This window comes from Xenopus laevis, chromosome 1L, assembly GCF_017654675.1.
Source record: "Xenopus laevis strain J_2021 chromosome 1L, Xenopus_laevis_v10.1, whole genome shotgun sequence".
Classification (NCBI taxonomy): Eukaryota; Metazoa; Chordata; class Amphibia; order Anura; family Pipidae; genus Xenopus; species Xenopus laevis.
Genome location: NC_054371.1, coordinates 134,044,906 through 134,163,346, shown reverse-complemented (window position 1 = coordinate 134,163,346; position 118,441 = coordinate 134,044,906). Strand labels below are relative to the sequence as shown.

Sequence of the window (118,441 nt, the reverse complement as noted above, 5' to 3'; positions counted from 1 at the left end):
AAAGGAGGTTCCATCTAAATAATCGGAAGTGATTTTTTTACAGTGAGAGCTGTGAAGATGTGGAATTCTCTCCCTGAATCAGTTGCCCTTGCTGATACATTAGATAGCTTTAAGAAGGGGTCGGATGGCTTTTTAGCAAATGAAGAGAATACAGGGTTATGAAAGATAGCTCATAGTATGATCCAGGGACTGGTCTTTGGAGCCTTGGAGATCTTACTATATAAGGGAAAATGAGTAGCAGATTCTGATAAATAGAATACAAAATGCCATAGACAGTCATTATATTTTGGACCTGTGGTGGACTGTTTCGGTCTCTGTTTACTTGTAATGCCAGGGTCTATTTTGAATCTTAGTCTGGACATGGTTCTTTGGAATGAGATACTTCCTGTCCTGTGGTATATGGCCAAGGCGTGGTCTCCACTGGCTACTGTCTGCAGAGCCATCCAATTGCACACTCTTTCACTTCATCTGAGGCTTGAAGATGGACAGCCAAGGTCAGTTATGTATAAGGAAAATGTGTTTCTGATATCCCCCCCTGTTGTGGAGTTTATTTGTCTGTAACTGAATCCACCAGACATTGACATGCAAAGACAGGGGGACAAATTCCCTAACCTGTGAAAATTTGCCAGCGATGGTTTTGCATACATCGCTACATTTCGCCAGGTGAAAATTCATTCAGACAACGCTAATTTACTAAAATGCGAAGTTGCGTACAGGGTACTGAACACTGACAAATTTTCACTAGGCTTACATTGCCAATCAAAGTGAAGATTCACTAGCGTTCGATTATGCCTAGCTCAACTTCGTCAGAGGTCTTCATTCAGGCTAATTTGCATACGGCAGGAAATTATAAAGTTTAATAGATGTATATGTGGTATCAATATGTATGGGGAACCCGGTTATCCAAAAAAAGCGAAGGCAAGTCTGGCGAAAGAGGTAACGTTCAGTAAAATCCGCATCTTAGTGAATTTGCAGAGTAACGTAAATTCCCCAGAGCGAAAATGTACCTGCGAGTGAGCGCTAGCGTCTGTCTCTTTTGCTAGCGAAGTTACGCCTGCACCCGTTAGTAAATCTGCAAAGTGCCTAAAAAAAAGAACGCTGGCAAATCGTCGCCAGCGTTAGTCACTTCGCCCTTTAGTAAATCTGCCCCAAGGACTCTAGTGGCAGCTCCAAGTTCCACTTCTTTCTTCTCTCATTTTGGCACATGCTAGGGTGGTTCAAATGGAATAGCTTCTACCCTGGTATTCTAGCAGGGGTGCGACAGGGACGCCTGCCGTGTCCTCTCTCTATCGCCCCCCATTGCACATTCTGAAGGGTTGACCACGCCACTTGCTTCCGGGTTTCAGCGGCAGTGAGAATGACGTCATTGCGTCTTGGTGTAACATTTGAATATTTAACGGCACAGGAACCTTTTATGCAATGCCCAACTTAGGTCTAATTTGTTAGTTTCTGGGTGCTATTCTGAGTTTTTCTAAGTTGTTCTTGAAACTGCCTGCCCCTGACCTTGTCTAGTTTGCTGCCTGTCATAACCATTGCCGTGTATTGACTACTCTTCAGAACCTGCTTTTGTACTGTAGTATTTGGTGTGTTTGAACTCAGCCCGTGACCTCGACTATACTCTTGTCTCTTGATTCTGTACTGCTGCCCCTTTTTGGAATTGACCCGGCTGGTCCCACGACAACGCTTCTTGTTCTCTGTTCTGATACTAAGTACAGTTTCCTTGCATGCCCAGAACTCACTCCCTGGTCCTCTCACGCTAAGACCTGCAGGCACCGAGTAACGGAGTGCTCCTCCTGAAGCTAAAGGTGGTTGTTATATGTAGAAGACTGAGCCACGACCGGGACCGTGGGGATTGTTCTGTGTTTGGGATACCTATCGTAACACTACCATTACAACTGGAACACCATTTGGTTTTACCTGGATATTACAAAGATTGTAAGGGAACACCAACTTTAGGGAGACATGTCCAATATGACTTAAGTTGAGCCAAGGTGCCAGTGCTTCAATCTGACACCACAAAGTCTGTCTGGGAAAATGTTTCTTCAGATAGGCTGACCAAAAAGCACATGGATGGCTTTCTAAGGTGGAGTTCCCCATAGAACCTTCATGCATGCCCATAACCTGTGCAGGAACCTGGCATTGACAAAACAACTTTTCAAATTTATTTGGGATTTTGCACATGCCCTGTTTGATTGTCCTGGAACATGAATTCAGAAACTGTGTGCCACTGCCCAAGAACTTTCTTACGTACCATGTCTTTTGTGAAGTTTGGGCTGGGGGAAATATTTTGTCTATATGCCTTACAAGGACTCTGGAACAACAAGCACAATAATTCTAAGAAACTTTCCAATACACATTTATTAAAAATATACAGTGTTTTTAAAGTTATTTGTAAAAACAATTGCTATTGAAAGCAGCATTTACTTAACTCTTGGTTGTTAGTTTTTAAACAATGTTGCAAAAGTCTTATTTCCCCAGCAAAGACAGGTCTGTTACTCCTTGTTTTACATTGTATCAACAGTCTTGGCCACCAGGACCATGTATATTTCAAAGTTATGTTTTCTTTTATTAGGCAAACATTTATTTTGGAGGTTGACGTTCCCTTTAAGGACATTTTGTGGTTTTCTGGGAATCTCATCATTCTTGTATCTTAAAATGGTTTGCAAAAAGTGGAGGCATCTTATCATTCTCTCACTATTCCTTAATCTGGTACTGTTCAATACCTTCATTTTCTCTTCTGTTTCACCTATATTTTTCTTCTGTCCTTTTCTCTATAACCCTCTCTGATGCCTCTACCTTCTTCATGTACATAACACTTCTTCATCTCTTCTCTACTCTTCTCCCAACAATCTTTTCTCTCTCTTTACCTTCTATATATTTAACTATATATTTTACCTCTCCATTTTATATGCATGCAAAAGTGGGGAGGCGCAAATGAAAGCTCTGATATTAACTCTTGCATCCCCACCGATGGGATGCTGTTTTACAAAAAAAAAAGAAGTGGAGGTATGGCATCCATGTGCATCCCTCCCTAATTCCAGCACTGGATGTCTACCCATCCTTCCCTCATTGTGTGTTTGTGTTTGTTTCTGTTTTGTTTTACCTAGGGTAAGAAAACTCCACTACCCAGTGTACACTTCTCTTTCTTCCCATCCACTCGCCCTTCTCTTCAGAGCTTTATTTTTGAAAAGAGTATTTTGCTTTTGAAATGTGTTGCATTGCCTTGTTTTTTATATTTTTAATGAATAATATAAAAATAATAAATATGTTTTCAATGAAAAAAAAACTCAACCTTTAGGTTAAGATCAATTGTATTATCTGTTCTCTAGCCTCTATTGGGCAGACGGTTATAGCTAGAAGCACAGAAGCATATGAAGCATATGTGCCCCAAGCCATGTACATCTGGGGTGTCTAAATACTCAAGTGGGTGTCTGACCCACAGTTACATGTAGGACACAGTACACTTCTTTGCTGAACTTACTTTCTGGCTAGGCAGTCAAATCTTTATAATTTTAGCTGAATGGCTTGGATGCAGGTTGGGGAGCCTTGTGACAAAGGATGGTCTGAAGGCTTTTGCCTTACAGGCCTGCTGGCTGAGGGATAAAAAATGTTTAATAGCTTTGCAGAGAAGGAAGACCAATTAAAAATGAGAATCTATTTTGGGGACTCCTGCTCACTTTTTGAGTTTATGCAGATTTATTTTGCCCTTGGTTGACACACACTCAGACTTCAATATAAAAATACTCAATACCACTCATTCAACCAGTGTTACAACACAGTCTACTGTTCCATACAATTTTCACCTAAATTCATTTTAACCCCACAAGTTATAGGGGTTGTTCACCTTCCAACCCTTTTTTCAGTTCAGTTGTTTGCAGCCAGTTCACCAGAAAAAAAGACTTTTTCCAATTACTTTCTGTTTCTATTCTTCTAATTAGGGATGCACCGAATCCAGTATTCGGTTCGGGATTCGGCCAGGATTCGGCCTTTTTCAGCAGGATTCGGATTCGGCCGAATCCTTCTGCCTGGCCGAACAAAATCCGGATTTGCATATGCAAATTAGGGGTGGGAGGGAAATTGCGTGACTTTTTGTCAGAAAACAAGGAAGTAAAAAATGTTTTCCCCTTCCCACCCCTAATTTGCATATGCAAATTAGGGTTCGGATTCGGTTCGGTATTCGGCCGAATCTTTCGTGAAGGATTCGTGGGTTCAGCCGAATCCAAAAAAGTGGAGTCGGGGCATCCCTACTTTTAATATTAAAGTTAAAAGTCTAATTTTTTACCTTCTAAAGCAGCTCTGGGAGGGGGGGGGAGGTCGCTGACCTTCTAAATTGTTCTATATTGATACATTTAGTTGATACATTTCTTATCTTTATTTCTGCTCAGCTGAATCCATGGGTTTCATTACAGGCAGCTGTTAGAATTGATACAATAGTTGCTGATACTCCAGTGATTCTGCTGAAAAGTGTATTAACTAAATGTTGCAAAATTGTAACAGTTTAGAGTCCGCACCTGAATAGTATACTGAGCTGCAAGACTCAAACACCAGAGTCAGGAACATTCAACTTTAAACTTAGATTTTGGAAAAACGGTAAAAAATAAAAGATGGAAAGTAATTGAAAAAAAGTCTTTATTTTCGGTGAACAATCTGAAAACAATTGAACTGAAAAAAGTGTTTGGAAGGTGAACAACCCCTTTAGAGGATCTACAAACCACCAGAAATTACTTCAGATAAAGCTCGAGTTGGGTAGACATGGCCTATGTCACATACAGTGTAGCCAGATCCAATTCCAGGAAAAGACATTCTTCTAATGCTTTCCTCTTCTGCAATCCCAGATTTTCCAATAGAATTCGGTGTAGTTGTCACATGATACAACGTGAGATAAGCTTTTCTCCTCACATTAAATATGATCATAAGTAGTTAATCCTATGTGTATTAAATTATAATTTCCAATAGAATTCAATGGAGTTTTCACATGATAAATCACAAGATAAGCTTTTCTGACTATGACCCATATATAGGTAATCCTCTGCATACTGGGCATCAAACATTGCAGAATTGATCCTGATAATGATGTTTATGATATTTTATCTTAGTAACAAAATTTTGTGAGCAATAACATGTAAAGTGCAAGCTGTGAGGTCATTTTAACGGGATGCTGTCATTGGAAAAAAAATTTTTTTTCAAAACGCATCAGTTAATAGTGCTGCTCCAGCAGGATTCTGCACTGAAATCCATTTCTCAAAAGAGCAAACAGACTTTTTTATATTCAATTTTGAAATCTGACATGGGGCTAAACATTTTGTCAATTTCCCAGCTGCCCCTGGTCGTGTGACTTGTGCCTGCACTTTAGGAGAGAAATGCTTTCTGGCAGGCTGCTGTTTTTCCTTCTCAATGTAACTGAATGTGTCTCAGTGAGACATGGGTTTTTACTATTGAGTGTTGTTCTTAGATCTACCAGGCAGCTGTTATCTTGTGTTAGGGAGCTGCTATCTGGTTACCTTCCCATTGTTCTGTTGTTTGGCTGCTGGGGGGGGGGGTTGATATCACTCCAACTTGCAGTACAGCAGTAAAGAGTGATTGAAATTTATCAGAGCACAAGTCACATGACTTGGGGCAGCTGGGATATTGACAATATGTCTAGCCCCATGTCTGATTTCATAATTGAATATAAAAAAATCTGTTTGCTCTTTTGAGAAATGGATTTCAGTGCAGAATTCTGCTGGAGCAGCACTATTAACTGATTAATTTTGAAAAAAAAATTGTTTCCAATGACAGTATCCCTTTAAGAAATATCATTAAAAAAAATCCAGCAATATAAATGAAAAGTTTTATTTGTGGAAATAGAGTGCTGAATTAAAGTCCCAGAGACCACAACGTTTAGCAATCCAGATCATGCATGTCAAAAAATGCAGTAAAAAATACTTCATATTATTATATTTATATTAATACACGTCATATAAAAACGGTCTAACCTCACAAAATATAGCCTTGAGCATTTTATGCCTGCCTAGTGCTTATTTCTAGAAATTAAGATCTTACAGTCATAATTCAATTTTGAAAAGGCTAAAGTGTTGTGTACAAAGTAGCTAAATTGTCATATTACACAAACCAATGCCCAAAATTGCCTCTAAAATCATGAACCTTTTAAACTGGAACAAGTGAATAAATATGTCCTTCAATTGATTACTCCAGGTCACCAAACCTGGAACTGGCTTGGGTTCTACTAAACCCAAACCCTACAGCATCTGCAAAAATACTTATGAAATACCAACTTGCCATTTACTGATATATTAAAACAATAACTGGGGCAAAAGATAAACCTGTACTCAATACAGTCAATTGATCCTGGTCAAATCATAGAAATTGCATACATTAAAGCCCGCTGCACTTTCACAGTATATACTCTCCATTAGCTGATTTTTATCTCCCATCTTTCCATCTGCTCTATCTCAACATCATTAACTCTTTCTACTTCTGTTCCATCCCTGACTTTAAAGTGAAGATTGTGAGACAAAATGACCACAGTCTTTTTAATGCATGATTTCTGGAGTTGGTGGAAGTGAACTGGATTTTTAAGCAAATACACTTAAACTGTTTCATATAGGCTATTTTATGAATCTTAGGGAATTCACCTTTCTATGCATTTTATTTTATGATGAATTTAGGATTTTGAATTATATGTATTTTAGTATTTTAAGTACCCTAAATCCTTGATTTTCTTTTGAAGTGTGCTAATGTTTACTCTTTGTATCCAATCCAATGATCACTTGCCAATGTGGGTGTGAAGAAGAATGATGCAACTGCACCCGTGTGCAATGACCTACCTGCCCCCACAGGTATTGCCAACTGAAACATGTTCTGACAGCATCATGATGAATGCTGAAAAGATTTTACTCAATTGTTGCTCAGATTAAACATGTTACAATGTGAGCAAAAATAAATGCATTTTAACGAAGAAACACATATGGGCTGTGGAAATTTACAAGACTAGGCAATGTAACAGAAATATTGCAAGAGGAACACACTGAAGCCAAAACGTTTATAAGTATAAATCAACTCACACTTGTTGCAATTTTTTATTTCCCTGTATGTCTAAGATTTATGATGCACTTTAAACATGGCAGCATTACATGCCGCACAATGTAACATTTCCATTATCATCATCATCGTCCCAGCAGCCAATGGGTAGAAATAGAGGCACTATGGAGATGTAGAAATGATATGCCCACTTAAAATGTGCTCCCTCATAACTCTCTAATGTGCACTACTGTGGATCCCTCCTACTGCCATCAAATGGCCCACCAGCACTCTGATATTGTAGTTTTTGCCAAAAGTCTGCCAAAAGGTATTTGTACTACTACATGTACACATGGTATTATTTTACATATTTAAGTCTTGTTTTATTGCCTGAAGTGGCTAATACATCTTGTGTCTAAGCACTGGCCACCCTTTAAGATCCTTTATTTAAATTTGATTTCAGTACATTATTACATTTAGATATTTATTGTAATGAATTTTCAGTTCTGCATAGCTGCTGATTACTTGTTTGTGCTCATAAAACTTTGATAGCAAAGCAAAACTAACTGAAATTGTTCTTTTAACCACTGGTTTTAACTGGAGAAAAATATAGCACTGATTTGTTTAGATTTTTGGGCCTTGACATGCCACATAGTTTGCATACTGAGCATGAAACATTTTGTATGTAATTATATAGGGCTGGAAATAGCAATGTTTAAAAACACTCAGAAATGTCATTAAAACCACTAGTTTAGCATTACAATTTGGTAGTTTGGAGTAGATATATGTTTTCCCAAAATTTGTCTGCCAACAAGTGCAAATAGCAAAAGCATTTATCGAGCAGTGAAATTATAATACCTCTTTTTGAGTTGTTTTGTAGTTACATACAAAGTAAATGTTTCTTTCCTGATTGCACTTTCAATAGTGTATTTGGTAGTTATACATTACTAATCAAAAGACTAGACTTTCCTGCTCAGTTTACCTTGTATTGTGCAATTTTTCTCATGTTTTAACATGTTTCAGACCCTTTTCAAATTCATGAGGTCAATGCCCATGTGTACAACATGCAGTCTGCTTCTACTTTACAATTAGCAGGTGATCTATTAAAGAGATACTGACACCAGAAATTAAACCTTTTTTAAAAAAATTTACTTTGCATGCTTCTTATAATTTTGCCATAAAGTATTTGCCCAATGCTTTTTCATTACCTATCTGACTCCCTGTGTTCGTCTATAAGGGGGCTGCCATATTTATGCAGCAGGATTAGAAACTTTAACTGACAGGCTGAGATGGGACAGTCAGGTTGGCAAAAAAGTCAGGTTTAGGAACTTCAACTAACAATTACAAAAAACAGCATCAGCATGACCTATAGGTAACTTTAAGGGGCACATTTAGTAATGGTCGAATATCGAGGGTTAATTAACACTCGATATTTGACCATCGAAGTTGAAGGATTTACCGCATTTAGTTTAATCGAATGATCGAAGGAAAAATCGTTCGATCAAACAATTAAATCCTTCGAATTGAACGATCAATCGAACTATCTTCCTTCGATCAGAAATTGCTAAGAAAGCTTATGGGGAAGGTCCCCATAGGCTAACATTGGTGCTCAGTAGGTTTTAGTTGGCGAAGTAGGTAGTCGAAGTTTTTTTTAAAGAGACAGTACTTCAACTATCGAATAGTCGAATAGTCGAACGATTTTTAGTTTAAATCATTCGATTCAAAGTCGTAGTTGAAGGTCGAAGTAGCCAAAAAAAAACTTCGAAATTCAAAGTTTTTTTCATTCGAATCCTTCACTCGAGCTTAGTAAATGTGCCCCTTAATGTACATTCATATTTTAAAAAGTCATTTTTTTAGTGTCAGTATCACTTTAAGTATAATATTATGTATCTAAAGAATGAGGATAAGGTATATTAATAAAAAGAGGAAAAATATACAACATATTTCTAAGCATACTGTTATAGACAGGTGTTGGTATGGGAACCCCTACAATAGTGACTATGGGCAGGTTTCCGTAATTATTCCATGGTGCCTTAAAATGGCTATGGCAAATTGCATAAGCTACCTCAAGTTCTTTCCAAATTTTAATAACTACACTGGTTTCTAGGCAAGTTTAAAGAATTTGAGTATTTTTCCCCATACCACTCTTCAAATTCATGCACAAATACACAGTTTAATATCAATACTTCAGTTCCAATACTAGCAACATACACAGAAATGTTCTGTTTGTATGAAATGCAGATATAAGAGGCAATGCAAATATATTGTTATAGTAGTAAAGGGGTTAAGAATAGTTATTATATTTGCATGTAGCTCATAGGGCAAGAGTCCAGATTGATTTTAATTCAATGACACCTGTTGCCATGCAATATATTTCAAACAGTGAAATGGTAACAAACCAATACATTTTAAATATAGGAGGAGACTAGAAGGTGCATGTTTTATAGCAGGATATTACCTTATGTTAGAAGGCTTAAAGCTATGCAGTTACCTGCATGTTACCATAGAAAGTTAAAGGAAGCATGCATGAGGGTTTCAACTAAAACAATGAGAATGTAGGAGATCCAGCTTTCCAGGCTGGACAATATATAGCACTATGGGGCAGATTTATCAAGGGTCGAATGATAAATTTAAATTTTCGAGTGTCAGAATTCCCACATTCGTTGAAAGTAAATTCAAATGTGAAATTTATCACACCTCAACATGGAAACCATGAGCCATTTGGAGATGTTAATAGCCTTCCTGACATTCGAGTTTTTGTTTGGGGGAAAAGCTCAATACGTACGAATACGATTCGAATTTTCGATCGAATATTCGACATTCTAATTTTTTCATAAATAACTTCCCAGACGAACTGTGAGTAGATTCCAAATAAAAAAATTCACATGAATTAGAAATTTGACCTTTGATAAATGGGCCTCTATATGTTGCTATCCAGAAGAAAAGATCATTAATTAGCAATTAGCAAAGGGAATGTGGGTGAATTTTTCTGTGGTGAGCTCTAATCTGACATTTTGATAAATTTGCCCCAACTCTGCTGTGAGTAAAGTTCGATTTCAGACGCATTCTGCAACTAATTACAAATCAGCCCTGTAAAATCAGATTCTGTGACAGAAATAATGCCACATTTGTCTGATGTTTGATGATTTAAGATTACACATACATTTAGGGGCAGATTTATTAAGGGTCAAATAGTAAATTCGAATTTTCAATTTTTTTTTTTTTTTTGGTTCAAACTCATAAATTGGAATTGGGAATAAACCAAACTCGGTTTGAATTTAAAATCGAGATTTATCAAACCTTTACACTGGTAATAATTCGAATTTGACTATTGCCCATCTAAAACCTGCCGAATTCATGTATATGTCAATGGGAGAGGTCCAGTGTCTCATTTGAAGATGTTAATAGACTTCCTGACATTCAAGTTTTTTTCAGAGAAAAAACTTGATACGAGGTTTAGTTGAATTCAAATTTGATTCGAGTTTTCGAGTCGGTAATATTCGTTTCAGTTTTATACGTTTTAATTTTCTCTTAAATAACCTCCCAATCGAATTTCAAGTATATTCTAATTTATTAGAGTAAAAAAAAATTCACATGAATTTAAAAATCGACCTTTGATAAATGGGCCTCTTAGCCAGAGCCAGACTGGTAGTTAAAAGCAGTCCTGGCTAAAACAGCAAAGCAGCCCACATGCGTACATCTGCATGGCAATAAACCGTATATATAATGACTTTGCCCTGGAACAGGTATGGTGCCCAGTAAAATACTCCTAATCTGATGATACACACTTGCTCACTTAAGTATATAGCAAATTTGTAATTGCAGTACAGCTCTTGGCAACAAATTGGCAATTAAAATGCCTGTCACTGCAGGTGAAGAAACTGTTTGAATACTTCCAACCTAACACCATCAGTTTCTGCCATAGGCTGAGTTTTTCACTGGTAAGTGTTTTACTGCAGGTCTTCTTTACAGCACTCAGGATTAAAATGCTACTTGTGTCCTAAACCACTTACAATAAAACTCAGCTTGCATTTAACAAATGTATTACAAGGAAATTAGCTTATTCATCAGAAATTAGGTTGTATTTCTATTTGTGCTATTTCTCACAATGGCTGACAAAGTTCACCATAAAGTACAGGGGCACAATGCAAAGTTCACCAAAAACTGAAAGAACTTGGAATGATGTGAAATAGACAGGAATGGTGACTGGCTGCTGAATTTTTTAAACCATAATGCCTTTACCATATCCCTTCATTTGATGTTACATCGGCAGTAGAAAACATTGTTAAATATCATTCAAAACGTACAAAAGTGGCATATTTAGTGTAATAGAATCACTATATAGCTCCACTCTTTGAATTAGGACTATGGCCCAACAGAATTTGCATTAGAAGCAGTTTCATAGTCTAAGCAAGATACTAGCTTTTAAAAACTCTCAAAAAACACAGCAATTGACGTAGAAATAATCACCAGCACCATAAAAATGTAAAGCATTTTGCCAAAGAATAAACCTATTGCTAAGAGAAAATGCAGGGTTTTTTTTACCTTGCTATGCTGTACAGTGCTTTCTCTGTGCTGGCCCCGCCCCCTCCTCGGCAGGCTCAGCCAGGGAAACTCTGTTACCTTGTTGCAACTAGAGCTACACAGGAAGCAGATGGGCTGAAAACTGCTACATAACAGCTATGATTCCAGACTTCACCTGCCTGACCCATCCTGAAAAATACTCTGCTTTCATGGTATGTGCAGCCAGCTTTCCACTGCTTCCCTCGCTGCCACATGCCCATGCGCCTTCAGACTGCCTTAGTTCTTTCCAATTGGTTAGTGAGTCTAAGGTTGGGAGGGCCTTACTCGATAGGGGGTTGGGATATCTGTCCACCTCCAGCAGCAGCCCGTTTATAGAACAGAGGACCCGTGCAGCCCATTTATATCATAAGCAGAGAGGCCCTTCGGGCAAATGCCCGTACTCACAGATGGCCAGTCCGGGCCTGCTCTTAGCTTCTCAACAGCAGCCCAGATGACATTGCATGGGCAGTAAAAAAAAAAAGGGGGGTTCACCTCGCACACCCTGGCCTTCAGGAACTCTGCCGGGTGCTCAAATACCTGGGGGGATCGGCACCCCCCTAGAGCAATGATCAAAGGAAAAAAGGCAATGGCACACCAGGCACGATCAAGCAGGGAAAACCCTTGCAGAAGTTTATTTGCACACGATGCAACGTTTCGGGGTGGTCCCCTTTGTCAAGCATTGCATGGGCAGTGTCGCTGAGTCTCAAAAGATGGCCAAACAAGATCAGAAGATAGGGCTGCTGTGGAAAAAGTAAGCGATGGATCATCACTGTTATAGGGCTGCTGAAAATCTATTCTGGGCTGGTAAAGTAATTTCCGTTTATAAAATACAGCATCTCATATTTCTACTGGAAAGGAAATTCTGCCGCACCATGCTTATTTACTGACACCTTTCTATGCACGTGATGCACTTTTCAGTTGTTGTCTTGGGATTCCACAAACGAGTTAACAATCAGCTACTCCTGTGTTGAAATAACAGTAAAAGACCCGCTACCTCATTCTTAGAAACTAGTTTGACAGCTATTATTAACATCCATGATATAAAATGAAATACTGACAATGAAAGCTGTCAAAACAAGAATTCTTGCAAATCTTAATATTCAAGTGAGTTACATTTAATCAGACAGCCCTAAGGCATTTTTTCCTGCTGAAACTGCTCCTAAAGATTCAATAACTACAGGGTGTTGCTGCCATGGCAATGTCAAGAGGCCCTTGACTACAAAATATATAATCCCCTCCACAATAAAAGGAAAAATGCAAACCTGCTCCTAGTCCTATATTGTTATATTTTTTGAAATGAAATTAATTGCATTTAATAAGTTTGGGCTATGACATGCACTTTGAAAATCCTGTGTCTCGTGGGATACATTTGCGGTAATTATAGACCACCTTTTTAAATTAACATTGGAATCCTTGTGGGTCCAGTAGGTAATGTTATGGGGCATTGGCAGCAATGAGATATACTTTGGAAATATACTATTCATTTTGGAAGCATTGATACTGGTGATACTGTAAACATTGTGGTACACCTATCATTTAATAAAGGTTTATAATGCATGTAAGGGAATTGTAGATCTCTGGCTCATGCTCTTTCGGCAGGATGGGGTTTTCCCGTTAAGGGGTCTTTCTGTAATTTGGATCTTCATACCTTTAGTCTGCTAAAACAATAATTTTATCAAATTGGATTGTTTTGTCTCAGTAAGGATTAATTATATGTTAGGATCAAGTACAAGGTACTATTTTATTATTATAGTGAAAAAATCATTAAAATGGAGTCTTTGAGAGGTGGCTTTTCCATAATTCTGACCTTTTCTGGATAAAGGCCTTCCAGATAATGGATCTATTAACCTGTATCCACATACTGAGGACTAGGCACATACATTTTAAAGCGATGACCTTGCAAATTTGACATGAGTTAATTTATTAACACCTAGGGGCTGATTTACTAAAACTCTAATTTATCTGATTTTTTTCTGAAAACAAAGTCGACAACTCCCTTCCACAAATTGAAATCGGAGCGGCAAAACGTCACAATCAATTGGATCGTATGATCGATTTTATTGAGTTTTCACTATGGAAACTCGACGTTTCCAGATTATCGGACAAAATCCTAGACTATTTCAGATTATCCAGTGTAGATCACGATGTCAAGAACTTCAGGGACATCTGCCATTGACTTCTACATGACCTTAACAGGTTTGAGATGGCTTATTTTCGGATTCAGATTTTTAACGGCTTTGGGGTATCATAATTTTGAGTTATTTTTTTTTTCACCAAAAAATTGAGTTTTCCCCATAGAAATCTCAACGAGAAAAAAACTGAGGCTTAATAAATGAGCCCCCTAATGTATATTCACCTTTGCTAAACATGAGCACAATATTATTTTCCTAAAATGTTGCCACTTTAGGGTTAGTTAACACGAGGAGATTTGGGGAGATTTTTTTCGCCTGGCGACTAATCGCCTCTTCTTCTGGGCGACAATCTCCTTGAACTGCCTCCGTGTGTCTTCCCATCCGCTATAATGAAAAGTCGCCTGTGCTAAAGCACACGCAGCGCTTCGTTTTCTGAAGTCGTCCGAAGTTTCCTCGTGAGGCAACTTCGGAAAACGAAGCGCCGCGTGTGCTTTAGCACAATCGACTTTTCATTATAGCGGATGGGAAGACACGTAGAGGCAGTTCCCCTGTTTACAGGATGTGAGAGGGAATGAGTTCAAAAAAAACAAAACAAAGTTGAATTAGTGCTTTAAGGGTTAGTTCACACGAGGAGATTCTGGGAGATTTCATCGCCTGTCGACTAATCGCCTCTTCTGGGCGACAAAATCTCCCCGAATCTCCTCGTGTGAACTAACCCTTAAAGCACTAATTCAACTTTGTTTTGTTTTTCTTGAACTCATTCCCTCTCACATCCTGTAAACAGGGGAACTTGTTCAACGGAAGATAATATGCTCTGGGCAAACAAATTCTCTTTTGCGATAAGGAACAAGCAGGCCTTATCCATGGACTGATAATTTGATTTACATGCTCTCCTATGCAATCATTAACTAAGAGAATTAAGAAGTAAGACAGGGATTGGAATTTATTTAATTTTCTTGTTGTGTAAGAAATAACAAAAATGTCTTCCTTAATAGCAGAAGTAAACAAAATTGTGTTCAGCGCAAGCTTCTGCAACATTAGATATTGGAACATTTTTGTGAATTTGCTATTATTCAAACACCCGGACATTAGGGCAAGGGCACACGTGGTGTTAATTCTGGGGTAATCACACCCACAAAATCACACTACACCTTTTCACATTTTTCATACAGGTGGTTTTGTCTTCTCATAATACAATTTTCAAAAGTTCATGTTTCCCAGAATCAGGAGGCACGTGCCTAGGGCGCAAAGCTTGGGGGGCGCCAGCCACGTACTTCACATGCCGCCTACCCCTAGTCCGGCAACTGTTACCTCAGTAAGTGGCTTCGCTCTCTGAAGTCAAAGTGGTCTGCGCACAACTGCACTCGGCTGCGCGCGGTTGCGCACGTGCGTCCTCGGGTGCGCACGGTTACGCACGCGCGTCCTCGGGTGCGCACGGTTACGCATACGCGTATTTGGTTGCGCGCGGTTACGCACGGTGTACTTGGTTGTGCACTGCTGTGGCTGCCTAGTTGCCTAGAGCGCCCGGCACTGCCCAGAATCCTTATCTACAAAGTACCTCCAGGGTGTATTTAATTGTGTCATTACGGCATGGTGTAGATACACCTAGCGAGAATTTCACTTACATACTGGAAAATGTAGTGTATTTCAGCAAAGTGCTGAGGAGGCAGAGCCTACAAACCGGGGGGACACCTTAGCCTCAGTGTTTATACTCCCAAATGGTGGAAGGATTGACAAACCCCATCCTAAGTATAACATCTATGGTGAAATTTAGTGGTTTGGTCTAAACATCACTTCAGAGGCTTCTTAGTTCATTTGTGCTCCCTTGCTGACTTGAGCCTGCATTGTACCAGATCCCCAGAGGACGTTTACATCCAGAACTCTACAAAAATGGACTAGACTCCCCTGAGCACATTGTGTATAGTTTCCTAAAATATTTCTGACTCACTCTCAGACTTTGCATCCAAAATCCTACTATAATACACAAAAGCCATGAATATCTTGTAAATTATATCCTTATAAACGGTGAGTTCTGATGTCATCATATATAAACGGTGAGTTCTGATGTCATTTCAGTCACATGACTCATTGAAATTTGTGTATTATAATAAATAAAGTACCCCCAGTTGTAAAATATGAGGATATTAGAAGTTAACTCGGAGTTCCATGACCTGTATAAAAACACTCGGCCTTCGGCCTCGTGTTTTTATATGGTCATGAAACTCCTCGGTAACTTATAATTTCCTTATATTTTACAAGAGGGGGTACTTTATTCACTATATTATGCTGGACTCCATTGCGGATGTTGTGGGTGCAGTATTCTGCATGTTTTGCCAGACTCCCTTGAGTACACTGCTTTCAGCACTTCAAAAGTTGCCTCTGAAATCCCTTGAGGATACTACATACTGAAGAACATTTATTGGGATTTGGTGTGTAAGTGGACTGGAATATGTATGGCATGGTACCCCAAGTACAAATATGGGACCTGTTATCCAGAATTCTTGGGACCTGGAGTTTTCTGGATAAGGGATCTTTCTGTAATTTGGGTCCCTTAGGTTTACTAAAAATAATTTAAACATTAAGCCCAATAGCCCAATAAAGATTAATTATACATTAGTTGAGATCAAGTACAAGGTATCATTTTCTCATTACAAACAAAAAGTTCCTGTTTCATTAAAATGTAGACATGAGGAGATGGCCTTCTCAAAATTGGAGCTTTCTGGATAATCGTTTTCTGGATTATGGATCTTGTGGATTAATCATTTATTAAAGGGGTGGTTCACCTTTAAGGTAACTTTTAGTATGCTATAGAATGGGCGATTCTAAGCAACATTTCAATTGCATTTCATTATTTATTTTTTAAAGTTTTATGGTTATTTGCCTTTTTCTTCTGACTCTTTGCAGCTTTCAAATGGGCGTCGCTGACCTGTTCTATAAAGCAAACTCTCTGTAAGGCTACAAATGTATTGTTATTTCTATTGTGTATTATAATAAATAAAGTACCCCCAGTTGTAAAATATGAGGATATTAGAAGTTACCTCGGAGTTCCATGACCTGTAATTTAATTGTGTCAGTATACAAACAAAGACATCTGATTCTGCACAGTCACTATTTAAATAGTTGGATAGCATCCTAGTGTTCTTGTTTGTGCTGCTGCTGAACTTGGTTGCTGATCTGGATTGCTTCTGAAATTGAATCTGCCACCTAATTGTAGTTAATTATACTTCTAGACAAGCTACAAGTGCACAAAAAAGCATTATAGTGCAGTATGTTGGTGTGTAAGGGAAATCATCCCGTACTGAGTGCACAGTGATAACCATAACATTTAAAGTGATAACATCAGTGAAATTTGTGGCAGTCTACTTACAAATATCCAGCAAATACAGCACATATACTGCACCAGTTTCTGAGGAAGCATGGTGCTTGCCATTTAAATTGCTTTGAACTAATGGCATTTCTTATCTAAATCTTGCCATTGATTCACATGAGGCACACATTTCACTAACATTTTAAGGTTATCACTGTACACTGAATGTGGGGTGATTTCACTTATGCACCAACATACAACACTGTAATACTTGATTTTGCACTTCCTTGTCTACTAGTTTGGAAATTTTCTGGTGCCGAGACAGAGAGGGAAAAGGAAGCTGCAGAGAATTATTGGTTAGAGCAGTGATCCCCAACCAGTAGCTCGTGAGCAACATGTTGCTCTCCAAACCCTTGGATGTTGCTCTCAGTGGCCTCAAAGCAGGTGATTATTTTTTAATTCCAGACTTGGAGGAAAGTTTTGGTTGCATAAAAACCAGATGTACTGTCAAATAGAGCCTCCTGTAGATGAAGAGTCCACATAGGGGCTACCAATAGCCAATCACAGCCCTTATTTGGCACCGCCCAGGAACGGTTTCCCTGCTTGTATTGCTCCCCAACTCTTTTTAAATCTGAATGTTGCTCATGGGTGAAAAAGGTTGGGGATCCCTGGGTCCTCTTGAGCCACAGGAGGCTGCATTGCAGCAGCCTGCCCCTGACAGAATATCTTCTGTTACACGGCCTCCATCTTCCAGAAGCCACACCCCCTGTCCAGCTGTGGGCAATAACTCGCTAAAGGGCTATTTTAGCCAGCTTCTCAGACTCCCCATTGCTGGATCATTGGCCTTCCTGTTGACTCCACGCCTTGTGTCGTGACCAGTACAGTTATACATTTTAACTTGTATATACGCAACCTCCTATTAGAGAGGTGCTGAGGCCATTTATATAGTATAAAACATTGTCTCAACAGTGCTAGCACTCTGAATTTGTACTTACAATTAATAATAATCACCTGAGCCAATCACCTGCTGACCACACCCATTTAAAATAGCAAAATACATTATTATACATTTTATTTATACATTTTATTTCATCATTTCATGAATTCATTCCCCCCATACCATGAATTAATTCCCCTTATTAGATTTGACCATTTCATAAATATATTTACACTCAATTCATCAATTGCTATTTCATTGCACCATTCAGAACAACAAAGAGGAGTATTCGGTTCGTGTATGATGGAAGATGAGCGTGTTGATAGGGTCGGCCTGAAAATTTTGATCGGCCACGGTTACTGCTGAATCGAAAGATACAGGTAGAATTAGTGACGGTTAGGTGTGAGCTCTGTGCAAAGTCCAATCTGTAACAATCAGTACTCAACCTGGTGGTGTAGTGCTTCGGCGGGGAAGCCTGCCACGCCACTCCTCTTCATCCACACTGCCACTCTCTTAGGGCACGCGCTCATTTCCGCAATTTGTAAGCGCATTGACGCTGGCGTGTTTACGTCAGTGCGCAATGGCGCGAAATTCAAACGGTACTTAAGGGACCTTTGTAGTTGTAATCATTGCCATTATAGGTTTCTTCCTTGTAAGTTCCTGGTGCGTCTGTGCTGTTAAGCTTCTCATATCTGATTACCTGTTGTGACCCATGCCTGTTTTGACAATTCTGATCTCTGAAATCCGGACCCTGCCTCGTAACCGACTCTTCTATATCCGTATCCATCCTGATTGATCTCTGTAAGGAGCGCGGTCCGGTGCGTCCTTCCCCGCCGGCATCCCATCCAAAATGGCAGTGCCCAGGGCAGACCTCGTGGGAAGCCTACGCCAGCACCTCGATCTGGACGCAGCAATTTATTCGCCTTCATCAAATGTCGACGCCTGCTTCAAAACATCACGACGCCGGCGTCAAAACGTGCAGCTTCAAATGTGCAACATCAGCACATGACGCATGACGTCTCCATGTACGTTTTGGCACCAAAATTCCGCTATAAAAGGACGTCTGAGGCCTACAGCCCTTGCCTGTGAATAGGTTCTACTTCACTGTGTTCCTGGGTGCTATTATTATGTTCTGGACTCTTGATCTCGACTTCTGCCTGTTTCCCGTTTACGAATCCTTGCCGCCTGAACCGATCTTCTGCCCGTCTGACTATCCCTCTTCTTGACCCCATTTGGGTTGTGTTTGGTAACCTCAAAGCTTCCTCCTTGGTCCTGGGATCAGACCTTGCCAGACTACTGTTCAGTACAATCCTCTGCCCCTGTAGATACTTCTTCTGGGAGGTTATTTGTACCTGAGGATTTAAGGGAACAGGTTCTGGGTGAGGCTCATAATTCTAAGATGGCAGGACATCCTGGTATTTCTAAAACCTTGTCTTTATTGTCTCGTAATGTGTGGTAACCGTCATTTAAACAAGATGTAAAAAATGTTGTTACTTCCTGTCCTGTATGTCAAAGTCTTCTAGAAACCTGTCACAGGGGTTGCTGAGGCCATTGCCTATTCCTGACAGACCTTGGTCCCATCTGTCTATGTATTTTGTGGTTGATCTTCCTCCTTCTCAAGGGAAGACAGTGATTTGTGTGGTTGTGGATAGGTTCAGCAAAATGAGTCATTTAATTTCCCTCCCACCCCTCCCATCTGCTAAAACTTTGGCTGAGTTATTTATTTCTAATATTTTCAAATTACATGGTTTTCCAGTCAATATTGTTTCTGATAGAGGGGTACAGTTCGTTTCTAAATTTTGGTTGGGATTGATTTGTCATTCTCTACTGCATACCACCCTCAAATCAATGGTCAAAGTGAAAGGGTTAATCAGTCCCTTGAACAATTCTTAAGGTGTTATGTGTCTGACAACCAATCCTAATGGGCTGAACTATTACCCTGGGCAGAATTTGCTTACAATAATGCAACTCTTGCTTCTACTGGTCAATCTCCATTTTTATTACGGTTTACATCCCAAAGCATATTCTTTTTCTGGTTCATTATTCTCTGTACCGTCTGTTAATTCTTCTGTCAAACAATTTGCCAAGATCTGGTCTGGGGTACACGATTCCCTTTCTGCAGCTACGGCCGCTCAAAAAAGGGCAGCTGATAGGTCTCGCAGGGAAGCATCTAAATATCAGGTAGGAGACCTAGTATGCTTATCCACAAAAAACATCAAACTTAAGGTTCCCTCACTCAAGTTGGGACCCAGGTTTATTGGTCCATATCCCATTACTGAAATAATTAATCCGTCTTCCGTCGTCTTAAATTACCTGACAATTTTAAAATATCTAATTCTTTTCATGTGTCTCTTTTGAAACCAGCTTTACAGGTCTCGCCACAATCTCCCCCCCCCCCCCAGTGTTGGTAGAGGGCCAGCCCGAATTTGTAGTCCAAGAACTCCTTGACTCTTGCCTAGTGCGGGGTAAGTTGCAATATCTTGTACACTGGAAGGGTTACGGCCCTGAGGAGAATTCTTGGGTTCCTGTTTGTGATATTAGGGCTGATAGTCTCAGGAAACAATTCCATCTTAAATTTCCTGAGAGACCTGGGGGTCCGGTGGCCCCTCTTCTAGGGGGGGTAATGTAACAATCAGTTCTCACCCTGGTGGTCTAGTGGTGTGGCGGGGACGCCCGTCACACCGCTCCTCTTCATCCAAACTGCCAGTCTCTTAAGGCGCGCAACCCTTAACAAATCTGCCTAAGCCTGCTGGATCATGCGCAGTGGAAGCCGATTTCTTGAAGCCGATCTCACATTTTTGCACTAATGCCACCTCTGCTCACAGTAAAAATAATAATAATAGTAAAACAAGACATATTAGGCAAATGTTTATTGTTAACAGTCCTCTAAGTGGCAAGTTAAATATTAAATATCACCTCTTGGACTACATGAAACTGTACTCAACTGCTACTAAAATGTATTTTTAATTTGCAGAAAAGAGCGCAACATACATTGGCATATACAGACTGGCTACTGGACTGTCATTCCCAAATATATATTTATGGAAAAGTTAGTCTTCCTGAGGATTGAGGAACTCTCTGTGAGTTCATTGTATGGGCTAAACAGGTTATTGTTTTGCTTGTGTCTCAGTTTAGTATTTATGACTTTATTGATTAACAGTTTTAAAGGAACAGTAACAGCAAAAAATTTAAGTGTTTGAAAGTAAAGAAAATATCATGTAGTGTTGCCCTGCACTGGTAAAACTGATCTGTTTGCTTCAGAAACACTACTATAGTTCATATAAACAAGCTGCTGAGTAGCATCTTGAGCCTTTTCTCCTTTGAGTAGCTGCTCCCATGGCTACACATCAGCTTGTTTATATAAACAATAGTAGTGATTCTGAAGCAAACACAGCAGTTTTACCAGTGCAGAGCAACACTGCATTATATTTTTATTACTTTAAAACAATTTCATTTTTTGATGTTACTGTTCCTTTAACAGTTTGGCAGAGAATAAAACAACAGCTGGGAAAATAATACAAAAAATATGTGAACAATTTTCATATACCGAACATCACATGAATTGTCTCCCGTGTATTTTTGGAAGCAAAGTGGCAAGCTTTAGTTAATGATCACATGTGCCACCATATGTAGAATCCCTAGTTGGCTTCAGTTATGTCAGTTAAACATGTCAGCTCTTAAAACTGGATTGCAATTTAATTTTAATACAGGTATGAGATCCGTTATCCGGAAACCCATTATCCAGAAAGCTCCGAACTACGGAATCTCCGTCTCCCATAGACTCAGTTTTATCTACATAATTCAAATTTTTAAAAATGATTTCCTTTTTCTCTGTAATAATAAAACAGTACATTGTTCTTGATCCCAACCAAGATAGAATTAATCCTTATGGGAGGCAAAACCAGCCTATTGAGTTTAGTTAATGTTTACATGGTTTTCTAGTAGACCTAAGGTATGAAGATCCAAATTATGGAAAGATCCGTTATCCAGAAAACCACCAGTCCTGAGCATTCTGGATAACAGGTCCCATGCCTGTATATATTTTATTTTCTATAATTAATAGTGTAGTATTTATTTACTATATACATGTAAAAATAAGTTTAAAGGTACAGTAAATGAAAGGTACCACTGGGTGGTGCCAAGGTGTTAGGTATCTCCCTCGCCCCTCCCCAAATAACAAATTTGCATCAGGCACTAAGCCACTATCTTTTATTCTCCTTTAACACACACAGGTATAGGATCCGTTATGTAGAATCCCATTATCCAGAAAGCTCCAAATACAGAAAGGCCATCTCCAACAGACTTCTTTCAATCAATGAATTCAAAATGTGTACTATTTTTCATAGGGCTGAGATTTCCTCTTAAAGGGGGTTTTCACCTTTAAGTTAAATTTTAGTATGTATTGTAGATAATGATATTCTGAGACAATTTGCAATTGGTTTTAGTTTTTTACTATTTGTGGTTTTTGAGTTATTTAGCTTTTTAATCAGCAGCTCTCCAGTTTGCAATTTCGTCAGTCTGGTTGCTATGGTCCAAATTACCCTAGTAACCATGCATTGATTTGAATGACTGGAATATGAATAGAAGAGGACCTGAATAGAAAGATGAGTAATAAAAAGTAGAAATAACAATACTTTGTAGCTTTACAGAGCATTTTTTTTTAGATGGGGTCAGTGACCCCCATTTGAAATCTGGAAAGAGCCAGAAGAAGAAGGAAATTATTAAAAAATCGAAAATAAATAATGAAGACCAATTGAAAAGTTGCTTTCAATGGGCCATTCTATAACATACTAAATGTCAATGTAAAGGTGAATCATTGAGTAAGACCACATCTTGAATATGAAGCAACGTTTTGGTCTCCACTGCTCAAACTGAAGAGCAGAGAAAGTCCAAAGAATAGCTAAAAGGATGGTAAATGGTATGTAATCTCTCAGCTGGCCTAACTGGTACTGTAGAAGAACCTCTTAAGGGCGAGCATGATCACTATGCATACATATTTAAGGGAACCATACAATAAACTCCCTGAAACTTTATTCACTAGTAGATACTTTGTAAAGGAAATCCATTCAATTTAGAAATATGGAGGTTTCATGGAAAATGCTTTTTTATAGTGTGGAATTCTATCTCTGAAATAGTTGTACTATTAGATACATTAGATATTTTCAAAAAAGGGTTGGATCGCTTTTTGCCAAGGGAGAGAAAACAGGGTTACTGATTCTGTTGATCCAATGACTGGTTTGATTACCATCTTGGATTCAGGAAGGAATTGTATCCCCTCTAAGGCAATTTACAGATGGCTTCAGATGGGATTTTTCACCTTCTTCTGAATCAGCTAACAGGTAGGTTTCATTTAGACAAAAAGGTTGGACATGTGTCTTTTTCAGCTTAATTTACTATTTTTCAATGTATAGTAAATGATTGCTGTTGGATAGCTGCTTTTAGAAAACCATATGTATCCATTTAAATTGTCCATATATCTATTTTCCAATTATATGTGGTAAACATGGCTATCTTACTGAGGGTTTAGGTTTAAAACTAGTTGTTTTCATTTTCTCATGGGCCAATGCATAATTCAGAAAAGTGTAATGCATTATTGATATTTCAGGGCCACACAATTCAGGTAATATTAGGCATATGTGCTATCAAACTAATCAGAACTTATGTGGCATTCATATTTATAATGTCTTTTTTTTTTCAGAATCAAGTGGCAGTTAACATTCTGCAAAGCAACAATTTTGTTAGTTATGCAAAAATGTTAATTAAAAAGCAGATTATCAAAAAATCTGGTTTAGTATTTTTGTGTACAAATACATATTTATCCATTTTTCTGAAACAATTATTTCTAAAATTGTATATGTTTAAGTGGCTAACATGCTATTAAAAGTGTATGTGATGCATAAAAAACTCTTCTAGGGGCTAAGTAACAGTAACAGAAAATTTCCTTGCACTATTAATATATTGAGGATTTGTTTTGAAATTTCATATAGATATGTTGGGTCAAGCTGTTTCAATTACCCGTGACATTAACATAAAAATGCTGGAGATAAAATGGTGAAAGTTGCCAGTAAATTTTACAGAAACCTCGTCAGCAAGACTATGCAGTTTGTATTTTCATGTACATGAAATGTAATTCTTCAGAATGTGTTATTTCCAAGAGTGTATGGCTTTGTGGAGTTCATTTAGGGGCCCATTAAATCTTGAATGTTTCTGGTTGAGTTTTTAAAGGGGAAAACTCGATTTTTTTAGAAATTTATACCCCAAACTGCTAAAAATCTGAATCTGAAAATATTCCATCTCAAACCTGTCCAGGTCATGTAGAAGTCAATGCCAGATGTCCCTGAAGATGTTTATTGACATTGTGATCCACACACATCACTTTAATTTGTTTAGACATAACCAATCACAACTGAAATGGCAAGTACTCAAAGAGGTTCAGGAAACTAAAAGGATTACAACATTGAATATCCTTAATCCGGAAGGCCTGAATGAATACTAGAGTGTAATAGTTTCATATATAAATATGTTGTACCAGTTTGCTCTGGTATCTAAATAAATTAAATAAGTAATTTTGGTTTGTCTCTAACGTTTTTTTTATCCTTTCACACAATATAATTTAGCTGATCTAAAATTCTGAAAATCTCTTTGAATATGATCTATGAGAATGTGAATCTACCTAATGGTAAGAATATAGTTAATATTACTTCTGGGCGGCAGTGCCAGAGTGATGTGATCATGGTCACACTGGACATGTTTGACTTTACACCATTGAATACTTAATGGATTACTAAGGATTATTATGCTTGAACTTTCTACTAACACCTCCCAGGCTACCAAAATTCCCTCCTAGCAGTGACTTCAATCAATCACAGATATTTGGGAGGGGGGTATTTTGTGGGTTATGTAATAAAAGGCATCAAGTTTGCCCAGGAGCAGTAACCCACAGCAGGTAGTATTTACTGGTCACCTGTCTAAAAAAACAAACATTGCTATTGGTTACTGCTCCTGGGCAAACTTAGTGCCTTTACAAATAGACACTGGTATCAGGAACTGGAAAATAATTTTCACGGCTTAAATGAGCTTAATAAAGATTTTTCTTTTAGTCAATCCAATGCGTCTGGCTGCTTTCATGCAGAGTCACCCAACAAGTGGTTTTATGCTTATCGTTAAGAACCACTTGTGCCCATTTCTTTTATTCTGTATAATGTCATAGCATTACAGCTCAGTGACAACACCTTTCCTCCAGACACTTCTAGTGAGGCTCAGCTAAAAGGGTTACAGGGAAAAATTCTCTGCTATAGGCAGATGTGGATTTGAAGGGAAATCGTTCAACCCTTCTTCCATCAGTTACTGTTCCTTTATTTTATAATGTATTTAAAGTATTATATAGCAGGTACAATTGCTGTACCGTGTTAGCCAGTAAAAATGTTACAGGGCAACCCTTTTGAAATAAAAAAATAACAAAAGTGTTATAAAGGTAACACCTTTATTGGCTAACTAATATATATTATAATACACAAAAGCCATGAATATATTGTAAATTATATCCTTATAAACGGTGAGTTCTAATGTCATCAGTTATAAAAGGTGAGTAGTGATGTCATTTCTGTCACATGACTCACTAAAACTTGTGTATTATAATAAATAAAGTACTCCCTGTTGCAAAATATGAGGATATTAGAAGTAACCTCGGAGTTTCATGCCCTGTATAAAAACACTCAGCCTTCGGCCTCGTGTGTTTATATGGTCATGAAACTCCTCGGTAACTTATAATATAATATAATATAAGGTATTTTACAAAAGGGGGTACTTTATTCCCTATATTATTTAGCCAATAAAGGTATCACCTTTATACCACTTTTGTTATTTTTTGATATTTTTTATTTCAAATAATTTGCCCTGTAACAAGTATTATATATAGAAGTGGCTTTCCATTGGAATTCAAGTATATTTAGACAGTTTATGTTGCTGGAAAAAAATGACTGCCTGTTCCTTCCACATGGCAGACAAGAATAAGATAATCTCCCCCACACTTTGTAGAAAGGGCAAGGCATACCATGCTTACAAAAAGCAGCTATGCTATCCCTCTACTCCATCTCATTTTCTGGTCGGTGTACTACTCCCTTTTACTGACTAGTGGAGTGCCTCTCCTCCTACTAAAGTTCTGTGGTCAAGGCTTGTCCTTGTGTCACAGGAGACTTAGCATGTTACAATAAGACACAAAGCTGCTTCACAGCCGGCACATGTACAAAAATACACCAAGCACTGTTCCCAATATGTTGGCTGTATTGGAGCTGGTGTTCTGAGCATGTAAGTTTAAATGACCCAATTGGTGCCATCCCATTTCTTTGTACCTATACCTTGCTGTCTAACTTGTGTGTCTTAAAGGGGATCTATTGCGTAAATGATAATTTAATATAATCTTCATCTCACTTAAATAAGACACTTTCTAAATACAATCAATTAAAAACTCTGAAAAGTGTAAGAAATAATCAGGTTTGTCTCTTTGTATCTCACTCTCCACAACTTCATGCTGAGTCTGCATTAGATTTTGATCGACAGATAGGTCTAATACGTCTTTTATGGGGGCTCATTTTCTTAGCAGAATGAGAGAATTCAAATGCACTCATGATACTTTACACAGCTTGTCAGTTTGCAGCCCAGTGTTGTTTTTTGATCACGTGACCCAGAGTGATATACCAAATAGTAGTGAAAAATGAGTTGAAGACGCGATGGTAATTAATTGCAAGTGGTGTACCTGTAGTACCTCCAAACTTTTTATTGTGCGGAATACAGCCAAATGTTTCAGGAGCCTCAAGCTCACCCTTCCTTGTATCTCACTCTCCATAACTTCATGCTGAGGTCTGCGTCATTTAGGGGGCTCACTTTTAGGGGGCTCACTTTTAGGGGGCTCACTTTTTTTAGCAGAATAACTCAACCAACTCCAGCATAAACAAAAGTTAACAAAATAAAAGACTCTGGCAAACACCCTGTATGTGGAGAAACAAAATTTCCATCAGAGACAGTTATTTTTAAAGAGTGATCTCCTAGGTGAAGAGAGCAACCCCCCCAAAGGATGTATTAGACCTGACTGTCAATGAAAAACTGACTCCGCCTTCTACATGATGATAGAATGAAGAGAGAGACGGGTTCCTCAGTGGAGAGAGTGAAGAGTAACTTGAATATTTCATAAATGGTACAGAATTTTCGATTATATTTAGAACGTTTCTTATTTCAGCAAAATTAAGCTTTTATTAAATTTTCATTTTCAAGATAGATCACCTTTAAGTCTTCCTAATATCGGTTGTAAGTCAGGACCCTTAGCCTGGGTGCCTATGTAGTGTTTTATCTCTTTTTCTCTATTATTACAGGCTGTGTGCAGAATGAGCTATAAACACTCCTATTCTGAGTTCAGGGGATGAGATGTGGCTCCAATCAAAGAAGTCTCTGAGATAGGATGCTCTTTTAAGCCAAGAATAGCCAGTGCTTCCAAAGATGAAATTTCTTCAGAATATTCCTCAAAACCTTGATTTTGTTGAGCCCTTCAAATCTATTAGATATGCTGTTCTTTCGCTTATTTCCAGTTAACACATTTAGCAAGAATGAGACAATCCAGACATGACATTCATAGTTTCGAAGAAGCCCCCACAGTTGATACAGCCTCCAACAGCGTTGCCAGTACCTAGGTTGTATATATAGTGAATAAAGTAATATATAGTGAATAAAGTACCCCCTCTTGTAAAATATAAGGATATTATAAGTTACCGAGGCGTTTCATGACCATATAAAAACACGAGGCCGAAGGCCGAGTGTTTTTATACGGGTCATGGAACTCCGAGGTAACTTCTAATATCCTCATATTTTACAACTGGGGGTACTTTATTTATTATAATACACAAATTTCATTGAGTCATCTGACAGAAATGACATCAGAACTCACCGTTTATAACTGTGTTTGTGTATTATAAGGATATTATAAGTTACAGAGGAGTTTCATGACCATATAAAAACACGAGGCCGAAGACCGAGTGTTTTTTATACAGGTCATGGAACTCCAAGGTAACTTCTAATATCCTCATATTTTACAACTGGGGGTACTTTATTTATTATAATACACACATTTTAGTGAGTCATGTGACAGAAATGACATCAGAACTCACCGTTTATAAGGATATAATTTACAAGATATTCATGGCTTTTGTGTATTATAAAGAGATGATTTATCAGGTAGCAGTCTGGTCATCATTGCACATATTTATAGAGCATTATAACTTTCATGTTTGTTCTAAAGACTTTGCTTCCTTTGGTTAATCTGTATGGCATGCTGTTATGGTGTATAAAGATTTTTGCCCAGCCTATTGTATCTTTGCATTGGTATTAGCGATGCACCGAATCCAGGATTCGCCCATAATTCTGCCTTTTTCAGCAGGATTCGGCTGAATCCTTCTGCCCGGCTGAACCGAATTTGCATATGCAAATTAGGGTCTGGGAGGGTAATTTTCGTGACTTTTTGTCACAAAACAAGGAAGTAAAAAAAGTTTTCCCCTTCCCACTCCTAATTTGCATATGCAAATCAGGATTGGGATTTGGTTCGGTATTCAGCCAGATCCATAATAGTGGATTCAGTGCATCCCCCTTTTGTTGCTCACTACCCATGTGAAAGTAACAGGAAAACAGAAAATTCTATCACACCCACAGTGATTTTCTGGAATGGAACATAGTAGGGGACAAGGACTTCCCAACCCTCTTAGGAGGAAGATTGTTCTTCAGTCAGATGAGATGGAACACTGGGGAAGGGAGGGATCTTTTATAAAATTTGGGATCTCCTGTTTTTCCAGGAATGGAAGGGGGTATTAACCCTTTGTTGCCACCTGCTGATGTTTCATTCAAATTCCTTGTCGGTTATGTGCGTAAAGAAATCTTTTGTGTGCAGTTTTTACAAACCGTGCTCAGGTCAGAACACAAAATTCTTTGTGCGCACCACAATTTCTTTGCTCAAAATTTGTGTGCGTGTGCATGAAGGGAACATTTCCCACTGCCAAGTCCAGGACATGAAAATTGTGGTGTAATAGAATTTTCCACATTCCTCCCAAAGAAGGAATGTGGAAAAGAACACAAACAGTTGAAAAGATTTGTTGTATTTCCCGTAGGGATGCACCGAATCCACTATTTTGGATTCGGCCGAACCCCCGAACCGAATCCTAATTTGCATATGCAAATTAGGGGTGGGAAAGGGAAATCATTTTTTTACTTCCTTGTTTTGTGACAAAAAGTCACGCGATTTCCTTCCCCGCCCCTAATTTGCATATGCTAATTAGGATTCGGTTCGGCCAGGCAGAAGGATTCGGCCGAATCCTGGATTCGGTGCATCCCTAATTTCCCGCAAACTATCAAAATCAAATAAATTGGCACTTAGTGCCTTTGGTTGTTACTAGACTAAACGAGCTACTGACAGAGCTGCAGGTTCAAACAAAATCTAAATTGATCTCCTAACACAGTCTAAACCTCATTTCGGTTTTTGATTTAATGCACTCAATAACCACTTGGCTATCTCCAGAAAAATGACATACAGCATCAACTATTTGACAGCGACAGCCTAGTGTTCTGAGGCCTTCTGGTAGTTGTAGTCTTTTTGACTCCTCCCCATACAGTGTGAGAAGGCAAAGAAGTACTACAATGCCCAGGATGCACTTCGCCCGAATGGATGTTCCGAAAACGGAGTTGAATACGGCAGGACAATGGATGAAAACATTCCGGTGTATGAAGTGACTGATGCGAACACGCGTTTGATCCACATAGGTTCCTTCGGGGACTTGTGGCGAGAAAGGTTACAGAACTGCGATTTAACTTTGGCGGAGAAAGACGACTGTTTGATGGAAAATAGCGATGTGGCCCAAGATCTTGGCTGTTCGGAGGAAACTGCTGCAGAACTCCGACTGATTTGCGGGTAACCAGCAGCGCAGACTTTATACAGCGCAAGCGCAATAGGAGGGATGAACCATTTTTAAACAGCAACAGGAGTTTGGAGCATAGTTCTCATCATTTGTAGAGATGTGGTGTATTTCTGTAATAACATGAACATTAAGGGCCCACGCTAATATAACTAACTATATAAAATATAGATTTAAAGGAGAATTCAACCCTAAAGTTAAAAAAAGCCACTCCCATACCCTACATAGACCTGAACAGAATGCTACTTCCTGCTTTGCAGTTCTCTTGGTTTCCACTGATTGGTTACCAGGCAGTAAACAATCAGAGACTGAGGGGGGCCACAGGGGTCATAACTGTTGTTTTTGAATCTGAGCTTAATGCTAAGGATCAATTGCAACCTCACTGGACAGTTATGTCCCATGTGGCACATAATTATTCTGTGAGTTTGCAATTGATCCCCCCCTTCAAGTAGCTGACTAAAGGTATACATACACTGAGAGATCCGCTCGTTTGGCAATGTCGCCAAATGAGCGGATCTCCCTCCGATATGCCCACCTTGAGGTGGACAATATCGGGCTGATCCGATCGTGGGCCCTAGGGCCCAACGATCGGATCCTAACGATGCCTTAAAGGGCGGTCGGATCACGGGACCACATCAACTAATAATGCGGCCGCGATCCGACGGGATTTTCTGTCCCATCCGATGGAGATCTGGCCGACTTTCGGCCAGATCTCGATCGGTGAAGCCCGTCGGGGGGCCCCATACACGGGCCAATAAGCTGCCGACACGGTCTGTCGGCAGCTTTTATCGGCCCGTGTATGGCCACCTTAACTCAGAGTTAGAGAGCTGAAAAGCAGGAATTAGTATAACTAACTATAACTTTATATTTGAAACATTTTTTATTTTGCACAGCCTATTTTTGTTACCCAGTTTTTATTTTTACACTGAACTGTTCCTTTAAATTAAACTTGGATTTGGCAGCTTATTAGACCAAGTATGAAGTCAAAATGACTGCTTTCCTAATCAGGGCAGCCATCAGGGGGGGGCAGGGGGGAGAGTTGTAGGGGGCCCGAGGGTAAGGGGGGCCCTGGCCACGCCACACTTACTTGATTAGCCAGGCCCCCCATCTTTCTGAGAGCTGCTGACTTCGGGAAGGCATGGACGTTTAAGGGGCCCTGGCCACCAATTTTCTTATAATGTGGGGGGGGGGGCCTGGCCACCAATTTTTTTTCTCATGTGGGGTCCTAGCCACCAATATTTTTTAATGGGGAGGCCCTGGCCACAAATGTTTTTTTTATGGCGGGCCCTGACCACCAATATCGTTTTATTTTCTACTAACATGTGGGAACCCTAGCCACCAATATTTTTTTGTTTTTTTACTGTGTGGTGGGGGGGCGGACCTTTAGAAGGGGCTTGCGGTGGGCGCAGCCCAGGAAATGTTGTCGTATGGGGCCCTGTGATTTCTGATGGCGGTCCTGTTCCTAATAGACATACAGAGCTGTCAACTCCCCCAATTTTTTTGGCAGTTAACAGATTTTCCACTCTGTCCCCCAGTCTCCCATCTCTCTGAAGCATTCCCCCAATTTCTAATGATTTGCAGGAAAAAATCCGGTTTGCACACATGCAGAACAGGAGAGATTCTGCGCATACACGTGATGTAACTTCCAGGGCTCTGGAGTTGGCAGATAAATCCTTTGACTCCGACTGTTTTTAAAGGAACAAGAACACCAAAAATTGAGACTGTAACAAACGAATTAAAATATAATGTACTGTTCCTCACTGGTAAAAACTGGTGTGTTTGCTTCAGAATACTACTATAGTTTATGTAAACAAGCTGCTGTGTAGCCATGGGGGCAGCCATTCAAGATGGGAAAAAAAGGAGAAAAGGCACAGGTTACAGAGGAGATAATGGATGAAACACCATTGTATTGGACAGGGCTTATCTGTTATGTGCTATGTAACCTGTGCCTTTTCTTCCTTTTTCCAGCTTGAATGGCTGCCACCATGGCTACACAGCAGCTTGTTTATATAAATTATCTAGTCTTTCTGAAGCAAACACACAACTTTTACCAGTACGTGCTAACAGTATATTATATGTTAATTACTTTAAAAAGCTTTCATATTTCGGTGTTACTGTTCCTTTAATATACTAATGTATTTTCCATTTTAATTACAGAACATACAAGGCATTTTATCGCTTCCAAGCTCAAAAATATAAACAGCACTCTTTGGTTATTTTAAACAGTGGTGTAATTTCCGGGGGAACAGGGGGTGCAAATAGCCCATAATTGGCACCCTCTGTGAACTTTTTTCATGCTTGTGTTGCTCCCCAACTCTTCCCCAACCAGTGCTGAACTGATAACAACAGTGTAAAGCTTGCCATAGACGCAAAGATCTGATTGTACGAATTGAGGATTCGTACGATTTTCGGACCATGTGTGGAGAGTCCCGCCATTTTTCGTCCGGTGGAGATCGGTTGTTTGGTCGATCGGACTGGTTAAAATGTAATTTCTGTTGGCTGCCGATAATATCTCTGCGTGAATTGCCGATCGTACGATTTTCAGTGGGAGACTGTCACTAGCTTTGGTTGGACATAACTTTCGTACGATTGCTGTCAGGGGCAGAACATTGGCTCATCTGTTCTTTTACTACTTTATTTGACCGGAATGGTTAGTGGCAGGTCGGGAGATGTGGAAGTCTGATTGTACGATCGGATCTTTGCGTCTATGGCCAGCTTAAAAGAATGAAACTGCCCCTTTATGAAAAGATCTACTTGTTTGCTGTGATAAGGGGGCAATATGGGGTTGATCTAATTGTCTGGCTCATGGGTCAGATGATTGAATCACAACAACGGTATGCAGACTATCAGGGCAAGGACCACATCAAAGTACTATTGCTGCTCTCACCCCACAGGATTTTTAAACCTGTCTAGTAAAGCTTCCCATACATGGGCCGATTTAAGCTGCCGGCATACTAAAGCTGGCCATAGACGTGCAGATTTACCTTCAATATTGGACGAACGATTGTGCGGTGCCATCTCCTGACCTGCCAATAACCATTCAGATCAAATAAAGTAGTAAAAGAACAGATCAGACGATGTTCTGCCCCTACAGCAATTGTGCGAAAGCTATGTTATACAAAAGCTGGTGACAGTCACCCACTGATATTGTCAATCAACTGACCAACCGATCACCATGGCAGAAATAATTTCAGGACACTCCACACACTGTTCAAAAATCATATGAAACGAAGATTCATATAATCAAACCTTACGTCTATGGGCAGCTTATTGGGTAGTGTATGGGGCCCTCCGATGGGCTGCTCCCAATTGATATCTTGCCAAAAATCGGACAGATGTCAATAGGCCAGGTTTAAAAATTCTGTTGGATTGAGGACGCTGATGCGGTCCTTGGTCCGCCCATCCATATTCTTGTTATGATCCAATAGTTGGGCCCTATGATCGGATTAGCACGATATAACCTACCTCAAGGTGGGCATATCAGGAAGAGATCTTCTCTTTTGGCGAGGTTGAGCAGATCGCTGCATGTAAGCCCATCTTAAGCTGTTGACTCGGTCTGAATGGGCAGAATCTACAGTTAAAATCTATCCACCTCTATGGCCACCTTTATTGCATTATGCCAGTTTGGCCTGACATGAGAAAGATACTGAAAATGATGCCCATTATTTACTACTGTGTTCTGTCCTCGCATACTGCGCAGTTTTAGTAATTCCCTTGCAAAAGCAAAGTAATGTTTGAAACAGTAAAATGGCACATCAGCCGACATAATCAAACTTCTCAGAACACTGCAGAACAATCTATTAAACAATAGGCAGACTATATAGAACTAACTGTACTGTATTCAAATATGACATATGATTATTCAGGCAGGGGACTTCCAATGCATACTTACATAGGCAATAATGTGAAAATATGCTGCATCTACTGTAGGCTGTCCAAATATTTACATATAGCATTACTTTTGTGTTGTATTTTTATGGCACTGCAAATGTATTCAATGCTTTATACAACTTAACACATTCTAATACATATTAAACAATAAGCCGTATAGCTCCGTGGCTAGTTTTGCTGAGGCTGGTAGCACTGTGATCTTAAGTACAGTTTTGTATCTACAGGAAATCCAGTGTGTCATCATCCTAAAACCTTCTGGAATGGTTGCTGTTCCCTTTTGCCCAGTTGCCACACTTTAGAATTATTGTGGTGCCTTTGCTTATTCTGTTGTGAATAACATTTATCATTTGCACTATCATAGGCTGGGCATTGCTGATGTTACATGCATCAATGGATATAAAAATAACTGGCATGAAACGTCAGTGTTGATCAAGTGATGCACACTTCTCTTTTGTTTATTAACGGGGCTTAAAAGCATGTCATTCAGCATAAAATCAGCAGTGAGTCTTTTTATGTAGACTTTCTTCAAAGCTATGTTTATATCCTATTGTAATCAAAATGTATTGCTTTTAAAAGCGGAGGAGCTTTATGGCAGTGATGTGTCCGTTAATCGGCAAAAAAAAATGAAGATGAGGTTAAAGAAATTAATTTGATACAAAAAGACACTGGATGTTTGTTTACAGCCAGTCATACCAGACATTTAGGTCAGATTATATTCTGCTGGTCTAATACTGTTCTCCAAATGCCAACGTGAACTTATCCCACTTTGGAATTTGACAATGGACAAGCTAATTTACATTTTCATTGTCGAGTGCAGTATTCATTGGATACATTTGGTAGCAAGTAAAATTTGCACCAAAGTTTATGGAACTGACTCTTTGATAAATATGTACAGGTATGGGACCTGTTGTCCAGAATGCTCGGGATCTGGGGTATCCCTAATAAGGGATCTTTTGGTAATTTGGATCTTAATACCTTGTCTACTAGAAAATCATTTAAACATTAAATAAACCCAATAGGCTGGTTTTGCTTCCAATAAGGATTAATTATATCTTAGTTGGGATCAAGTACAAGGTACTGTTTTATTATTATGGAGAAAAAGGAAATAATTGTATTATTTGGATAAAATGAAGTCTATTGGAGACAGCAATCCTGTAATTCAGAGCATTCTGGATAATGGGTTTCTGGATAATGGATCCATTCCTGTATCTCAAAATCTTGGGTTTAAGAGAGTTCTTGAATATATTGTGAAAAGGCACCTTTTGCCAACATCCTGAAAATGAATGCAAATCAAATTGATGTAAATTCTGTGACAGGATATTGGATGAATGGATCAAATCAACAATTCGATTTGAGAGCTTTGCCTTGTCTGAATTGCTGAAATGAATTGGTCACTGTGCGTTACGCTAGAAGAGATATCACTGTATATTGACATGACTGTCTAATAAAAAAATTGTCATGAGTTTCTATCCAGTAAACAAAACTTTGTCAGTGAAACAAATCTCTGAATGGAGCTCTAAGAACTTTGTCTGTCTGTCATTAGAACTTTCAATGTAGTCCATTTACTTCCTAGTAGACCTGGTGGTGGCTCCAGTAGCTTCCATGGTTTCTACTGACAGTTGGGGGGAACAGGGGTGAGTTTTGGACACCTTGGGTGAAATATCTTGTATTTCTGTTATATTTAGATCCGCATTTGCCTGATCTGCCTCCTCTGTTCACATAACACTTTGAAATTAGTGTTAAAAGGCACTAAGCAAATTTAATTAGTTAGCACATTAGTTAATAAAATGTCCAACTTCCCAAGTTCGAATAACAGGCTTTGCTGCCTTTCTGATATATTGAAGCTTTGTAGCAATGAACAAAGCCAATCAATTATTGACTTTAAGCTTGTTATATATGCCTATATTTGATCAGGCCAATTTCACTAGTGCCACTCAACCATCTGAATTGTAGTGTCATCTGCAGTTTTCATAGGCCGTGCTGTGATCCTATCACATGACTTATTATCAGATGACATGAGTGAATGTAAATGTGCTGTTTGGCTATCCACATAATTGCACATATCTACTGTCTATTTGGCTCATATACCAATAGATTAGGTATCTGACAGGTTGCCCAATGGCCTTTAATCCCAGTCATTGACTTGACATGGCCTCTGTTGTGTATGAAGTAATACTCTGATGAACTCACTATTACATAATTGCCAGTTACCCCGCCAGTCAGCTTGGTACTTTATATAATTATATATACAGTATATATTACATAAAATTTTGGCGGGATCACAACATGTTAAAATGTAATCTGAAAACAAACAAAGTCTTTATTTTAACGTTGATGGTCTTTCTAAAGTACATTATATAAACATATTATTTCAATGGGGAGCACCGGTCTGCAGACCTTTTATTGTATTAACGGTCCAGTTTTACCAAAGTGTTCTTGTAGTGTGGAGAACTGTTGGAGATATAACAAACTAAAAATCTTCGCAAGATGAATGAATCGTTGCAGTGTCATTTCAGGATACTTTCAATTTGCTAGCTAATGCTTTGATTTCTTTTTCCTGCTATTCTTTATTATCATCATCTGTACAATTATCTTGATTTTTTATTTCTACTAAATATATGACAGGTACAGTATGATTCTAGGTATCAGGTTATAGAACTCTAGGTCAAGTTTGATGTGCAAGTTACTGGCTGGCCCTTGTGAAATGCATTTGCTTTTTCTTAAAGGAGAACTACCCCCCCAATAAGAAAAACCCCTACCTACTCTCCTAGATAGTCCCTCCGCATAGTTGATTACCCCTGAAAGTGCCCCTAACACAGTACTCACGTATCGGTGCAGAGTAAGCACAGTGGAGCTCATGGCTGCCATCTTCCGGCTCGTCTGTATTCTTCCTGAGTGCCGTATTTGCAGATGCGAAGTTGGAGCAGTTTTCTGTTCATAGCAACTGCGCATGTACCAAAAGCGATGTAAATTGCTGAAGGGAAGGAAGCGTACCTGAAGAATACGAAGAGCTGGAAGATGGACGCCCATGAGCTCCGCTGAACTTACTCTGCACTAATACGTGAGTACTGTGTTAAAGGCACTTTCAGGGGTAATCAACTATTCGGGGGAAGCAGGTAGGGGTGACTATAAAGAATGCTTGGGACCTGGGGTTTTCCGGATAACAGATCTTTAGGTAATTTAGATCTGCATACCTTAAGTCTACTCGAAAATCATTTAAATGTTAAATAAACCCAATAGGCTGGTCTTGCTCCCAAGTAAGGATTAATTATATCTTAGTTTGGATCAAGTACAAGCTACTGTTTTATTATTACAAAGAAAAATAAATTCTTTTTAAAAATTTGGATTATTTGAATAAAATGGAGTCTATGGGAGATGTCTTTTCCACAAGTCAGAGCTTTCTGGATAATGGGTTTCTGCATAACCGATCCCATACCTGTACTTCAAAATTAAAATGAGAAGACAATACATAGATATATACATACACACACACAAGTTTCTGTAAGTGTTCAATAGTAATAATAGTTGTAAGTCTTTTGGCAAGTTCTGGAGTGATTCTGGCCCATTTTCGCATTCCTGTACTTGCTTCTATGTAACTGCCCTCAGCATACAGTCGAGCCTGGGTCTATTGCTCAGTACAGGACAAACTGAGCTGAGTCAGAGAGGAAATCATTCTCCCTGATTTCTCTATACCTATGGAATGCTTACCATCTTACTCGAGGAACACTCCATTCTAACGCTATTGTTTAACCTCCTTTGAAAGTCACTTCATAAATAAGATTCTTCTACTGCACACTCCTGGTTTATTTTTACTGCACACAGCTTTGTTTATCTGCATACAAAACAGTCACTTTGTCTCTTAAAAAAACTGGCGAATCCGTTTCATAACTTGTTTTTCCCGAAAGAAAATGTTTACAGGTAGTGCATGGATATGATTTTGCTTGGGTTTCCATGTTCAAACATAGAACACGTGTAAAATATTGTACGCCAAAAAATGCTATAAAAGTTGGCACAACAAATGATTTGTAATACAAGCACAACAGTAATATGTTACAAGGTATACAAACACTATGATTATAAAAGTTTGTTTGTTAAAGCCAGATTTGACAGGCATGCCCTATGGAATAAATAGTGAGGCAAAGAATTTGTGGCGTAAAAGTGATTTAAAGGACAAGGAAAGGCTTTTTGAAATCTTTTTTTTAAATAAAATCTCTCCTGTAGTGGCCTACGCTATATCTCCTCACTCTCCACTGACATTTTCTTTTTAGTGACACAATAAATATGGCGCTTGTGAACTAAATGCTAAATATTTATTTTTACACTTTCCTTTCAAAGGGTTGTTCACATTTGAGTTAGCTTTTAGTACGATGTGATATTTTTGAGACAATTTGCAATTTTTGGTATTAATTATTTTACCATTTGTGGTATTTGAGTTATTTAGCTTTTTATTCAGCAGCTCTCAAGTTTGCAATTTCGGCAGTCTGTTTGTCCAAGCTACCATAGCAACCATGCATTGATTTAAATAAGAGACTGGAATATGAATAGGAGAGGTCTATAAATAGAAAGAAGTAGAAATAAGTAATAAATATTACCGAAAATTTGTTTTTCAGATGGGTTCAGTGACCCCCCCCATTTGAAATCTGGAAAAAGTCATAAGAAAAAGGCAGATAATTCAAAAATTAATAATGAAGACCGTTTGAAAAGTTGCTTTGAAATGGCTATTCTTTAACATACTGAATATATAACATACTAAAAGCAGTGGGAAAAAATTAACAAATATGTGCCGGCGAACCCCTCACCCCGAACTAAAATAACAGGTTTTAATATATGTCTATAGGACTGTGCTTTATCATATACAGTGCACCGGCCTCTATACACAAACTAGAATTATGCCTGCGACATGAGAGTTGAGCGGAGATACTATCAGGCTCCGTAATGGGTCCGACGAAATAATAGCCTCCCCTATGCCTCTCACTGGAACTTAGAGCCTGGGTGGAGACAGGAATAAGTCCAGATGAAGAGTAACAGAGGTGCCGGTAATAGATGTTGGATAGGCACTTGTAAAAAGTCTAGTTGAGGTAGCCAAACAGGGATAAGCGGAAACGTAGTCAAGCCAGGCGTGGGTCAGGAACGGAATCAGCGGTACAAGGGGAAATCCAAGAGAAGAGTCAAAAACAGGCCAATAATCAGGAAACCAGTGGATCAGCAATGTGGAATTCAAAAACGCTTAGTGTCAGAGGCAAGATCACTTCGCAGTGACTTGCAGGCCTCGGCGTCCTTTTACGCACCGTGCGCATGCGTCAAAACGTGTGCGCGCGTCAAAAAACGCGCGCGCGCGTCAAAAACGTGCGCGTCAAAGACGTGCGCGCGCCCGCGAACCTCCGTCCGCGCACGCGCGCACAACTCGACGCAACCGCGCCGGTGCGCACACACGCCGCGATCTCTTGCCGGGGCGCAAGCCAGTACCAAGGGACTGACAGATACAGAGATACCGGCCAGTAGTGATGTGCGGGCAGACCGATACCCGCGGGTTTGGGTTGACCCCTGCACACCATTTGTGGACGGGTTTGTGTTGATTTTTTCTGCCTGCTGTCCCCGACGCAACCTTACACTGCTGGCTTCCTGCTTCCGATTTTATAGGTGCACGTCCACCCCTTTTGTGACAACATTGGCGAGGTGCTTTGGCGCAGGTTTATAATAGAGGGGAAAAGGTGGGTGCAGGTCGTGTATGGGTTGACTCATCACTACCAAGTGGCGATGGAAATCAGCCGGGGAATGGGCCTGCCCAAAACCGCCTGAGGAGAACACTGAAAATGTTACTTAAAAGACTAGTAACATAAAAATACAACTAAAAAAATTTGTTTCTATAGTATGAAAAAAAAAAACACCAAGACACATTTAACTTTAAATTCACAAAGTCTTTATTAAGAAATAACTTTCCGATTCTCCGCTTGCGCTCCTCTTCAGAAACTTCGACAGGGCGACAATCCATCGTGCGGCACTCAACTTCTCCTCCCTGGCTATTTCCCATCGAATGCAGGGAGGAGAAATCAAGCGGAGCACAATGGATCATCGCCCTGTCGCCGTTTCTGAAGAGGAGCATCGGTAAGTTATTTCTTATTTAAGGCTTTGTGAATTTAAAGTTAAAAGTGTCTTGGTGTTTTCTTTTCTTAAAGTACAAACAAAAATTTTTTTTTATGTTACTGATCCTTTAAAGGTGAACCACCCATTTAAACAACAGGGGTTATACAGTCTATTTCATATGACTATGAAGATTTTCATTCATCCAGGTCATGGTATATCTAGTATAGGTAAATCTAAAACATAGTTATGTCAGAATGTAGCTTTCGAAACTACTCACAGAGGTGATGTAATTTTTGGTATGTAGCAACAGACTGTTCCATTCGGTATTCTACTCCAGTCTTCTTCAAATTCCTGCAAATTAATTCGCATATAGTGAAGTACTGTCAGGCTCTCATTCGCAGAGGCCTGTGGTCATCTGTACTCACTGGAAAGGAGATAAATCAAACATAAAGGGGCACATTTACTATTGGCCGAATATCGAGGGTTAATTAACCCTCGATATTCGACTATAGAAGTTAAATCCTTCGACTTCGAATATCGAAGTCGAAGGATTTACCGATATTCGTTCGATTAAGTCCTTCGAATCGAACGATTCTAATCCATTGATCGAACGAAATTCCTTCGATCAAAAAATTGCAAGAAAGCCTATGGGGACCTTCCCCATAGGCTAACATTGATGCTCGGTAGTTTTTAGATGGCAAAGTAAGAGGTCGAAGTTTTTTTTAAAGAGACAGTACAGTCGAACGATTAGTTCGATTGGTTCGATTCGAAGTCGAAGGTCAAAGTAGCCAATTCGATGGTCGAAGTAGCCAAAAAAATACTTCGAAATTCAAAGTATTTTTCATTCGAATCCTTCACTCGAGCTAAGTAAATGTGCCCCATAGTGTGTCCAACAGTGGTTGTAGCAGAGCGGTTTCCCGAAGATGGATTTGCTGCTCTCGATCCTGGTTGTGCAGCTAGCCAGTCTCTGCAGGGGTACGCTGTTTTGTATTCCAGGTATTGATACATTGTCCGGATCAGTTGGCTCACATTCATACAGCGGATGGTCAAACAGGGGACTTAATGTTTTTTTTTTTGAAACATTACCTAATGTTGTGCCCCTGAAGAAGTATTCTGTATACGAAACGCGTTGGGCTACCAGTTGTTATAATAAATTATTATTTTACAAAAAAAAATCAAGCCCCCTTTTTGACCATCTGCTGTATGAATGTGAGCCAACTGATCCGGACAATGTATTAATACCTGGAATAGAAACCAGCGTACCCCTGCAGAGACCGGCTAGCTGCACAACCAGGATCGAGAGCAGCAAATCCATCTTTGGGAAACCGCTCTGCTACAACCACTGGTGGACACACTATATGTTTGATTTATCTCCTTTCCGGTGAGTACAGATGACTGCAGGGCTCTGCGAATGAGAGCCTGACGGTACTTCACTATATGCAAATTCATTTGCAGGAATTGGAAGAAGACTGGAGTAGAATACCGAATAGAACAGTCTGTTGCTACATGCCAAAAATTACATCCCCTTGTGAGTAGTTTCTAATCTGCAATTAACCACCTATAGAGAAGTTAACACACCATACAGATTTTTCTTTTATTTAGGTAAAAAGGGAAAACGGCTTTTTCTTTCAATTAGCGCACCAAGTCTGTTCTACATTTTTCACACACACGGACTAGTGGGTCCCTTACTCCGGGGTGCCCAAACGAGGGCCAGATTTGAGGTGAAAATGTGTGGGGGCCGATCATTCAGCCCGACATTCTTTGAACCATTAACATTAAATTACAGGAATCGAGTAATCGTAGCAGTAATGTATGGACACATTAATGAAATGATCTGCCATTTGGTCTATACTGCTGGCATTGTGCAGAAGGTGTTAGTAATAGACATGTACTGGAACGTAGTGACGCCATACTTCTTTAGATTACTGTACTGGCATGTCAGTACGTCTATTGACACCTTCAGCCCTAAAGAAGTATGTGAAAACAGCGCGTCTCTCCGTGCCAGTACGTGTCTATTGCTAACACCTTCAGCACACTGGTAGCAGTATAGACCAAGTGGCAGATCATTTCACTAATGTGCCTTAATATTACTGCTATGGGATTCCTGATCGCACTGTGCTGGGGGGCCTCATTATTATTCATTTCATGATGGAGGCTGAGGGCCGGTGTAAATTTGAAAACGGGCCACAAACGGTCCCCAGGCCACACTTTGGACATGCCTGCCTTACTCTATCGGTGCTGCTCATCTGTTTTCATTTAACCCAGCGCAGAGTTTCTCTATCATAGAATGTAACTTTCACCTATACATTTATTCCTTCTTCAGTGTAAATGACTAGCTTGGCAAGCCGATTGTCAAAACGTTTGTGCTTCATTTATTTTCCCTTATCTTGGAGGATAATATCCTCGTACAATTGTGCCAGTATTAGCACTGTGTCTATAGGATTGGATGATTACCTACTGTGACTTTGTACATAGGCTGGATAATACTTTCCTCCTTAGAGGTTTATACCCCTTTGCTACAGTATGTTGGTGACGCATATATTTCTACAACAAATTGTATATTATCTGTGGGTTCTATATTATTTTTATTGTGCACTGGGTTGTCAAGAAAAAAAATATTATTAATTGGGGTTTCAGGACATGTACAAACAAGCGTGTTTCCTCAAAGCAGTCAATGTTGTGTCATCTGGCTAAATATGTGATTTGTCACACTGCACTGATCCATTTCTTTTTCTGAATGATACCAAGGACTATAGATCAGAACAGTGGTCTCTCACTAGACTAGATGGGTGGCACTGACAAATGTTCTGGGACCCAGCCAAGCTCTGTATACCGCTAGATAAACAGAGCGAATTATAAAGATTTTCTTCTTTGGCTGACGATCTGTATAACTGAGCAAATGGAAATGTGCTTTTGATATGCATTATAGCAGATAACATTAGTAGTATAGCTTCTGTCCAACAGCTGCTAATAATTGGCAGGAGAACAAGAAGCCATACCTTTGATCTGGTCACAAGTGTGGCCCATAACCACTAAACATAACTGGAACAAAACTTAATTGAAAGCAGCGTATTAAAGTGGTGCTTGATCTTGCCTGAATTCTATTATGCCCTGTTAAAGCAAAGCAAAAATGTAAAAGATGGGAGAAGGAGCCAGGTTATCGCTAAAATCTCATTTTGGGGCACGCTGACTTTTCTTCTCCTTTCCCCCTTTTTTATTTAACCTGCATTAGTGTTTCTGTCCCTTTGTACTTTGCGCTCTCAAATTGCAATACAAGCACAATCTGATAACTGGGATTGGGACAAGGTTAAAAAAGTCGCCCTCAGGAAAAATAATAAATTGATGACTCACTTTTCCAAGTACAAGTTGGTGAGGTGACAGCAGCTACAGTACATTTCCTAGTCAATGGAAAACTTTTTTTTCCATGTAAACGGATGTTTATAAAAACCATTACCTGGCAATATATTTTATTCATTTATGGAGGGCCTCCACAAATGCAGTTGCTTCCACTGTCCTGCTTAGGTTTCTGGGGAAAGGTAAAGGGATGTGAATTTGATTGATATGAGTGGTTGGGATAAAGAATCTAGGGCAAATATTGTAAATAAGAAATTTAACATTTTCTTTTTGATGCTAAGTGATTTTTTTTTTTCTTAATTTACGACTTATAAAGTTTGCAGTAACCCCCCCCTTCTGCTGCAGACTTGATTGACAAAGATGCAACTTTTTCCATAGGTCACTTCTTTCTGCCTCCCTCCGGTGCCTCATGTTCTTTGACCCCCCTCAATCTGAAGGCTCTCAGGAATTGCCTTTTGCAGGACATTAACTCCACAGCTCTGGTTTAAAGGGCTAATGGAGAGGGTTGTGGATAAACTGAAGCAGAACATAGACAAAGCATTTGTATTAGGGATGCACCGAATCCAGGATTCGGTTCGGGATTGGGCCAGGATTCGGCCTTTTTCAGCAGGATTCGGATTCGGCCGGATCCGTCTTCCCAGCCGGACCGAATCCTAATTTGCATATGCAAATTAGGGGTGAGGGTGGATTTCGCGTGACTTTTTGGGTAGTTATTCTTGTTGCACAAACCATTCTCACAAGATTCCCAGTCCCTGCTGATGAAAAAACAACCACATTTAATGTAGAACAGTCATTTTTAAAGTGTGAGCATATGTTGCTTTAAAGGACAAGGAAATACGTTTAAGGGCATATTTATCAAAGAGTGAAGTTAGAGATCACCACAGTCCACTAGATGTAAATTCCACCATTCTCCATTAATTTCTAAGGGATTTTTAAAAGAGTATTTATCAATGGGTGAAAGTGAAACTTCACCCTTAGATAAATATGAACGGAGAGTGTCAGAATTTCCCTCTAGTGGACTGTGGCGATCTCTAATTTCACTCTTTGGTAAATCTACCTTTGAATCTCCTCTAAGAGGCACACTTCTGGTGGTGTCATAATTTCAGTTGTAAGCCGACAGGATCTTTTTTTTTTCACAGTACCTCAGTGGTGCGCTTTAGCTTGGCGCATTTGTTAAAGCAGTGCCATGTTTATTATGTCACCCTTTATAATATGGCGGCCGCAACGGAGGGGGAACACCGTAATATTCAGAAGCGGATTGCAGGAGACCCGAGGGGGTATTTTAATTAAAGCAGCGATCTGGTCTGTAAAAAGGCTCAGAATATAAAAAAATAGATATATGTAGACAAGTTATACTTTGTTCATAATAAACATTTGCCAATTGTTCCCCTTCATTTTTTTCCTAATCCAAAACAATGGTGGTCATTGTTGCTGTCAGAGTTGTATGAAAAATCACATTCATTAAAGGTACTTGTGTCAAAAGGTGCTCCTTGCACTTCCAAGGCAGCACTGCTCTGTTTCAAATTGAGTGCAGTTTCCCCTGGTAATGCAGGAGAACCTTGGACCTACTGTCAACTCCAAACCAGACTCCAGGGTTTCCACGGCCGCCTGCGTCACTTGCGACAGTGCAGTTGTAATGAAAGAATAGGGCGCATGTGTCACTCCCGCATTGAACGCTGGAAATGACATCAACCAGACTGGTGTAAATTCAGTGTGATTGCATCTCATTTTAACATATTGGCTGCAATTGCATAAGGCTCACCCCCCCTCCGTTGACTGCAATGATGCTGGAATTCTGGAGGGAAACACTGCAATTCTGGGGGGGGAAACGTGCCAATTGCGCTCGAATTTGCTTGAAAATTTTACAGGGAACAAAATTTCACTGTAGAATATGTTATTCAGTAAAATGAAAACAGGCAAGGATCTGAAAATGTATACAATGCACTGCACTGTCCATTATCTGGAAACACGTTATCCAGAAAGCTCTGAATTACAAGAAAGGCACTCTCCACTAGACTCCATTTTATCCAAATAATACCAGTTTTTCTCTGTAATAATAAAACAGTACCTTGTACTTGATCCAAACTGAGATATAATTAATCCTTATTGGAAGCAAAACCAGCATATTGGTTTTATTTAATGTTTGCATGTATTTCTAGTAGACTTAAGGTATGAAGATCCAAATTATGGAAAGATCCGTTATCGGAAAACCCCAGGTCATGTGCATTCAGGATAACAGGTACCTGTATACTAGTGAAGAGCATGCTGGCCTGAAACCCGTGGGTTTGGGCTGACTTTTGCATAACATCCTCAGGCTGCGGGGCAGCCTTCTTCTGCCCCACTTCTACGTCTGTGCGCAACTTATTGTGTATTCACCGTTACATCATTAGCTGGTGTTTTTATTCAATCTATAGGTATTTGTGTCAGTTGTTGGGCAATAACCTGCTTTAAGGAAAAATGTTATTTAATTTTTGTCTATTCAGAGTGGATGCATTAAAATGCAGCGAGAATGAAGAGGCAGATCCTGAGAACATCCCTGAGGATCCCAGCCTTCTGACTCTGGGGTATGTAATGTAATATACATGTTGTTTGATGTAAGAGAGGAGGCAGTGAATTGGGGGTACAGAACATTTCTTCTCTGCATATGTAGTGGGAGCATCCACTTCCTTGTCAGTATGACAGATCCCACTGTATTCTATTTATTCATTGATGAAGTTCTTCTTTACTGGTGTCAATTATGTGTCAGATTTGTCTGTGATAAAGTTTAAGTTACATAGTAAGTTAGGTTGACAAAAGACACATGTCCATCAAGTTCAACCTTTTAAGTCTATATATAACCTGCCTGCTAGTTGATCCAGAGGAAGGCAAAAAATAACCCATTGAAGCCTCTCCAAGCTTTCTAATGTATCAGCCTTACAAATAATTCAGGGAGAGAATTCCACATCTTCACAGCTCTCACTGTAAAAAACCCCTTCCGAATATTTAGCCGGAACCTCCTCTCTTCTAATCGGAATGGGTGCCCTTGTGTCAGCTGGAAAGACCTACTGGTAAATAAAGCATTAGAGAAATTATTATTATAATATCCCCTTTAATCCAAATAGATCACATCTACTGCCAGCATCTTACTTACCTTATCATAAAAAGCAATTAGATTTGTCTGACATGACCTATCCATAATAAAGCCATGCTGATTGCAACTCATAATGCCATTCACTAGGACAAAATTTTGAATGTGATAGCTTACCAAGCCTTCAAATATTTCGCCCACCACAGATATCAAACTTACTGGCCTATAATTGCCAGGTTGAGATCGTAATCCCTTTTTAAATTTTGGAATGACATCAGCTTTCCTCCAATCCATAGGTACCATACCAGATGATAGAGGCTGGTCTAAAACTGAACTAAGCTCTCTTAGAACCCAGGGGTTGTATTCCATGTCTCCCTGGCGCCTTGTTCACATTCATTTTCATTAAAGCTTTACGAAGCATATCTTGAGTCAGCCACTGACTAGATTGAGCAAAGCCAACAGGGCAGCTATGCGGTGAGTCTGGGAAATCTTGACTCCTCTATTGTATACACTAAAAAAATAACTGATTTAGCACATTTGCTTTTTCTGTATCTGTTACCGCCATACTGGTACCATTATTTAAAGGAGCAACACTCTTAACCCGCATCTTTTTACTATCAATATACTTAAAAAAACGTTTTGGGGTTATTCTTAGCCTCTGCCGCAATGCACTCCTCATTTATTATCTTTGCCTTTCAGATTGCTGTTTTACAACATTTATTATGCAGCTTCTGTCCCCACAGACTTGTAGTTTTTAAATGTCTTTCTCTTCTTTCCTATTCTTTACTTTTATATTAAGCCACATAGGGTGATTCTTAGTGCTTCCACATTTACTCCTTGAGAGAATAAATTGAGACCAATAACAATTTAATATAATTTTAAATGACAACCATTTCTGTTCTGTGTTTTAGCTGAAAACATAATGCCCCAATCTATGCTCTGAAGGGCAGCCCTTAAGGCAGGGTTTTGTGTTGCCCCAGTGTATATTTGTCATTAGACATTAAATTAGATCACAGTATGGTCACTATTACCCAGGGGTTAGAGATCACTAGATCCAGAATAGCATTTATTCTGGTTGACTCTTAAACAACTTGTGCCATAAAATTGTCATTCAACAAGTTTATAAACTTGTTCCCATTAACTGACTTGGCAGTACTGTTGCTCCAGTCAATTTCTGGGTAATTAAAATCACCCATTAGTATTACTTACTAATTACTCCCCAAACTAGCAGCCTTTTCTCTTTGTGGTTTTGGCCCAGCAAAACATACGTTAATTGGGTTGAGGTGTCCACAGCCTCACCCACCTGCAGTGTTAGCACGCTCTGATCCCTCTTTCTGACCCATACCATTGCCTATTAATTTCCTTAATCTTGTGCATTTATGATTTATCATGACACACCAGGTTGGGTTTATTTTGCATTGAGAGAGGGTGGCTTCGAGTTGGGCGCAGGCTTTTGGCAACCAATGCATCACTAGACTGTTGAATAATGAATCGATGTTATACTTGATGCAAAGTGAAGGCATTGCCATAATATTTGCCTTAGAAATAAATTGGTCCAAAGGTGTCAAAATTCAAAGTTCAGATTGAGTTTGTTTGTTGGTAATAAATTGTCTTGATTGTTTAATTATGTAATCATGATGAATGTGCTGGTTCGAAGATTAATCTAAACATCCATCCAGCTATTGATCCTCCAAGGCTTAGATTATTGTCTCTTAAAAATGTTATTTGACTGACTCCATTATTTCTTTAAGTACTGACTTTCCTTTTTAAAGGGGTCCCCAGTTAAGACAAAACTTTAAGAGGCAGCTTTATTAAAGGTCGAATTGGAAATTCTAATTCATATTTTCGAATAGCTTTTTTTGGTTCAAACTTCCAAAATCGAATTGTGAATTATGCGAACTTGATTCAAATTTTGAGATTTATTACACCTATACCCTGGGAATAATTCAAATTCGACTATTCGCCACCTAAAACCTGCCAAGTTTATGTAAAAGTCAATTGGAGAGGTCCAGTGACCCATTTGAAGTTGTTAATAGCCTCCCTGACATTCAAGTTTTTTTTCGGAGAAAAAAATTCTAGTCGAGTTTGATTTGATTTCCATTTGAGTTTTCGGGTTGGTAATATTAGTTTGAGTTTTGGATATTCGACTTTATCCTCAAATAACCTCCCAATCGCATTTCTAATATAATTGATTTTATTAAAAAAAAAAAAAAGTTAAAAAAACCTCACATGAATTAGAAATTCGACCTTTGATAAATGGGCCTCTAAATCTACAAGTGTGCTGGAAAACTGCTGTTCTTCTGTTTCCCTTATTCAGGATTCGGAAAAAGATACTTGATCGGCGGAGAGAAACGCTCATTATTGAACGTGCATGCAGACAAGAAACCTTCCTTCATGAGCTGGTTATGGTTTTTCTGTTATTTTCATCTTTGGGATAGAAAAAATATTTTCTTTGTGGTCATGGAATACTTCTAAAGAAATGTCTGAAGCTAAAAAACAAAAGTGTCTTATCTTTAAAATGATTTTATGTCTGGCTGCTGATCTGATCATTGCCCCATGAGAGGTGCCACCACGGACCAGTTTTGGGGGACTGTATCTGAAGACAAGACCTAAAAATGTCATTGTGAGGGAGCTTACTATCCAATGGGAACGAGCACACTTCCTGAGAGATCTGATCATGTAACTGGTTGTTACATAAAATGAATTATTAATATTAATTATTGCTCTAAATCCCCCGTGATTGCCTCCCATGGTTTACGCCTTCACTTTTGGCATTTCTCGTTCAAGTGAAGGATAGCCATGGCTGGCCATCACAGACACATATTAGGAAGCTGAAATATGTCCCATGTGAGCACCCATTTCATATTAGGCTTCAGCATTTTTGCTGCCATTTTGGTTTGTAGCATGTAGTGCTCAGGTACAGAAGCACCAGGCAGATTAAGTTGGAAGTGCTCCTGTCCTGCTGAAAGGATATTTGGCTTTAAGTATGCAGAAAAGTTTTTCCATAAAAAACAAACAAACAAGCAAAGCAGGAAAGATATAAAAGATGTAACTGTTTTGGTTAGGAAGTAGCGATGGGATTGTGTTTAGATTCTATCATGTTAAATAGTGGGGTATGAAAGTATTGCTGATACAGCAATATTTTTTTCAGGAGTGAAATACAATTGGTTGGTCTGGATTGTGTGTTACGTAATAGTTTAAAATAGGTGGCAGATTGGTCTAACTCCGTTTTTATTTTGGATTTTACAAAAATGTATTATATGTAGGTAAGGAGTAAGTGTGTATCTGGGATTTTATGTAGATAACTGAGTGAAGGGGATCATCTTGTTTCAAATGGTGAAGCCCCGAGGGCACAGCCTGATAGAAACTCTGTGTTCCATAGAATTGTTTTAAGTATCATATTGATCTTAATTTCATTCTGAGCAAATAGTGTCCCATAACTCTACAGTATATCCGTTCAAGGTTCCACTTTTAATTTATGATTGTTTATCTTCACTTCATCTACTTGCTAAGTAGTATCTCTACAGTAGATATGCTGTATTATTTGAGGCATTTGTGTTCTTTTTTTTTATTTCTAGGAATTTCATGCAGTAGGAAAAAGACCTGAGGATGCAGCCGATATGGTGGATGAGGGTGAATTGGTGCTTACTCTGAATATTGTGTATCCAGTCATTTTCAGAAAGGTTAGTATTGTTGCAGAATAAACCACATTCAAAAACGACAGTTGAATGCATTTTGTTTAAATCTAAGTAGGACACAACTACTGCCGGAATCAGTGTGTTAAAAAGCAACGTATTTCTGAGCATTTCTCTGTATTCAATTATATGCAGGTAGAAAAAGAACCTCATGTCGCATTAGCCTTACGTTTAACTTTATTTGCTCCATATAATAAAATAATATTTGTTTTTGTAAAATAATACCGTTGAAAATACTATTGGTGGGGGATGAGGCCCAATGGCAATCCAGCTCCATTCTTCTGTAATCTTGGAAGACAATCTAACCTGAATTTTAACTAATTTTTCACTGTGGCCCCGCTAGAACTTGTCCGAGCACTGAGTGGTTGTCATCATGGAGGAAAGACTACAAGAGTTCAGGTGGAGCTAAGCTTGAACAGTATGAGATCACTACCAGCAAAATTGTGTTCTGCTCTTGTCTGCCTGCCATTGTCTCCCCTGCCTGTAGCGTTTCCTGATGAAGAACAACAAACTAATGCTCAGCCTCTTTCACCAACTGATCTGATGTCATATTGCAGTGCCAAACCACAATTTTAGTTTGAAGGTTGTGGAAATTGCATGTATTGCTTATTAAAAAAGACTTATAGAATATGCAAAGACTGGGGCACTGGAGAAAAGAGTTGGGAGGACTATGCAGCCCTTAGACAATGGAAACAACTGCTGCCATTAGTTCACCTCTGAAATGTTTCCCTCTGTGGGATTGTTAAAAGTTCTGGGAATATGTATCATGTTTTTAGGGGAGGGATACTTGGTTCAAAGGGAATGTAGTTCACTTGTGTTATGTTTTATATTTTATATTTCTTTTTTCTTTCACAAGCCAGGGATTTACCCAAACTTTCACTTGAAAAGGGTACTTTGTATGTTATACTGTGAGTTGGGGGCTGTTGCGGGCTCCTGGGCAGCTTGGCTTCCAGTGTAGGGCCCACCTAGGGGCCAAAATGTTTTTCTGTGCTTCCTTGTGTTTACTATTTTATTTTTTCTCTTTTACCAAATGTGTTTGCTATTGTGTTTTTTAGCACAAGGAATACAAACCCTATCAAACTGTGTTGGTTCTGGGCAGTCAGAAACTAACGGAGCTGAGGGATGCCATTAACTGTGTGAGCGATTTGCAAATTGGAGGAGAATTCAGCAACAATCCAGACTTGGCCCCCGAAAATATCTGCAAGGTAACAAGTAAAATGACCTGATCTTTTCAGCTATAACAGATCTTTCTTTCCTAATGATCACGACATACTAGGAACACATTTCAACCAATATTAGTATTTATTGTCCATATTCTAGCAAAGTGTAGAGTTTGAGCACAGAATATTCCCTTGCAGCATATTTGCATTTATTCATGGGTGGGTGCTGCCACGTTTTTTGCCTTAGCGAAAACCTTTTCTATGATGAATATCTAAAGCACAGTCTTCTTGGTCACTAGTGATGCTGTTGTTGCTGCAGTCTTTGCTGAGCCATGGGAGCTTGCAAGCACATATTTATAAACCAAAAGATCTAGTGAAGGAAGCCTTTGAAAATATGGATGGACCCACAGTCAAGTGCAAATCATACCTGGTGTACTGAGCCGAACCGGACATTGGGTGATGAAACTCCATTACAAAAGGACACTATTCAAAGAGGGTAGCGAATGACAATCAATGGCATACGGCAGGGATCCCCAACCTTTTGAACCAGTAAACAAAACAGAACTAGTCAACACAGTTGGGAGGCCACAGTGAGCAACATCCAAGGGCTTGGAGAGCAACATGTTGCTCACGAGCTACTTGTTGGGGATCACTGCCATACGGCAAATGAAAGGTTTTTATTGGGCACTCAGATTTGGGACCATGCACAGAACAATGCTAACGCACATTGTGTAAATGCAAGGAAATACACCAATCAGCTTTGAAAGCGCTAAAAAAATCATATATTTTCGAGTTCAATATTTAGATTTTTGGGCAGAATTAAATGCATTTTTGATGACTGTATGTTTTTCTTTTCTTTGTTACAAGACATAATTTGCTAGTCTATAGAAAAGCAAATATAGACGTGCTTATGGAATGCACAATTCTATTTATTACCTGTTTTCATTGTACAGTAGCTTTTTTTTTTAAGCAACTTTTTAATTGGTCTTTTTTTTTTAGTGTTTTTGAATTATTTGCCTTTATCTTCGTAATCTTTCCAGCTTTCAAATGGGGGGGTCACTGACCCCATCTAAAAAAAAATGCTCTGTAAAGCTACATATTTATTGCTATTGCTACTTGTACTTACTCTTTCTTTTTAGGCTCTCTCCTATTCATATTCCAGTCCCTTATTCAAATCAATGCATGGTTGCTACGGTAGTTTGGACCCTAGCAACCAGACTGCTTAAATTGCAAACTGGAGAGCTGCTGAATAAAAAGTTAAAAAACTTAAAAACCACAAATATTAAAAAATGAAAACCAATATCACCCTCTACATCATACTAAAAGTAAACACAAAGGTGAACAACCCCTTTAATTAAGGGTAGAGGGTTAATATAAGAGAGTTTATTATCTGTACTTGAAGTTCTTGCAGATTTTCCTTAATAACCACTAGGGATGCACCGAATCCAGGATTCGGTTCGGGATTTGGCCTTTTTCAGCAGGATTCGGATTCGGCCTAATCCTTCTGCCAGGCCAAACCGAATCTGAATTTGCATATGCATATATGGGAGGGAAATTGCAGGACGTTTACAAAAAAGTGATTTTTTTTCCCCTTCCCACCCCTAATTTGCATATGCAAATTAGGATTTGGTTCGGTATTCGGCCAAATCCTTCGAGAAGGATTTGGAGGTTCGGCCGAATCCAAAATAGTGGATTCTGTGCATCCCTACTAAGCACCTGCTTTGAGTCTATGATCGGGTGTGTAGTTAGATGGTAACTTAGCTGCATAAATCCACATGGAGGAAAAACAATCCTATTGGTTTATTTAAAGGAGAAGGAAAGTCATTTCATCTTGGGGGTGCCAAAAGTTAGGCACCCCCAAGTGGTTTTATTGACTTACCTGACACCCCAGGGTGGTGCTCCTATCAGCAGAAAACTGTACCGACCCGGAGTTCTGCCAGTGAGCACCACGGAATGATTCTCTTCTTCACTTCTTTAAATTTTCGGGGCAGACGCATGTGCAGTAGAATGAAATAGCCGCCATTTTTGTTAAATTGATGAATGCTCCGTGGTGCTCACTGGAAGAACCCCGAGCCGTGCCGTTTTCTCCTGATAGGAGCACCGTGTGTCAGGTAAGTAAATACAATTACTTAGGGGTGCCTAACTTTTGGCACCCCCCCCCCAAGCAAAAAAGACTTTCCTTCACCTTTAATGTTTAACTTTTTTTAGTAGAACTAAGGTATGGTGATCCAAATTACGGAAAGATCCCTTATTTGGAAAACCCCAGGTCCCAAGCAGGTATAATAGAATAATAGATTCTATACCTGTATACAGACACTGATGGTATGCCTAATAACTGACTTGTTGCTGTGGGTTACTGCCCAGGTGCAGATTTGCCCAGTGTAGATAAATGACTCCCCCCATTATGTATGAGAGAGCAAAACTGTTAAAAACAGCATGCAACAAATATGTGCTAGTTTTATTTACTAAATTGCAGTGTGCTGCCACCACGTGGCCAGGCTTTCTAAGAAACGCAAAGAATGCTTTGGTTCTAACTATCGTGAAAATAAAATGTAATATAAGCTTCCTTATACTGAAATAAGCTCATACTGAAGAAACTTTCTAAATTCAATCAATTGAAAATTCTGCATTGTTTCTGAAATAATCAAGTTTATATTTACTATTCCTCTCTCAGCATCTGTTTCTCTTCATTCTGTCTTCATTCAGCAGTTGGGTGTCAGATGAATGATCCAATATATGTTATCCGGGGGCTCCCTTTCCTAGCAGATGTGTTAGAGCTCACTCAAATAACTGATTCCAGTACAAACAAAATCTAACAAAATAACTGCCATTTGCACAAAGTCTGCATGTAGAGAGATTTCTGGTGATTTTAATAGAGCGAGCTCTTATACATCTTTTAGGCAAAAGAAGCCCTCCTATAAGATATATTGGATCTAACTGTCAATAAATATCTGACACCCAACTCCCGAATGAAGACAGAATGAAGAGAAACAGATGCTGAGAGAGGAATAGTGAATATACATTTGATTATTTCAGAAACAATGCAGATTTTTTTAATTGATTGTAATTAGAACCTTTCTTACTTCAGTATGCTGAAGCTTATATTAAATTTGAAATATTAAGGCGTATTTAATACCCTTTAACTCTGCCATACTTGATTTTTGAGGCAACTGACTTCACTTATTTTTTTGGTGTAAATTTTTTTGGGGGGCAGCCACAATCTTATTCTGTAATATCTAGCGTCATTTTGTCCTATTAATACCCCACTTTTTCTCCCAAGGATCTGTACAAATCAGCATTTTTTCACTTTGAGGGCGTGTTCTACAATGATATGAGAGACCCGCAATGCAGAGATATAAGCAGGTGAGTGTATACACAGAAGGTTTGAGAAGTCTTATGGGGGAATGTAATAAAAGTCGCAAAGAGCAAATTTGCACAAATAAGAATAACAATTTGCATTTCCTTAACCGGTTATTACATTGTGAATTTTAATTGCGCATTGCCCTCTGTTAAGAAGTGCTTGAAGGTGTCGTAATCTTTTGGAGCAAAGGCAACAACTTTTTCATTAAGAAATATTATTACATTTACTGCTCACTGGCGCTAACTATAAAATTCGCAGTGGTCGCTGAACAGTTCCGCGTTCGCAAAAGCTATATTAAATTCGCGCAAAGGCAAATTTGTTCGCACAGAGGCATAACTTTCCGCATAGCGAATATTTTTGCTGTTACCGACTTTTTTATTACATTCCCCCATTAAAGTGGTAGTATGAGTTGTTATTCACACTCCGTATCTGTATATATGAATATAAAAGTGAATACATAAGCGAATGAGAGCTGCCATACATTCTGTCTTAAACCCTTTTCCTGTCAATGCAATTGAATCCAGAGTTCCAGTAGATTTTACTTTTTATTTAATTGAGTGTGAAAATGGTCCATCCTGGGGTGTTCCTGGTGGCTGCAAAAAAAGCGTTCATTAAAAAAATACAACTAGTTATCTTTCCCTTCATATACCGAAAACTAGGATTGATACGCTATATATTAAAACCATGTAACCTGGAAAGATACAAAGAGCATAATCATCCATATACTTTTGCTTCTTCATTTTCTAGAATAGACTGAGCTGGAGTCATAAGCCTGGAAAGCATAGGCCCAGTTGCACCAAGTTATATGCATGCAGAACAGTGGCGGTCTATTCCTTAGAATTTACTCTTCAAGTGCCACTGAATGTAGAATCTACGTTCTGTACATAAAAGGTGATACAGATTGTTTATTGAAGCATTCTGGAGATAAGCTGTAGCTGGGATGTTTATTTACCATAACAAAAAGACTTATATTTTCAGATTGTTTTGTGCCTGTTAATATGTGTATGCATTATCTCATTCTTAATGCGAGTAGACATTCCCATTTATTTGCGGCTTTTCTAGGACTACCATAGAATGGGCAGAATCTCGTGATAGAGGCTACGAAAAATTTCAGTCTGCTAAGATGGAGGACTATACGTTTAACGATTTGCGTTTAAAGATCGGCTATCCTTACCTGTACTGCCATCAAGGGGACTGTGAGCACGTTATTACCGTTACAGATATAAGGTAGGCTTTATGCAATTTTGCTTTCAGCTGAAAGTGCAACATTACTTAGGCCTAGGACTTTGGGAAAAAAATAACAGTCATTCCCATTTATTTGCTTTATAACAGAGGAGACCTTTTCTCGGACGATTGTTTTCAATATTTAATGTTTCAATATTTTCATCCCTGTAAAAATGAAACACTAAACTCGGACATTCCTCCCAGGACTTTGCTGACTTCTTTGAAAGCATAGTTGACTCTATTCACAAACAATTTTCCCACCTCTCAGATACCAATATCCTCACCTTTTCAACTCTTTTGTTCTTATATCTGAGCCTGAAGTCTCTAAACTTCTCCTATCCTCTCCATCAACAACTTGCTTATTTGATCCTATGCCATCACCTCTACTAAAACAGTGTGCTCCTGTCCTTACTCCAGTACTTACTCATATATTCAATTCCTCGCTAACTTCTGGTACTTTACCCGCATTGTTTAAACAGGCTGGTGTCAAACCCATTCTGTAACAGCCTACACTGGACCCATCCTGTTCTAACTACCACCCTGTCTCTCTCTAACTTCTAGCCTCTCTGGAACGTAACGTCTCCTCTTCTCCCAAAACACTAATCCATGCCCTTTTTTTATCCCTTTTAGACTATTGCAATCTCCTACTAACCAGTATTAATCTATTGCAATCTCCTCTCCCCTCCCCCTCCAATTAATCTTAAACTCTGCTACCAGGGTCCTTCTGCTCTTTCCTAAAAGGGAACCTGCTCAACCCCAACTAAAATCCTTAGCATGGCTGTCTGTTAAGCAAAGGATATAATATAAAATCCTTTTTACTAACATTCAAAGCCCTTCACTCCTCTGCTCCTCAGTACATTTCTTCTCTTGTCTCACTCTACGTTCCTGGTTGCCTTCTCCATTCCTCTCAAAGTCACCTTCTCTTCACACCATCCACATCCACTGCCACTTCTCATCTCAAACCCTTCTATCTTGTTGTTCCTTTCCTCTGGAATTCCATCCCTGAATTCCTCCATAAGGAATCCTTTCTCAATCTCTTCAAGAAAAAACTAAGAGTCTACCTTTTGGAGCACTATAACATTAGCCTAGTCCTCTGCCTACTGACTATGCCTTACCTTGTGCACTTTTTCATCTCCAATTTGTGCCTGTATGTTAGCCTCCCATCCACTTAGACTGTAAGCTCCTTCCCACATTCACCAGGAAGGTATCTGATTGGAGAAGCCTCCTGCATAGGAAATTAAGCCTTTTGCCAATGATCTCCATGTTTTATTTCTTTAAGACTGATCCATCACGAAGACTGCTTGGATAGGACGCTCTACCCGTTATTAAAGAAAAGGCACTGGTTTTGGACACGAAAGTGCTCTGTATGTCTAATGTACACTGCAAGGTAGCTTTCATTTCATGTATATGTATTAGAATTATGGTTAAATAATATTACATGACTCATTGGAGGAACTTTCCAGTATATATTATATTAATTATAAAAATCAGTCATTTTAAAGCAATAATCCTTTTTTGCAGGGAAAGCTGCTGTAGATTTTGTAAGATGTATATTTATATTATTTACTCCCCTCTTTAGGTGGGTGACCGTTAATGACAGTCTAGCTCCAGATGACCCATGCTTCTTCTGTGACGTCTGCTTCAAAATGTTGCACTATGACACGGACGGTAATAAACTGGGAGAGTTCCTTGCCCATCCCTATGTGGACCCTGGAATCTTTAACTAGATCTGGAATAGTGTGTTTGGGACCAAATATTTATTATGTCAATTATGAATGTGGAGTCTTTCCCTAGATATAGTTTTCCTCAGTACATTTCCTCAGAACATTGTTTGATACTGAAAGCCACTGCTGTGAATATGCATTGGGGGCATTCTAAAGTGGATGTTTCATATATCTTTCACAATGTAAGTCATTTTAGTTTTAAATGCATTCATTTTAATAAATGCATTAACTGCTATGGCTTGTAGTATCTAAAAGAATTTAAGCAAAAAATGGCAACATTTAATGCCTCCGATCGGTCTGGGCTGAAAAACCGTTAAAGAAGGACTCACTAACAAGCAACATGTTCAAGGACATAGTAATAACAGGGTCTCCTATTGTTTGGAATCCCTCTGTTTTTCTTATTTAACATGTTCAAAGGAGTATATGGTAAGACCAGACACAGCCAATTGAAGTTGCTTGCTCAGCCCCTCCAGACCACAAATTGTCTATAATAAAGAAAATGTATTATAAATGCACTTGCCAGTCATAAATAATGGATCGTTGTTTATTTATTATAGTCACTGCTTGACCATCCCCTGCAAACAGGAGGCTCTCTTAAAGGAGAAGGAAAGCCAAAAAACTTCTTAAGCTCTAAGTGTTGCCAAGGAATAGTATATATATTTACCAGCATGCAATCTCCAATTCGTTTTTCCATTAATCTTTTAGCTGCAATCGATTTTTTAAAAAGTGTAAGCATGTATGATATAGCATACCTTTGCTGCTGTCCAAAAATCCTCCTGAATAGGGCACACGCATGCGCAATCGTTTCAATCCGTGCCCTGCGCATGCGCATGAGAATAATTTTTTTCCTTGTGCAGTGATGACGAAGCGGTCACGTGACACCTCCGTTTGTCATCACTGACCTCTCTGCCCCTGCCTCATCTCTTCATTCGCCTATCGCGTGCTCCTGCTCCCCCATTGCTAAGAGATTAGGGTAAGCTTTGAAGCTCCTGCGCTCGCTCAGGATTTAATTTACAGTCTGTCAGCGAGCCGAGCGCAGGAGCTGAGGAGAGGGGAGATTTAAAAAAAGGCAGCGATCAGGTCTGTCTGACTGAGGTCTGTATTAACTTAAAAGGAAAAAGACACATTTTATTTTGAATATAAACGACGTACTTTTTTACTGATCTATTTATGCATTAATGATTTATTGATTAACAGAAGCAAACTGAAAATAATCTACTTTGAATACAAATTTATTGAATAAAAATCGTTACATTGATTCCTCAAAATGTAGTTGTTACAAAACTATCTTTTTTGTAACACAGCTTGTTCACGCAGGTGCGGCTCCTTGTTTGCCTCTGAATGCCAGAATGAATGCGAGTATGATTATGTCAGGGGGGGGGTACGAAGGAGGCACATGCGCATTACAGAGAGAGCGCAGGGCGGAAGTGATGCGCCGATTTGAAAATGGCGGCGCCGAACTGTGGAAAGGGGTGAAACTTCCGAAGCTTGGTGCACAGAAGCAGGAATGATTTCAGATTTTTTAGTATGGCGTTTCAGGAGGGGGCCTGATGGAAAACACATTGAAGGTAGTGTGTTTTTTTTTGTTTCCTTCTACTTTAACTAGTGTTTTTCCTTTCCAAAATCCCTGCTTGTATCTCACCTTCATATAAAAGAAGCAGTTGATTATACAGTGCTTGCTGGGCTGTGTTATTGTTATCCTCTTCCACAATGGCACTGAAAATTGCCTGATTTTTCACAGTTTAGTGTTAAAAGGGGACTGGTCATCCTAAAAAATTCCAAATCCTGTTTTATGATGTTAGTAAAGCAAAATAAAGTTCACTTACATGATTTCAATCTTCTCTCTTTTAGTCTTGTTAAAGGAATTGTTCAGTGTAAAAATAAAAACTGGGTAAATAGATAGGCTGTGCGAAATAAAAAATGTATCTAATATAGTTAGTTAGCCAAAAATGTAATGTATAAAGACTGGAGTGATTTGATGTATAACATGTCAGTCAGATCACTACTTCCTGCTTTTCAGCTCTCTTGGTTTACACTGACTGGTTGCCCTGGTTACCAGGCAGTAACCAATCAGAGACTCGAGAGGGGGCCACATGGGTCATATCTGTTGCTTTTGAATCTGAGCTGAATGCTGAGGATCAATTGCAAATTCACTGAACAGAAATGTCCCATGTGGCCCCCCTTCAAGTCGCTGACTAAAGGTTGCCATACATGGGCCGATAAATGCTGCCGACAAACCAAGTCGGCAGTTTATTGGCCCTTGTATAGGGGCCCCCCGACAGGCTTCCCCGATCGAGATCTGGCCGAAAGTCAGAGTTATAGAGCTGAAAAGCAGGAAGTTGGATTCTGGCTGTTTTATTACACATCCAGTCACTCCAGTCTTTATACATTACATTTTTGGCTAACTAACTATATTAGAAACATTTTTTATTTTGCACAGTCTATCTATTAACACAGTTTTTATTTTCACACTGAACTGTTCCTTTAATAACAATCACATCAAGCAGGCAGCAGCCATTTTGTGGACACTGTTTTTAAGATGCAAGATAAAATCTTGCCATAATCTTATGCACTAAAATGGGGCACCTGATGCCCATGCCCATGCAGACTACAAAATGAAATGTTGGAGACAGAGGGGGAATGTATGGAGTGCAGAGACATCTAGTAATTGCAGAATGGAAAGTGAAAGTAACTGCCTGCCAAGCATAGAGGCAGCACAGGCAATATATGTTTGACAGCCGAGAGTTTTAAACGAGTTTATAACCAGTATGGTTGTTTTAATTTAAAAAAAGAAAGAAGAAGAAAAGAATTTTGGTTTCATGATTCATTTTAAAAGGACTTTTATTATACTCATTTTCATGTGTGGGTGACAGGTCCCCTTTAATGCACAAAGTGATATTTTCGAATTATAGAAGAGCAGACATGCCTATGCTCCTGAATCACCATTCCTGGAAAACACAAACTTTCCATTGGATATCTGAGGGTTCCAATATTGGGGCAAATTCACTAACTTCCGAAAATTCGCCAGCGCAACATTTCGCCAGACGTAGATTCGCCAGGACAATGCTAGTCAATCCAAAGTTGCGTCCAGGGCGCCAAATGCTGCCGAAGTTGCACATTTGGCGCATGGTTATGGGTTCCCCATGTGTGTCTAACCCCTAAATAGGTCCTTCTGTAAATGTCTGTGTTTTTGGCTCTTGTGGCTAATATGCTCGTGAAATATAGTAACTATAGCACCAAAACCCCAATCAGAGTTGAGTGACTAAAAAGAATGTCACATGTTGAATTCTTTCGTTTTATTTCAGACTTCATTACAAAAGCACAACAAATCTGTTTCACGGAGCCTATTTACATTGCAGTCTTTCTTTGCACAGCATGTGACCATCATACAAAATAGATTCTAAATAACAAAAACACAAGAGAAATAAGACGTTCACACAAATTGATCACTGCTATATAAAAAATATACTGCCTTTTCTTCACAATCTGCACAAATACGACAATGAAATACTGGTAAAGTCTTGGCCGACAACAAACCAACGATCAGTGGAGCCCAGAGAAGCTTTCAGTACAGTACCTGGCACGTCTACAAAGGCAGGAATGGGCTGATACAAATAAAGCCAGTTAAGATGTATACATTTGTTCCCATAGGGTTGTAAAGTCACATTTACATGATAGAAATGCTAGACTTGCACTGAAAATCAGAGACCCGGGTGAGGGAACAGAAAGAGCAAGTTTATAGGGAGAGGCAAGCAACTAGGTACATTTTCTGAATGCAGAAAATAATCACTGGCTACTTTTGATCAAAGTATTGTATATGGTATGAAACACAATGGGGCTCATTTATCAACACTGGGCAAATTTGCCCATGGGCAGTTACCCATAGCAACCAATTGGTGATCAGCTTTTTAATGCCAGCTGCAAGTAGAACAATGAATGCAGCAAATTGATTGGTTGCCATGGGTTACTGCCCATGGGCAAATTTGCCCAGTGTTGATAAATTATCCCCATTGTGTTTCATACCCCCTTTCTCCGTTTAGATTCTACTCAATGTCTACTAAGCAGGCCCCATAGTATTATGTTCTCATTTAATGTTGGAGGAGCACATCCACCTCCGGGTTGCCAGGTCTTATTTTCAAAACCAGCCAAAGTCAGCTACAAAACAGTAGCCCAAAAATAGCACAATTTGTGCAGTGAAAAGAATTCGAAATAATAATTTATGTTAAAATACATCTTTTTAAAATTTTCAGTTTCACAAATTTTCCCATGAAGCAAAATCACCAGCGACGCAACTACAGAGGGGGCCCAGGAGGTATAGAGGCCCCTTAAGTCCCTAATACATATACAATTTCAATAAATATTTGGTATAACAGGTCAACCTCTAGATATTTTGGTGGACAGCAGATTTTTGTCCCACAATTGTCTGAAATTGACGAAAGTCACTGGAAAACTTGAAAATTCTTAAAGGAACAGTTCAGTGTGAAAATAAGAACTGAGTAAATAGATAGGCTGTGCAAAATAAAAAATGTTTCTAATATAGTTAGTTATGTATAAAGGCTGGAGTGACTGGGTGTGTAACATAATAGCCAGAATCCAACTTCTTGCTTTTCAGCTCTATAACTCTGAGTTAGTCAGCGACTTGAAGGGGGGCCACATGGGACATTTCTGTTCAGTGAGTTTGCAATTGATCCTCAACATTCAGCTCAGATTCAAAAGCAACAGATATGACCCATGTGGCCCCCCTCAAGTCTCTGATTGGTTACTACCTGGTAACCAGTCAATGTAAACCAAGAGAGCTGAAAAGTAGTGTTCTTGCTATTATGTTAGACATCCAGTCACTCCAGCCTTTATACATTACATTTTTGGCTAACTAACTATATTAGATACATTTTTTATTTTGCACAGCCTATCTATTTACCCAGTTTTTATTTTTACACTGAACAATTCCTTTAAGAGTGACGAGAGACTGGGGTACAGAGCCCAAAATCTGGTAACTCCCGACTTCTACACAAGTCAGTCTCATTGCATGCTGGGTACTTTAGTCTTACATGAAACTTGGCAGTCAGCAAATTGTTAAACAAAAACGACATTACGCAACATGCATTGGGAGACACAGGCTTGGCACATTAGGGCAACAAAACATTTTGGCTGGTTTCCAAAGTACAAACTAGCCAACGGCCCAAAAAGTAGCCAAAATCTGTACCTTAGCTACTTTTAAAAACCGCCTGGGCTTTAAATTAGTAGCCTAATTTGGCTGGAAACCTGACAACCCTGATCCACATGGTAGGCTCCCATATGATCCTGGTATATAATAAATGCTAGTGCCTTTTTTATTAGGGGGAAAAAGGCAAAGGTTCATGACATTTACATTTTTCAGGCCACTAGCGATGCACCGAATCTACTATTTTGGATTCGGCTGAATCACCGAATCCTTCACGAAAGATCGGCCTAATACCGAACCGAATCCTAATTTGTATATGCAAATTAGGGGTGGGAAGGGGGAAAACATTTTTTTTTACTTCCTTGTTTTGTGAAAAAAAAGTCACACGATTTCCATCCCCACCCCTAGTTTGCATATGTTAATTAGGATTCCAATTTGGTTTGGCCTGGCAGAAGGATTCAGCCAAATTTGAATCCTGCTGAAAAAGGCCGAATCCCGAACCGAATCCTGGATTAGGTGCATCCCTACTAGTTACCTGATATATTTCTGACTTGGGTACAATGTAAAACCTGAGACAGCTGGCAGGTAAGAGCAGAGAATGTTATAGCCAATAACAACTAATGGCATTCTTGACTGTAACACAGATGGACACTCATTCTCTTAAAAGTGACCTGCTTAAGAGTTTCATTAAACTGAAATTCAACCGTAGCGACAATGTGCTAGAGTCAATTTATCAACACTGGGCGAATTCGCCCATGGGCTCTTACCTATAGCAACCAATCAGATTTCTGCATTCATTGTTCTTCTTGCAGCTGGCTTTAAAAAGCTAATCACTGATTGGTTGCTGTAGATAACAACCCATGGGCAAATTTGCCCAGTGTTGATAAATTTGCCCCAATGAGCATACAGTATACTGGGATTTGTCTACTTTTACAAAAGGAAACTAACTGCATTTACTTTATGCACTTTGCTTCAGATAAATACTGGCTTAGCACTTTACACGGTACCGGGTAGATTTACAGGGTGTCTCCTGTATGAGCGGAAGGAAAGCGACCAATTGCAGCATGCACAGCCACACACACTATTCTGAAATAAATGAAAGGGAAGTGCACAAAATCACACTGGCTTTTTTTAAGTCCATTACAACGATTTTGCTATTAAAACAGCACATAATGTGCCAAAGAGCAAGTGGACATATAGATCAGCACTACTTTGAGAAAACATAAAAATGTCTCATCTCCAAAGAGCTCAAAATACTGGTTGATTTTATAAAATGAGTTAAAAATTAGACTCAGCAGTCTACAATGTACCATCTGAAAATGACCACACGAGTGTGAGCTGGGGCTGCCACATTAGTTGTCTGGTGCAGAATCATCTCGGCTTTGTTTGCTGCTCTCATTGCCTTTTGATGCACTTCCAGGACTGCAAAGAGAGAAAACAAGATAAAGGTTCATGGGAGGCTTGCATTTGGAAAGTAATGAAACAGACGACACACGGGCTGCGCTTCCTTAGCAGGAATGTATTTATTTTGCATACGCTTTAACAGTAATTTAGCAAATCTACAATCACAGAAATAGTAATAATTGCTTTATATACTAGCTGCATGTCTAATACTAAAGGGCCGATTTATCAAGGGTCAAATTGAAAACTCAAATTTTTAAAAAATTCAATTAGAGTTTCTTTTTTTTTTTAAAAATGTAATTTGATTTTCGAGATTTATTATACTCTGGCCCTTTAAGAGCTTGAATTCGACTATTCGCCACCTAAAACCTGCTGAATTGCTATTGAAGTCAATGGGAGATGTCCTGTGATCAATTTGGAGTTATACCTTCCTGACACTTGAGTTTTTTCAGAGAAAAAACTCGATTCAAGTTTTCGGGTCGATCGTATTCACCCGAGTTTAACAAATTTGATTTTTTTTTTAAATTAATTTTAATTGGTCGAATTTCAAGTTCGTCTGAGTTTATGGGCATTTTTAAAAACTCACATGAATTCGAAATTCGACCTTTGATAAATGTCCCTCTTAGTATCCATTAAAAGGGATACAGAGAACAGCGTCACTGTAGGTGTGGTGTATTCCAAGATGGAGGCAGTCGTAGATTTGCACTTTCAACATTGGCCACAACGCTCTTGGTCTCATGTGATCCCACAGAAGTGGAATATGTAAAGTAGGGTTCATGTTTGGCTAACTCTTGCAGGGGATTCAGCCAAATCCAAAAATGTTCCATTTGGTACATCCTTAAACTGATTTGTGTTCCATAATAGGCTCCTGCTGCTCTTGCATTCCCAATATTAATGTAAAGAAGTGAGGACCCTTACATAGAAACATAGATTATATTCTTCCAGCGACTTTTATGTTACTCTATTTGGTATTCATTAGAGTTGGACTAAATGATAAAGAATAAAGTGAGCATTTTCATTGCACATGTGCTTGTGTATGTAAGCTGCCTTTAATAGAAATGATCCAAACAACTAAATTTACATCGTACCATATAGTCACAGAGTCAAAAAGGGGCTGTGAAGGGTTGTGTGAAATCAATGTTCCTACCACTTTGAAGTTTTCTCTTCTTTCTCCTCGGTCTCCTCGCTGCTGTCTCCGTTTTGTTGCGCTTGCTCTTGAGCTTCCCGGTCACCATTAAAAGTATTTGGGTCTGCATGGAAAAAATAAAGATGGTGGAAAATGACAGAAGGAACATGGAACGGTGGGCATGCCAATGTGTAGGGGCACACTGCCCACAGGGACACCAGTTGGTAATTTCCAAGGAGAACTTAACCAATGAGATGTCAAAGGAAAGTACTGACCCACTTAAAGGAGAACGTTAATCGGAAACCCCCATCCCCTTCCTTGCTTTCTCCCTCCATAATACCTTACTTGAAAAAGTGTCCCTGGCATTAACATTGACATATTTATGCAGAGTAGCACAGAGGAGCTCTTGGGTGCCATATTCTGTATCTTCGGATCCTCTCCTTTCCCTTAGGTCCTCCTTCAGAGCTTTCCGATGCATTCACAATAGACACGGATGCCAGACTGGTCCCAACTGCGCATGTGCGAAAAACTCTATGTTTTGGCGCTCACTTCCGCGAGGAATCTGAAGATGGCACCCAAGAGCTCCGCTGCACTACGTTGTATGAATATGCCAACGTTAATGCCAGGGATACTTTTCCAAGTAAGGTACTATGGAGGGAAAAAGCAGAAAGGCAAGGCCAATGGAAGGAAGGAAGGATATGGGGATTTTTGATTAACGGGGTTTTGTTTCTCAGTACTTTCTTTGAAATCTCATTGGTAGTGTCTTTAGTGGAGCCATAATGATTTCTTGCAGCAGCTCTGAGTTTGTGCATGCAGTATTATAAACCTACAAGAGAGCAGCAGTGCTCATACACAAAACCTGCAAAAGCAATATACTGCACAGATACAGAGTCAGCGCGGCCACACAGAACCACTGGGATAGCAGGCAAGATGGTGCTATTGTACCTCTAAAAAAAGACTACATGAACCATTCATGTTTTTACGGCATCAGACGGCACTTTCAGGTTACTGGGATCCCTAGGGGTGCCCTACAAATTCAGCCCCCTATCCCCTTTATTTTTTGGCATCTCTTGGTACTCAATGCTATATTGTGAAGGTTTGGATACCAAATTAAAAGCAATAAAAGTCCTAATAAAATCATGTACGTTTGGCAAATAACACCTAAACAGGGCTATTATGCTTTAGTACAATCAATGTACTCAGACATAGTGTTATTTTGCAAACAACCGGGCCTGAAGAGCACCTTGTGTTTAAATACTTGGTACAGTCAGTAGAAGTTACTGAAGACAATAGACTGCCCACAGAGTAGTAGCAGCACATACACATATTTTCAAATAAATCTGCTAAAAAAACAAGCACAGAATAGCTTATATAATAGCTTGGTTTCCACCCTCCTAAAACATGTCTACTTTGTGATTTCTTGGCATTTTAACTGCCATGAAATATTATAAAGAGTTAGGAAAGGAACATAACCATTGTAGGTCCAAAGTAGTTATATAAGTTACAGAGGAAGCCATGATGGAAAACAAAGGAAAACCTTATTAAATTACTTTCAAGGCACTTGGGTGCAAACAAACACATTTTCTTCTGCTTTACACAAACATTTTATTGGCTGATGTAACAATATTACATTATATTCTCTTACACAAAATTATAAGCACTGATTTAACCAACCTGGATTTTGCTCTATTTTCTTGTGAGGCCCTCGTTTTCCAGGTTCCTTGGATTTATTGGCTTCCTCGTGCTGTCTTTGCTCTGCTAGTGATTTGTTTAGGACTTGAGTTATGACAGAATCACCTTCCCCAACCAGGAACATATTCTTGAATTTGTTGTACAGCATGGTGGCCTTATCCATAATCACTTGGCTGGCTTTGAACCTACGAATCTGTAAAAAATCATTCCAAAAATTATAATGTAATTATATCAAATATGAAATGCTTTAATATGCAATAGGATATAACAGGTTTTGGTGGGGCAAATTCCAAACGTAAATTGTAAGAATTTTACAGGTATGGGACCAGTTATCCGGAAAACTCAGAATTACGGAAAGCCCATCTCCCATAGACTCCATTTTATCCAAATAATCCATATATTTAAAAATGATTTCCTTTTTCTTTGTAATAATAAAACAATAGCTTGTACTTGATCCAAACTAAGATATAATTTATCCGTATTGGAAGCAGAACCAGCCTATTGGGTTTTATTTAATGTTCACATGATTTTCTAGAAAACTTAAGGCAAGATCCAAATTATGAAAAGATCCATTATCCAGAAAGCCCCAGGTCCCGAGCATTCTGGATAATAGGTCCCATACCTGTACATCCACTGTAATACAAAGTATTTAAAGAACAACCAGAGTACTGCATAAGTTAACAAGGCTTGAAAAGAGAATTAATTCTCAGCACACATACTGGATATTAAACCTGTCCATGTCATCATCCAAGCCACTTATAAAGGCATTAAGGGAAACTGCCATCACATCACATAGCAAGGCATTCCACAGCCAACACCCCCCTTTGGTTCTTTTTTTCTTTTCTGTGTGAAGAAAAGACCCCCCCCCCCAACTTATAATGTCCTCTAATGTACTTGTAAAGAGTAATTATATCCCCTCCCAAGCAACTCCAACCTTGACAGTCTACCCTCATAATTTAAGTCTTCCATCCCTCTAACCAGTTTAGTTGCACGTCTCTGCACTCTCTCCAGCTCATTTATATCCCTCTTAAAGGAACAGTTCAATGTAAAAATAAAAACTGGATAAATAGATAGGCTGCGCAAAATAAAAAATGTTTCTAATATAGTTAGTTAGCCAAAAATGTAATCTATAAAGGCTGGATAGACTGAATGTCTAACATATAGCCAGAATCCAACTTCCTACTTTTCAGCTCTATAACTCTGCGTTAGTCAGAAACTTGAAGCAGCTCAGATCCAAAGTTATGGTACATGTGCCCCCCCCCCCCTCAAGTCACTGATTGGTTACTGCTTGGTCACCAGGGCAATCAGTCAGTGGAAACCAAGAGAGCCGCAAAGCAGGAAGTAGTGTTCTGTTCTGTTCGACATCCAGTCACTCCAGCCTTTATACATTACATTTTTGGTTAACTAACTATATTAGAAACATTTTTTATTTTGCACAGCCTATCTATTGACCTAGTTTTTATTGTTATAATGAGCAATTCCGTTGGAGCCCAAAACGGCACAGCATACTCCAGGTGAGGCCTTACCAGGGAATCTATATCATCTTTTTTATACAAGCATATACTTTATTTGCTTTCATATACACTGACGGTGCCTAGAGTTTTAAATCCTAATATCTTCAAATAACCCCAAATCCTTCTCAGTTAAGGAGACTTGTAAGATGGTGTACCAGTGGAATAATACATTTTATGTAGTGCACCGCCCTTTGGACAGGGACCTCTTGTATTGGTAATTGGTTGTGTTTTGTATCTAATCAGTGTTTGATGTATACCATTTATTGTACAGCGCTGCAGGATATGTTGCTGCTTTATCAATACTTGTTAGTAATTGTAATCCCCCTCCCTCCTGACACTAAAGGACCCCTACTTCTAGACCCTTCTATGAAAGGAGACTCCCTGTTCTCAGGCAACATCTAGTTGCTGGAACATGTAAAAATGAAATACATTAACATTATACTTACTACACCTACAGGCTTATAACCCAATTCAATTTAGTGTATTTATGTTATCAAGCCAACTTGAATTGGATTTAATGTGAACAAAAGTGTATCTCAATACATGTGGGAAAAAAGAGGGGCAAAACAATCCTACATATAAGCCTAATCAATACAGTTTATGTTTAGTCCCTTAGCTAATAAATTAAAAAAAAAAAAAAGTTTTGTGTAAGTAAAAAAATCCACTACTATGGGCAGTAGATACTACTGTTATAGTGCCCCTCTCCCACAAGAGACGACAAGCTCTATATTATCCTTCCCATTACCAAGAATTACTTACCATCGAGAAAGGACTGAACTTGCAACTTGGACACAAGCTGGACAAAATTCTGTTGCTAAAATATGTAACAGAATTTCTGTAACAGAAAAAACAAACTAGACATATAATACTAATGTAGCTGTGACACTATTCAACCAATTAGCCAACTACCTGAATGATTCCTCAGCTGACATTTATTTAGCAACTGTATTTGATGTCGGTGCCTTACTTAGATTCTCTGTTTGCATTTTGACCTCTCTGTTTGCATTTTGACCTTTCCTTTTGCTAACCCCTTTCAGTTGTGATATTGGAAATAATAAAGGTGTCTGTGTGTGGCACCATAGGTATCACAGGATACCATTCTTCCCATTCAGCAGAATGAATATTGGCTGTCAGAAGTTTAGGTAATTAAAAAAAAAACATTGCAATAAAGATGTGTTACTTTCTTTTAACTCTATTTAAATACAGTATATAGTCTTTAAAGGAGAAGTCAAACTGTACAGGGAAAAAACCCTCCCCCCCTCCCCTGTAGGCCCTCCTCCCCCCGGCCTACCTGCCCCCCCTACCTGCGCAGTACAAGGCACTTACTATTAAGGATCTTCTGCGTATGCGCCGAAAGTCACAAATTTTCCGAAAAAAATATCGGAAACTTAGTGACTTTCGGGCGCATATGCAGTAGCTCCGTGCCAGCATATGCTTCCAACTGCACATTCACCTGAAAGTCACGAAGTTTCCAATCTTTTTTTCTGAAACTTTGTGACTTTCGGCACATGCACAGAAGATCCTTACCGGTAAATGCCTCATACTGCACATGCACCAAAAAACGCTGGTCAAAGCAGGAAGAAGAGTGCTAGGGAGAAGATGGCGCCAGTGAACTCTGACCTGCGCCGAGGGGTGAGTAACAAGTTAGGGGCATTTGCCCGGGGGAGGCCTACACATGGGAGGGTTTTTTCCTCGTACAGGTTGACTTCTACTTTAATGCTCATAAGCAAGCAAAGTCTTAGTCTTACTTTTTTCAGGGTAGTGATCATGTCTGTATGCTTCTGAGCTTGCTGCATGCTTACTTGGAGAGAAGCCAGCTCATCCAAAGCACTGATGCATCTGTTTACATCCTGCAAAGTAAAAAAAAAAAAAAGCTACATATTACATTGATGTATTTAGCTTTAGCACTGCATTTGTTTCTTCCTACGTTGAATTGGAGGTAGAGAGAAAAAATGGATAAATGTAATGCGGTAAAAAAAATTGATCCTGGGTGAAAAACTATAATTTAATAAGTGATCCATTAGCCGGAAACCAGTTAACAGAAAGCTCCAAATTATGGAAAAGCCATCTCCCATAGACTCCATTTTATCCATATAATCCAAATTTTAAAAAATTATTTCATTTTTCTCTGTAATAATAAAACACTACCTTGTACTTGATCCCAACTAAGATATAATCAATCCTTATTGGAGGCAAAACCAGCCTGTTGGGTTTATTTAATATTTACATGATTTTCTAATAGACGAAAGGTATGAAGAGCCATATTACGCAAAGATCCGTTATCCAGAAAACCCCTGGTCCCAAGCATTCTGGATAACAGGTCCCATAACTGTATATAGCAAGGTTCCCTTGCTTCTGTACAGACTACATTGCCTTCTTAAAAAAACCTAAACAAGTATAATAGAAGTAAGCCCTTTCTAAACAGGATGTTCAGTGCATATGGTATTCTACAAAAACCCATTTGTAAGCCCAGGAGACAGCTTAACGTGGTTTATTTAGTATTTATGTAAAGCGAGTGTATGCTAACAGCTGGCAATACAGAGTTTTAGAAGAGTAGTACAAACACAGCTTCAGAAATAGCAAAGTATTCACTCAGGGAAGAATTACAAAAAAAAACTGTAGTTCAATTTTCATTGCTCTGGTGAGCATGTGCTTTGTAATCATTTTGTACACTCATTACGATGTTATACAGCAGAAGGTGATACAAGACACTTGAAAATGTGTCAACAAAAATCAATTATGTTTAATCAAAGCCAAACACAAGACCTACCAAGTGGTCAATCTTTAAAGAGCTCTTAATTTCTGCATGTATCCTTTGAAGTCTGGCATCTGTGGACATTTCTGTGAAAAGAGAAAAAACATTTAACTCCCAACTAGATTACAATAATGCTTCAAGTGTATGAACTTGAACTATGAACTTGGTGTATGAACTGAAGCAGACCTACCCTTTTTCTTGTCCACTTTTTTATCATCAGTGTTCTTTACCTCATCCTTAGACTGGCTGGTAAGAAAAGGAAACAATTGTATAATAATATGGAGGAATAAAATTACCTACACCAAAAATCTGGTCCATATGGAAAGAAGCATGTAGCAGACCTTAAACATAAAATCATCAATGTAGGTCTCTATAAAAATACATTGCATAAAGCAGCTCATATGTAAAACCCTGCTTCATGTAAGTAAATTATTTTTATAATAATATCCTTTTTAGCAGTATGTGCCATTGAGTAATCATAAATAGAAAACTTCCATTTGAAAAAAATAAGGGCCGCCCCCTGGGTCCCTAGGATTCACGGTGCACACAAACAAACCATACATGTTAGGTTGCATGAGCCAAGTAACAGACAAAGTTCTGTCTTTTGCTTCTACACTTCTTCCTGTTACAGTTAGAATTGTGTTATTTCTGGTCAGGTGATCTCTGAGGCAGCACAGAGAGGAAATGGGTGCTCAAGGCAAGAGATGTAAAAGGGAAATATTTACTACAATATATATAACAGTTTGGTAAGATTCTTTAATATGCCACTTAATTTGATATAAACTATATTTTGCTTAGTTATTCATTTTGGGGGTATAGTTATCCTTTAATTGAAGACATCTGTATTCTGCTGAAAGTAAGCACTCTGACTGAGGTTCGAGTTGGTAACCAGTAGGGGAGAATACCTACCTCTCCATGTCAACAGTTTCCTCCTGCTTGCGCTTTTTGTCAGAATTATCTTTTTCCGGTTGAGGCTTCAGGCTGCGCTTTTGAGCCACCTGGGAGAGTTTGCCACCTTTGCTCTTCTAGTTTAAATGCAAGTCATGAAAGTTAATAGATCGATAAAACTGTGCCATCAATGATTTAATAATTAGGCAAACCCCTTATATGCAGTGAAACTACATGACCATGATTTTCAGAAAGAAGAACAGTCATGGGGGTGATACAATTTGTTAGGTGCCACCCAGTGAATAAAATTGCTTACTTTTTTTTATCCCAGGATGGTGCTCCCAGGACTGTTGCAGAGCTAAATGGAGGACCCTGGACCAGCTATAAATGCCTGTTACTTGCCAGATTTAAGAAATTCCCACTTAAAGGGCATGTAAAGTTTAAAATAAAATAAGGCTAGAAATGCTGTATATTGTATACTAAATATAAACATGAACTTACTGCACCACAAGCCTAATCAAACAAATAATTTATGCTTTCAAAGTTGGTCACAGGGGGTCACCATCTTGTAACTTTGTTAAACATCTTTGCAAGACTAAGACTGTGCACATGCTCAGTGTGGTCTGGGCTGCTTAGGAATCGTCATAAACAAAGCTGCGAGTTCTGCATGGCTGAGCAGTAAGGCGGAGGCTCCCCCTGCTGTTCATAAGTAGGATGTTTCCCTGCTCAGCAGTTAGGAACCATCTGACAATTCCTATCCACAGCAGTAAATGAAGGGAGAATTTCACTGCATACAGTCAGGTTTCTTATAAAAAACGGTACACATTTTTTAATTAAAGTATATTGGAGATAGGTTTCTTTTTCATTTAAGAACGTAAAAATTGGATTTTATTTTTTTGCCTTTACATGTCCTTTAAAGTGATTTGGAGCCATGTGGAGTGTTTTGTCTCCTGCCTAGGGATCTATCAAATTCTTGGTGACAAAAACTCTTGTAATAATCATCTGTACCTTTTCATCTTCTTGTTCATCATCATCGGAATCTGACTGAGCAGGAGAATCAATCTTTGCTGCAACTTTTGTTTTGGTCTCGGCATCCACTGTTGCCTCTTTCTTGTTTGTGTCTTTTTTTGGTTTTTCTTCTTCGTCGCCTAAAACCTCATCCTTTTTCTGAAACGTTTGTTTTTTTGGTTTTCTGTCTGGAGATTTATTCTTATTCTGATCTTCTTCATTTGTCCTGTTCAACAGAATCAATCAAAAGGGGAAAGACAGACTGAAGTATAAAAAAGTGCACTATATAGGTCAATGGCATCTGGTAGATTTTGTCAATGTTCTTATTTTCATTGCACTAAACACTACAAACCGCAGAAGGCTATTAGCCCACAACTTTGGTTGGAGAAAATATTTTTGGCCAACAGGTGCCCTTTAACTCTGCTCTCTAAGCAGTTCGACACACTGTGTAAAACTAGTTATGTAATACTTTAATACATATAAATACTGTATATATTATTGGTATATATGATAATATAATTATATATATAACTTATATAATATATATACTGCAGAAAATAAATTAAGGGGGGAGATAATTGTATGGGGCTTTCTTCCATAAATTAGAAATAAACCTTAAGGCTACAGAACACAATATAATGCTTGTCAATTCCACAATTCTTTATTTTTGGTGTCAATATAATAAAAGTTCACTTATGCCAGAATAATACTGCCCCATGCATAAATTGAGGTCCATACATGCATCTCACTGCATATAACGTGTCGGAAGTCTCAGTACCCACTGACTTCCACTGTATATTTCACAATATACAGTATAAATACAATATATAATGTTAGATACAAGGCTGATAAGTAATTTAAATTTGCTAAATTTACTCACAAGTCTTTTCATAAAATTACTTACATGCCTCGTTCTGGTGAGGGAGGGGGTTTTATTAATCTTGGCCTTCCTCTAGGTTTTGGAACCTTGACTTCTCCTGTGGCTAAAAGGTAAAAGCAAAGTTCTGTCAAGTCGTAACTTTATATCTGCTGTTTTGTCATGCAATGGAAATGATCTGCATGATTACCGGAGCATTCTGGATAACATATCCCATACCTGTATTGAACACTGGCTATTGTTTATATTAGGTATTGTGGTTTATTTGCAGTTTGAATCCATTGTACAGGATATGGGACCTGTTATCCAAAATGCTCGGGCCTGGGGTTTTCCGGATAATGGATCTTTCCGTAATTTGGATCTTCACACCTTAAGTCTACTTGAACATCATGTAAACATTAAATAAACCCAATAGGATTGTTTTGCTTCCAATTAGGATTGATTATATCTTAGTTTGAATACTGTTTTATTATTACAGAGAAAAGGGAAATCGTTAAAAGAATTGTATTATGTAGATAAAATGGCGTCTATGTGAGACGGCTTTTCTGTAATTTGGAGCCTTCTGGATAACGGGTTTCTTGATAATAGATTCTACACCTGTACAATACTATCAACAGTTCAGCTGGCCTACTTATTAGATGAGAAGGTATCTACCTCCTGCAAGCAAAGTAATGACAAGTGTCAGAAGCAATATCAGGCTAGCAATGGAGTTTCTTCACTACTAGACAAATGACAGCTGAGAATTCCCCAATTGCCATTATTCTTAATGGCAATGGTATACAGGGAAACCTTGTGTGTTTTGCTTGCTGCATTTTTTGCCTTGCTGGTGTTAAAATGACCCAAATTATATTTCACTACTCTGAAGATTTCTTGAAAAGAGTCACCACACTCATTTATCACATGATCTTCCACTAAGAGCACAATCATTCTGCTTTTCAGGGCAGAAGCACCTATACTGGTGCATTCAAGAAATCCTCATATAGTATAATGAAGGGGGGATTTTAGGTGCTGATGCAGGTAAATATACAACACTACCTACCTATTAATACTATATTTATTTATATAGTGATAAAAAGATTGCAATACTGCTCGACATTCAAACTAGATAAGGCTTTGGCAAAACGTAACACCCTAAAATGTAAACAGCAATAATTCCACACAAAAAAATGTAAAACACAGCGTTTGTGCAAATATGCTGAATCTGTTTTATGAATCAGGCAAGGCAAGCCATAAAAAAATGCAAGTGATTCAACCTTCTTTCCAAATTACTATTCGCCACCAGTACAGATGTTTTTGCTCAGCAGCTATTTTGCACATACATGTGTGGGACCTGTTATCCGGAATGCTCTGGACCTGGGGTTATGTGGATAGTCATACCATAATTTGGATCTCCATACCTTAAGTCTGCTAAAAAATAATTAAACATTAAGTAAACTCTACAGGATTGTTTTCTCTTAAAGGAAGATTTATGCTTGCTGTTAAATACTTTTCTCTTCAGTTGTAAGGGGGACACAGGAACAGTGGGGTAAAGGGTCCCTCCCACTAGGAGGCAGGACACTGCAGTGTTGTCAGAATTGCTGACTCTCCCTCTCCCCTTTTACCCCGTGGCACAGCCAGCAGCGCTCAGTTAGTAACAGAGAACTTAAACATGAACTGAATCCACTATAAGTATTATACATACATGACAAAGTTCCGGTGAGGGAAGTTCTGTGTCCCCCTTACGACTGTAGAGAAAAGGATTTAACGGTAAGCATAGATCTTCCTTTCTCTCACACTGAGGGGGACACAGGAACAGTGGGGACATACCAAAGATGCCCCTATTAAAGGGAGGGAGGAACTTTATGGAACCACGGATCTTTCGGCCCAATGCTGCCTCTGCGGAAAGGTAGGTATTGAATTGGTACAATCTTGTAAAGGTGTGTAATGAGGACTCAGTCGGGGCTTTGAAAACCTGGTCTGCGGAAGCCATGTTACGGTGAGCCCAAGAAGCTCCCAGAGCTCGAGTGGAATAGGATTTAGGTTGCAATTTGAGAAACCCCTTGTAAAAAGGTATGGACATCCTCGTGGAGAGCCAACGCTCCTGAAAAAGGATGGAGAGGACTGATACCTGTGCCTTTAGGAAATTAAGGCGGATCCCCTTGACTTGAGCACTCCAGGTCCTATGATAGGCTCTGGAGGTTGATGGTTTTCTTTCCTTTATCATAGTGAGGATAACCTCCTCTGAGAGACCCTTCTTCGAGGTGGCTTCAAGAGCCATGCCATTAAGGCAAAGAGGCTGGGAGTCTGGTGATGGATGGGATCTTGCTGCAGCAGGTCAACCCGGAGAGGCAGAGTTACTGTGGTTCCTGGGATAGGGCCAGACAGTCCGAATACCAGGATCTCCTTGGCCAGCTTGGAGCTATGACAATTACAGTGGCGCAGTCCCTGTGAATCTTCTTGAGGACTCGCGAGAGCATTGGCAGAGGAGGATACACGTAGGCTAGGTGGAAGTGCCTGGGAACCGTCATTGCGTCTATCCTGTCTGCTAATGGATCCCTGTATCTGGGGACGAACCAGGAACCTTCCTGTTGTGTCTTGTGACCATTAGGTTGATCTGAGGCTCTCCTCATTTGTGCACAAGGAGCTGAAAGTCCTCTTGATGAAGCTCCCATTCTCCGGGGTCTACTCAATGCCTGCTGAGAAAATCCGCTTCCCAGTTCACTACTCCTGGGATGTGAATGGCTGACAGGTGTGGAATGTTGTTTTCCGCCCATCCTAGCACTGGCGTCCGGCGACCATCCCTGCAGACTGGCGTCTGGCCACCCTCATGCATGCCTGAACCGTGAGGTGTTGTGTCACATTGAGGCAGCGTATGGAGGACTGTAATCGTTGCTGCTTCTCCTGTGGTAGAAACACCTTCTGTCGCAATTCAATCCCAGGAAGGACATGGTTTGGCTGGGATAAAGAGAAGACTTTTGGAGATTGATTATCCATTCCGAATTTCTGGAGGGTCTGGTTGGAGAGCTGGATGTGCTGTTCGGCTGTCCTCTTGGAACAGTCCTTGATAAGGAGGTCATCCAGATATGGAGTAATAGATACACCACGGACACGAAGAAGAGCTGCCATGGCAGCCATTATTTTCGTGAACACCCGCGGAGCGGATGACAAGCCGAATGGTGGAGCTATAAATTGGAAGTGCTGGTTTTGGTAGGCAAATCTCAGAAATTTGTGATGCTGAGGGAAGATTGGGACATGGAGTTAGGTGTCTCGGATGTCTAAAGATGCTAGGTACTCCCCTGGTTCCATCGATCGGATGACCGAGCGTAGGGATTCTATCTTGAAGCGGTGGTAAACAATCCACTTGTTTAGTCGTTTGAGATCCAGCACCGGACGGAATGTACCGTCCTTTTTTAGAACGATGAAGAGGTTCGTATAGAATCCTTGAAACCAATGTGAAGGGGGAACGGAAACAATGACTCCAGTCTCCTCCAGGGAGTTGACTATGGACATGAAGGCTTGCCTCTTTGTGGGATGCAGGGAGAGCCTGGACATGAAAAAATGATGGGGGGGGGGGGTGTGGACTTCGGAACTCGAGGCTGTATCCTTTGGACATCTGTCCTGCCTCCTAGTAGGAGGGGCCCTTTACCCCACTGTTCCTATGTCTGCCTCGACGTGAGAGAAATAAGGATTAATTATACCTTGGCTGGGATCAAGTACAATGTTCCATTATTACAGAATAAAAGGAAATCATTTTTAAAAATGTGAATTTGATTAAAATTAAGTCTATGGGAGATGGCCTTCACATAATTCGGAGCTTTCTGGATAACAGGTTTCTGTATAATGATCCCATACCTATATGTGTTGATGGACCTGCGTCTATAAAAATAACATTTATTGGCTTTGAACTGTACTGCTCGTGTGTGGGAGAAGACATGCAGTGGAGAAAAATAAATCATAGTTTGCCAAAGGGGTTGACTTGGGGCCACCAGTATGTGTTGAGCTCCACATACTGCAGAGTTAGTCAGTTAACGACAAAAGTTTTCGTAGAAAGCAAGCCAGAGGTTTTTATTGAACATGCAAAGTTTTCAAAATTAAACAGTTGTTTATGTTATGCAAGGATTTAATCAATTTTAGAAATATTTAGAAATATTACTGATTTTATTAGCTCCCTTAGTAATTACCTGGTCTGCCTCTTTTAGGGCTCTGTATTGGTGGACTCACTGGTGCAGCCACTAACTCTTGTGCAGACTCAGCCAGAATATCAACCTAAGGTAATACAACAAAAATATTTTTTTTTTTTTTTTTTATCAACAAAAACGTCTGCTTTAAGCTCAAGAGAGAACTGTACGAAAATTCAAGTAGATATTATCTATCTTAAAGGGAAATTGGTCTTTGTTTTAATGTTTCAAACATGTAGTTGTAGGCAATCTCAGCCTTCCCCCAATCACTTTTCTAAGTAGTAGCTATGTAAGCCAAACTCCTGTCTCTGTGTGTGGTTCACTTTTAAGAATTAAGACATCCTTGGTTTCTTCTTAATAAAAACACATTTTTGCGAAGCTAAAGACCATAAAAATTCCTAGGAGGGTTACATGCCAGGAACCTGTTATGGTACCAATCAAAGCTAGGGTCTTACTTTAGCTACAGTCAAATCCCTTGATTGCACTAATGTATTGATATTGATAGAATTCAACCCTTTAAGAAAAAACCCCGTAACCCTCACCCCACGGAGACCCCCTCCTCCCCCCAGCCTAACTGCCCCCCCCCCGGGGGAAATGCCCCATACTTTATACTTACCCCTCGGCGCAGATTCTGGCTTTGGAGTTCCACGCAGCCATCTTACGGGTCTTTGTGTCTTCTTCAGCACTTTGGCAATTTTAGTGAGTTTCGTCGCATTCGCAGTTGGCGCAAACCGGTAAATTGCTCCAACTGCGCATGCGCCAACATGCCGTTCTCCCACTCAGCTTGCTGAAGACCCGGAAGATGGCTGTGTGGAAGTCCGATGCCAGAAACTGTGCCGAGGGGTAAGTATAAAGTATGGGGCATTTCTTAAAGGGTTGAATTCTCCTTTACTGCTCACAGCCAACTGTCTCCATTTGAAACTACCCCATTTTTTTCTGCTAAATGTAGAAAACAAAATGCACTCACGCCATTAGAGATCCATCTAATATACGTACAAATTCTAGGCAATTAAGTGATTTATGCAGATTTGTTTTAATATACCTTGGTATCTGTTTATCAGATATGAAAAAGAGCTGAAACAATAGACAGTATCTTACCTTTCTCTTTCTACCTCTTCTGCCTTTAACTACAACAGGGGAAACTTTTGGGGTGGCAGCATCCTGAGGGGTAATGGAAATAATACTTTCAGCTTAAATTACACACATTTTTGCTGTATTCTACAATGATCACCTATAACATGGAGAATACCCATTTTCTAAGAAATACTGTAAGCTATAGTGTTGACGTCACCAATCATTATGCAAAATGAAAGGACCTGTATGGAAAGCTATTTGCTAGCCCATAGTAAAGTCAACTGAGAAACATTTTAAGCAGAAACATTTCTAGATCATAATCTACTAAAAATCTACATAAAATACTATAAGACCACAGAAGGACAACTATAAGCCATGAACACAATCTACTAGTTTTTACTATAAGACCACAGTAGAACTACCATGAAACTGCACAAATGGTAAGACTTACAAGAGCAAAGAGAACGTAAAAAAAACAGTAGAATGTAAAATAAAAGGTCTATGTGTTTCCTTACTTCACTGCCAAGTTGATCCAAAAGGCTTGTATCTTCCTTTGCAGCATTCATATCTTTCTCCGGAGACTCAAGTCCACTGAAAGATGAATCCAAATGCTTACCTAAAATCTAAAAATGGTTGTAAGGATTACCATTATATCCAACAGAAGGAACAGATAAGAAACCATGCACATGTATTATTTGGGTTCAACAATTGTGCAATTGTTATTTATCTCTTTTATGATGTCTCATTTGAGCCTTGATATTGCCATTTACAACCTACAGATAAATTTACAGCTACATTTAAAACCTCACTATGAAATATGACTTATGCAAGGCAGTGGTCTTTTGTAGCCAATAGTAAATAATGTAAGGTGCCTGCCTGTCCTCCATTTTCTGAAATTATTTTTTTCTGATTCCAAAGATTAAAACTGATAAGCTGGCAAACCTTTTCCTCTCCCTCACTATGTTCCACAGTGAAGTGTTGGATTCTGAAACTCTCTGGAAAGCAGAAGAATTTTAAGTCTCAGAATCCATCACTTTATAATCGAACAAGGTGTGTGGGAGGACATGCATTATATTGTAAGCCTAAAGGTGTGGACAACTGGTCCTTGCAATTACAGACATACTATCATGTTTCCTTTTAATCTGTGAAATCAGGTATGTCTGAGTGTAAAGAAAAAAAAAAAAAAAGAGGCCAAAAAAGGACAATTGTTTATGGAAGTTTAGATAGTATCTATGCATTTTTTTTTTTTTTACATAAGCCAATGATGAGCTCATGTCCAAAAGTGGCGGGGTGGGGCGGGGTGTGTGTGTGTGTGTGTCTGTGTTTATATGATCTCTGTAAAAAATGTTAGTCCAATATATTTTACTGAACATTCATAATGAACATGAAACTGGATGATTAGAACTAGAGTGTGAAATTTTTTAATTTATAAACTATAATTCATTCATATTTTTAAACGGTATGGCCACCTTTTTTTGTTGCTTTTGTCTGGGCCAAAAACTGGAACAATAGGAAAGCAGAAAGTAATGAGGAGCTACAGATTCTCTTCAATTCCTTATCTGCTTCAACGTATGAAACCTTCAAACCTGCCCAATCGGATATCGATCAGGAACATCAGGTTACCAAACCTGAAATCATGCGGTTCTCCCTGCACATTTTGGTGGGCTTTGCACTTTCATTAGTATTATTCAATGCATACAGAATACACATGCTATATTGAAGTACTGTACCATACAGGAGCCTCAATCACCTCTTCCTGAACTTATATGTTATAGAGTCTTTTACATTTTTGTTAATTTAACTTCCTGAAGTTATATGTTATAGTGCCCTTTACATTTTTGTTAATTTAACTTTTGTTTTACATTTTGTCTAATGTTTCTACAAGATGCTTTGTACAAAATTGTGGTAGGCCTTGTGATTGAGGCAGTATGATTTGAGCTGTGGCTCATATTATGTATCTATCATTTAAAGCATCTCTCTAAAATGAAGACTTCTCATTTCTATATAAAAGGGGTTTAAACCATAAATTTCTCTTCACAACAACAGGATACAATACTTTTAAAGGGTATCAAACCATGCGTTATAGCAGCATCATACAATATACATTTGTGGCAGAGGGGCGTTCACCTTCTGTAGGTCCCATGCTTTTCAGCTTTCAGTAGTGGTTTATTGCAGGTCCAGTGGCCTATTACAATTTCCTTTGTAACATAAGCCTTATAGTAGTTCATAGTTCAGTGCAACATGCAACCACAACTAAAACTTCCGCTGTTAACAGCAGGCAAAAATGAACAGATGATTAAAACTGATAATATAGAATCTCTGACTCTATACTAAAACCTTTGATGTGGTTGATTTCCTTCTCTTTGTCAGTTTCTCCTCATTTTCCTCTAGGTCTTCTTGCATTTGCGCTTCTGCTGCCTCTCTTAGAGCAGCATTAGTGATTGCCAAGATATTCTAAACCAAAAACAAAAGACAGTAAGTGTGCAACCAGCCAAGATACCTTGCATGCATTAGATGGAGAAAGAACACACACGATGAAAGGAAATAGGTAATAGTAATGGGCAACACCCTCCCAAACAAAAGGGAAACAATTATTAGTCATATCTGAATCTTATGTAATGTGACTATTTTTTAGTTTCCAATTATATAAATGACTGTGTCCCCAATATGCTTTTTATTAGGGAAAATTAAAATAAGAAAAATTGTAGAATAAAACCTATTGTTAAATTACTTTAAAAATAACTTGTTCGAAGCAGTGACCTTATTTAGAAACTGGTTGCTTTCATCCGTAAAAGATATAACATGGAAGATGCTTTCAGATGCACATCTAGGGCACTTACTCAAAATGGACTGTTGAAAATGTGGGAGATTATGTAGTCTGCAATACCCACTTTGAAATAAATGTACAGTTGAGCCTCAATTTTACATACCGGTACCCTGATTTTAAGTTTTTATGCATTTTACACAGTTTTTTTGTGGTCCCACCAATTTAGAATGCATTTCAATGTGTGATTTTCCCTGATTTTACACTAAAATGTTGTCCTGATGTTCCCAAAAATATCTCTCTCTTCTCTGTGAACGTTACTATTAAGAGGTTTAAAATACTGAACTGACCAAGGAACATTTGCTAGTGTGGTTACCAAAAATGTATACCATTTGTCTCTGTCTAAGTTCCTCATATCTCTCTCCTACTTGAAAAAATGCAATTCTATGTTGTTTCTATGTTACCTGTCAAAATATTATACACAGGTTTGGCATTTGCAAGTTTTCTCTCCTTCGGAATTTTATTGCAATTCCTTTGGCCTTTTCTCTAGTACAGTAGGATACAACTTGTGACACCAATTAACAGACACCTATGCATACAACATAGAGAACATGAGCACATAGGCTTAGATAAATTTAAAGTTTCTAACAAATATAACATATATATATATATATATATATATATATATATATATATATATATATATATATATATTATATATATATATATATATATATATATAATATAATATATATATATATATATATATAGTCCACGAAAAAGCCAGCACTCATGATAAATAGTATAAATTGCCTGGGTGCAGTATCCAAATTATTTCGATATACAACCAACAGAAGAGATCGCACTCACAGCTCTTAGATAAAAAATAAAAAGTTTTATTGCAAAGAAGGCTTACATCTTTGCAATAAAACTTTTTTATTTTTTATCTAAGACCTGTGAGTGCGGATCTCTTCTATTGGTTGTATATGTATATATATATATATATATATATATATATATAATATATATAAATATATATATAGATAGATAGATAGAGATATATATATATATATATATATAGATCTATATATATAGATCTATATATATATATATATATAATATATATATATATATATATATATATAGATAGATTATATATATATATATATATATATATATATATCTATATATAGATCTATATATATATATCTATATATATACACATACATTGTTCAGGTATGTGTTCTGTAAATATTCAATGAAACAAATTGGCATAGATTATTATGCACAGGGAGTTTTATTAATAAGCATATCTGCATGTATTCATACCAGTGGAAGCAGTAATAATAGCGGTTGCATTTTTAAAGGGATGGTTAATTTTTAAGTTAATTTTTAGTATGTTAAAAAATGGGTAATTCTAAGCAACTTTTTCAATTGGGATTTTCTTTTCTTTTTTTAATACTGTTTAAATTATTTGCTCTCTTCTACTCTTCTCTTATTCTACTTCTGACTCTTTTCGGCATTTAAATAGGTCACTGATCCCATCTAAAAAACAAATGCTCTGTGAGGCTACATTTTTATTGCTATTTTATATTACTCACTTTTCTATTAGCCTCTCGTTCAGACCACTTCCTGGTTGCTAGGGTAATTTGGACCTTAGCAATCAGATAGCTAAACTGGAGAGCTGCTAAATAAAAATCTAACTAACTCAAAAAAAACACAAATAATAAAACATGAAAACCAATTGAAATTTCTACATCAAGGGGCCGATTCACTAACTTCGAGTGAAGGATTCGAAGGTAAAAAACTTTTGGGCTACTTCGACCATCGAATGGGCTACTTCGACCTTCGACTATTCGAAGTTCGACTATTCGACCATTCGATAGTCGAAGTACTGTCTCTTTAAAAAAAACTTCGACCCCTAGTTCGCCATCTAAAAGCTACCGAAGTCAATGTTAGCCTATGGGGAAGGTCCCCATAGGCTTGGCTAACTTTTTTTGATCGAAGGATATTCCTTCGATCGTTGGATTAAAATCCTTCGAATCGTTCGATTCAAAGGATTTTATCGTTCGATCGAAGGAATTATCGTTCGATCGAACTATCTGCGAAATCCTTCGACTTCGATATTCGAAGTCGAAGGATTTTAATTCCTAGTCGAATATTGAGGGTTAATTAACCCTCGATATTCGACCCATAGTGAATCGGCCCCCAAGTCAAAAGTTAATTTTAAGGTCAACTGCCCCTTTAAAGGAACAGTTAAGTGTAAAAATAAAAACTGAGTTGTGCAAAATAAAACATGTTTCTAATATAGTTAGCCAAAATAGTAATGTAGTAACTGGATGTCTAACATAATAGCCAGAACACTACTTCCTGCTTTGCAGCTCTCTAACTGAGTTAGTCAATAACTTGAAGGCGGGCCACATGGGACATAACTGTTCAGTGAGTTTGCAATTGATCCTGAGCATGTAGCTCAGATTCAAAAACAACAGCAATGGTAGATGTGCTCTCCCGTAAAGTCACTGATTGGTTACTGCCTGGTAACCAATCAGTGGAAACCAAAGGGCTGCAGGAGGTAGTGTTCTGGCTATTATTTTAGACATCCAGTCACTCCAGCCATTATAAATTACATTGTTTGCTAACTAACTATTAGAATTTTTTTTTTTTCGGAACAACCTATTTACTCAGTTTTTATATTTATTCTGAACAATTCCTTTAAAAGGCAAATGGTTAAATAAAATATTAGCAGACTTGGGAGTACAATGTTTTCTCTGTGCAGTATTGGTTAATATAATGTTGGTATTTCTGTGCAAAAGCCAGTCTGGTTCAAACCGACTGACAATGACTTTATTCATATAAAATAACATCAGCTATATTATTACAAAGCAACACTGAGAGTTTTATAATATTTGAATGTATTATTTAATGTTATTTAAAGATAATATTGCACTACTCAATTCAAATTCTCAAATGATTATATAAGAAAACATTATGTATTACTCAGACCGAATACAGCAGTTAAACCACAGTGTTACAATGTTAGTGGGGGTTATCTAATTAAAATGAATCCATGTTAGGTGCTTGTTTTACCTACCTGTGGACTTGAGAATTTAACCTTAGGGTTGTTCTCAATTTCCCACAACCCCTCGTTAAAGCCCTTTCGCTTATTAGGTTTGGCATACTTCTCCTTATTTTCTTCGTAAGGGAATATGTCCTTTGGTCCCAAAAATGCTCTTTAAAAAAGGGTAGATAAAAAAAGTTATGTATATATATATGTCAAAACATACTGATTTATGCCCCACTTCAACCATAAAGTGCTGCATATAGCCTTAAGAGTGTGCTCTACCAAAACGTATAATTTGGTTTTTTTAATGAACTATAGTGCCGGAGCAGTAAGGATAGATTTGGAGAGTATGCCAAGGCATATGTTTTGGTCCTCATATGTTTAAACATTGATTCACCTCCAAATTCGACCACTTCTTACTGCTTCCGTCCTTTGAAGCCTTGTAACCACAAATAAATATAAGGTAAGAAAAAGGTCATACGCAGAATTGCTGCAAAAATTCCAGGTGCTCTTTTATTCCACTACATGTTTCGAGCTGGCGCTCTTTGTCAAGTGTTACAAAATCTACACAAATGTGAACATTTAAACCATTAGCCCCTCCCCTTCCATTCATGATGCAGGTGGCAACTGCTGAGGGATCCAATTTTATTTGCCTAGCCACCAAATAAATTCCGTCCATATTAAAACAGATCAAGTGAACAAATATTTCCAGTGAAAAAAATATAAAAAATATACAAAGTGTATAAAAAGTCCCGTTTCGTGCGTCTCTCCATCCTCCTCATATACAGTATAGAAGTTCATAATTAAAAGTCCACATTTGTACCTAAAAAATGGGAAAGAGGATAAACAATACAAAATACACTTGCGACCCTGGCACTGCCTCGTGAAAGCCTGCCTAGAGTAACCTTGCCCTTAATTATACAAAAAATTGCAACCACAAAGCTGTAACATCAGCAAATATAAGGGAAAAATTCTCTTACCCTTATGCCTTGTTGCAAAAACCATTATTCAGAATATTATTTTTCTGTTATCTAGAAGAAAGGAAGAGTGTGTTAAATACATCATGTATAGTCGCAACTATTTGTTTCAAGTAAAATGTTGCAATATATTCAATCCTAGCAACATTGTTTAAAGAAAACTACTCACGCTCCAATAGTCATTTAGACCTTCTGGTTTCAAGCTATTCAGTTTTTTAATCCACCTGGCTTCTTGTTGGAGTAGTACCTTGGTTAGACTCTCCCCTCTTTCGGGTCTACGTACCACTTCCAATACCTGCCACTTTAGTTGGGCCTGATTATATACTTTGTCATGAAAGTGGTGAGATACTGACGTGTCTGTTTGTGTGTTAGGTTTAAAGTTACGAATATCAGCCTTATGTTCTTTAATTCGCTCTTTCACTTGCCTAGACGTTTGACCTACGTACACCATTCCGCAGGGGCATTTTAAAAGATATACCACCCCCGCCGTATCACAAGTGGCATAGGAATACAACTTGTATTTCTTTCCAGTGATGGGATGGTACACTGTGTCTCCTTTAGTCACAGACGAACAACAGACACATCCCATACAGGGAAAGGTACCTTTCTTCGAACTCCTTATTAGCCAAGATGTAGGATTTGGATCTTTTCGTAATTCAGAGGGACATAATTTATCTCTCAATGTCTGTCCTCTCTTATAACTAAAGAGGGGAGGGTTGCTACAGTGATGTTTTCAGGATCTTATCCTGCTGTAAGATAGGCCAGAATCTTTTAATTACCTTTTCAATTTGATCACTCTGATTACTATATTTACTCACAAAAGGAATCCTTTCATTTTTCTTATTGTCTGATTTTTGAGTAATTTTTGTTGAAAGAAGTTGATCTCTTGGGATGAAACTCACATCTCTTGCAATTTCATTGAGTTTCCGTGGATTATAGCCCTTTTCCTTAAATCTTTTGGAGAGGGAGTTAGCTGCATCCCAATACTTAAAATCATCTGACGCTATTCTTCTAGCCCGTAAAAACTGTCCCTTAGGTATAGCTGCAATACACTTCGGGTTGTGAAAACTCGAAGAATGTAACAGACTATTCCTGTCAGTGGGCTTTCGAAATAGTTCTGTCGAAAGTCCCTCGCCAGTTTTGGTTATTTTTACATCCAAGAAATTAATGGATAAGTTAGAAGCCTCTGATGTGAATTTAATTGTAGGGTGCATTAAGTTCGCCTTATTCACCATCTCCTGAAACAGAGACACTTGCCCTTTCCAAATGATCAAAATGTCATCCACATAACGCTGATATAACACAATGTTGTCCTTATATTCATCTGAAAGAAAAACACCTTTTCCAATCTGTATACAAATAAGTTAGCAAATGAGGGCGCTACTGCAGCCCCCATTGACGTTCCCTGACATTGCCAGTAGTAGTTACCCTGGAAACGAAAATAGTTTCTTTTTAGCACCAATGTCAGGCAATCAATGAGAAAATAGACCAATTTATGTGAATAGTCTGTTTCCAGTAAGAATTCTTCAATACATCTAATACCCTCATCCTGAGGTATAGAGGTATACAAACTAGCTATGTCAATGCTGCATAGTGTACAATCTGCACCATTTGTCTCGATTTTTGATAATATAGCTAGTAACTCATTGGTGTCCTTCAGGCATGTGGGAATCTGTCTCACCAGTGGTTGGAGAAAAGAATCTACAAATTTAGACAAAGGTTCTAAAACTGAACCTAACCCTGAAACTATAGGGCGTCCTGGGGGTTAACCAGTGACTTGTGGATTTTCGGCAACACATATAGGACTGGTACTCTGGGGTGATCTACTATCAGAAACTCTTTTGTCTCCTGTGAAATAATTCCATCAAGGTGGGCTTCAGTAACAAACAACATTATTTCTTTTTGTATGTCAAATACCGGATCTTTACTGATCATTTTATAATGTCCCGGTGTGGTAAGTTGTCGAACTATTTCCCCAACATACATCTCCTTATCCATAAGTACAATGCTGCCTCCCTTATCTGCCTTCTTTATTACAATTTGTCATTGTTTTGTAACTTCTGCAATGCAATTCTCTCCTTATACGAGAGGTTTTGTTTAGATCTATTAGAGACCGGTTGTTCAATTGTTTTTTTAACTTCGGTCAACACCACTTTTTCGAAAGCAGATAAGGCTTCATTTTGTACCACTGGATTATAAGAACTTTTTTTCTTAAAACAACTCCCAGGTGTAGTGTTGATCGTTTCACCTTTGGAAAACAAATTTTTAATTTCAACATTCTCAGAAATTTTTGGAACTCAATTTCCCAATTTAAATAGTCCACTCTATATGTAGGGATAAAGCCTAAGCCCTTATTCAAAACAGACTTTTCCTCTGAGGACAATGTATAAGAGGAGATATTAATAATCAAGTCTACTACCTCCTCTGGCTGGACCGATGTGGATAATCCTCTCTTTGGATCGGTGCCCTTGGGTTCCGTTTCTTTGGTAATGGGCGATATTCTAAAAAAGGCTGTGGTGGCTGCTGGCTGCCTGTGTTCGGTCGTCGCGGAGCTGGTAACTCGGGACGGTACTGTGGTTGGCCGCTTACAGGTCTGCTCTCGTAATCAGACGCGGTGTCAGTTGAATCTGAAGAGAACTCCCCCCGGCTTTCTGTATAGCGCGGTCGTCTACTGCGCCAAATAGATGGATATACTCTGCGTTGAGAGGGATAATGATTATCTTCTCGGTTTCTTGTATTCCTCCGTTCCTCTTTCCAGGTGTAGACCCTGTCCTTCAGGTAATCTTGCGCGTCTCGCTCGTATTTCCGCGCTTTCCTTGCCGCAATGCCTTCCCTGTGGCGTTTAAGCGTGTCTATCTGTGCATCCAAAATAGCTTCCCCTTGTGTAGTTCCTCTCTTTACAAACAATTGTTCCTTCAGTGCGGAAACCTGCAGACATACCTCTGACAACTTCACTTGAAGACGTTCAATCGTAAGTATCATCAAGTCCAGGCTGCACTTATTACAAATCTCCTGCCAACGTTGTACCAGGACTGGGTCCTCAGCACACAGGTTAGGCTGAATATCTAACCTCAGTCCTCGTGGTATTCTTTTAGCCTTCACGTACTGGGCTAAGGCAGAGACATGTAGTTGTAAACTGATTTCCTTCTTCAGTGTATATAGCAATTCTTTCCCCGGATCAGTCTCTCCTGGGGATTCAGTTAGTAAAAATTCATCACTCTTAACTCCTTTCAATATTCTCGCGATTTCGTTCTCGCTGTATGTAAACGTGGCTGCATTCAAGCCTTGTTGTGTAGATTCGGTAGTCATTTCTCTGACCAGCACCTTGTATGAATCAGGTAGGACGAACAAATCAAATTCTCATATGTTTAAACATTGATTCACCTCCAAATTCGACCACTTCTTACTGCTTCCGTCCTTTGAAGCCTTGTAACCACAAATAAATATAAGGTAAGAAAAAGGTCATACGCAGAATTGCTGCAAAAATTCCAGGTGCTCTTTTATTCCACTACATGTTTCGAGCTGGCGCTCTTTGTCAAGTGTTACAAAATCTACACAAATGTGAACATTTAAACCATTAGCCCCTCCCCTTCCATTCATGATGCAGGTGGCAACTGCTGAGGGATCCAATTTTATTTGCCTAGCCACCAAATAAATTCCGTCCATATTAAAACAGATCAAGTGAACAAATATTTCCAGTGAAAAAAATATAAAAAATATACAAAGTGTATAAAAAGTCCCGTTTCGTGCGTCTCTCCATCCTCCTCATATACAGTATAGAAGTTCATAATTAAAAGTCCACATACAAATGTGGACTTTTAATTATGAACTTCTATACTGTATATGAGGAGGATGGAGAGACGCACGAAACTGGACTTTTTATACACTTTATATTTTTTTCACTGGAAATATTTGTTCACTTGATCTGTTTTAATATGGACGGAATTTATTTGGTGGCTAGGCAAATAAAATTGGATCCCTCAGCAGTTGCCACCTGCATCATGAATGGAAGGGGAGGGGCTAATGGTTTAAATGTTCACATTTGTGTAGATTTTGTAACACTTGACAAAGAGCGCCAGCTCGAAACATGTAGTGGAATAAAAGAGCACCTGGAATTTTTGCAGCAATTCTGCGTATGACCTTTTTCTTACCTTATATTTATTTGTGGTTACAAGGCTTCAAAGGACGGAAGCAGTAAGAAGTGGTCGAATTTGGAGGTGAATCAATGTTTAAACATATGAGAATTTGATTTATTCGTCCTACCTGATTCATACAAGGTGCTGGTCAGAGAAATGACTACCGAATCTACACAACAAGGCTTGAATGCAGCCACGTTTACATACAGCGAGAACGAAATCGCGAGAATATTGAAAGGAGTTAAGAGTGATGAATTTTTACTAACTGAATCCCCAGGAGAGACTGATCCGGGGAAAGAATTGCTATATACACTGAAGAAGGAAATCAGTTTACAACTACATGTCTCTGCCTTAGCCCAGTACGTGAAGGCTAAAAGAATACCACGAGGACTGAGGTTAGATATTCAGCCTAACCTGTGTGCTGAGGACCCAGTCCTGGTACAACGTTGGCAGGAGATTTGTAATAAGTGCAGCCTGGACTTGATGATACTTACGATTGAACGTCTTCAAGTGAAGTTGTCAGAGGTATGTCTGCAGGTTTCCGCACTGAAGGAACAATTGTTTGTAAAGAGAGGAACTACACAAGGGGAAGCTATTTTGGATGCAAAGATAGACACGCTTAAACGCCACAGGGAAGGCATTGCGGCAAGGAAAGCGCGGAAATACGAGCGAGACGCGCAAGATTACCTGAAGGACAGGGTCTACACCTGGAAAGAGGAACGGAGGAATACAAGAAACCGAGAAGATAATCATTATCCCTCTCAACGCAGAGTATATCCATCTATTTGGCGCAGTAGACGACCGCGCTATACAGAAAGCCGGGGGGAGTTCTCTTCAGATTCAACTGACACCGCGTCTGATTACGAGAGCAGACCTGTAAGCGGCCAACCACAGTACCGTCCCGAGTTACCAGCTCCGCGACGACCGAACACAGGCAGCCAGCAGCCACCACAGCCTTTTTTAGAATATCGCCCATTACCAAAGAAACGGAACCCAAGGGCACCGATCCAAAGAGAGGATTATCCACATCGGTCCAGCCAGAGGAGGTAGTAGACTTGATTATTAATATCTCCTCTTATACATTGTCCTCAGAGGAAAAGTCTGTTTTGAATAAGGGCTTAGGCTTTATCCCTACATATAGAGTGGACTATTTAAATTGGGAAATTGAGTTCCAAAAATTTCTGAGAATGTTGAAATTAAAAATTTGTTTTTCCAAAGGTGAAACGATCAACACTACACCTGGGAGTTGTTTTAAGAAAAAAAGTTCTTATAATCCAGTGGTACAAAATGAAGCCTTATCTGCTTTCGAAAAAGTGGTGTTGACCGAAGTTAAAAAAACAATTGAACAACCGGTCTCTAATAGATCTAAACAAAACCTCTCGTATAAGGAGAGAATTGCATTGCAGAAGTTACAAAACAATGACAAAATTGTAATAAAGAAGGCAGATAAGGGAGGCAGCATTGTACTTATGGATAAGGAGATGTATGTTGGGGAAATAGTTCGACAACTTACCACACCGGGACATTATAAAATGATCAGTAAAGATCCGGTATTTGACATACAAAAAGAAATAATGTTGTTTGTTACTGAAGCCCACCTTGATGGAATTATTTCACAGGAGACAAAAGAGTTTCTGATAGTAGATCACCCCAGAGTACCAGTCCTATATGTGTTGCCGAAAATCCACAAGTCACTGGTTAACCCCCCAGGACGCCCTATAGTTTCAGGGTTAGGTTCAGTTTTAGAACCTTTGTCTAAATTTGTAGATTCTTTTCTCCAACCACTGGTGAGACAGATTCCCACATGCCTGAAGGACACCAATGAGTTACTAGCTATATTATCAAAAATCGAGACAAATGGTGCAGATTGTACACTATGCAGCATTGACATAGCTAGTTTGTATACCTCTATACCTCAGGATGAGGGTATTAGATGTATTGAAGAATTCTTACTGGAAACAGACTATTCACATAAATTGGTCTATTTTCTCATTGATTGCCTGACATTGGTGCTAAAAAGAAACTATTTTCGTTTCCAGGGTAACTACTACTGGCAATGTCAGGGAACGTCAATGGGGGCTGCAGTAGCGCCCTCATTTGCTAACTTATTTGTATACAGATTGGAAAAGGTGTTTTTTCTTTCAGATGAATATAAGGACAACATTGTGTTATATCAGCGTTATGTGGATGACATTTTGATCATTTGGAAAGGGCAAGTGTCTCTGTTTCAGGAGATGGTGAATAAGGCGAACTTAATGCACCCTACAATTAAATTCACATCAGAGGCTTCTAACTTATCCATTAATTTCTTGGATGTAAAAATAACCAAAACTGGCGAGGGACTTTCGACAGAACTATTTCGAAAGCCCACTGACAGGAATAGTCTGTTACATTCTTCGAGTTTTCACAACCCGAAGTGTATTGCAGCTATACCTAAGGGACAGTTTTTACGGGCTAGAAGAATAGCGTCAGATGATTTTAAGTATTGGGATGCAGCTAACTCCCTCTCCAAAAGATTTAAGGAAAAGGGCTATAATCCACGGAAACTCAATGAAATTGCAAGAGATGTGAGTTTCATCCCAAGAGATCAACTTCTTTCAACAAAAATTACTCAAAAATCAGACAATAAGAAAAATGAAAGGATTCCTTTTGTGAGTAAATATAGTAATCAGAGTGATCAAATTGAAAAGGTAATTAAAAGATTCTGGCCTATCTTACAGCAGGATAAGATCCTGAAACATCACTGTAGCAACCCTCCCCTCTTTAGTTATAAGAGAGGACAGACATTGAGAGATAAATTATGTCCCTCTGAATTACGAAAAGATCCAAATCCTACATCTTGGCTAATAAGGAGTTCGAAGAAAGGTACCTTTCCCTGTATGGGATGTGTCTGTTGTTCGTCTGTGACTAAAGGAGACACAGTGTACCATCCCATCACTGGAAAGAAATACAAGTTGTATTCCTATGCCACTTGTGATACGGCGGGGGTGGTATATCTTTTAAAATGCCCCTGCGGAATGGTGTACGTAGGTCAAACGTCTAGGCAAGTGAAAGAGCGAATTAAAGAACATAAGGCTGATATTCGTAACTTTAAACCTAACACACAAACAGACACGTCAGTATCTCACCACTTTCATGACAAAGTACATAATCAGGCCCAACTAAAGTGGCAGGTATTGGAAGTGGTACGTAGACCCGAAAGAGGGGAGAGTCTAACCAAGGTACTACTCCAACAAGAAGCCAGGTGGATTAAAAAACTGAATAGCTTGAAACCAGAAGGTCTAAATGACTATTGGAGCGTGAGTAGTTTTCTTTAAACAATGTTGCTAGGATTGAATATATTGCAACATTTTACTTGAAACAAATAGTTGCGACTATACATGATGTATTTAACACACTCTTCCTTTCTTCTAGATAACAGAAAAATAATATTCTGAATAATGGTTTTTGCAACAAGGCATAAGGGTAAGAGAATTTTTCCCTTATATTTGCTGATGTTACAGCTTTGTGGTTGCAATTTTTTGTATAATTAAGGGCAAGGTTACTCTAGGCAGGCTTTCACGAGGCAGTGCCAGGGTCGCAAGTGTATTTTGTATTGTTTATCCTCTTTCCCATTTTTTAGGTACAAATGTGGACTTTTAATTATGAACTTCTATACTGTATATGAGGAGGATGGAGAGACGCACGAAACGGGACTTTTTATACACTTTGTATATTTTTTATATTTTTTTCACTGGAAATATTTGTTCACTTGATCTGTTTTAATATGGACGGAATTTATTTGGTGGCTAGGCAAATAAAATTGGATCCCTCAGCAGTTGCCACCTGCATCATGAATGGAAGGGGAGGGGCTAATGGTTTAAATGTTCACATTTGTGTAGATTTTGTAACACTTGACAAAGAGCGCCAGCTCGAAACATGTAGTGGAATAAAAGAGCACCTGGAATTTTTGCAGCAATTCTGCGTATGACCTTTTTCTTACCTTATATTTATTTGTGCATATGTTTTGGTATTTGGCACGTAATCAAGAATGCATGCAAAAATTAATGATGGCAGAAATCAGTGAACGGACATCGTATTTGCTTTATAGAAATAAATGTAAATTAAAGACTAAGAGAATTCATTTTAACATTTATTAATATGGTTATATTTTATATTTATTATGTGCCTACATTTATTAATATGTCTTACCCTGCTTTCAATTTAGGATATAACAGATGATAAAAAATCTCTTGAACAGGGTATAAAGCCATGATTGATGTAATTTACCAACTGGGCTACTGGCCATAACTTCTTTTAATATCATTAAAGCTTCAACCCTAAATAATTAAAAAAAAAAATTATCTTAAAGTAATATATTTGTATATAGGTTACCAAACTTTCTAAGGTTAGAAGAACTTTAAATGAAAGAACTTACGTTTCATGAGTGCCAAAAAAGAAAATTGGCATTTTATGTGTAGAAGGTTTCACAGCCCCATCGGGAAGTTCATCCACCTTAAAGAATGAAATGGAAATAAAATATATATTACATAGGCACACACATGGGGAGGCACAGTTATCAAAGGTCGAATTTATTCAAGTTTTTAAAAACTCCTCTAAACTTGAAACTCCCATAAATTTGAAATTCGACCAATAAAAATTTATATAAAAAAAAAAAAAAAAAATTGAATTTTTTAAACTCGGTTGAATGGAATCGACTCGAAAACTCAAATCGAATTTGAATCAAATTCAATTTGAGTTTTTTCTCTGAAAAAACCTTGAATGTCAGGAAGTCTGCAAACAACTCAAAATTGATCCCCGGACCTCTCCTATGGACTTAAACAGCAATTCGGCAGGTTTTAGGTGGCGAATAGTCAAATTCGAGTTCTTAAAGAGCCAAAATATGACAAATCTAGAAAATCACATTTTTTAAAAACTTGAATCAAATTTGAATAGCTCCATAGTCGAAATTGACAGTTTTGACCATAAAAAAATTAGAAAATATTAATTTTCAATTCGACCCTTGATAAATTTGCTCCTACGTGTTATATGCAATGTTATAATGGTCAGCATGAATTCTAATGTCATACTTTGTCACTCTCTGAGTGTACTTTTATGTACAATTAATTCTCAATTATTCATAAATATCAATGCAGTGAAAAATTATGGAATGTTTTTTTGATTGGTCAGGCTTAGATACATATGTATTATTATTGCCATTCCTTTTATCTCCTGCCACATTGTTTTTTTACACCTAGGCTCTATTTGTTCCACTACACGAGTAGGGTTGCCACCTTTTCTGGAAAAAAAAATATTTATTTTTTTTCCCTATTAATAACATTGGGATTAACCATCGTTTTTGCCAGGTGGCAACCCTATACACGAGTGCTGGTATTCCCATAAGAGGAGTGTTGGCCCAGAGTTTGAAGGTCAGTGGCTGCTGTATGAAAAGATTTTTTTAATCACTGCAGTTCTCACACCATGTGCAATAGCCATTTGAATTTTTTTGGTATCACATGACTGGACAGCAGAACTATAGGCCAAGGTGTACCAAGAAAAAAAAATATAAACACTTTTTCAGAAAAAACAAAATCACAAACACTGTCAATTAAAAACAGAACTTTATTTTTTTTATGATGAAAGCCCGTTAAGTATGTTGAGACAAAGTACAGTATGTACACTCACCCTAGATGGCCAGTGCGGGTAACCTTTCATTTTCGCAAAGATCAAATCCCCAGGTTTGAAATCACGCGTCATGATTCTCTTGACAAAATTCAGGCAGCAGAAGGGAATTAGCAGTGAAACTGGATGATATACAATTTCTGACAAATACTACCCAGATCTGCATTGAGACATATTAAACGTCAGATAACATTACAGAAATAGAACAATACTGTCTTACTGTATTAGAAATTCAGACAAACTCAGAGTTGCAACAAGTATGCCGAGTCTCTGGGCAGTATTAGAGCCTGTTAAGCTAGAGGCCCATGGGTTAGAGGCAGAACTCCAGCCTACTACTAAAGGGACCTTGAATAATATTTGCATGATATGCTGATTGCATAGCTGTCCCACTACATGTCACTGTGGAAATTGAACAAAAAAAAATGTGATCACAGTCAAAGAAAGCGCTGACGATAAATGCAATACAATTAGAAAATTAAGTTGTTGGTCAGCTTGAATAGGCTGGCACTTTCTATGCTATACAACGTTATGTACTTCCACCATCTATGAAAAAAAGCTTACTAAAAATATGGCTTGGAAAAAGACATTAACATTTTAAAATATAATAAATATATCAATTATTTTGCAATTGTAAAGTACATTTTAATACCATAGACACGCCCCCAAACATACAGTCCTTCTCCAAATGTGACTCTGCTCACTGCAGATTTCTATGTTTCTAAAGGGGGTGATCTTACACGATAAGATCCGCTCGTTTGGCGACAGGGCGATATTGGGTTAATCCAAATGTTGACCCTAGGGCCAAACAATCGGATTATACGAAGGTAATGGGCGCCGAGGGTTTGTAGGACAGTATCAACTAGCCAATGTGTTCCTCGATCACAGGAAAAAAAGAAAACCTGCCCAATCGATATCTGGTCGATCATTGGCCTGATATTGATCGGGGAGACCTGTCGGAAACCCCCACACACAGGCAGATAAGCTGCTGAAATGATCTAAAGGCACAGGCACATCACTACTACTAACAATAGCAACCAGATGTTGTTATCCAACAGCTGACTAGTAAATGGAACATGTAAATACGATCAAACCTAAGAATATTTATTACATGACCCCAAATTCCATATTGCATACAAGTTCTTCCCTTGATAGCCCAATACTTTATGTTCAAAGTGAGATTACTGTTCTTTAATATTCTGCCCAAGGAACAATCATTCTCAAAACAGACTGTATAACAGTGAAGTTCAAACTCTGCAATAGCCATTTAAGAATGAGCCAGAGCAGTGATCCCCGACCAGTAGCCCATGAGCGACATGTTGCTCTCCAACCCATTGGATGTTGCTCCCAAAGCAGGTGCTTATTTTTTTTAATTCTAAGCTTTGAGGCAAGTTTTGGTTGTATAAAAACGAGGTGTCATGCCAAACAGAGCCTCAATGTAGGTTTACAGTCCACATGGGTCATAGGGACTACTAAATGACCAATCACAGCACTTATTTGGCAGCCCAAGAACACTTTTCATGCTTTTGCATTTACTTCTGAATGTTGCTCACTTGTTCAAAAGGTTGGGGATCCCTGAGCCAGAGGAAGGCACACAAGAGAACCCCCTGGGAAGCAGACTGTTATAAAATGGCACAATCGTCTGCTTGTCCTGCAGATCTTTATCTGAACACACAAGTGGCAATTCTGGGCTAAGCAGTCTCATCCACATTCTTCTTCAAGATATAAAAAAAAAAAACACTTGCCATTGGGCCAGCTGGAAGGTTACTGCTAACAGCTAGAGAACACTTTTGGTGGGTGGGTGTGTGCTGGGAGGGGGTGGTTCTAGAAAGTAAATGAGATGTTTATTCATATACTGTGACAGTCTGTATGTATGTATATACAAGTTGGTGTAAATAAATGACAGCTATTGCTACAGGACATCACAGTGACACCCCCCCCCCTCCAGTACAGCCTGCACCTCACTCCTGTTTACAATACATATGTAACACTAGGAGGACTGAAAGCAAAAGCGAACTAGACACCCACTGACAGCTTCTGGGTATATCACCGTTATCCTACACTCCCTGCGGTATTTGGCACATATAGAGCATGTACAGAAACAGGTAAATGACAACAAACACATACTAAACTATGTCTGCATCAAACAATCCCCATCTACCCCGGGGAACTAGAAAATGCACTGACACTACGCAGCGCTGATTTCCAACCTGTAGCTCTCTACCAAACTACAATTCCCAGCAAGCTCAGAAGGAATACGGCTGCATAATGATACATGTCATTCACATACTGTTCAACAGTCCCGCTTTTCGCGGGTAAATCCCGATATTCATAACACAGCACGCAATCCCGGATCGCTGTACAAAACGTCCAGCTTCACTGCTCCTGCCGGCCAGCTTTCGCAGGGTTTCGTCACAGCCTCGCGAGATTAGACGGTGACGTCACGGCTACAGGGCATGTAAGCGGAGTGACGCCGGCGAGTAGTTGTTGGAAGGGGGAGTGGCGACAATGCTATGTTGTTACACAGGAGCAAGCTGCTTACATTACAGCTCAAAATTTTGACAGAACATTTTTTTAAACACTTTTTTTTTCCTGGTGGTTACAAGCAGTACACTCCCCACTGGAGCTTGTGCTTACAATATGTGATCAAAAGTATTCTAATAAAGTGAAAAACACCCTTTCCCCTGCAAATCTACAAATAAAAGGATCTTTTGTGTGTAAACTAGGGCCATGTGAAGTGATTTTTTTATTCAGGCATTTGAGGATCTCACTGTTTTATGTGCCAAACAGGAACCACATCTTTTAGATTTTTTATCCTCAGACTGAACCACATAATACCTCCCAACTGTCCCTTTTTCGGAGGGACAGTCCCTCTTTTTACAGCTCAACCTGCAGTCCCTCATTTGTACTGGAAAGTCCCTATTTTCTCTGCACTGAACAGCCAGAAAAAGAAACAAAGTTTCTCACTTAATTGGCTTTTAGCAGAGAGCACAGAACAGCAGGTGCAACAGGTGCAAATAAGATACTTTGTAACAATTTTGAGACACAAAAAAACTGTTTAGCTAAGGATAAATATTTTCAAACTTTCATAGCCTGCCAAATTTTGTAAAATGAATATGGTAATTAGGGGTGTGGCCACAGAAAGGGGCATGGTCAAAAATCTCACTGTTCTATGTGAGAAAACATTTTTTGTCCCTCTTTTTACTTCCAAAATGCTGGGAGGTATGCATATATATTAAATGTTTTAACATGATAGACCATAAATGTTATATTTTTTTCATGAAACTGAATCTGAAACAATGGATTGAATTGAGCTGTGGTCCAGTGGTGGAACTACTGAGGGACAGTACTCCTTTGGGGCTGCACAGGGCCATCATCAGAATTAGCAGGGCCCGCATGGCAAATTTTTCTGGGCCCCCCTACAAGTTAAAAGAAACCATTGGTGGCTAGGGCCCTCCCAAGTTAAAGAAAACCCCAATTGGTGGCCAGGGGCCCCTACAAGTAAAAACCCCATAGATGGCCACCCCCAATGGTAATCAGGCCCCTGACAAAAAAATTGTCTCCCCAGTACCCCCTTGATGGCAGCCCTGGCTGCTAGTGACAATATCACAGATGACTTCTCCTGAGCGTGCACCTCTGGAGGAGAGGAAGCCCGTCTGGAGAGGACCCAGGTGCACATCCAGCACCCCATGTTGGTTATGTTACTGTTCCTGTCCACTGTTATGTAAAAACTATGGATAGATTTTTAAGCAATATAGGGACATAAGGGGCTAATCTAGTAGAAGACAATGGGTGAATTTAACCATAAGTAATACCAGATTTTTCACATTTTTTTCTGAGGGCTATCATATAAATAAAACTTAAAAAGAAAAAGATCTAAAGCATGTCACACCTTGTTGTCTATAAAAATAATAGACCATATTTAGTCCATAAGAAAAAACATCATCTAATTCAATTCCACAGTTTCCCATAGACCCAATATAATTTTCATATGATAATTCATGAGATAACATTTCCTCAGTAAACTGAATGTGGCCCAATGTGGGGAACACCTACTTTCTTTATTGTATCAATGTGAGAAGCAAACCCGACTCGTCCCTCACTAACTACCCATGCTGTAAGTACACAAGAAATAGCAATAAATTATAGTAAAACACTGGATGCGTGGTCAAATAGTCCCATAATCTGCAAATGTATAAATATTCAATTACACACATTTCTTTCAGCATCAATCAGCATGACATCCTACAATGGGACAGATTCTATCCAAGAACCTTATACTGTAGTTTATCACAAGATTCAATTCAGGCAGACACAACTTTTCTCCTGTTCTCATACTTTTTATGTGATAAACACCTGGCTAAATAGGAAATATGGAATTGAATTAGGAGATCAGTTTTCCTCACTGAATTATATTTGGTTTAACGTATACAAATACAGTTTAGTTAGTCCATTTATTAAGACATTACACTGCATAGGGACATGTTACAAATCTGTTATACCACTCTGTATGTAATGCTGTCTGCGTTTGGTGGCTCTGCTACAAAGTTGGTGGTGGGCCAGTGGCCTTAGCATTCCAGGAGGATGACTTCTTGTATGCAACTTGAGGAACAAGGCATTCTCTTTGGCCACAATGCCCTTTAAATTATTTTTTTTTCCATTACATTTTGCATATGTTGGCTTCTGGTTTTCAAGATCCTGTTCAAGCCTGCTATTGTAAAAGCAAATGCGTGGTCTACAAGCCTGCAACAGTTTAAGGTCATTTCAGTCTTTGTTGTAATTCTCAATCAATTCTCAATCAATAAATCTGACAGGCTGCATCCTGGCTTTTCACAACCACAGCCTGCCTTGTTAACCTGTTTCATAACTGAGCTATTTCAATTACTTTTCACTTTACTTTCCCATATAAATCAGGGCAAGGGTTCAGTGGTTTAAAATAACATCCTTATAAAGGATATAACTATGTCAGTTTAAGGGGCAGATTTATTAAAGGTCAAACTGAAAATTTGAATTTTCACATTTTTTATGCTCTAAACAGTCAAATTCGAATTATCCAAACTCGATTAGATTTTTTTTTTTTAAAAAAAATCAAATTAGATTTTCGAGATTTATCAAACTCTGGCACTTTAAAGCCTACATTTTCTTACCATGTATATAAATTGGGCACATTTCCCCCACCGAAATGACTTTATTTGTACTGCATACATCCCCTCCATTTGCCAGTGTCATTTATTTTCCCTAAAACAGATAGCAGCTTTCACCTGGGGCCATTTTTCCTCTGACACATCACCAGTGCATTCATATCTGCAAACAGCACATACATGATGTAAAGTTCATGCAATTAAAGAATGCAGGCATAAACAGGCAGAGTTTACTATGATGGCAAGTCATGCTTGGATTGAGCACTGTAATGGTTACTCAGGATCAGACAGCTAGAGCAGAGTTTCTATGGGAACCAGCAATGCCATATCTCCATTGGCTGCTAGACTGGAGGGTCTGTTTATTCATCTGAGTTGAGAAGAACTGAACATGCTCAAGTCAACAGCCAAAGGAAATTCCTGAGGGAGGGGGCAGAGTGGGTTAGAGGAGGATAAGGAATCCTAAGTGATAAAGGGGATGCTGAAGCCTTACTGTTAACCTTTTAAAAACCAGAGTGGCAAGTATTTAGAGTTTTCAAAGAGGCTCTTCCGTGACTACATTTTTGTTCGTGGAGGTTACATGTCCTTTAAGAATTTGAATCATCTATTCACCACCTAAAACCTGCCAAATTCAGTATAAGTCAATGGAAGATGCCCAGTGACCAATTGGAAGATGTTAGTAGCCTTTCTGCCATTCTAGTATTTTTCTGAGAAAAAAACTTATATTTATTCGATTTTTCTATTAAATAACCCCCCAAAAGACTCAGATGAATTAGAAATTTGACCCTTGATAAATCTGCCTCTAAATCTCCAATTAGGTTAGATACCTGAAATCAACAGTCACTAAGTAACCAATGAAGTTTCTCAGTGCTGATGATGCACTAACCTTGTATTTATATGTATGGAGTCCTCTGTTGACTCGCTCATTGGGGCATATCACTGATGTCTTGCTGCAGCCAATTAGTTGTTTGCTTTTAAACAAGTGATCAGTAAATATTGCCTATTAATTAATCACCATAGGTGATTTTGTGCCTTGCAACTTTTCTTGCATAACCCCATAAAAGAGGTTTTGTTAATATCTCCTCAAAATACTTAGTAATAACAACTGTACAGCAGTACATCATTTAGGAAGAAAAAGGTCTATTGCCCCATCTGCTAGATTTGTGTGCCTACTCAGTCATGTCCTTGATTTAATATTCATTTTAATTATTGTAATTATAGCTAGCATTGTGGGATTAGTAAACAAGCCCTGTGATCTTAAGTTGTCCATAAATTAGAGCTAACAAATAATTGCCTGTATAATATTGACATGCTCTAAATAATTATCTTTGAGGGAAAATCTATTTAATCACTAAAATATCCTTGTAACGTGAACATTTTTACGTGTTTGGTTTTAAAGTAGTTTGGTTTCCATATTAAAGGGGTTGTCCATCTTCCAAACACTTTTTTTCCATTCATTTGTTTTCAGATTATTCCCCAGAATTATTCAGTTACTTTCCATTTTTTATTTTTTACTATTATTTCAAAATCGAAGTTTATGTCCCTGTCTCTGGCGTTTGAGTCTAGCAGCTCAGTAATTTAGCTGCAGATTCTGAATTGTTACAATTTTGCAACATTTAGTTGATACATTTCTCAGCAGCATCTCTGCAGTATTAGCAACTATTGTATCAATTCTAACAGCTGCCTTTAATGAAACCCAGGGATTCTGCTCAGCAGGGACAAAGGTAAGAAATGTATAAAGTTAGGGGCAGATTTATCAAGGGAAGGGTCGAAGTAAAAATTCAAAGTAAAAAAATTTATTTTCGAGCTATTTTTATGAACTTCGAATAGGCCAAAATTCAATTTGAATTGGAAAAAATTTGATTATTGAAATGTATTATGTACTGTCTCTTTAAAACTTCGACTTCAACCATTCGCCATTTAAAAGCTGCCAAATTGCTGTTTTAGTCTATGGGGAACCTCCTAGAACCTATCTGGAGTCAATAGGTGGACTTTGAGAAATCTAAGTTTTTTAAAAAAAATACTTCTAATCGAATACAATGTTGCTTCGATTCGAATGATCAAAGTAACATCTAGGGGGCAGATTTACTATGGGTCGAATTTCGAGGGTTAAAAAACCCTTGAATTCGACCCTCGAAGTAAAAATCCTTTGAATTTGAATATCGAATTCGAAGGATTTTGCACAAAAGCTTCGATCGAATGATTCGAACGATTTTTATTCCATCAAAAAAAACATAGAAAAGTGCTGGGGAAGGTCCCCATAGGCTAACATTGCACCTCGGTAGGTTTAAAGTGGCGAAGTATGAAGTCGAAGTATTTTTTAAAGAGACAGTACTTTGATTATCAAATGGTCGAACAGTCTAATGATTTTTACTTCGAATCGTTTGAATCATTCGATTCGTTCGAATTCGTTTGAATTTGACCAATTCAATGGTCAAAGTACCCAAAAAAATACTTTGAAATATTCACTCGAGATTAGTAAATCTGCCCCCTAGTCACGCACACAAAAAATTACTTCGAAATTCGACCCTTGATAAATCTGCCCCTAAATATAGCAATTTAGAACAGTTTAGAGAGTTGGCGACCCCCCTTCCTTTTCCAGAACTGCTTTTGAAGGTGAAAAATAAAACTTTACACTTCAATATTAGAAAAATGGGCACTCATAGAAAATAGAAAGTAATTGGAAAAAGTCTTTATTTCTGGTGAACAATCTGAAACCAACTGAAATGGAAAAACTGTTGGAAGGTGAACAACACTTTTAACCATGAAACTATAAACTAGCTATGAAATACGTTGCAAGATTTTTGATTATTAACCAGGTCATGTGCATGCTGCAGACAGACTATACAAACATGTAAGATACAGCTGAACACATTATTAACAGCTATGTCAAGTTAAGCCACAAGTGATGCCTAGAAGGTAGGAGCCTAGGTCATACCTTCCAACATTTTGAAAATAGAAAGAGGGAAAAAATGTTTGCTACAATTTTTGACCATGCCCATTTTATAGCCACACCCCCCCTAATTACCATGTCCATTTTGCAAAATTTGGCAGGTTATGGGAAGTTTGAACACATTTCTGTGGGTTTTTACGGTTAGATTTTATGTTTTATTACAGTTTTGCTAATGAAGGTGAATTGCCTTTTAAGATGTGAGTCACAGTTTCCCCAAGAGACCTGCTTATCTTAAATTGATACAATTGTTTCTTTGCTTCTCTTAAATTGTTGTAAATGTAGCTACGTGCAACTGCCACGTATTCTGGGCTCTGCCTATAGCCAAGTAAGTTTTAGAAACTTTGTATCTTTTTCTGGCTGTTCAGTACAGGAGATCAACGCAAAAGTCAGGACATTTCAGTAACAATCCGGGACTGCGGGTTGAGCTGTCAAAACTCTGACTGTCCTGCGAAAAACGAGACAATTGGGAGGTATGACCTAGTTGCTGTATAACTCGAGTAAAGTGGGAAGTGGGTTTTGAGGTGTTGATATGCTGCAAACATGTTACAGAGAAGAATGATTTATTATGAAAGTTATGGCAATATAACAGATGAAAGTAATATATAAAAGTATGTAAGTTCTTACACCAGGCCAGTGGTCAGGCAGCAACAATGACAAGCCCATATAACAGGCTGAGGTTAGGGGCAGGCTGAAGACAATGACATGTCCTTATACCAGGCTGAGGTTGGGAGCAGGCTAAAGAGAGAGGGTAGTCCAGTAAAAGGGCAGAGGTCAAATACCAGTAGATCCAATAGAAACCAGGCAAGGTTAAGTGGAACATAGGAATAAAGGTTTGGAGCAAAGAATTAGGTGGAACACAGGCAGGAACTCTCAAGAACCCAAGCCAGATCAGGCTGTAGGGCTTCATTGATTAAGCAAGGAGGGAGCAATGGTCAAGGACTGACTTATAAAGGGTTTTAATTAAATGATGAGCTACACCTAAATCTAATAAGGTGGGTGGAGGAAAAAAAGCAAATAGAATGACTACAAGAGGTGTATAAGAAGAACTGGTCAGGACAAGCCCTAAGTGCCTCTAGTGGCTCAGATGGTAAGTACAGAGTTCCAGAAATATCAGAGTTCTAATCCTAGTTGGTCCTGGAAGGCTATACATCTTGTATATTTAATAGTTGTCCAGTTTTAAAAAAAAAAATACATTTTTAAAAATTATTTTATTTTTTTCTGTTATAATAAAATTGTACCTTGTACTTTATCCAAACTAAGATAAAATTAATCAATCCTTATTGAAAGAAAATAAAAAATGTTTACATGATTTTCTAGTAAACTTAAGGTACAGAAACGTCCATTATCGGGAAAACCCCAGGTCCCAAACATTCTGCATAGTAGGTCCCATACCTGTAATTAAAACAACAGCAAAGGTATTTTATTTGAATTATTATTTTGCGGGGCGGGGAACAGCATTTGTTTCAACAACACTAAGGGGCAGATTTATCAAAGGTCAAAGTGAAAATTTCAAGCTAATTTTTGTATACTTCGACTAGGGAATAGTCCAAATTCGATTCGAATTTGAAAAAAAAAACATAGAAAATTCGAATATCGAAATTTATCATGTACTATCTCTTTAAAAATTCGACTTAGACCATTGGCCTTCTAAAACCTGCCAAATTGCTGTTTTAGCCTATGGGGGACCTCCTAGAACCTAATTGGAGTCAATTGGTGTACTTTGAAGAATCAAAGGTTTTTTTGGGAAAATCTTGGAATCGAATTCGATCAAATACAATATTACTTTGAGTCGTACAATTCATATTCTAACAAAAACGGCCTATTCACCCCCAAAAAAACTTAGATTTTTAAAATAAATTTCAGTTGGTCTTTTTTTATTTGAATTTCAAAGTTTTTTTATATTCGAAATTTGACCCTTGATAAAGTTGCCCCATAATTTCATCTTTCCCTGAGAAGTCTTCCCTTATCTTTTTGAATTATTTTTTTTACTTTTCTTCACCAACTGATACATTAATTCCTCTGATATATCACATTTACCTTATCCTACTGGCTGAGCTTAAGGGTAATATTGTCAAAGAACAGTTAACACTTTATGCGTATAACTAATAGCATGCTCTACACTTAATTTTGAATAGAAGTATTATGATTATTTTTCATTGCATGACCCAGCTAATTAACAGGCAATGGTACTGAGGGAAATATGATTACATATAATATAGATGAACATTCCATGCTTTAGATTTCAAGGTAACTCTGCTAATGCTTCTTAAGCAGGAAAATGGACTACAGGTTTTACTTATTTAACTCATTTCCACTTTAGTTTTATTACACTTGCCATTTTTTGCATTTTGAGCAATTTTTGCAAAATTTTGCCAATTTGAGTGCAGAGAGTTGCTTTACCCTTTGAGGTATTTACACTGCACCATTGTGATTGGATTATTGGAAGACTTTGTATGCCGAGGATTTCCCGTACCGGTCAGTTGAAATGAAGAAGCTGCTTGGATGAGTAGTGAAACGCCTTCAATGATTACTCAGCAAGTCCAGTTGCTTTAGATTTACTTCTACTAGATGAAGACATAATAGTTTCAATCTCCTGCAATTCAATTTACATCAACCCATCAGGATCCCAAATTAGATATTCACATTGATGTACATGCATTAGGCATAAACTGTAATTAATTTTTGAGCCTTAAGGAGCCGGATATATGTAAGTGTAGCATTTGTGCTTCCTCTAAGTGAAGTAACTGGGTTTATATAAAAGTACTGGTACCCACAAGTAATGTTGTTGCACTTACACAAAACTTTTCCATAGCAGATCAATATCTTTTCTCAATGGCCATGTGTTTTTATTGAAGAAGAAGAGGAATAATAGTTCTTACCATTTTCTTTGTGCCATTATTTTAGTGAATTTCTTTAAACAAAATATTTAGTTACTGGAATAATAATATGTATTCACCTGCTGAAAATGTTCTCACCGCTCAGGAAAGCTTCACTGAAATGTATCCCTCCCTGTGACAACCTCTGAAGAATGAAAAATAGCCTGAGTCCATTTTCAGCTGTGAACCATAAACATAAGCAGGTGTTGTCTCTGAAGTACTAATTTCACACTATTCCTCAGTGGAGCGAAATACTGCTCTTGGTAAGTTGACCTGTTTAATGCCACAACTGAGTATAAATATGCTATAGCAAACTTGATTACCATTAACTTTACCTTTTTATGGGATTCCTGCTTCCCAAAGTCAACTATGTCATCTTAAAGGAGAACTAAAGTCTAACTAAAGAAGTAGGCTAGAAATGTTGTACATTATGGGGCAAATTTACCTAGGGTCGAATATCGAGGGTTAATTAACCCTCGATATTTGACTGCCGAATTGAAATCCTTCGACTTTGAATATCGAAGTCGAAGGATTTAGCGCAATTCGTTCGATCAAAGGAATAATCGTTAGATCGAGCGATTAAATCCTTCTAATCGAACGATTCAAAGGATTTTAATTCATCGATCGAAGGATTATCCTTCGATCAGAAAAACCTTGGAAAGCCTATGGGGACCTTCCCCATAGGCTAACATTGGCCTCGGTAGGTTTTAGGTGGGGAACTAGGGGGTCAAAGTTTTTTTTAAAGAGACAGTACTTCGACTATCGAATGGTCGAATAGTCGAACGATTTTTAGTTCAAATCGTTCGATTCAAAGTCGAAGGTGGAAGTAGCCCATTCGATGGTCGAAGTAGCCAAAAAAAACATTCGAAATTTGAAGTTTTTTTCCTCTATTTTCCTCTATTCCTTCACTCGAGCTAAGTGAATGGGCCCATATGTGTTGGGCTTCTGTACCAGCCCAAGGCAACCACAGCCCTTTAGCAGTAAAGATCTGTGCCTCCAAATATTCCCCAGTAGCTCCCCATTTTCTTTTCTGCTGATTCATTGTACATGCTCTCTGCTGCTGTCACTTACTGAGCTTAGGGACTGACTCACAATATACTGTATATATATATATATACAGAATATAAATCTCACAATATAAGACTAATTAGTACTGAATACAGATAATTACTACATGGCAGGACAGAAACCAGTGCAGCTAATGTCAGAATTTAATAATCAGTCTTGTAGCATCATCTTATATTACAGACAAACCTAATTTTCTGCTTGATAATTTGTGATGACCCCTAAGCTTAGCTTCTCAACAACCGCTCAGAGCCCACTGAGCATGTGAGTGTCACAGACACTTTCCAAGATGGTGACCCCCTGTGACAAGTTTGAAGTCCTGGATCATTAGTGCTTTAGAGAAGCTGAAACTTTAGGCTGGTGCAATAAGTTCAGTACATAAAATATGGCATTTTTAGCCATATTCATTTTTATGGTTTAGTTCTCCCTTAAGGCTTTATAGTGGGGCCTTATGCTCTGGGCTCCTGAACATCTAGGTATGTACTAGTTGTAGACCAAAAAAGCTGAGCCATGTGCTCCCTTGCTAGGAACAGGATATAGTCACACTACCCGGGGCTAGTCAGGAAACCTTTGTTCCATAGTTCACAATTTAAAGAGTATGGACACCTTGGGCAGCGTAAGTTAACCTTTTGTGTCTCCTAGAAAACTTGTGTAACACTAATTTGGTTACTGTCTCTTTAAATCACCACTTACCCTTGGCAATCCAGGGGCCCTGAGTCCCTTTTGCATATGAAAAGTACTGGGAACTGGGAATTACAGCGCAGTGCCTCCACCTAGTGAACACTGAGGAAGACACCTCAGGGGGTTACACTAGGAATAATAAAACACACAGTTTGCAATTTGAACCAATATAAACTTTATATAAACAAAAGTAAACACTTGGGCAACTAATACACTCTGCACTCCTACACTGGGGACACGTGGGACACTCCCTAAACCACTATTAGGTGCTTAACTGTTGCTTCACACAGTCCTTGGTAGATATCACAGTCCTTGGTAGATATCACAGACCCAATCCTCCTGAAGGGGTTAATAATCACACAGTTCAAATAATTCTCCCTTCCCCAGAGCTCTTACTCCCCAGGTAGCGCTACCTTATTCCCCAAAAGTACCTCTCCCTTTTGAATGTTGGCAGCAGCTCTCTCGTAGCAGGTAAAGGGTTAAAAGCTGTCTTCAGTATGGGGCCCCACGCTTGTATCCGTGCCAGTATCCTCCATTGGGTGGCTCACTAACCGGGGTGCTCTCAGAGGAATTCACACTGGAGATTACACACAGCTCTGCAACAGAATCAATCTCACTAGTGGCACCTTTCTCCTTCTGAGTTTGCAGCAACTTGGCAGGGGACAGGCTGGGCTCAATCTCCCCAGATTCAGCAGCTTCTTCTCTGCACCTCACAGTCTTACAGCTACTCACGCTGGCTCTCTCAGCTCTCTCCCTGGGAGACCCTGTGCTTTTGGCTCCAAAGTCAGGCACACCCTTTCTCCCCAGGATGCACTGGGGTTCCCAGCCAATCGGGTCACTATCCAGCATGCAACTGGGCTGGATGATGTCACTGGAAGACAAACAGGGGAAGGATTCTTCCTGTCCCCTACACTTGAATGAAAAATATAATTTAATGCAAAGCATTAAACTATCACTTTATATCCTTTTTAAATCCCTCTTAATATACTTATAATAAAGCTGAATAGTATTAGTTTGATCAACTGTGTAATTAGAATTGTGTGGTTTTTAATAATCCAGTTTGATGATGATGCCTCATAGTGAACAGCCATCTAAATACCCAGTGAAAATTTTGGCTTCAATTACATCAACATGACATCACCACCCCCTACTCATGCATTGTAATAAGCCTCCTAATTATGCATAGTAATGAGCCCAAAGTGTGAGTCTAACAATACAGTGTATAGACAAGACAGCAGTGAAGTGATCCATTCAGGTTGCACCATGTAGCAAATGAAAATACACAAAAGTAACAAAGGAAACAATTGAAACATTTAGGTGGTTATTTACTAAAACTTAAATTAATCTAATTTTTTAATTAAAACAAAGTTAACTCCCTTCCATGAACTGAACTCATTTATCAATAAAGTCAACTCCACAAATTTAACTCATTTATCAATAATTTTTCTCGAAAAAATGAAGAAAGACAAAATATGACGACAAAATTGAGCATCAATTTTATCCGATTATCCAGTGCAGATCACAATGTCAAGAAACAACTTCAGGGACACCTGCCATTGACTTCTACGTGACCTTGACAGGTTTGAGGAGGAGTATTTTTGGATTCAGATTTTTAGCAACTTTGGGGTATAATGCATCTCTAAGTGGCAGATATATCAAAACGTGAGCTCAATAAATAAGCACTCACCTACATTCTATCCATTCCTATGGGATTTTTAGAATGGTATTTAAAATAACCAATTACAGCCCTTATTTGGCACCCCAATGAACTTTTTCATGCTTGTGCTGCTCCCCAACTCTTTTTACATTTCAATGTGGCTCATGGGTAAAAAAGGTTGGGGACCCCTGCAGTAGGGTATTGGGAGACCTGTGTCCCATTTATAGTCCACCAAAGGGTTGGCCAACCATAAACTGAGATTGCCACATCAATTGAGTGCACACAGAAAAATCTCCATTACAGGCCAAATGAACATAGTCTCACCACAAGCCACGTGGGTCAATAGGAGATCTGCATCTCCCCGCCACAATGCCACTATCTGGAAACTTTCTGGTAATTGGGTCTGTCTTAACCCATGGAATGCCCTCTACACAGGAGAAGCCTAATGAATTATGTCACAAAGATAAATACATGTTTCCACATACTGTATATAGTGGAAATCAAATCAAACAATAAACAATTGGGGTAATGTTTCATTTAGTCCACTTGGTGATAATCTGTAATGAGTAAATCCAGCGTGCTTCACACAGTACCAAAGATTTACTAGATGTACTAGTTTACTCCTGGGGAGTGGAATATAGTCAATAGCCATGTAGTGGAGGTCTGGTAAAGGATGTGCTATTTTGGCAAAATATCTAGCAACCTGTTGTTCCCAGCTGTGTTTCTTTTCCTTGATACCTGCACCTTCTTTTTGTGTCCTGGCCGAGAATGATTTGCTGATGAAAAGTCCTTATTATAAATAGCTAATTTAATTGCAGTCCTATGGTTTACCAATCTCTCCTGTAATGTGGTAATGGTTTTGCCCACGTCCATCAGTCCACAAGGGCAAAGTAGGATATATACAAGAAAATATGAAGGCCTTTGGGAGCCAAGATTTAGTCTTAGTATCTGAAGGTGTAATGTCCATACAGACCAAAAGGTCCCAAAGATTGGGACCCCTGGGAAAACCCAATGTCGGGGGTCTTAATATCCTTGAAAGGTAACTTTTCATCAGACGCCACCACTGGCCAAAGTTTTTTGACAGTTTTGCAGAGGGCATAACTGGCTGTGTCATATGGGAAATAAAAAACAAACTGTGATTCTCTTGGTGTCGTGTTCTAACATTGTCAAATTCCCTTTTCTCTAGCTCTTTAAACTTCATGTCACTGTTTGTACATTATGAGGCATCTTAATAAAGATCTGGATATGTGACTGAAATGTTAACACTACTTGCACAATAAAAGGATTTTTTCATTGTTAAGCAAGTCCTGGAGTGCTGAGTTATAGCTGTAGCTATATATATATTTATATCTTTATATATATAGAAAATGGTGTGTATGAGCCGTACACCCTGAATATAATCGAGACCTAGGTGCTCATGTATAAGGAGTAGATACAAGGTCCAAAATGGTGGCACTCACAGAATTTTAAGCCAAAAACGGACAAAAGGTGTCAAAAACAGAGAAATGGTAAAAAAAGGATGAATAAACCCTTTTTCTTTTTTTTAAACCTTTTGTCTGTTTTTTGATTAAAATCCTGTGCCATCATTTTGCACCTTGTATTTATAATATATATATATAGGTAGTCTGAAAGCCGGCACTACACGTCTAAAGGTCAAAGTTGCCTGGGTGCAAAAAGCCCAAAATTTAGGTAAAGGAAAGAAGAAGCTCGCACTCACAGGACTTATCAAGTCAAAAAAGGTGTTTATTTGGATCAAAAATCAACTAATAGTATTGATATATATATGTATATAGGCCAGAGGTAATGACAAGATGCTAGATGGCAGTGTTGCTTCACTTATCCTGAACCATAGTAATAAAGCAGAAAGGGTTTATTGAGTTTATACGAGAAAAAAAGGCAAATGGGGAGAAATATTAAATAGTCTATAGAAATCTGTTTTAAAGGAAAACAAAATAGCTGAACAGTATGTATTTTGCTAAGTGTCTAGGTACTATTGCGTGCTATTTAATAAACACATGCATGAATCTGCATAGAGTGGGGATTATTTTGAAGTCTATTGCTGAGCATCAAACTAACAGAGCACATATTGAAAAAAACAAGTGTTTTCTTACATCTTTTGGGGAAACTGTAGTGCAGAATCTAGCTTGCTTATAGTGACACGAAAATTGGGCTGAAAATGACTGACCAGCTTTCCTGAAAGCTCTGAATACATAGCAAATAAAGTAGGTTGATTTTAAACATTTGTAGGAACCAGCGTATTTGTGAATACTAGTTGCATTAATATGCTAGACAACAAACATAAGTTTTAGTCTCTGCAGCTATGGACCACAATGATGGTTCAGTATGTCATTTATGTGTTTAGACATTGTGGAACCAAAAATCAATAAGCCTCTTTTGCATTCTTTCCTTTTCATTTACACCAGGTAAGGATTATGCGAACAGTGGCAATAAGGCTCTGATCTCTATTGGTTCCTTTTTAGGAAATCATTTTTTTGGGCAGTCATGTAACAGACTCTTCTCTTACAATAGATAATTATATAATAACATAAAACTTTCCAAATGGATTTTTAATTCCCATATTGTGCAGTAAGTTCCATCCATGGCCTCACCTTCTGCCCGTTTTCAAAGAGCAAATAAAAAGCATTTGGGGATAAAGTGCTGTGCAATTTTACTGCTGATAGCTGTATCTGATGTTGTTGCATAAAATACCAATAGAATAAAATAACATTTGTGCATAAAGTTCTGTGAAACTTACATGTTGGAGTGATTTAATGACTTATTGCTCTTTCGCTAGTGGATTTATAGCTGATTCTGTATCTGATAATGGGCCAGATTCAATTAAATGAGAAAAACTTATCTTGTGGTTTGTCTTATAAAAACTCAATTTAGGGGCAGATTTATCAATGGTCGAAGTGAAATCAGGGGAATTTTCGAAGTTAAAAATTGAAATTCGAAGTAATTTTTGGATACTTCGACCATCGAATAGGCTACTACAACTTCGACCTTCGATTCGAAGTAAAATCGTTTGACTATTCGACCATTTGATAATCGAAGTACTGTCTCTTTAAAAAAACTTTGACTTCAATACTTCGCCAACTTAAACCTGCCGAAGTGCTATATTAGCCTATGGGGACCTTCCAGAGCATATTTCGAAGTTTTTTGTATTCAAAGGAAAATCGTACGATCGTGCGATAAAATCGTTCAAATCGTACAATTGAAATTCGACCCTTGATAAATCTGCCCCTTAAAGTCTATTGGGAAGTCTTGAAAATGTAAAATGTAAAATGTTATGGACATATACATTCCCTTCAGTTTTAACATATACATGATTTAACACTAAGGTAATATGACTCTACAAATTTGGTAGATCTTGAGAGAAGTTTAGTAAAGATCAATAGACACCCGTTTTTGATTGGGAAGACATTTCTTCTCTTTAAAGGAACAGTAACATCAAAAAATAAACACAATGTAAAGGTTTAGGAGCAGTCGATAGCCGGTAGAGTGAGCCCATGCACAGGGAATCTGCACGCCGGTATATCCAAGAGGAACCGCTCTGGCCGCGGCTTACAAAAAATTCAAAAAGTAGAGAGACGGACTTCACCGGACAACATGATAACCGTGTGGAAACCGACTTGATAACATTTTTCCACATGGTTATCATGTTGTCCGGTGAAGTCCGTCTCTCTACTTTTTGAATCAAAAAATAAACAGTATGACATACACACAAAGTGTAATTAAGAACCAGTAGAAAATGAAAATAACAAAAGAAAAAAAACTTCTTGACTGTAGCCACAAAAAAAACCCCCAGCTTTGAGTCCCAAATTGGTGCCAATCCCTCTACGGTGAAACAAACAGGTTCTCTCTAACTCCATAGTTCAAAAGTTTGTGTTACTGTCAAGCTCGGAAAATGTTTTGGGAAAAGAAGATAAAAATAACTAATAAGAATGCTGCACTATTATTTCTTTCCCCAAAACTAGGGATGCACTGAATCCACTTTTTTGGGTTCGGCCGAACCCTTCGCCAAAGGTTCGGCCGAATACTGAAATGAATCCGAACCCTAATTTGCATATGCAAAAATGCCGAATTCTGGCCGAATCCCAAACCGAATCCTGGATTTGGTGCATCCCTACCCAAAACGCGAATTTTCAAGCTTTACAGTGACAAAATATTAGAATTTTTGACTGTAAATACAACTACTATCCATAGATAACAATTTGTTGAGTAACACTGAGTATGTAGAGGGCATTTATAAAGTTTGCAGAGCACAAATTTATTTTCATATGGTTGTATTGCACATGTTTTTTCCTGAACATGCTGTGCCCCTCGTTGAGTTTTTTCTCAAATAGCTCCTAAATAAGTTTGCGTTAGTGCAGCCACTGTGCGAGGTTGTTGTGCGCGAAAGTAGCGTTGATTGTCATTTAAATTCACAATTTGCTAAATTGTTTTGCAAATATTTTTTTTTTTTCCACCAACAAAGTCGTGGTGTAACTTAAATGCAGGGTATGCGCATAAATATTCACAATTTTCAAATTTTGCCATATTTAAAAAGCTCTTATGGACATTTGCAATTAAATACACCACTCTTATCCAACTCATTAAATATAACTATGCGCAGGGAAAATATATTCACTTTGTGAACCATTCTGCACAGAACAAAGTTTAAAAATTAGCCCACTGTATTTACCTACAGGAACATTTCTGTAATTCATTTTTTGGTTGATAAAAAACATGTTTTATTGGTTTGTATGTTCCAATTAAACATTTGAAGCTTTATATCTTCAGCATGCAATGTTTTTCCCTTTTGACAGTGGAACATGTTTGTACGATGGTGTTCTGGATTTGCTTTCACCTTTGATTACATCACTTCACAGCACTGCCTAGAGCACTAAATAGAAAATGTGAATCTGAAAAATGTAAATAGAAAATGTGAAGTATATATATATATGTATATATATTTCATAGAATGGGCCGCACTCCGCTTCTGAACTTCACCCAGTTGCACAGTTAAGATTTGGTATACTGTAGTTTTCGGAAGAACCAGCAACACAGGCTTATTTATAATAGTGAAAAAAATGTATTTGGTAAGGCATGCATAGCCAACATAACGTTTCGGTCCCTGCTGGGACCTTTCTCAAGGCAACCACACCCCACACACCATGTCAATGTGATATTTATCAAAAACCCTGAATGTTTTGCACTGAAGTTGCTGAACTGTGTTTTCTGTTGCCTTTTATTCGAAATGCATAGTGCTTAATAAACACATGTTGCATCCAAAGCCTTGGTGTCCCTGTCTCTAAGCTCCAAATCCTACACTTACCTGCCTACTAAACGTTAATTACCCCAAAAAGTGCATGTGCAGGCGAGTGGCATGTCACAACATATATATATATATCTATATCTATCTATATAAATATATATATATATATATATATATATATATATATATATATATATATATATATATATATATATATATATACTAAAGTGTACAAATCATTGTTCAGGAGTGCCATGAAAAGCATTTGTATACAGATAATAATGAAAATGAATACATGGGAGAAAAACCAAAGTGAGAAATATAATTATTTGGAGGTCATGTTTTCGAAGCAATGGCAGCTGTAAAGAACAAAATGTCCTGTTAAAATGATAGAGTGTTCAGCTGTTCAGATTCCAAAAACTTTAGGATAAATCACCAGGAGGTATTTGTATACTGAGTTTGTTAGTGTGTCTGTACTTTTATAGGCAGGTCTTTTTTTTTTTAAATTGTTTTTTTAAGAAGCAAAGGACCCCCCGAGATTCACCCCTGATTCACAGCTTTCTGCTTTATACCTCCGATACACAGAGTCAGCATTAATAACAAGATTGCTGTGTTCAGATGCATTTTGCATTTACATCTTGTCATTCTTTGAAAGCTATCCTTATGAGTTTCAGTGCTTAAGAAGTAAGCATTGGAGTTGCACCACTATTATTTTCTTTGATGTAGCAGACAGGGGGATGCTGAGAGCAGGCATATCATCTATTTTGCTTCTGTTTGTTCAGTGCTATACTCTGTGTGCTGTTTTAGATAATAGCATGAGCAGAAAATGTGGGCTGCACTCAGTAGGTTCCACTGGTGGAGATGTTTGTTGAAAGAAACACAGTAGGTTGTAGTAGGCTAATAATCAATTATCTGTCCTTTAATCCCATAGTACACAGTTCCTGGTGCCAAAAAGATGGCAGTGTGCTTCAGCAGATCAACAGTAAATACCGTGTGTGGGACTTGGAGTTCCTACACATGGCATTAGGCTGTTTGTTATTTGGTCTTGATTTGTGACAGATGTATCCAGAAAGCTTTTGCATTATTACAGAATTAGCTTACCATTCCATTTAAAGAAGATAAAAACATAGGTTACAAGAAGAGGAAATACTTTGCATGTTGATGTCTTTTCAGTTTCACTCAGTGATGTCAATAATACGAATCCAGGAACCATTTTAGCAGCATTAAAAATATGCATTGAGAAAAGATATAGAACTTTGAAGGTTCATAAATGAAACAATAGCAATTCCAGCTTTGATCTATTATTTTATACTTACTCCTACTGAGAGAAAGACAATTGCTGAGCTGACTAAAACTCTCACTGTGTTGGCTTATTAGGACTTAAATACAACATTTTATCATCCCCTGAAATGGGGGAATAGTTATGTGAACAAAGCTCTGATGGACACGTACTTTGCATGTTGATGTCTTTCAGTTTCACTTGAACACTCAGTGATGTCAATGATATGTATTCAGGAACCATTTTAGCAGCATTAAAAATATGCATTGAAAAAAGATATAGAACTTTGCAGGTTCATAAATGAAACAATAGCAATTCCAGCATTGATCGATTATTTTATACTTACTCCTACTGAGGGAAAGACAATTGCTGAGCTGACTAAAACTCTCACTGTGTTGGCTGATTCATCCCCTGACATGGGGGGAATAGTTATGTGAACGAAGCTCTGATGGACACGTAGACACACTGTGTGTGCAGTTCTAAGAATAAAAAGCAAAAAAAAAAAAACATGAAGAAAGATACTGTTGATCCCATGATTCAGTTGTAATCAGTTGGGTGCATGTAGGTGATGTGGCTTGAATCATATATTATACATATTACTTCGACATTTTAATATATAGTTTCAAAAGAAAACTTGATCCTAGTTTTGCGCACATTGAACGGAAAATGTCTACATTTAGTAAAAAGAGACACATTGATGTGCCCTTTCAAAGCAGTGTCCAGTGAAAAAAGAGAGTATTTTCCTTAGGGGTTGGGGGGAGAAAGACCATACCTGCATTTCTCTTTATTTTTACATATAGACACTTTTATATATATATATATATATATATATATATATACACACCTCTCTATCCTTCTCTCTTTATTTTGTATTTATCAGAACTGTACAACTAATTTTGGTGAATGCAGAGTACTATGACAGATGATGTTGATGGAACAAGAATAATTTAATATTAGAGGGCCTTGATCTTGAGTTTTGGCAGTCTAAAGCGATAGAAATGACAAATGACAGATGAGATATGGGAGCAGTACCCAAGTAACCAGCTCTAGTGGAGTTGATGAAGAAGCCAAATAGGCAACAGTGTGCAGATTGAGAGATAAAATGGGAACTAAGAAAAAACTTATAGATATAGTAAGTGCAGTCTCTATCGATCAATTTGGATTTCTCAGGACAAGGAAAATAAGTCTGTACGGTAGTTTAACTAAGCTGAGGTGCCAGCAGATGGTGTTTTAAGGGTTGGTATAACCCTAACAGCTAATTACACTAGGCAAAACAAATCATTGATTTTTGTGATTTTATTGCATTTTAGTGATTTTATTGCATTTTGATTACTTTCTTACTTTGTTACTTTGTTTTGCCCATTGAAATTTTGGCTGCTATATATCCATTTGGGGGTCATTTGGGTACAGTATAGCTATGCATATTGGGTATCAAACTGTTAAGTAGACTCCTGGTGTTCATATTTATGATATTTTATCCTGATTGGTTACAAAACGTAGGGCAAATAATAGGGTGATCTGCAAGCTTTGTGCCGATTTTCGTAAACGTCATAAAACCATTACGTTCAGCATAGCTTTGTAGTTTGGTAGTTTGCAGTAAAAAGACTTATCAGTAAGAAACCGGGACTGTGGGCTGAGCTGTCAAAATCAGGACTGTTCAGTGAAAAACAGGAAAGTTGGAGTTATGAGCTTTACAATTCAAACATCTATTTAGGCTTTTCCAACATCATTCATCTGCTATTCTACACATTTGTTCTGTCTCAAAGTACATACCTTTACCTTCATTACAGCTACTGTACCTTAATTATATATTATCAAT

General features: G+C 38.5%; 2 protein-coding genes across 4 annotated transcripts; one reads left to right on the top strand and one right to left on the bottom strand.

Moving 5' to 3' along the window:
- Positions 1–29,645: 29,645 nt before the first annotated feature.
- snapc3.L (small nuclear RNA activating complex polypeptide 3 L homeolog) lies at positions 29,646–57,702 on the top strand. The gene is made up of 9 exons (XM_018257756.2): positions 29,646–29,903; positions 45,720–45,800; positions 48,621–48,705; positions 49,882–49,986; positions 51,054–51,203; positions 54,439–54,521; positions 55,582–55,746; positions 57,023–57,130; positions 57,323–57,702. The coding sequence occupies exons 1-9, from the start codon at positions 29,695–29,697 to the stop codon at positions 57,468–57,470; spliced, it is 1,134 nt and encodes a 377-aa protein (XP_018113245.1). The 5' UTR covers positions 29,646–29,694; the 3' UTR covers positions 57,471–57,702.
- A 5,887-nt stretch (positions 57,703–63,589) lies between these two features.
- Positions 63,590–98,191, bottom strand: psip1.L (PC4 and SFRS1 interacting protein 1 L homeolog). 3 transcript variants are annotated; one of them, XM_018249595.2, is made up of 17 exons: positions 98,007–98,191; positions 95,723–95,879; positions 94,476–94,552; positions 84,976–85,114; positions 81,458–81,574; positions 79,636–79,743; positions 79,145–79,207; positions 78,050–78,134; positions 73,917–73,995; positions 73,013–73,238; positions 72,026–72,138; positions 71,307–71,362; positions 71,132–71,202; positions 70,110–70,211; positions 66,830–67,040; positions 65,177–65,279; positions 63,590–64,050 (listed from the first exon to the last, which is right to left on the bottom strand). In XM_018249595.2, the coding sequence occupies exons 2-17, from the start codon at positions 95,792–95,794 to the stop codon at positions 63,981–63,983; spliced, it is 1,692 nt and encodes a 563-aa protein (XP_018105084.1). In that variant the 5' UTR covers positions 95,795–95,879; positions 98,007–98,191; the 3' UTR covers positions 63,590–63,980.
- Positions 98,192–118,441: the final 20,250 nt, after the last annotated feature.

Bases quoted from the DNA above. Each gene is read 5' to 3' on its own strand.
- snapc3.L (XM_018257756.2), top strand. From the start codon at position 29,695: ATGGATGAAAACATTCCGGTGTATGAAGTGACTGATGCGAACACGCGT. The intron at 49,987-51,053 runs GTTAGTATTGTT...TGTGTTTTTTAG, and splicing joins ATCCAGTCATTTTCAGAAAG to CACAAGGAATACAAACCCTA. The intron at 57,131-57,322 runs GTAGCTTTCATT...TCCCCTCTTTAG, and splicing joins TGTCTAATGTACACTGCAAG to GTGGGTGACCGTTAATGACA.
- psip1.L (XM_018249588.2), bottom strand. From the start codon at position 95,794: ATGACGCGTGATTTCAAACCTGGGGATTTGATCTTTGCGAAAATGAAA. The intron at 72,142-73,012 runs GTACAGATGATT...CATTTAAACTAG, and splicing joins ATGAACAAGAAGATGAAAAG to AAGAGCAAAGGTGGCAAACT. The intron at 64,051-65,176 runs GTAGGAACATTG...CTCTCTTTGCAG, and splicing joins GAAGAGAAAACTTCAAAGTG to TCCTGGAAGTGCATCAAAAG.